The sequence below is a fragment of the Balaenoptera physalus genome, assembly GCF_965194825.1.
Source record: "Balaenoptera physalus genome assembly, chromosome: 8".
NCBI lineage: Eukaryota > Metazoa > Chordata > Mammalia > Artiodactyla > Balaenopteridae > Balaenoptera > Balaenoptera physalus.
The window spans coordinates 117,512,077-117,615,802 of record NC_138887.1 but is presented as its reverse complement, the minus strand read 5'-3'; the positions used below and the strand labels follow the sequence as shown (position 1 = coordinate 117,615,802).

Here is a 103,726-nt window from a genome sequence, read left to right as displayed (position 1 = left end):
TTCATTTGTTTGTTTGATGTGGACCATTTTTAAAGTCCTTATTGAATTTCTTACAATATTGTTTCTGCTTTGTTTTGGTTTTTTTGGCCGCGAGGCATGTGGGATCTTAGCTCCCTGACCAGGGATCGAACCTGCACCCCCTGCATTGGAAGGCGAAGTCTTAACCACTGGACCGCCAGGGAAGTCCCTGGGCTGATTATTAAAAATGGTCAAAATTCATTCAAAATAGTCTAGTGCTCATGCAGAATAATACTGGTTTTTCTAAAAGCAACCAATAAGGTATTAAAACCGTGTATTATTGTTAAATCTGAGCTGGTGACGACATCACCACAGTCCCTTTCGGTTCCTCAGCAAGCTGCTCTTACACAGAGGTGCTGGCCTCACCACAACGGAGGTTAGCGAGGACGGCGGCGCAGGCGCTGGTGCTGTTGCCACCTATGCTCGCGCAGCGGCCTGTCCGTACCAGGTCTCTGCACAGAGCCTGCCGTGGGCACAGCTGAAACGGATGCTGCCTCTGGAGCTCCTAACTTAACTGCTGAGATCACTCAGAACTTTCTCAACAGCCATTCCCATAGCCTTATTTCCTTCCGAGTCCTGCCTCTAGAATCAAATTAGGACTTCCCATTGTGGATTCAAAAATCCTTTTATTCATCTTCAATCCACAGCTCCCTGTTCTGGGAAAGCAGGCTAACTGGTCATTTCCAGTCCAAGAATTCACTTTCTCTTTCTATGATCTTCTAAACTTGCAGGCACTTTAGAATCACTTGGGGGAACTTTAAAAAACAAAACATCTAGGCCCCATCCCAGATGAATCAAATCATGCCAGGGTGAGCCCCAACATAAATATTTTTTTTAGCTCCCCAGTTTATTCTAATGACCGGCCAAGAACAAAGCAGCATAAGAAGGGCTCCCTGCTGTTTCTCAGGTCCTTGTCTCAGCCCCACAAGATCTCCCTGGGGGCATAAACATCCCAAATTCTTACTTACTGACTAATAATAAAAAATGATTGACTTAATTTTTCTTGTTCATTGTTTTATTCTGCTGTTTACTCATTGAGGTTGGCTTGCAGATATTGTTTTTCTTATATAATTTTTTTAAACTATAACCTCAAAGCCAAGAACTGATTTGATGTACATAGCTTTACATACATCCTTAATTTTGAATTCTGTTTAAACCAATCTCTCCAGGAATGTGCCTGCCTTTCCAATTTGTTATAATTCCTCATATACATAAAACTGGCTATCGAGCCTGAGTTGCTGGTAGAAGTCAACACATTATATAGGTCACATTATATATGTCACCCTGATATTTTCTGCATCAAACTTTTTTTCAGTCTCTGCCCACACGTACTTCTGTTCTCTCACTGTTTCTCAAATTGCAATCTCAGGCTAGCTTCCCCCCAGCACAGGCAAGCAAACTGGAAGTGAAGAAACAACCACTGCCCAGTCTTGACTGAAGAGAAGCATCATTTAAGTAACATCCAGGAAACTGTGTAACTGATCAACAAGTAATTCTCCTGCACCTACTACATCAACACTTTCTTCTTAGGCTTGCAGTATGTTTCAAAGCACTTTTTAAGACCTTCCCTCATTTGAGCCTCACAACACCTTAGGTAAACTTGGTAAAGTGTATACTAGCCTCACACTGCGAGAGAGAAAACCAAAGCAAGAGGCTCCCTGACTTCCTTTCCAGGACCTCTTTCATTATGATAATCCTTATTCTTATAAAAGCATTAGAAGTGCTATATACAAAATGTTTTACATTACACAAAATATACAGGAAAAAGTAACCACTGAATGACCCCAGCACCTTAGAACAACTATTATTTTGGTGTGTCTTCCTATGCTTAAAAGTGCAGTCAAATACATACTGTGTATTCAAACGAAATTTTAGTTTTGCTAGAATTTTGTCAGTTTGTGTGGTTTTGGAGTAATCATAATATGGTTAGAATGAGACTCTTTAATCTGTAATAATGCATACCTCTCCAAGGTGTTGATTCTGCTGTGTCAAAGGAATCACTCAGTAAGGCAGAATCTGGGGAGAAACCAGACAAGGAAAACAGGACCAGGAAGTAAAATCTTAAATTCTATGATTTTAGAATTGGAAGGGACCTTCTACTACCACCTTGTTCAATCTGCCCATTAGAATTAGGAAAATGAGATCTACACAATTTAAGTGGCTTGCTCTGAACCAAGCAGGTAGAGAATGTTAAGCTACAACCAGAATCGTTTGTAATCCCTACTCAGGTGGTCTTCCCACTGCACGATCATTCATCAAGCATCCACGTCCCTGACAGCATGTGGCACCAGGAGGAATACAAAATAAGACATGGCCCCAGTTCTTGGGTAGCTTAATTTTTAGACCAGCTTCAAGATTTTACAGTAAATACTGGCTTTGCTAATAGCAGACACAAAGCCACGTAGCCCAATGAGGTTTTACCAAATATTTTATTTGAAATGTAACCTGGCAATTTTAAGAGCATTGCAGCGCAGTACTTTTGAGGCCTCTCTGATTTGACTGTATCTCTCTGCATTCTTCAGTGGGCGGTTGGTCTTGAGGGGTGGAATTATGTTTTGTTTTGAAGAGGCAGTTTGACCAAGCTGACAGAAGTCATTGTGTATGTGTGTATAAATAGAATTATGGCCAGAGTTACATATTTAAAAAGAAAGTGGAGCTGGGACAGAAAGGAGGAATAACACCCTAGAAAGTAACAAATTACTTCTTTTGCAAGATACAGAAACAGCACCTTCCAGGTCCTTTACGCAGGGGCCATGAGCTCTGGTCTCGGATGTGCTGATGAAGTAGAAGCCTTTCAAAGAAGCCTGATATAGGTGAAACAGAGTCTTTCCTCTCCTCGCAGTACTAGACATGCCCCACTGTGCCACCGTTGGCCCATTCCCAAGTCAGTCTACCAGGCCCACAGATCCTGGGATCTGGGACCTTCCCTCCTGACTACAGCTGACTGAACCAAGATGAGCATGTAACCCAAGGGCAGCCAGTCCAAGGGTTGGATGGAGACTTCTGCGGCCTGGTATAGAAAGAGGAGCTGGGCCAGATCCCACATGTTAGAATGTGAACTAAGAAAAGTCAAGAGAATCAGAACCACCTGGTATCATGGCACACACAAACTTTTGGGAGCCAGGAGATACAGAAAAGACAGAGTAAACGAACAGGCTAAATGGAAGCAAAAGATGGAAGGCAAAAGCTACGTCATCAAGCAATCACGTGCTTTTGCAGAGCGACCTCAGTCCTCTGCACTTTCCCCTCTCTGGTTGGGCCTGCACCTTTCCTGACGGCTGCCCCCTGACACCTCTGTGTGCCAGGCTCTGTGCTAAGCACTTTCACAGGTTGCCCCCAAACCCTGACACCTCCGAGACACAGCACCATTCTATTTTACAGATAAGGAAACTAGGCTCAGGATGGCTAAATAATATGTTATGTTACTTCTTATGATGTCAGGACTTGAATCTAGGTCTGAATCTAGTCCCTGCTTTAAGCCATTAAGCTGTACTAACCCACATGACGTGTCCTTACAAGACCCAAGCATTCCCTACTCCCATCTCCCACCAATTTGCCCTAACTTGAGGATCTTTTGCTTGTAAGAGCCTGACACTTCCCAAGTCAAAGAATGTCCTCTGTGTAAAACCCTGCGAGAAGACTGCTTCCTTTGTCGAGTGAAGGGAACAGGGTCAAAGGTGTCCACCGAGCACACAGAAAGAACATATCTCTGATGATAACAGAGTCCCCGGTCTGTGAGAACCTTTTGGGGAGACTTGCTTTTCCTCATCGCTCCTCAGCAGCCCCCAGACAGCCGAGGAGGATGCTTTTTATTGTCTAAGAAGCTACAGTGTGGGATGTGGCTGTGGGACAGCATGCCCTGCCCCTCCTCAAGAGGAAATCTGAGCAGAAGTTTGGGTTCTCCATCCCATTCAGAAAGAACAGATAAAGGAACTCGGGCCCTCTTTTATCAACAAGACTGTTGCCGACTGAGACAGTGAACGTTTGTTACTCCCTAGTAAGCCATAAGGTCTGGTCCTGGTTGAGATAGGCATGGACACCCAAATATTTAAAAATGCTCCAAAAAGAAGCCCAGCAGAGTCCCCCAACAGAAAGTCCGCAGACTATTACTAATGGTGAGGGAAGTTATGTAAAGCACTGCTGGGAAGTTATGTAAAGTAGCCAGAGCCCAGCCATGGTGTTCCAGTAACAAATATCCAGCAGAAAAGATCAGAGTCTTCTTTCACTTTCTGGACAATCAACTCCATTTATGTTCACATCTGTGGCTGAGCCAGAGGTTCATCGTACGGTGATAATGAAAAATCTAGTAAGCAAAGAGTGACTCTGGTTACAGTCAACAGCTGGATCCACTCCAAGGAGATGGTGCCTATTTATGTGATAGTACAGACTTCCCAGCCCAGCGGGCAGACTGATGAAGAGCACGTTTCTAGGTTTTCCTCTTTCCCACTGTGTCTGGTCAGGAAGACCAATCCTCAGTTACTGTTAAGTGTATGGTTTGTCTCAGGAGCCCTTGATGGACCACGTTTCTCCACTCACTGGAACCTCTCTGTTGGACTTATCTTTTCCACTGGTCTATTTTACTTATCCACTTTTGAATCTTAAGCAAACAAACTCGAATTTAGAGCTGGCCTGGAGTTCTACCTGGTAGAGGACTGGTGGAGGGAAAGGAGACCAGAATGTACAGTAGCTGAACCCCTAGTTTGTTCAAGGGCTGAGGATTGGATAACATCTACTTCCATTTTTCTGGCATGATGCTGCCCATTCCCTTTCATTCAGCTTCACGGCTCTTGCCTCACTGGTATTTGAACTCTGTTCACTTCTTGCCAAAGTGTGGGTCCCTGCTGGCTACAGTTCCTTGCAAAAGGGACTGTGGGACCTATCTGCAGCATTTGAATCCACAGGTCTCTCTCATTAATAAGCTCTGTGTCCTCAGTAAACCTTTGAGTAAAAAAGAATTTCCATGTTATCTCATCCATCATCACACCTAGTGTAGGAGTGCCTTCTCCAGCAAACCCTGGCGAATGCTCAAATCCATCTGTTCAGAAAAGGGACCTCACCACATAAAGATCTGACTCTTCTTCCTTTTCATTAGGAAGATCAGGATGCAGCCAGAGCTGGATCTCACACTCAAGTTCCTAGTGGGTCACCAGTAAAGCTGGAACCCTGGTTTTGGGATCCCCAGAACCCCCCAATTTTCCATGGTATGGGTCCAGATTCTAGCTAGAAAACTCTTAATCCCGTATGCCAGGGTTCTGTTTATCATCCCTCTTGGTTTGTCCCATACCCTTGCCTTTAGACTATAAGTTATGACCGTGGAATAGGTCTCATACACATTTCTTAGGCCTCCCATGATGCTTGGTGTTAAGAATGTCACAGATGGTCTATAAATGTGATTATCCTAAAGAGCAGCATGTTCAGACAGAGCATTCCCAGGAGCAAAGCTAGCTGGGGTGACACTTTTTTCCTAGTGTAGTTACACATAACTAGGAAGGGTGAGGTTTGGGCTGGGTGATAAGGGAAAAAATGGGTCCTTCCCTTATCATTTCATCAAGAAAGTGTCTTGTCTAAATACTCGCAGACCCTGTCACAGCCATCTCAGGAAGATTCAGGGGAAACAGGAGAGTACAGGTACAAACAACTTTTCTGCCCAAGACTTAGGACTTCTGCATTCTCTGTCTTCTACCTCAGTCTCCAAGCAAGAGTAAAACAACAAATCAAACTGATTTCAGTCAAGTTTCAGCAAGAATGTCGCTGCTTTGATTTTGCTGTCTTATTTTGCTTTGCCTGGATAAAAGCCAGAGATAGAGACAGGATTTTGGCAGGAGAAGGAATGTACAAAAATTTTTTTTTTTTAATTCTAAAGGTTCACTTTTTTTCCTTTCACCAGCCTCATCTTGCAGATGAAATCTGAGATCTGTAAAGGGAAACTGGCCCAACTGCAAAGCCACTTGGGAATGGGACCAGGCTCAGATGCTCCCAGGTGACTGACTGACCGACCCTGACAAAAGAACACACGGTAGCCAAGGTCCCCAGAAGCAAAGCCAGCAGGAAGAGGCTGTCCTCATCCACACCTGGTGCTTAGCTCTCAGGGGCCTACGAAGTCCCTCAATCTGCCCATCGCCGGGGGGGTGAACAGACACTCTGCTGGCTCAAGAAAGCGGCATTGTAACTACCATCTCACTACTGAGGAAGTGAAAGGTGAGAGTCCATTGGCACCTTCCACAACTCTGTAATGCTTCTGGAAAGTGCTGTGACCTTTTCTGCTGATGATTGTCAGAATATCAGACACCGGGAATGGAAAAGCCAGCTTACTTGCTTGGAAACAATAAGGAAGAATATGACATAAGTGACTCTAAGAAACAGGGTTCAGGCACAAACTCTAGGCTGTTCTGTCACTTCTCGGGGATCTCTAGCTTTTAAAGCTGGGGCTGAGAATCCTGCTCCCAAATTTTTAACCAGGACCCCGGCAAAAGTTTCTAGCAGTTTAAACGGCAGTAAAAGCCTGAATGCTTCAAATTAAGCTAGTGAAAGAACTGTTCTCCTTAAGAAGCTTTTAAAGTCAGATTTTTTGCTCATCCAGTATTAAACAAAATATATTAGAAGAATTAATCTAGGAGACCTAGGAAGGCAGTCTTGAGTCATCATTTCAGGAGAGACAGTACCCAAGCACGTGAGCCAACTGGAGCCACTGTCTGGGAGGAACAGGAGTGGTGCCCAGGCTTGGGCACTTTCTTCTAGCAACCATCCTACCATCAAGGAGGTGATGAAAGGCTCAGTTAAACATTCTCTGCCGCAGAAGGGGCTTCAAGCCTTGGAGGCTCTTCCACGCACCTGACTCTGCCTAGTGATGGACCACCAGAGGCCGAATCCTGCTTTCCAACCTCTCTGCAACGTTCTTATAACTTCTGCTTAGGTAATGTTTTTGAAAAGATGGGGAAGCTGGGCTCTCTTCCGGGTCTTCCTGGGTTTCACAATGTGCTGCTCTTGTGAAGTTCCGAAACTCAAGCACGCCTCTAGTCAAGTGCACAGGACCCCAAATTCACTGACGTGCCAGGCAGGCATTACCACCGGGTTAGCGGGGTGCAGGGGCTTCTGGGCTTGCCTCTTGCCCCGCTGCCAGCACGGCTAACCCTGAAAGGAGAGACATTTACTGAACCCCGCCTCCAGTCCCTTCCCCATACCACTGATTGGCCTCTAGACCTTCGGTGTTAACGCCCAGGCCAGCGGTTTCGAGCCCAGTTAGGAGGTGGCCCGGGGGGTCCGGCGGCTGTCCAGAGGGGTCACTATGCCCACCACAGCCGCCACCGTGGCCCGAGCGCAGGTGGTCCTTGAGCGTCTGCTTGTAGCGGAAGCTCCTGCCGCACTCGGCGCAGGGGTAGGGCCGCTCGCCCGTGTGGATGCGCTGGTGCTTCATGAGGTGGTGCTTGCGGATGAAGCTCTTGCCGCAGTGCGCGCAGCTGAAGGGCCGCTCGCCCGTGTGCAGCCGCCGGTGGTTGAGCAGGTGCTCCTTGCGCATGAAGCTCTTGCTGCAGTCAGGGCAGGGGTACGGCCGCTCGCCCGTGTGGATCATCTGGTGGCGGATCAGGGCCGAGTGGCCGTTGAAGTCGATGCCACACTGAGGGCAGGAGAAGGGCCGCTCCTGCGCGTGGCCCCGCTGGTGCAGCAGCAGGCTGATCTTCAGGCTGAAGCTCCGGCCGCACTGCGCGCAGCGGAAGGGCCGCTCGCTGGCGTGGGCTCGCCGGTGGCTGGCCAGGCGCGCCTGGTCGGCGAAGCGCTTGGGGCAGTCGGGGCAGGGGAAGGGGCGCTCGGTGCTGTTGTGGACCCGAAGGTGGTAGGTGAGTCTGGACGGGTGAGTGAAAGTCCTGGCGCAGTGCGGGCAGGTGGGTGGCGTCTCGCCGGTGGGCGGCTGGGGGCCGCGGTCGGCGTGCGGGGGGAAGTGCCTGGGGCACTGGGCGCAGGGGGCCGGGCGCTCCCCCGCGGGGCCGCACCGGTGGGTCAGCAGCATGTCTTGGCTGAGGCTCTTGCCGCAGTGGTGGCACGAGAATAGCTGCTCCCCGGCCGGAGGCGGGAGGGGGTAGCTGCCCAGCTGAGTGAAAGTCACTTGTCCCTCAGAGGCTTCGGCCAGGTCGGTGGCTGGACGTCCAAACGGCGCCATGGGCGCAGACTGCGGGCTTTTGAAGGCCACGTCCGGAAATGTATCCTTAGCTGCTGCTGCCGGTGGAGAAGAGAAGGTGACGGGCACCTCGGGGCACAGGGAGGCTCTGGCGAGGCCTTCAGCTTTGATGACAAGCTCTTCGTCTGAAAGAAAGGACTCAGAGTCACACCTGTCAACAACAGGTGTCCCAGCAACTCTCCTGTGTCCCTGCCCAGCTCTGACAGGCTGCTCTGAGCTCCTCATTGGCCCAGATAAGGAAGGCAGTGGAGGGCTGAGATAATAACCAGGGTGTCTGTAGTCCCTGAGGCCAATCGTCAGAGAATTTACTACTGAACCTCTCCAGCGCTCCCCGTTTGGACAGGAAGAACCCTGGCATCAATCTCCCCGGCATTACTTTCATTATGTTTCACCTCTGCTCACAAGCTCTGAAATGTTCTCTGTTGCCTATTGTGATTAGGCCTAAAATCATGTATTTATCTAATCCTGTTCCTTTGTATTCTGCCAGGTAAGTCCTTCACTATAGTTAGCTGTCTCTTTACTTTCCTGGAAAATAAAGTACACATTTCTGCTCATACGTCTTTGATCATTCTGCCCTCCCTTTTGTAGAATGCATCTCCTCTCTTCCCATCTTCCCAGATTATACCCAACCACATAGGACCAATTTTCTAAGGCCAATTCTAGCTTCACATCCTGGCTTGCGGGGATCTTAGTTCCCCCACCAGGGATGGAACCCAAGCCCCCTGCAGTGGAAGCACAGAGTCCTCATCACTGGACCGCCAGGGAAGTCCCTTCGCCTCCTTCTTTAGGCCTTATCTAAATACCTAAACTAAAACTGATGTGATGTTCTCCGAACTTCTTATTTCTTGTATATAAGTCATCCATCCCACTCACCCTTGACATTTAATAATAGGCATGCCTAGTACTGATATGTGTGGCCCCAATATAAACTTCTTGAAGAGCAGAAACTGTCTTTTTTTTTTTTTTTCCCCAGGGTCTAAGCACAGAGCATAGAAGATAAACAGGTTGCATTAAGTTGCATAAACGATCATGTCTCTTCTGACCTTGAGATTCTCTTCTGGTTCAGATGGCAAAATACAGATGGTGCTAAATGTCTTAGAAGACGCGTGTTTCTTCTCATGTCACTGTTCTTCCTGAGGGAGAGCTCTTCATTAACATTCCCATTTGCGCCTCTCCCAAGACCCTGCTGTCTGCACTGCTTGCCTCTCCCACCCCCTAGCTCTGTTCTGTCCCTTCTGCGTGCTCTTCACATGTCCTGTCCTGCCCCATCCTCAACCTTCTGGTCCATCTGTATGCACTTCTTTTTCTTCTAATCTGTCTTTACACTTAAGAGTATGTTTTCTCACTTAAAATGTATCTTGGTTTGATTTCCGTTTTATTTCTAACTTACTTGAACATGCTTTTTTTCCCTTTTCCTCATTCCTCACCCACTTCCTTGCGTCCACAACCCCACTTCCTCTGCCGTTTCTTCTCAGTGGTCCTGGCATAAGCCGGGTCTGGGCGGCTCAGTACTCACCGGAATAGGTGCTTTTGCACATGTCACTCTCCTTGGGCTCCTGTGGGGTGCCGACCTGGGTCTCTTCCTCTTGTTTAATCCAAGACAGAATATCTGATGTTGAAATGCTAGGCTCTGTTTGTGGGGGAAGAGAATGGCCTTCAGGGCTTGACTCAGAAAGTGGAAATAATCATGTTGGTTTGCTGAATATTACATTTTGCCCAAATATTTATCTCTAATTAACTATAACAACAAAATGAAACTAGCCTTTTAGAAAATGCATATAACATCTACAGAACCAGTTCAAAATGAAACCAAATTTATGAATCTTTACATGATAGACTCACGTTGATTCACTATTTTCAGTGAGCCCATTTCAAAACAAATCAAAATTTTTATATTAGAGATGACACTCTGAAATAATCTAGATTCAATAGCACCTTTCATTTCATTAGCACACTTACTTTCAAAGTATTTTCACCTTTTTCTCACACAGCTTTTTTATGAAATAATGAAGCAGGGAATATTTTCTCCATTTAAGTAGGAGGGGCCCTCAGAGGTTAAGTAAATTGCCAGTAAGGAAGTGTTTACAGTGAAAAGCTATATTATCAAAGATTTGCTTTAAAATACGCCAAAAAAAAAAAAAAAGATGAACCGAAAACTTTAAAAAAAATGTTAATTTGAAAACAAATACAGGGACTTCTCTGGTGGTGCAGTGGTTAAGAATCCACCTGCCAATGCAGGGGACACGGGTTCCATCCCTGGTCCGGGAAGATCCCACATGCCGCGCAGCAACTAAGCCCATGCGCCGCAACTACTGAGCCTGCGCTCTAGAGCCCACGAACCACAACTACTGAGCCCATGTGCCACAACTACTGAAGCCCACGCACCTACAGCCCGTGCTCCACAACAAGAAAAGCCATCACAATGAGAAGCCTGTGCGCCGCAACGAAGAGTAGCCCCCACTCGATGCAACTAGAGAAAGCCCATGCACAGCAACGAAGACCCAACACAACCAAAAATAAATAAATAAAATTGATCCTTTAAAAAAAAAAAATACATTTCCAGAATTACAAAGTTAGGTTTAAGCACAGATCTGACTGCTGAGGAACATTTTTCAGGTTCCCAATTCTGGGTTCTTTCCAAGAGATCATATTACTTCTGCTTATTAATGATATAGGTTATTGTTTCCTGAACACTGGGAGTGGGGAGAATAGTATTTGCAAGTCCCTCAGGCCTTGGGGATTCTTTTGGAAAGAAAAAAAGAACAGCCTCTAAAGGCTTTGCACATAACATGCCTCATTTGGTCAATACAGAAACAGCTGTGCTTGCTATTCCAGCCGAGGTCTATATAGCCTTTTTTGGCCTAAAAGGACAAGCTGGCACGCTGACAGGGTCCAGAGAGTAAATTCAAGCTCTCTATATTATTTATGAAAAAAGCCTTGTACGAAGGTTATGGTTTTATTCCTAGCAAATGAACAGAACTCAGTGTTTTGTTTTTTGTTTTTTTTTAGAACTCAGTGTTTTGCTCAATGCCTTTCAAATCAGTTAGAGACCACTGAAATCTAAAGTCTAAAGGAGAAATAAGAGGTTGGACAAGACTAAGGCCCAAAATACTGTCAGGTTATGCAGACAGACGGAAAAATACAGGTTTTTGCACATGTGGCAGTTTGTCTTTCCAACTTCCTACTTTGAGCTACAAGGCTGAAGTGTATTAACCATAATCCAACCTTATCTTTTTTTCTCCAAGACTTTATAAACACACACATATATAAACAGGCAGTGAGAGACTGAGTGTAAGGAAGTGGATCTTTTAACAGACATCCAAAGGATGAACTGTCTATTCATCAAAAATATGAGACTTTTAAAATGCTTAATTGCTTTATTAGTCAATTTTCTGAATAATGAGTTAGTGCTCTAGAACCTCCAAATGTGATTCAAGTGGTTTTGACTTTTTTCTTTAGTTTATCATTATGAACGCATAGAATACTATACACTGGATGAGTTTCAATCCATTGCAGTCATTATTTTTTTAACCATTTTTTAAATTGAAGTATTAATTTACAATGTTGTGTTCGTTTCAGGTGTACAGCAAAGTGATTCAGTTATACATATATATGTATATATTTTCAGATTGTTTTCCATTATAGTTATTACTGAATATAGTTCCCTGTGCTATACAGTAGGTCCTTGTTGTTTATCTATTTTATATATAGTAGTGTGTGTACGTTAATCCCAAACTCCTAATTTACCTCCTCCTCCTCTCCCCCCGCTATCCCCTTTGGTAACCTTAAGTTTGTCCGTGAGTCTATTTCCATTTTGTAAATAAGTTCAAGTCATTATTCTTTTTAACGCTCAAATTGTCCCTTTATTGGCCAGCGGGAGCCCCTTCAGGTCAGTTCTATATCTTTTCACATCATCAAACATCTAGTTTCCTTTATTTCTGGTATGACAAACTAGACCAGGTTCATCTTGTACATTTCCGGCTCCAAGCACACAATCAATAATCTCTCCGAGAAACGGAATTTAGAGACAACAATCTGGATGATCAGGACGCTAACTGCTGATAGGTGGTCACTGCTTCTAGGTCTTTCCAATGGACAAAGCATAAAATACATACCTTTTAGAAAAAGGAAAGTGTCATGAGTTTATATTAATACTTATGATTCATATTTAAGATTACAGGGTTTTAGTTAAATCCTTTGATTTTACGCTTGTATCTTTTCTCTCTTATCCTGAGAATCTTGGTTCCTAATGACACTACATAATCTTTGCTTTATCTGAATGTACATTTCAAAATAATACCAATATTATTAACAAAAATATGGACTCAATTTAAGATTTTTTTGTGGTATACAGTTTAGTTATTTCAGTATGTGTTTGATTTTTATTTTATATTTTTATGTAAAATATTTACAAAGCTCCAAAATCAAAACTATAAAATAAGGTACATTCAGAGAGGTCTAGCTGCCATCTCTAATCTCTCCCTCCCTGTATAGGCAGCCATTCTCATTGGTTTTTGTTTTAATCTTCCATTGTTTCTTGGAAAAATATAAGCAAACATATATACATCTTTGTATTTTCCCTCTTTATGAGGTATACTACACGAACTGTTCTGTACCTTCATTTTTTACTTAACAATATATTCTGGACATCTGTCTGTAGCAGTACACAGAGATCCTTCTCATTCCTTTTTGTAGCTGTACCATTGTTTATTCAAGAGTCTCCTACTGATAGGCATTTGGATTCTTTCCAATCTTTTGCTACAATATTAGTCAGCAGCCAACCATAAAAGCTATGGAGGACTAAAAGAACAAGCTAGTTCTACAGAAGTGCGAGTGGCTATTGTTATTACACACTGGCTCAGCATGTCTTCACTGAACCTGGGGAACCCCAGGAAGGGAACCCTTCTTTTTGAATAATGATGCTAAAGTTCCTCTGGTCATTTAACTAACTAGATCAGTAAAACTAAGTAAATATTTATTTTATCAAGTAATTGGGTCTTAGCACTGTTGTCACTGAATGCATGTAATATGGTTGTGTCTACTACATTTGGTGGGAGTGGTGGGAGTGTATAACTGAGGACCTTTTGGAAGTGAAATAAAAGGAGCAGGAGTACTGGAATACTAAGGTGGCCTCATGCAGTCACCTGCCTGGTGACAGTAGGGCAACTACTGGCCCAGTCACCACAATAGCACTCAGAGTACATCTGCACAGGCCTGAGGAATCCCAACAGTGGATACTTAAAGAGACACAAATGAAAGTAAAATCATTGGTTCCTGCAAGCAGCAGGCTTTGGAGAAAGCCAGAGAAGACAGAAAAACTGAAAATGGTGATCAGGTAAGAGGAAGTCGACAAATGCTGAGGTTTTAGGTTTGAGGGGTAGTTCAAATAGAAAGGCTGATCCCAAGAAAGTATAAAATTTTAATATCTACACTGGTTGAATGTTATTTTAACTATGAGGAGATCTTATTGTATGTGTGTGTGTGCATATGTTTTAAACAGGTAAGGCCCCAGGCTGTCTGAAAAGGAGCTGGAACCTTGAGGTTCTGGGATGTATACAAAGGTATTATGAACTAAGTGAATTAAAACAAGTGCTGAGGGACTTCCCTGGTGGCGCAGTGGTTAAGAATCCACCTGCCAAAGCAGGGAACACGGATTCGAGCCCTGGTCCGGGAAGATCCCACATGCCACGGAGCAACTAAGCCTGTGCGCCACAACTACTGAGCCTGTGCTCTAGAGCCTGCGAGCCACAACTACTGAAGCCCACGCGCCACAACTACTGAAGCCCGTACGTCTAGAGTCCATGCTCCACAACAAGAGAAGCCACCGCAATGAGAAGCCTGCTCACCGCAATGAACAGCAGCCCCCACTCACTGCAACTAGAGAAAAGCCCACGCGCAGCAACAAAGACTCAATGCAGCCAATAAATAAACAAATAAATAAAATTAAAAGAACAAAAAAAAACTGGTGCTGAGATTTGCAGCAACATGTATGCAACCAGAAATTATCATGCTAAGTAAAATAAGTCAGAAAGAGAAAGATAAATACCATATGATATCACTTATATGTGGAATCTAAAATATGGCACAAATGAACCTACCTAGAAAACAGAAACAGACTCAGACATAGAGAACAGACTTGTGGTTGACAAGGGGGGGGTGGGGAGGAGGGACGGGGGAGGGGGGAGGAGGGAGGGGGAGGAGGGAGGGGAGGGGAGGGGGAGGGGAAGGGAGGGGGAGGGGAAGGGGAGGGGGAGAGTAGGAGTTTGGGGTTGGTAGATGCAAACTATTACATTTAGAATGGATAAACAACAAGGTCCTACTGTATAGCACAGGGAACTATATTCAATATCCTGTGATAAACCTAATGGAAAAGAATATATAAAAAGAATATCTGTATGTGTATAACTGAGTCACTTTGCTGTGCAGCAGAGACTGGCACAACATTGTAAATCAACTATACTTCAGTTAAAACAAAAACTGGTGCTGAGATTTGAATTCTTAAGCAGACAATAAAAATACTTGACACATGAAACTACCATTGGTAAAGATATAAAAACTTTTTTTGCACCTTTTGTGAAATAGGTATGGAACTGTAACATAGCAGGTGAATATATTGAGTATTTGTGTAATAAGTTAAAACCTCTAAGTTTTATTTCCAGGATAATTCTTGTTTGCAAATAGGCTAAAATAAAATAAAAGGATTATCATATTTGGATGTGCCTTAGTCGCTGATTTTGTTTAGGCCTTGCTGGATTGGAGTGAACAGTGATAAAGGAGATAAGGGTGATGCACCCAAAACAATGATGATCAAAGAAGTCTCCTCAGGACTACAAGGTTTGAGAATGAATTTATTTTACTTATGGGTCATTCTAGAATCTTGGCTCTAGTCCATGGCTTCCAAACTAGAAGAAGGGCTAGATAATGGGATTTTGGTAATTATTCCATCTGAACTTCCTAGTTAAGGCTTTTCTCCAAAGAATTCTAAAATATTGGAGTTCAATATTAAAACTATCAGCAACCAAATAATGGCCACACACACACAGAGCTGGTCTGTATTTTGGCCCTAGTAATAGAGTTAAAGAAGAATTTCAGAAATCTCAGGTTTATATTTTTCTGTATTCTCCCATTCACTACTATTTTGTACTCATTGTAAGCAGTTTTATCTAAGATACTAGACATCAATGACTGTTCCCTAGGAGGAATAATAATTTCTCTTTTCCTTCATCAGATTCAGATGATGGTGATGGAGACAGAGCATAAAATTAATTCTAAGATATCTGGACATAAAAAGGAGGGGGTGCCACATGGCACTATTGCTATCCCCAAATCTAGCCTACCTATGCATATTTTTATTTAATTACAATGCATAGTTCTTCCTAAAGCTCTAAAATGGAATACAATAATAAATTATGGGTGTTATTTTATAAGAAATATGGATAAACCCAAACATAATTTTAGAAAATTGTTTCTAAAAGTACATCAAAATTTTAATGTAAACACACTGGTCTAATAAAAATTACAAGGTGTATTAAAATTAAACAAAGATGGGAAATTCCCTGGGGGTCCAGTGGTTAGGACTCCAAGCTTCCACTGCTGGGGGCCCAGGATCAATCCCTGGTCAGGGAACTAAGATCCTGCATGCCCCTCAGCACAGCCAAAAAAACAAAAAAAAATTAAACAAACATTATGATGTTAAAGAAAAGAGAAGCTGCTTGCTCAAAAATGAAAAGTTTTGATTCCTTTTTTTATAATAACAAGATGTTAAAAATGATATAAATGGTTAAAGTGAAGAATAATCTACGAAAAAAATACTTTATTAGTTCTGTCACTAAAGTGGCCCAGCATTAGTATCTACCTGGCATCCGTGTGGACAGTCTGTTATGCACCTTGATGACCAGACAGTTAATACTATTCTCCACCGAAAGGAAACAGGACTTTTTTAATGTGTTAGGAGAAGGAAAATCTAAAATAGGCTCCTGTTAACACAGCAGGCCTGAGACTGCCTATCCTTAGAAGGCCTGCTTGCAAGGTTGGTGCTTGGCTGGCAAATAGCCCTCTATGCTGATATCAAACTTTCCTATATGTTGAGTGCCTCACTGGGCCTAAGCTGTTTGTACAAACAGTGTGGTTTATGTTGAACATCCACTTTCCTTCTGGGAGTCTGGAATCTTGGTACATGCCAGACAGAGGGTGCCTACGTGACCAGCCTTGGGTGCTGAGTCCCCAGAGAGCTTCTCTGGGAGACAACACACTGCACATGTTGTCACAACTCATCGCTGGAGGAATTAAGTGTGTCCTATGAGACTCTACTGAAAGGGGACTCTGGAAGCTGGCCCCTGGTTCCCTCCAGACTTTGCCCTGAGTGCCTTTAACCTTTGCTGATTTTGCTTTGTGTCCTTTCACTGTAATAAATCTCAGCCCTGAGCATGACTATATGCCGGGTCCTGTGTGTCCTCCCAGCAAATTACTGGGCCTAGGAGAAGTCTTGGAAATCCCAACACAGCCTGGAACATATTTTTTTAAGAAAACGAGTACTGAGGCAGTACTAGAAGGACACAGGAGACACAGGAGATAGTTTAAAAGTCCTCTCACTTGTTGACAATTTGAGCAACCAAAAGAAAACAATTGAATTAAATGAATAAAAAGGCATTAAAATATAATTAAACCTAAAAGGAGGAAAATATTAAGGGTTCTAAAGGTTAGAAACATATGAATTTTTTAAAGGCTATATATTGATCAGTCCAAATTATATGACTTCTATCCTCAAGTTCTGGTAAATATCTAGGTTGGTAATCACCAATGCAAGCTAAAACTCTAAAGAATAAAACCAGAGTACTAAATAAATGCAATGCTTACACTGTTAATTCTAAATAAAAATGTATTAAAGTATAAAGGGTAACTACCCACAAATAGAGTCTTCTCTTTTTAAGATTTTTTTTTTTGATGTGGACCACTTTTAAAGTCTTTATTGAAATTGTTACAATATTGCTTCTGTTTTATGTTTTGGTTTTTTGGCCCTGAGGCATGTGGGATCTCAGCTCCTCAACCAGGGATCTAACCCACACCCCTGCACTGGAAGGCAAAGTCTCAACCGCTGGACCTCCAGGGAAGTCCCCCACAAATAGAGTCTTAAAAACCAAGGTAAAAATAAATTGACAAGATGGAAGCTAAATCAAACTTTCATATATAATCTCAAAACCAAATTATTTATACCTTTTCCATTCATCCCTAAACAATAAAATGATACACTCATTTTTTCTCACTGAGGACTATGTCATGTAACTAACAAAGGTGACCAAGGAGCCATTTCCAATAATGAATTTTTCTGCAATCAAATAACCCATCTTTATTTGTGATATGATTTTAGACTCATTATTTATATCCATGATATAGAGATAAATAAAATTCAACCCGTTACACTGCCTAAATACAATCACCTACACATTCTTAAAAATAGTGGGTAGCAGATATATACGTTCCTCAAAACTCAGAGAATGGGACTTTCCTGGTGGCACAGTGGTTAAAAATCTGCCTGCCAATGCAGGGGAAAACGGGTTCGAGCCCTGGTCCGGGAAGATCCCACATGCCGCGAAACAACTAAGCCCGTGTGCCACAACTACTGAGCCTGTGCTCTAGAGCCTGTGAGCCACAACTACTGAACCCCACGTACCTAGAGCCCGTGCTCCACAACAAGAGAAGCCACCGCAATGAGAAGCCCGCGCACCATGATGTAGAGTAGCCCCCACTCGCCGCAACTAGAGGAAGCCCGCACACAGCAACGAAGACCCAATGCAGCCATAAATAAATAAATAAAATTAAAAAGAAAAATTTACATCAAAAGAAAAAATATAAACAGATATTGAACTCTAGGTAAATGATATTCATGCTGAACTAATTAGGGGGAAATGTATTGATATCTGTACTGATTTTGAAATACATGAAAAATAAGATGTATTGATGTGGGGATAGAGGGATGCAGGGATGGATATATATGTAATAGGGAAGTACAGTAAAATGTTAGTGATAGAATCTAGGTGATAGGTATCTAGGTGTTCATTGTAAAATTATTTCAACTGTTCTGATTGTTTGAAAATTTTCATAATAAAATGTTAGAAAAAATAACAGTGTATGGGGCGGGGGTGGGTTGTCAGAGAAGTTCATCTAATAGAGATGTCTGGAGGATGAATTTTCTGTGAGCTTTCTATCTATCAAAGAACAAAAATTGCATGAGATTTTTCTGATAACAGAGGTGGGACTTGAGAGAAATAATACTGGACTTTGACTAGCAGTCTTTCCCACACAATATCAAGGAGCTGCCAACCAAAAAAACCAGGGAGAGTTAACTAATGATAGCTGGCTCCCAAACTGGGCAAAATCCACTTTGCCCAGGTGGATGCCATCAGGGTCTGCCAGTTAAGTGCGTCCCCGAGGGACCAGGCAGACTCCCAGCCCCTTAGCACTTCTGAACACCTGGGCACACATTCCCTCAATAGCCCTTAGGTGTGTGGTACGGATGAGCGAAGGCCCTGGACAAGGTTATCTCTAAGCTCTATTTAAATGCCTGATGACCCATTTGCAGTCTACTTGCTTTAGGACTGAGAGGCTCTAGAAGCCCCAAGCCCTGCTTACCTTAGTTCTGAGCCATCATCTCTGACCAGGAAAGGGAGACAAGGAGTGGATGCTCTCTTCTCTCACTCACCTTCACTGGGATCTGTGGGAATCTCACTTCCCTCTGGCCCTGCCTGGTCCTCTGTATTATGGCCCCCTTCTGGCTGAATCTGAGATAAGACATCAGGTTGATTCATGGCATAATCTAGGAGAGGAAAATGGGAAAGAGGGTATGACGAAGTGATAAATGAGGATGACAACTCATGGCCATAAAAGCTGAACTGAAGGCTGTGAGGTCCACAGGCCCAGGGAATTTCTTTTAGAGTCTAGATCACCTCCCCCCATCCATTCACCTCCAACTATGGACGGTATCTATTAGGAAACAGGTAAGAGGAGAGGTGAGGTGTGGGAAAGGCACATGTGCTACTTGGGCACGGCCTGCTACTTCCATGGAGTAAGAGTGTGCCTCGAGGAGGAGAGGCAAGGCCCTTTCAAAGTGAAGGATACCATGGAAACCACTGCAGCTGGCACACCCATAACCTTGAACTTCATTCTCTGCCCCATGATTTGGCAGAAGGAGAGATCATGATTTCCTATTTAGCAAGCGTGAACTGGAAATCTTTCGCTTGGAACCAGAAGTGTGAGGACAGAGTGAAAATGAGGACACTGGAGGAAAAGGGACCATTCTGAGACTTCTTGGAGCTGCTGTCACCTCATTCAAAAGGTGCCAACTTAGCCTCACCCATGGAAATGAGAGACTCGTAGTTGCCCTTCATGATATTCTTGTAAAGTTCCTTTTGCCATTCTTCTAATTTTTCCCACTCTGGAGTGGAAAAGTAGATGGAGATGTCATCAAATGTCACAGGCACCTGAAATTACAACACTGGGGTTAGTTTCTCTCACTGCAATTTAACCATTCAATAAATCTCTACTAAATGCCTACTAGTTACAAAAAACCTATGTGAGATGCTGAAAGGATACAGGCAATATTTAAGACACAGATCTAACCTCCAAGAGTTGACAGTGTTTTCACTGTGATAAACTTTAGGGCTATGAGTTCTAGGAGAGTGTAAACAGTCACTCATAGAGGTAGGTACAAATGCAAAGCAGGATTTAATTCACAGAACTCTACATATTGTGAATATCCATCAAGTACAAGGCTTATCCTAAGCACCAAGATTATAAATATATCATTTCTGCCTAAAAGGAGCATATGACTATATTCAAATTAATGACATGGACAAGAAATTTTGGAAACAGAGCTATAATGGGGTTGGGATCAGTCTAGAAAAGATGGAACTTTGGCCAGTCCTAAAAGACAGGTAGGTTATAAACAGGCCTAATGTGAATGGGAAAAACATTTAAGCATGGGACATTGGAGAGTGCATTCAGAGAACAATTATGGATTCTGCCTTGTTGGAGTCAAGGTTTCATGAAGGAAATGGTCATATACAGAACAGAATCCTCCCACCTTCCAGCACAATTCTGTCTAAAGCTAGGAGCTTATCCACAGGCAAATGGATATGTTTCTCTGGAAAGAAATACAAGAGTTGCCTGGGGAATTAAGGCACCAAGTACGGGCACTATCCCCTAGTGTAAAGCTCTTCTCCTTCTGCCATCATCATAATGGCTAGCTCTTCCTTTTCCTGCCTGAGGGCTTTCAACAGTTTTATTCTTAAATATGAGCTTATTTCTAAGTATCAGTGACCATTTAGAGAAATCCTGCCACATGATCAAGAAAGACTAAAATAAAAGGAGGGAAAAAAATAACTGTGGAAAAAATAGAAATACCTAGGCAACAGAATTTTTTTTTAAAACCTTAATTAGTGGGCTTCCCTGGTGGCGCAGTGGTTAGGAATCCGCCTGCCAATGCAGGGGACACGGGTTCGTGCCCCGGTCCGGGAAGATCCCACATGCCGCGGAGCGGCTAGGCCCGTGAGCCACAACTACTGAGCCTGCGCGTCTGTAGCCTGTGCTCCGCAACGGGAGAGGCCGCGACAGTGAGAGGCCCGCGCACCGCAATGAAGAGTGGCCCCCGCTCGCCGCAACTGGAGAAAGCCCTTGCACAGAAACTAAGACCCAACACATCCAAAAATAAATAAATAAATAAATTTATAAAAAAAAAAAAAAAAAACCTTAATTAGTAATCCCATAAAGATTCGAGAGATATTAAACCCATAAAATAAAAACAGGATGCTACGGGAAAAGAAATATCCAAGAGCAAGAAAGACTCTGGGTAACTAATATATACACATATACTTTTTTCCCCAAATTAAAAAATTCAATAAAAAGATACTCATCTTCATACACTTAACATATCCTTTAAAATACAAAGGTCTATACAATTCTATGAGGCAATTAATTTCTCTCTAATTGCTTCATTTGTGTCATCTTTTTTTCCCCAACCATAAGTTTTGTTCCTTAGGAGCTAGAACCATAAATTACTCATTTTACATCCTGCTCAGCATCTAAAACCAACTGAGGCAAATGTAGATGCTCAATAGTTAATTTTTTGTCTAATCTCACTACAGAAAAGATTTGTGATAGCTTACAACAGAAACACATGTGATAAAATAATGACAAAAATAAAGGATTGAGATGGGCTTCTGGTTCAAGATTGTGAACTAAACACACATGTACTTCCCTTTCCACCCAGAGTTCCATTGAAATGACAGTAAATAAGATCAGGAGGGATTAAATAACAGTACCAAGAATGAGAAGGAGAGGCCGTCACTAGATCAGAATTTCTGATGAGTTTCTCACTGAGACCTAGAGGATGCGCCTGTGCTGGGGCCTAAGGTACGAGGAAGCTGCATCTCTGACAACACACAGGAAAGGACTGCAGTGACGAATCCAGAGAATTCCAAGCTCAAAGCTGGCAGAGATGCTGAGTAGGGGTTACTGGTTATAAACTGCAGTCTGGAGGTCTATCTTTGGAATAGCGGGGCCCCCCTGCCTTGTCCTCATCAGCCCTGGTAAAGCAGCATTTACCCCAAAGCTGAAACCCAGACCTCAACTCTAAAGAAATTAAAAAACCCACCTGGAGGGCTTCCGTGGTGGCACAGTGGTTAGGAATCCGCCTGCCAATGCAGGGAATACGGGTTCGAGCCCTGGTCCGGGAAGATCCCACATGCCGCAGAGCAACTAAGCCCGTGCGCCACAACTACTGAGCCTGCGCTCTAGAGCCCACGAGCCACAACTAATGAGCCCGAGAGCCACAACTACTGAAGCCCACACGCCTAGAACCCATGCTCCGCAACAAGAGAAGCCACCGCAATGAGAAGCCTGCACACTGCAGCGAAGAGTTGCCCCCACTCGCCACAACTAGAGAAAGCCCGTGCGCAGCAATGAAGACCCAACGCAGCCAAAAATAAATAAATATTTTTAAAAAACAAAAAAACCTGCCTGGAGACAGCACCCGGTCCCAGTGCGGTGCTGACAACTTAGAGTACCACCTTACTCCTGGCCTCTGGGTGGCCCCCGCACTGCCTGTTTGCTCCTTGCACAGCACCTTAAAGTGAAGCCCACCTACATCGGGCACCTATGGAGAGAGCCTCTCCTGCAAAGGAAAGATCCTTTGGTTAAACAGACTTACATGGTGGCAGAGAAAACACACCAGCTTCCTCAAATTAACCTCTTAATTAACCTACAAACAACCAAGGATTATTCGATATTGAAAAAGTAAAACTAACAGCATCAAGATGAACACACACTGCAAACAATCCTAGAGAATTAAAAAAAAAAAAAGCTCTAATACATATTCTCAGAGACACTCAAGTAGATACTGCATCCATTAAAAAAAAAATTCAGGCTGCTTTAAAAAAGGAGAAAATAAATATTCTGGAAAATTAAATATATACTTGTTAAAATAAAAGAAAGGCTGGAAGGAAACGTCACAGAACTCTAGTTTAAAAGGTGAAAAATATGAAGGAAACGTTAAAGACACAAAGACAATAATCCATCATCTGTCAAACAGTAATTCCAGAAAGAGAACAGAAAAAAATGTGAAAGGGGGAAATGAAAAATTATAAAAATAGAATCACAGAAGAAAATTTTCCAAAGTGGAAAACATATCAGTCTTCTGACTGAAAGGTCACACCGAGTGCCCAACAAAAATTTTAAAAGACCTACACCCAGACACATCCTCAACAAATTTTAGAAAAACAAAGTACAAATAGAAGATAAAATCTTCCAGAGAGGAAAAAAAAAAAAAAGAGATTTCTTACAAACAAACGAGAATTGATTTGTTATTAAACTTTTCATCAATGGCATTTGATGTTATGAGACAAAGGACCAATGCCTTTAAAACTATGAGAGAAATGGAATATTATTCAGTCTTAAAAAGGAAATTCTGACACCTGCTCCAACATGGATGAACCTGGGAGAGGTCATGCTCAGTGAAATAAGCCAGTCATACGGGGACGGATGTCATACTGTATGACCCTACCTAGATGAGGACCTAGAGCAGACAGATTCACAGAGACAGAAAGCAGAAGCGGGGTTGCCAGGGGCTGGGGGAGGGGGGAATGGGGGGGTTATATAGGTGCAGCATTAAAGTTTTGCAAAATGAAGACGTTCTGAAGATGGTTGGTGGTGATAGTTGCATAACAATATGAATGTACTTAATGCCACTGAACTGTACACTTAAAATGGTTAAAATGGTAAATATTTTTTCTTTTTTCCCCTCCCCCCCAAAATGGTAAATTTTATGTCATATATTTTACCACAATTTAAAAAATTAAAATTAAGAAAAAAATTTTGAGGGAAAATTATTTTGAATTTGGCATTCAAAAGTAAGGGCAGAATAAGAGCATTTTCAACAAATCAAGGACACAAAATTTCTTTGTGGCCCATGTTTCAATCTAGTAAATCTTCGATATATTTCAATTTCATGAAGAAATCTTTGAGAGAAATCACATTATTTTATATATGACTTTGGAGTTTAAGATGGACAGTTTAAATGTTATCCATTCATCCCGGTAAGACAGTAAGTAACTTTATGGCAAATACTAAGTTTAAATTACCCAAAAAAACCTCTGGAGGCGCTCCAGATACACAAACAAAACACACTGTGGGGAAGGTTCTCTCTAAGATGCTGACTCTGACCCCTCCGGCCTCCTGCTCACCTCTGCTCCCCTCCCCTGCAAGTCTTAAAGGAGCCTCCATCGCCTCTCTTCCCGTTCACTCTTCAGCCTGCTGCACCCAGCCTTCTATCCCCGCCACTGCACTAAGACAACTCTTGCAAGGTCCCCAGCGAGGCTGTGTCGCCAAGTTGTATTCACCATCCTCACCTTTCTAGCCCTCTCAGTAACACATTAACCCACACAACCACTGTCCCTTGACCCTGTGACCCACACACTCACTGGCCACCACTCCCACTCACGGGCGCTTGGTCCTTGGAATCTTTCTGCTGCTTCTCCACATTCTCTCCCGAAGTAATCACCTCCAGCCTCATGACTTACAATACAATCTGTACGTCAATGATTTCCAAATATTTCTCACCTTTGAGCTTCAAAGATCACTTAACATCTCTCCTGAACGTATCCCAGCCATCTCAAACCAATGCTGCCAAAGGAGAACTAATTCCTTCCCACCCTGAAGTATCCCCACCTCTGTAAATGCCGACACCATCCATCCGGTCCTTCAAGTCAAAAGCCTAAGAGCCGGTGGTTAAGAGCATACGCTCTGGAGCCAACTGGGTCACAGTACAACTCCATTATTTATATTTACTGACTGCATGATCTTGGGCAAGTTAGGAGTCTTATGAAAGTAATTAAGGCACTTACAACAGTAAGTGCTCAGTAAATTATCACAGTTAATTTACAGCTATTTTTCTTAATTCCTCCTTCCCTAATTCCCATTAGTAAGTCCTACCGTCAATTTTACCATCAAAACAGCCTGAATCTGTCCACTTGTCTCCATCTCCACTGCTGCCACCCTCACTCAAGCCACTCTCGGCCCTCCTACTATTACAGCTGCCTTATTGTTTTCTCCCTGCTTCTGTTCTTACCCCCATGACCCATTCGGCCCAGAGCGGCCAAAGAGATTCTTTCAAAATACAGACCAGATATAACTCTTCCGCTATAAAATCCCCCAATCTTCCCATTACACCCAAGATAAAGTCCACATTCCTTACCTCAGTTTCCAATGCCCTATGTCCGTGGTTCACAACCGTAGTTGCATATTAGAATTATCTATGGAGTTTTTTTTTTTTAACATCTTTATTGGAGTATAATTGCTTTACAATGGTGTGTTAGTTTCTGCTTTATAACAAAGTGAATCAGTTATACATATACATATGTTCCCATATCCCTTCCCTCTTGCATCTCCCTCCCTCCCACCCTCGCTATCCCACCCCTCTAGGTGGTCACAAAGCACCGAGCTGATCTCCCTGTGCTATGCGGTTGCTTCCCACTAGCTATCTATTTTAGGTTTGGTAGTGTATATATGTCCATGCCACTCTCTCACTTTGTCACAGCTTACCCTTCCCCCTCCCCATATCCTCAAGTCCATTCTCTAGTAGGTCTGTATCTTTATTCCCATCTTACCACTATGTTCTTCATGACCTTTTTTTTTTCCCTTAGATTCCATATATATGTGTTAGCATACTGTATTTGTTTTTCTCTTTCTGACTTACTTCACTCTGTATGACAGACTCTAACTCCATCCACCTCACTACAAATAACTCAATTTCGTTTCTTTTTATGGCTGAGTAATATTCCATTGTATATATGTGCCACATCTTTATCCATTCATCCGATGATGGACACTTAGGTTGCTTCCATGTCCTGGCTGTTGTAAATAGAGCTGCAATGAACATTTTGGTACATGACTCTTTTCGAACTATGGAGTTTTAAGATTAATGATTAGGCCCCATCCTGAACCTGTTAAGTCCGAACCTCTAGATGTGATGCCCATCAAAATTTTAAAAGCCCCCCCAGGTGATTCCTGTACAGCTAGGGCTGAAAAACACTGCCCTAAATGAGCTGCCCCCCTGCTTCTCTAGCTCCACTTATTCACTGCACACCAGCCAACTGGTCTTTTTCCTTCCCCTCAGTGTTTCAAGTTTGTTTGTGCCTTTGGGACATTGCACCAGGTATTCTTTAACCTAGAAAGCTCTTCCTCAGATCTTCTCCCAGTAGGTTCCTTCCTGTCATTTAGTCTCAGCCTACAAATTAGCTACTTTATGAGACCTTCTGTGACATCCAATCTAAAAAATAAATCACCAGATAGCACTTTTATTTTTATCAAAGTACTTAAATGGATTTATTTTGTTTGTTTATTTTATCTTTCCCCCTAAAATTTAAGCTCCAGGGGAGCTTACAAGAATTGTTCACTGCTGTGCCTTCAGGAAGTAGATATCAAGCAAATAGTAAGTGTTCAAGAAGTATTTGTTGAATAAACGAATAAATAAACGGGCATGTTTGGAAACTAGCTGCCTCAAGGCTGTCTTCCATAGCTCAAGAACCATGTTTATTTCCTGTTGTTTTAGGGACTATTCCCTTCAGAAGGGCCGGGCCCTAGCACTGTGGCGCACGCTGGAAAGGGTGCTGCAGGACAGGGCCCACGTGGACCCTAGACCCACAGACAGCCCCAAACCTTATATTAACCACTTAACTCCACACCCCTTCCTCTGTCCTCTAACTTTTTTTTTTTTTACCAGAATTTCCAACAAATTCAAATTGACTGATTTAAATAATATTTACTTTTGTTTCCAACCAAGACTGTAGCAGACAGGTTAATAAAGAAAAAAGTGACTTGGGGATAATGGGCAGGAGAAAGCAAAAGAGAAAAAAATCCATCTGCCGGATAGCCAACTTTGGATTGGGAAGAGTTTTCCAATCTGAAGTTTGACACTTCAAATGATCACTAAATTGAACATGGAATGCTTCCAAAATAGACAAAACACAAAACAACTTCTTGGTTCCTTCAGCCAAACTGATTGACCAAGACTACCCCTTGCTAATAGTGTAAGGTCTAGTGGTAGCACTCTGCACGCAGAAGTGGAGGTATTACCTTTGGGATATCTCCTTTAATACCGGGGGGCAGCCGCAGGATCCAGAAGTTCCTGTTCCTCAGCAGGTTCTCCAAGTTCTCCAGACGCCTCTGCAGCAGCCCGTACTCCTGCAGCAGGGTCCCCAGCACCGCCCACTTGCCCTCCAGCTGGTTCCCGAGATCAGCCACTGTCTTTTCGCAGCTGGCCAGCTTCTTCTCGGCCGTCCCTGTCCGTCCTTCCAGGTGCAGGAGTCGCCGGCTGTGGACCTCCACCTTTCTCTCGATAGCCTGCACGGCCGCCACTACTGTCCACAAGGAGATGGCCGCAGTCTGCAGGTGTGCTTCATTTGCTGCTGGGGGTGTGGGAAGAGGAAGCGCCTGCAGGGATGTAAGGCATTCGGAGTCCCATTCAGAAGTCTGTGTGCAGTGGAGAGAGGAGACGAGACACTGAGTGTTAGAAGGAGCCCTAATCCGAACTAAAATGAGGTAAGTGCTGCTTAAGTGGCCAGCGGAGATTAATCTAAATATAGTTTTAGTAGTGCCTGCATAAGCCTCATCTTTATGGAGCTCATTGACATAAAAAGCCAAGAGAATTGCTTTGGTGGTTGAAGGATGGAGTAGATAAGACAGTGAACAGGTGAAACTGGATCAAGAAGCAGCCTGGCACAGAGCCAATCACCCAGAGGCCAGGTTGCTGCTGCATCCTTTGTCTCTGGAAAAGCTCTAAGTGCATCAGGATCTTTCCAGGTTTCAGTGAGCTCAGTGCCCTTCTGATAAACCCCTTATTTATTGACTTAGGCTCTGGCCCCATCCATCACCCTGCTGACAAGCCACAACCATATCATTCAGTAGTAGCTGAATAAGCTGAGAATGTTGAGTGTGGAGAAAGCATGACAGCGATTTTCAAATACTTGAGGGTTATAAAACAGAAGGCAGGACAGACTTGTTTACTCCTATACTGTGTTACTCCAGAGGGCAGAACTAGAACCAACATGAAATTTTCAGGAACGTAAACTCTGGCCTATATAAATACGTTCTGAACTAGATCTTTCCAAGAACATAACAGGCTGCCCCCTCACTGAACATACCTTGGAACAAAGAGTGTATAGAAAATGAAACTCCTACAACAAATGGGAGGTTGGATGAGGATAACCTCTGCAAAGCCTTCTGACTCTACGAGTTCAACAACCGGCTCTTTGGCCACAACCTCCGGTCTCTGCAGCTCTCCCACTACCTTTTTCTCCTTTCACCTGCTCTGCAATCCCACTGAACCATTGACCGTTCCATTTGCTCCCGGTTTACCGGCCTGCTCCGGGCTTTGCTCTCTTCCTTGGCTGATCATTTCAGCTAACTTCAACCCCCTCACTCGTCTGCCTTTCTGCCTCACCTGCTCGGCTAACCTCCAGCTTTGAATCAGTTCAGTTGTTCTCATTCTCTGTTCCTGGAAGCAGGCTGGTAAGCCCTACGAAATGAAGTCACACAACCGGGTAAACTGGTGTCACCACACACCCGTGGTCTCTAAGCTCGGCAGGGACTCAGCACTGCCCTGCGCCCCCATGCTCCTCTTCCCATGCCACAGAGTGGCCACTACAAGCCCCTGGCCCTGTCCAGCTTTTAGTACAGCGCCTCTCAAACTAATGGGCGTCAGCGTCATCTGGAGGTCCTGCTAAAATGCAAGACTCTGATTCAGTAGGTCTGGGAGGAAAACCGGGAGTTTGCACTGAAAACAAGGTGATGCTGCTGTTGCTGCTTCAGGGGGCGCAGGCTGGGCAGGAAGACCCCTGTCCGCTGGGGGCCCCTCACTCTCAGGCGATGACGCGGCCTCCTACTTTGAGAAGAGGGTTCGAACTATTAGACCTCAACTCTCTCAACGTTCTCCTCTTTCTCTTCGTTTTCTTCACACTCCTTCCCACTTCAAACTCATCAGTAGCTTAGTCCATGCTTTCTTCTTTCCTTCCCTCAGGAAAAAGGTTCATCCTGTTTAAAACTGATCTCTCCACTTTATGCTCTGAATGCCACCTCCTTCCACAGTTTTAGGTACACGGATCTTTTCTCTTGTTTATGGTCAATGTTTCAATCTCTCCTGGGTCTTCTCCATGGGACAGACCTGCACTGTTCAATATGGTAGCCACATGTGGCTACTGAACACTTGAGATGCATTTATTTCCATTGAGATGCGCCGTGAGTAAAAAATACACACCAGAGTTTGAAGACTGAGTATGGGGAGAAAATGTAAAACGTCATCGATCATTTCTTAATACTAATTACACACTGAAATATTTTGTAAGCCTTGGGTTAAACAGAACATATCATTAAAGTACATTTCAGCTATTTCTCTTTACTTCTAAAATGTGACTACTGGGAATTCCCTAACATCCAGTGGTTAGGACTCTGCGCTTTCACTGCCAAGGGCTCAGCAGGCCACTGGGCAAAAATAAGTAAGTAAATAAATAAAATAAAATAAAATAAAATAAAACGTGACTGCTAGAAAATTTAAGGTTATATATGTGGCTTCTATTATGTTTCTATTGGACAGGGCTGGCATATAGACACATGATCATCTCTACCATATTGAAAAACAAGATCCAAAAGGGAAAAATAGGTCTGAGGGCACAGATGACAGTCCCTCTGCTCGATCCCCCACCCCAATGCTGCTGCTTCTTCCTTTTTCCGCCTCTTCCTCCCCCTCTCACTTTCGGGTCACTACTCTGTAGGCCAGTCTGGCTCCTAATCCACTACAATGACTCTCCTTGGCGTGAGCAGAGGCTTCTTAGCTGGCAAATCCAAGGCATCGTTTCCGGTCCTGTTACTTGACTAGTCCCTGCTGGTTCTGCACGGCTCTTGTGCGCAGCGACTGTCTCGGTCAGCTCTGCAGGCTTAGCAACTGCCGGAGCGGGCTTGGCACGCGGCAGGCCTGCAGTAAACATCCGCGTAATGAATAAAACACGCAGAAGGTAATCCCGCCCTCGGAACCTGCACCAGTCGTTCACTCTGCAATCCCGACGGAGGGCCTCCTGCGTGTCCGGCATCGTCACGGGCTGGGCACTGGGGATCCCTGTCCGCCGGCGCTCCTTCAACACACCTAAGTGTTGCAGTCACCACGGCATCTGTGGCTGTGCGAGGCTCACGGAGGCGGCAGCGAGGGTGACTGTGGGGTCGGCTCCCAGGGCTGGAGAACGGCTGATGAAAACCCCAAACCAAGCCAACCCCACTGCCCCGCGTCCGGCAGGCAGGAGCGGGGCTGGCACCAGGCGAGGATCGCTTCACTCATTCCTCTTTCATTGGTGTAAGAGGCTCTCTCCGCTGGAAACCTCCAAACGGGATGGGCGAGCCGGGGCCTCACACCCAGGCGCAGGGACCCAACGATGGGGGAGGGCGAGCTGTCCCAGACCCGCTCTCGGCGTCGGGGTCCCCCTCAGGCCCCTCCCCTGCCGGCGGGACCCCGGGGGGTGTCTGTGCTCGGCCGTCCGGGCTGCGCCCCGCTCCGGGGCCCCGCGCCTGACAGGCCGGGCTCCCCGCCCTCCTCCCTTCCCTCGAGTCCGATCGCAGAGCCCGAGGCGCCCCGACCCTCCCAGGCTCACTGCGCTCGGCCCGCGGGCCGCCCTTACCGGAGCCGGGGCTGCCTCGGCCATGGTCCTGCGCTGTCCGGCCCGGGCCGGAGTCGCCGCCGCCGCCGCCGCCGCCGCCTCCGCGCTGCCCCACGCAGGCCGGCCCCCGGCCTCTCCGCAGGCGGCGCCCGCCCGGCCCTGCCTTCCCGACCCGGCTCTCGCACTGCCGTCGGGCCCGGCTGCTCGGGGCGCGGGGACGCGGCAGAGGCGCGGGGCGGCCGGCCGGTGGAGCTCGGGTGGCGGGCAGGCTCAGCCGCGCTCAGCCCGCAACGGCCCCTCAGCTGGCGCTTTGTGGGCACCGAGCGCACCCCCGGGACCGCTCGGGCCTAGACGCGCCGCCCGCCCGCCGCGGCAGCGCGCCCCCTGCCGGCCCCGGCGGCCACTTGCGCCCCACCGGCTGGCTGGGCTTCGCTCGGCTCCGCTCGCGGATGGTTTGTTCTACGGAACTAAGTGGGTCTTGTTTTCTCACACACCCCGAGAGTGCTCAGCAGATTGGTGCTTAGAGCCCAGCCGCAAACCAGGGCTCATTCTGGGAAGTGTTTTTCTTCCTGGAGGCCCAATCAGCAGGCCCCGTCTGAAGGGAGGCGCCAGGGGGAGGGCAGCCCGATGCAGGAAGGTGGAAATGGGCGGAGTGCGAGGGCCAGGTGCCGGACAGGGCGTAGGGAGACAGTGGATTTGAATCAGAGACCATGAGGCACAGATCTGTGATGAAGACTACGTCCATCACTTGCAGAAATTGCAAATGTGGCTCCCAAGGGGAAGCGGTTCACATCCCACGTGGCCGGTGTTAGGACCAAAACTACAGTCGTCCTTACATCTCGGATTATTGAAGTTGGGGTTTGCTGGGTCTGCGCTAAAGGACAGCAAAGAACCAAGTGCTATCTACGGAGGTTGTGTATCTAAGGCTCACAGAGCGTATGTTATGGTAAGACAACCACATAACCCTGAGTTTCCAGCAAGGCCCTCCTTTCAAACAGGCTGAACGTGACTCAAAGTCCTCCCGAACCTGTATTTCAGCAAATGAATCAAGTCAATGCCCATAACAGTTAAAGAAGCTATAAATCACAAAAGTATGAGAACCGTCCTGTTGGGCCTGCTCTTGAGCCTACTAAGCTATTTTTAGACTGTAGCTACACCTGCAGTATGTAATTTGAGGTCTACCTCAAATTAATATATATTTTGGTCAAATGGTGAATGATGGTTAAAAATTGTCATTGTAAAGCAATTATACTCCAATAAAGATGTTTTTTAAAAAATTGCTATTCTCAGAATCAGAATATCACCATAACCAAATGAACTTCCAGAAAAGAGGGGGGAAATCTGAATTTTCTTGGAAAGGAAATTCATTTTTGTAATTTTATTATTAAAAATGTAGTAATTAAAATTTAAAAAAATTTAAAGTTTGAACTTCTAAGGCAAGAACAGCAACTGCTGGACACTCCTATGACCATTAAATAGAAACAATTGTATTACTAAATAAGATACTTTCAACTGAGCTTCTTGGGGCATAGGTCTAGTTCTGCCAGTATAATATGGTAACATTACCATTAAATATTCTTTCTTCTAATAGGAGCTTATTAAGGTAAAGATTTTCCCTTTTTTAATTCTTAGCCTTGAAAATTTGGGGGGATGGTGATAGCATTTCATCGAAGCAATTTCACTGACTGAAGTTTTGTTCACTGTTTCAAGAAAATACATATTTTCAGAAGCAGATTTAAGATGGCCATCCTCATATTTTTAATTTCTAATTTCTTTTTTTAATATCTTTTTATTTTATTTTTTATTTTTGGCTGCGTTGGGTCTTCGTTGCTGTGCACGGGCTTTCTCTAGTTGCTGCGAGCGGGGGCTACTCTTTGTTGCGGTGCGCGGGCTTCTCATTGCGGTGGCTTCTCTTGTTGCGGAGCATGGGGCTCCAGTAGCTGTGGCGCACAGGCTTAGTTGCTCCGCGGCATGTGGGATCTTCCCGGACCAGAGCGCGAACCCGTGTCGCCTGCATTGGCAGGCGGATTCTTAACCACTTCGCCACCAGGGAAGTCCCTAATTTCTAATTTCTAATATTTTAGCCTGTTCTTGCCTGTATACATACTCACTGGAGAAAAATTTGTTCTTAAACTTTGGATCTAGAAATGGGACAATGGAGCAATTTAACTGGTTTTCAAGTTAAGAAAATAATTGAAGTTTCCATCTGCATCTTGGCTTTCCTTGTATGCACATCAATTTCAGCATCTTCCTTGGAGTAGAATCAAAGGGAAATTATTTTTTCAGCAGCAATCATGTAGGAAATACTTGCATTCTCAAGGCACATCAATTTATTCAGCAAGTTCCAGCAAACAAACTGCTTTCCATGCAAATCACCATTGGTTATTAGTAAGTCTTGCTACATTGGTAGCATTCTCTGGAAAATACAAAATTAAATCCTTCTTTATTCTATAAGCCTTTGACGGATGTAATAGCTGTTGTTCTATCTTGTTTAAATATTTTGCATATGTACACGACAAGACAATTTCAAAGGTTCTTGTTTAACAAAATTTGTTATTGGTTGAAGAAAAATTGTGGAAGTGGTCTACAATCTTTCTGCTTGAAGCCACTCATTTTCTATTACATCTTTTTAAGCTATAACCATTTTCTGAATATAGAACTGAAGGGAGTAAACAAATTATATGCTTGTACCCATAGCCTTTACCATATTTGTTCCGTAGTCAATAATATTGTGCATTTGTCTTTACAGATTTTACATTCCATAAATGTTTCTCAAAGACAAATTCACTATGTGTGTGAGACCCGGGAATCTTTCATCAAGTAAGGAAAGAGGAAACATAGTTGAATTAATCATTAATCCTCTATGTGGTCAAACCTAAAAAAATTAAGGTTGATTCTTCATGTCCAAATGTCACACATACCATATACATACTGTGGTAGCATATTTCATAATTTCAATAACCTTTTTGTGTTCAACAAAATATAAATCAGGAAAAAGTTTTTAGGAATGTTTTCTAAAATAAATCAATATTTAGAATTCATAGCTTGGGCAAATCTAAAAAAATCCTTTCTCTTCAACAGCTTAAAATGGTTATCAGTCTACAGTAATTATTTCTACAAGCTTTAAAAAATATTACCCTTCACAGATCCCAAACCACAAGGCATTGTCTAATTAAAAGCATTCTTATAAAGTCCGTTGTTTAGAGAGAAGAAATGTATTTTGGGTGTCTCATTTTATCTCCTTTCTCCTTTTTTTCCAGGCTCTCTCTATATTTTTAATATATTTAAGACATATAATCATATATGTCTTGTACATGACTCTTTCTGTCCTTGTGAAATTTTGAGGTAGCCATGTTGACATTCTGCATTAAATTTTACCCTCCTAATAGGTGAAAAATTACCAAATAGGGCTTTTTCTTTTTTAGGATTAACAGACCAAATGGAATTTAATTAAACATTAGTTTCTAAAGATTACTTAGTGTTATGAATGCAATTGCACCAAATAATTCTACAGTAATTAGAATTGTGATACAATCTAATCTTTGTTATTTTTGCCCTGTGGTCATATTTATATTTTTATGAACATCTGTAGGTTCAAAAAGGATATAATGTTTTTTTTAAAGTTATCTGGATGACATTCTCTCAGTATTCACATTAACTGTTAATATTTAACTATCTGAAAGTTCTCATTTATTACATAAAATCAACACCTTTCATAATCCTCAATAATTATTGTAGCATTTTACTTTTGCAATATTAAAAATACATTCATATATACCTCAACTGTTAGCATTTCAACATATAAAGCACATCATCGGATTTTGCACTTCTAGTTACATCTAGAATTTCAAATATTTAAATTTGAAAGCAGATATTCATATACTAACAATGACTGATATGCCATGTTCTTTTTAAATTACTTTTATTGTAGTATAGTTGCTTTACAATGTTGTATTAGTTTCTGCTGTACAGCAAAGTGAATCAGTTATACCTATACATATATCCACTTTTTTTAGGTTTCCTTCCCATTTAGGTCACCACAGAGCAATGAGTAGAGTTCCCCGTGTTATACAGTAGGTTCTCATTAGTTATCTATTTTATTTATTTATTTATTTTTTAAAGATTTATTTATTGATTGATTGATTGCTATGTTGGGTCTTTGTTTCTGTGCTAGGGCTTTCTCTAGTTGCGGCAAGCGGGGGCCACTCTTCATCGCGGTGCGCGGGCCTCTCACTATCGCGGCCTCTCCCGCTGCGGAGCACAGGCTCCAGACGCGCAGGCTCAGCAGTTGTGGCTCACGGGCCCAGCCGCTCCGCGGCACGTGGGATCCTCCCAGACCAGGGCGCGAACCCGTGCCCCCTGCATTAGCAGGCAGACTCTCAACCACTGCGCCACCAGGGAAGCCCTAGTTATCTATTTTATACATAGTAGTGTATATATGTCAATCCCAATCTCTCAGTTGGTCCCATCCCCCCCTTCCCCCCTTGGTAACTGTAAGTTTTTTCTCTACATCTGTGACTCTATTTCTGCTTTGCAAATAAGTTCATCTGTACCATTTTTCTAGATTCCACATATAAGCGATAGTATACAATATTTGTTTTTCTCCTTCTGACTTACTTCACTCTGTATGACAGTCTCTAGGTCCATGACATGCCATGTTTATGTTACTGAAGATTGATGCACTGTGGGATATGATGGAAATCTACCCAACAGCACAGTCTTACTCATGTACAAGTTTAAGGATGCCAGAAATGGCATTGAGTAAGCATTCAACTATTCCACTTTGCAGTGGCCAAGGCTGAACACCACAGCTGAACAGCAGAATTTGGCCAAACACTGAACTTGAAGCCAAATAGAAAATAGTGCACCCCCAGTACATGCGCATGTATTTCTCATCTGGGCATATGTGAAAGGCCTGGCAGTTGTGCAGTGACCAGATTACTGTGATTGTAGATGGAAATTCCCAAGTCTATTATCCATCTCGGTTGAAAGTATTGATGTTATTTTTTATTTAAATATTTTTATATTTATATGATGTAAATAGGTTGAAAATATTTTCTATTTTTACTACCAATGGCCACCAGAATTCTGAGGCTGATGCCTTTACTTTTTCTTTTTGTCTTTCTTCATTCACGTTTATTATTCTTTTTCTGTGCTTTGCAGAATATTTGAAGTATACTGCGATGTATAAAGAAGACAAAAGCCACCTATAACTGCACTATTCAGAGATAATCACTCAGCATTTTGGTGTCTATCCTTCCAGGCCTCTTTCTTCTATGTATATTTGTTTGTTTGTTTAACATAGTTGGAACCATAGGTACTGTTTTGCAAGCTGCCTTTATTACTTAATACACTTGAATATCTTCCCTAGCATTAAATATTCTTCTAAAACATAAATGAAATGTTTACATATTACTTCACTGTACAGGTGTTTAATAATTTATTTATACATTTCGGTTCTAATTTTTACCACAACATAAATTTAAGATGATTCTGCTTATCCATAATTTTTATAAGCTTTTTTGATTGTTTTCTTAGATGCAGTTGCCAGGAGTGAGAGATTACCGGGCAAGGGCATGATTATTTTAGACTCTTGAGATATGTAGCTATCCAGAGAAGTTATGCCAATTTACATTCCCACCAGCAATACATAACTCTCACTTTTGTTTTTGTTGCTGTTGTTGTGTCTTTTAATGTTCCAAAGTTTAGCTTTTATTTATTTATTATTTTAAATTTTTTATTTTAATTTTTATCTTTTGGCCACGCCATGCAGCTTGTGGGATCTTAATTCCCCAAGCAGGGATTGAACCTGGCCCCTCGGCAGTGACAGCGTGGAGTCCTAACCACTGGACCACCAGGAAATTCCCCAAGTTTATTTTTATGTAGTCAAATCTGTCAGTGTGTTTCCCTTTATGCCTTCTAAATTTGTGTTTTGCCATGTTACTCCAAAACTACAAAAATAGTTTTACATTTTCTTCTAGTTGTGGGAAAAAATATATTAAAGTCTTTCCCTTTCATGGTCTCTTTATAACAATAACAACTAACATTTATTGAGTACCAAATGTCAGGGGCCATGCTACGCTCTTTACATGTATTATATGATCTAATCTTCTCAACTATTCTATAATAGAGATAACATGCCTTAAAAGTCAAATAATTTGCCCAAGGTCACAGGACTAAAGTGGACAAGTAGGGATTCAAATACAAGTTCCTTTGACTTCCCAGTCCAAGTTGTTTTTTTCTTTTAATTTTATTGAAGTATAGTTGATTTACAATGTTGTGTTTAATTTCTGCTGTACAGAAAAGTGACTCAGTTATACATACATATATTCTTTTTCATATTCTTTTCCATTATGGTTTATAAAAGTATAGTGAATACAGTTCCCTGTACTATACAGTAGGGCCTTGTTGTTTATCCACAGCCCAAGTTCTTGACTACTCTACTGCACTACTTCCCTGCTTTTTTTTTTTTAATATTTACTTATTTGTTTATTTGGCTGTGCAGGGTCTTAGTTGCGGCATGTGGGATCTAGTTCCCTGACCAGGGATCGAACCCAGGCCCCCTGCATTGAAAGCGTGGAGTCTTAGCCACTGGACCACCAGGGAACTCCCCATATTGCCTTTAAATGAAATATTAATGTGAAATTGTTACCTGAATGAGGTAAGAAGAGAGAGCCCACCAATCAGAGATGGCTGAAGATGGTTATAGATTTTTCACTGAGAAGACATTACAATTTGAAACATTCAATGATATGCAAAATTGTCTTTTCACTGCCAAGTGTAAACTGATTAAGAACTTTTGGGTTTTGGAAAAGTCAACAATGATCATTGACACTATAATGTTTCTTTTACATTTTACAATCATTTATGAGTGCCTCCATGTGCCAGATATTGTACAGGGGATAAAGAGTGGAATAAGATAAACTTTCCTTGTGGGGCTGTAGCTTTACTTAGCAGTGGGAGGTGGCAAGAAAGCAAATAATTTCAACTCAATGCATATTGTGTAATTATGTGACATTGTATTCATTTCCTAGGACTGCCATAACAAAGTACCACAAGCTGGGTGGCTTAAAACAACAGAAATTTAGTTTCCCACAGTCCTGGAGGCTATAATTCTGAAATCAAGGTGTCGGCAGGGCCATGTTCCCTCTGAGGCTCTAGGGAGAGTCCTTCCTTGCTTCTACCTAGCCTCTGGGGTTTGCTGGCAATCCTTGTGTTCCCTGACTTGTAGAGACATCACTATCACTCCAATCTCTGCCCCCATCAACTCACAGTGTCCTCCCTGTGCCTCTGTGTTTCTGCTTCTCTTCTCCTCTTCTTATATGGACACCAGTCATATTGGATTAAGGGCCCACCCTACTCCCATATGACCTCATCTTAACTAACATCTTAATCACATCTGCAAAGACCCTATTTCCAAATAAGGTCACGTTCACAGATACCAGGGGTTAGGACTTCAACATATCTTTTGTGGGGGGGGGGGAAGGGGAGATATAGTCCAACCCACAACAGATATAAAACATGAAATAAAAGCAGCTATAGTAAGTAGCATATAGGAAAGAAACTTTTTCTGTGTCCTGGGAGTTTCAGGGAAGGTTTCCTGGAGAAGTTGACATGATAGCTGAGTCTTGAAGGAAAATAGAAGTTGTCAGCTGTCCCGGGAATGGGAGATGGTCATTCCAATCAGAGTGAAGAGCCCTGCAAAGTCCCAGAGGTGTGCTCAGCATGGGATATTCAGAAAAGTACATGAGGGGCAGTGCTGTTGGATCTTAAAATGTGGTGACGTGGGGAGCAGAGCGCAGATGCAGACAGTTAGAGAGGTTGGCAAGCTGAATGAAATCATAAAAGAAGCTTGCAAAAAATTTAAAACAGCAATTAGGTAAGGAAACTGAAAATGAACTAGTGATTATTATTTGTTTGCACAACCATCCAGTTTAATCCTTACATCAACCATATGACATACATGTTTTTTACTCCATAGTTTATGTGAATTTTTGGTGGGCAATTCTCCATGGTGTTTCTACATGTCTTGCAACAGTTTTTATCCTGGACTGGCATTTCAAGGGAAATGCAAACAACCTCGGAGGACAGAGACCATGTCTCCCCCTGGGGGAGAAGGCAGATTTTTTTCTTGACAAAGATAGTAAAGATATTGTCTTCCTCCAGGTCAGAGGTTGGACAAGTCGACTAACATCCCCCTTACAAGATTAACATAGGATTGCTAGATTAAATATAAGAGACCCAGTTAAGTTTGAATTTCAAATAAACCACACGTAATTTTTAGTGTCAATGTACCCTGTGCAACATTTATATTAAAAATTATTTGGGGGGACTTCCCTGGTGGCTCAGTGGTTAAGAATCTGCCTGCCAATGCGGGGGACACTGGTTCGAGCCCTGGTCTGGGAAGATCCCACATGCCACAGAGCAACTAAGCCCGTGTGCCACCACTACAAAGCCTGAGCTCTAGAGCCCATGAGCCACAACTTCTGAGCCCGCGTGCCTAGAGACTGTGCTCTGCAACAAGCGAAGCCCCTGCAATGAGAAGCCCGCGCACTGCAATGAAGAGTAGCCCCTGCTCACCGCAACTAGAGAAAGCCCACGCGCAGCAACGAAGACCCAACACAGCCAAAAATAAATTTTAAAAAAATTATTTGTTGTTTATTTGAAACTCAAATTTAACTGGACATCTGTGTTTTTACTTGCTAAATCTGGGAGCCCCAGCTGGGGGCTCCTAGGCTTGCTGTTCCTTGGCACAGGTCCATTGTGTGTGCCTTAGCTACCTGGGCCATATTGTGTCACCCCAGGAGTGAATTGACCGGAACACGAAGCTCACGCTGCCCCCTGCTCTGTGAGTAACAAAGTCCTTTGTCTCTGACCCAGGAATCTCCTGTCTTGTCCAGCATCCGTGGAAACTATGGCAGGCTAACTTGGGAACTTGCAAATAGGGTAAAACCCTGTGTAGTTCCTTACTTGACACCAATCCCCTATTGAGGCACACTTAGATTATTTCCAGTCTAAATAGATAATATTGCTTTTTTAAGCAATATAGTAACAGATATCCTGGAACATAATTCTCTGTGCATAGGTACAAAACCATCTGTTGGAAAAATTCCTAGAAGTGGAATTGCTGGGTTAAAAGGTGTGTACATTTAAAATGTTGAAGTAGGGACTTCCCTGGCAGTCCAGTGGTTAAGACTCTACACTTCCAATGCAGGGGGCACTGGTTCGATCCCTAGTTGGGGAACTAAGAGCCCAAATGCTGCACGGTGCAGCCAGAAAAAGTTTAAAAATAAAGTAAAATGTTGAAGTCTATCAATAAATTGTCCTTCATAGAGGTCATGTTCACAAACTCTCACCAAGATGTATGAGAGTGCTTTTTTTCTCCCATATTTGCAGCCCAATGTATTATGAACTTTTTTGATCTTTGCCAACCTAAGTAAAAAGTGGAATCTCATTTAATTTAACTTTGTATTTCTCTTATTATGAGTAAAGTTGAACATCTTAAGCTTAAAAGCCTTGTGAATTTCCTTTTCTGTGAACTGTTCACATTTAAAATATCATTTTTCTGTTGAGTTGCTGATGTTTTCTTGTTGAGTTGCACAAACTCTTTATATAACACAGAAATTTTTTATATGTTATATATACTTTCCCTAGTTTGACATCTGCCATTTGGCATCTTGCAAAACAGAAATTTTTTATTTGTATGTAATTGACATTTTCAGTCCTTTATGATTTTGGGGTTTGGTACCTTGCTTAGGAAGGCCCTCCCCCCCTTGAGTTTTTTCTTTCTTTTTTTTTTTTTTAATTCCTCACATTTTTGGAAGAAGTCTTCATGAAAGAAACAATAACTCAGGGACTTCCCTGGTGGTCCATTGGGTAAGACTCCACGCCCCCAATACAGGGGGCCAGTGTTCAATCCCTGGTCGGGGAACTAGATCCCACATGCATGCCACAACTAAGAGGCCAAATGCTGCAACTAAGACCTGGAGCAGCCTAAATAAATAAATAGATGTTAATAAATAAATAAATAAATAATAACTCAAAACTTCAGCCTCGCTTTCGGTGCATTTTGCTATCATCTCTGGGGGACTTTTGGTTCATTGACACTTTCTTTTTTTTTTTTTTAACCTGGGTGGTATGACTTTATTTTCTTTATACTTTTGCATTTATTTACAGAGACCTTCTTTTTTATGATAAAAAATATTTTTGTTTGTGTGGGATATACAGAGTTTTCTGACACACAAAAAACTTTCCTTCTTATATTGTTCCCAAGCAAATTTGCAGACAATTGTAATGCTCTCAGATTAAAGCTTTTGGTAAAACTCATTGTGGAAAGTGTCAGTGGTGATCCAGGTCCCAAGTCATTTAAAGAGAAGAGTTTTACTTATTCTTTCTAGTCTTGCTTAAAGTGGCAACATATTTTGATTTTAATATTCTTTCATACAACAAAGATGTGTGTACCTACTCTGTATCAGGTTTTGTACCCTGGCAATACAGCAGGGAACAAAACAAATTCCTGTCCCTATGGAGAAGGACATCTACATTGATCTCTCTTTTTTTTTTTTTATTGGGGTATAGTTGTTTTACAATGCTGTGTTAGTTTCTACTGTACAGCGAAGTGAAGTAGCGTTCCCTGTGCTATAGAGCAGGTTGACACTTTCACAGCACAAAGCACTTACTAACTTGGCACACTTGTGGGATTCCTCAGCATGGACACTGCAGAGACTACTTTGAGATGCATCAGAGGAAACTCTTGACGTATGTCTGGGGTGCTGCAAGTCCCAGGGGAGCTCGCTCTATCATCTCCAAAGTGAGACTATGACACTGGATTTCTCCAGGTTTCATTCCCAAAGAGATAGAAATGGTCACCATCACCAAAACACAGTATAACTGCAACCACAGAACATTTAATTTTGACAAGACGATGAGTAAGCAACAGGGTCCCAAGCCTTCCCCATGGCTAGTTCCCCTGAATCCACATTTTATAAATTTATAGATGCCTCCTGGGGATTTATTTCGGGAACTCCCCATCTGTGTCACTGTTACACTTTCTCCAGCTGTTATGGGGGTAGAGAGCCTCGAACATATATTTTTTCCTCAGTTCACTGCAGCTCATGGAAACGTTTCCTCAATGTAAGACTAGGAGGGCCAGATCTTTAGAATGGAAAGGGTGGACTTCCCTGGTGACACAGTGGTTAAGAATCCGCCTGCCAATGCAGGGCACATGGGTTCGAGCCCTGGTCCGGGAAGATCCCACATGCCATGGAGCAACTAAGCCCGTGCGCCACAACTACTGAGCCTGTGCTCTAGAGCCCGTGAACCACAACTACTGAGCCTGCGTGCTACAGCTACTGGAGCCTGCGCCCCTAGAGCCCACGCTCCGCAACAAGGGAAGCCACTGCAATGAGAAGCCTGTACACCGCAAAGAACAGTAGCCCCTGCTCGCCGCAACCAGAAAAAAGCCCGCTTGCAGCAACGAAGACCCAATGCAGCCAAAAATAAAATAAATAAAATAAAATAAATAAATTTTTTTAAAAAAAAGAAGGGAAAGGGTAATCTGTTAGGTGATGCATTTTGCCCCATACGGCAGGTGGGAGTGGCTAATATGATTCCTAAACAAAATTCTATACCAGGCATCTGTTAATATGCAGCTGGGGACCAGACTGCCACATTCTCCCGGAATTCCTAGATTCAATACAGCCTCCCCCATTCATTCTTGCTTGAAAAACAAGATTTTTTTCTCCTGCTTATTAAGGAGAAAACATCAGCGTTTGCTTGTAAATAGTGATTCAAATCAGAGTTCAAACTTGACAAATGCAACTTTACAATCTAAGCTGCAGGTTAGGATATGGTTTCTCTTTGGGGGTTGACAGGCACCTTCCTCCTCATTTCCAGCAGCATACCAGAAAAAGAACAGTGAACAGTGAATCCCAGTAATTTAAACAGATCCTGGCTTAGCCCCAGAAAAGAAAAAGTAAAAATAAAACAGAATATTATAGGTAACGTTCTTCCTCCGTGTGTGTGTGTGTGTGTGTGTGTGTGTGTGTGTGTGTGTGATTTTTCAGAATCTTGGGTTTCTCTTACCAGATATTTTAAAAGAACTGGTTCATATATTTTCATTTAAGTGTATATGATGTTTCTCAGTGAAATGAGAAAGGCAGTTTTCCATCTGGTTCTGGGATTTTTAGATCTTTTATCTGCTCCTTTTAAAGAAGGTAATAAAAACAGCTGACTTACGTTGAGTGCTTACTATACACCAAGTGCTGCTGGAATAAGCACATCGTACCTTTTAGTCCTCATAGCGCCCCCATGTGGCAGATACTTCACATCTTGTGTGCCTCCAGTATGTGCTTAGTGGAATGATGGCACTCAACAAGTCTATTGACTGTGGAAAGGTTATAGAGGTTTAATATTAAAGAGGACTAGAGGAGTCCCAACAGTCATGCAGCAATGCTTTCCATTTCCCCACTCGTTCCTTCTCCACCTCCAGAGATTTGATGATTATCTCAGAGGCAGGATGGTTTGAATGTGCAGACATCTATAACTGGACTTTCCTTTCCTTCCTGCCTCTGGTCTAAGTCACTGGTTCTGAAACATTAGTGTGTATAAGAACTGCTGTACAGAGTTGTATAAAACCATGTGTACAACAATTAGGAGCAAATTGGAAGATGTTTGGGGTAATTTTGACTATATCTGATTTTTGCCTAATATGCTGGCTTTTATGCTGAATTGTTAGCAGGGAAATAACACAGGACTGGGAGATTCAGGCTAGGAGAGAAAAATAAGACTCGAGAGAAGAGAGCCAAGGAGACTTCCAGGTAGGGTGAAGGATGTGCCTCTCTGCATACCAGACAATCTGAGGCCGAGGGAAGTGGGAGAGGGGTGAGGCCAGGAGGAATGAATGCCAGGTACTGTGGTAAAACTGCTTTATTTATGTTCTCTCACTTAGGTTTTTTTTTCCATTTTTATTTTTTAATTTTTTGCTTACACATATTTTATTTATTTTTTTTTATTGAAGTATAGTTGATTTACAATGTTGTGTTAGTTTCAGGGGTACAGCAAAGTGATTCAGTTATACATATACATATATTCATTCTTTTTCAGATTCTTCTCCCATATAGGTTATTACAGAATATTGAGTAAAGTTCCCTGTGCTATACAGTACTTCCTTGTTGGTTACCTATTTTATATATAGTAGTGTGTGTATGTTAATCCCAAACTCATAATTTATCCCTATCCAACCCCCCCCCAACATTGCCCCTTTGGTAACCATAAGTTTGTTTTTGAAATCTGTGAGTCTGTTTCTGTTTTGTAAATAAGTTCATTTATATCATTTTAAAAATTGGATTCCACATATGAGTGATATCATATGATATTTGTCTTTCTCTGACTTACTTTACTTAGTATGGTAATCTTGAGGTCCATCCATGTTGCTGCAAATGGCATTATTTTGTTCTTTTTTTTTTATGGCTGAGTAATATTCGATTTTATGTATGTACCACATTTTCTTTATTCATTCCTCTGTCAATGAACATTTAAGTTGCTTCCCACTTAATTATTACAGCAACCCTTCAGATATGGAAACTAAGGTTCCAAGTGTCAAGTGACTTCCTTGGTGTCACAAAGATGGCGGACGGTATAGCCTATATCCAAAGCCAGGTCTTTCTCACTTTAAACTCAAGCTCCTTCCACCATAGCTGGCTTCCTTGTGGAATAGGACTCCCTAAAGTCAGCCAGAAAGAACTCTGGGGAAAATGGAGATGTGCAAAGTTGGTTTGGGATGGCCTAAATCTTGGGGCAGGATTCTTGTGAGGCCATGTATGGAAATACCTTCCTCATTCATGGAGAACAGAAGGGCTGACCTGGTACCGATGGTTTAGGAAGCTAAGCAGAATTTTACAAAAATAGCTGTATTCATGCCTGTTTGTGATTTCTTTCCTTCCGTGTAAGAGACATCCAGAGACTTGGCTGCCATTTACACACTAAGTGTGTAATAGATGGGGGTGTCCTTCAGGTGCTCACCTTTCTGGTCTCCTGGGAATATCATTTGAATGTCCCAGTAAAAGACATTGTAAGCCCAGAAACTTAATTAGGCTGAAAACTGGAATCACTTGAGGAAAATCCATACCCCCAACTTTGAGGCCCCAGCAGCAGCTTTAGGAGAAATAGTCACTGGCTACCACCACAACAGTGACGTGCTCATTGGCAGCAGCAGAGGGACAACAGTGGAGACACTACAAGAGTCACTAAGGAAGTTTGTGAGCCCTCCAGACACACATAAAGAGGAAGGGGTTCCAGTGGCTTTGAAGTCTCAGGAACACTACTAGTTAAGGGCATAAAGCAAATTTCACTGTGATAGAGCAAAGGCTGTCCAAGTAGTACAGATGGATATTAGAATAATAAGAACTACTTTAGATCCATATCTAACACCATAAACTGGATAGTTTTACATAGTTAAAGGGTTTATCAAAATAAATTTGTATTTACTACTCACTGTATACACAGAGAAATTCTAAATACTGAAGTATCAGATTGCATCAAAGACAAAAATAAGTGAATTGAAAATATACATTTGAAAAATCTGATTAGTCAAGCTACTGAATAAGAAATGTATGAGAAACATCACTGGATTATGTGATGTGACCGTGATGTGATATGGAATTTATAGAAATATGTAAGATCATTTTCTAGGATCAAATAGGGAATGAAGAAAGCGTTACAAAGGAGGAAAAACAAATTAATGCATAGAAAAGCCTATAGCCTCATGGAACTAAATACCCACACACACAAATTAATAGAAGTGAAACATGGGACCTCTCTGCATTATTTCTTATAACTGCATATACAACTACAATTATTTCAATAAATTTTTCAATTAAAAAAAGTCTATAGCGTCAATAGTAATTAAAGAAATGTAAATCAGAACAAAGTTAAAATAAGACTGACGTGAAGAGATATTTCACCGAAGAGGGTCTGTGGGTGAGAATGAGGCACATGAAAATGTGCTCGAGGTCCACTCCTACGGCCGGCACAGCGGGGGCGGCTCCCGCGGCCGGCGTTCGCTCCTCCCAGCCGCAGGGGGCGCTGTGGGGGCGGAGCGGCCGCCAGTCCCAGCGTGCACCGCGCCCAGGCCGGGCCGGCTGGTCTGGGCGGAGCGCGGGGCCGCCGTAGGGGAGGTGCCGCGGCGTCGCCTGGATGCTGGGGTGGCTGGGGGGCCGGGGTCGGGCGGGACCGCGAGCGGACATGGCCGAGCCGGCTCCGGTAAGAGGGGCCGTGGAGGATGCGGGCCCCGTCGCGATCTGGAGTGGGCTCCCGGTTCGGGGAGCGAGGCAGTGGGAGCCCCGGCCGGGGATTGTCTGTACGCAGGACTGCGCTCCGACCCCGGGCCGGAGAAGGCTCGGTCTAGGTGCTCGAGTTGTTGTGAGGTTGATCTGGGAGAAAGGGGCCCCGTGGAGAAACCCAGGGTCTCGCTCGTGGTCCGTTCAGTTCCCCTGCTGTTCCCGTCCTGTGCGGGGGTCTCTGAACGTCCTGGTTTCTCTTGGGCTCACGTTCCGAGCTCTGCTGACAAATGGAGTTTCAGAGAAGCACATCTTCATCAGCAAATGAGGAAAAGTTGGAAGAAGACTGGAGACTGCTTCCTCTAGGAAAAGACGGAAAACTTAACCAGTTTGGGTGGTTATCCTAATTCGGATTTACCACGAATACTCTAGTGATTTAATAGAAAATTTGAACACTGGTTTAGAGTTTGAAAGACATATCCCAAGCCTAATCCAGGAAACTCTACATTCAATTAAGTATAACCTGCCTAAGTATGCAAGTTCTCCTTGTATCTCCACTGAGATTTCCTACCTAATAATCTCACTAATGTAATGCATTTTCTTTCCTTCTGCTTCTCACCCCTCTCCCCCAGCATTCCTTGGCAGGTACCAGTTCTGTTCAGATTTCTTCAGGCCGCCTCTCTTCAACGTCCTGGAATATCTCTCTCTGTTCTATGAAACTTGGTGGTTTGTAATAGTTCTTCTTTGGCTATAAGTTTGAGTCCACAGAGAAAGCTCAAGTGATGTCAGCTTCTTGGCTGTTGTATTATTGGGGGTAGGCAGGGAGAAATCAGCATTTTCCGGTTGATTTTCCTTTTCACTGGAGCAGTTCAGTGCTAATTGTGAGAATGCTCACAGAAAAGTCTTTTGTAAGTGGAAAGCACGTGGGTGAGTTGCAAGTAAACAGTAGAGGAATTTCTTTGAAAGTCCCACCTTAAATGCAACACCAAGTTTAAACTTGTTTGTTATACTAGCTGATACTTCAGCTTTGGGCGCCTGTAATAGTTTTGATGATGGAATTTTATCTCTGCAACTCTTCTCTTCAGAAAGTGTCAAGTGGCCCTGGTTGTGGAGTTTCCTAGATTCCTTTATTGGGAGAGTTTACTTTGTAGCATTTGGGACCAACATTTTTCATATGCTTGCGAAGAGCCCGAGCTGTCTTGTGAGTTGCCCGGCACTTGCCTTGGTAGGCTCTCATCTACACTTGTAGCACAGAATTTGAAAGGAGTGAAATGGAATCTTCACAAGCTAAATTATGTATCTTCTTTTCCTTCCCTATCGTCACAGTGCATCTGTCCTTCGAACCTCCAGGAAGAGCGGTCCTGGTTAGTCAGTCCATACCAGAGGTTGTAGATTAAACGTCCATGAACAAATTGTGGCTCACAGCTGTGTGTTTTGGGTGTCTGTTTGTTTGTTTTTAACCATTCCTTGTTAAAATTGTGAATTTTAGTTGCCAAAATGTCAAAATCAGGAGAGTTCACATAAAACTGTCACATCCAGGGACTTCCCTGGTGGCAGTGGTTAAGACTCTACACTCTCAATGCAGGGGGCCCGGGTTTGATCCCTGGTCAGGGAACTAGATCCCACATGCATGCTGCAACTAAGAGTTTGCATGCCACAACGAAGGAGCCCACGTTTCGCAACTAAGGAGCCCTCAAGCTGCAACGAAGGAGACCTCGAGCCGCAACTAAAGGAGACTGTTTGCCGCAACTAAGACCCAGCGCAACCTAAATAAATAAATAAATAAATATATATATATATATATATATATATATATATATATATATATATATATATATGGACTGTCACATCCAAATGTAAAATGTTAAGCTCTAAGATGACATTGGAGAAAACCTTTGGGACCTAGGGCTTGGTGAAAAGTTCATAGATGTGGCACCAAAAGCACAATCTATAAAAGAAAAAAATGATGAGTTGGATGTCATCAAAATTAAAAACTTTTGCTCTGGGAAAAATTCTGTTAAGAGGGTGAAAAGACAAGCTACGGATGGAGGAGGGCATATTTGCAAACCACATATCTGACAAAGGACTTATATCTAGAATATATAAAGAACTCTCAAAATTCAACAACAACAACAACAAAAAAGTCCAATTAGAAAATGGGCGAAAGACAGGAAGAGACAGTTCACCAAAGAGGATATGTGGATGAGAAATAAGCACATGAAAAGATGCTCATCATCATTATTCATTAGAGAAGTGCAAACTCAAATCACGATGAGATCACTGCACAACTATTAGAATAATGAAAATAAAAAATAGCAACATTGGGACTTCCCTGGCGGTCCAGTGGCTAAGACTCCACCCTTCCAAGGCAGGGGGTGCGGGTTCGATCCCTGGTCAGGGAACTAAGACCCCACATGCTGCACAGTGCGGCCAAAAAAAAAAAAAAGCAGCATTACCAAATGCTGGTGAGGATGCTGAGAAATGATCTCTCATGCATTGCTGGTAGGAATGTAAAAGGTTTCAGCCACTCTGGAAAATAGTTGCTTAGAAAACTAAACATATACTTTCCATATGACCCTGCAGTTGTAGACCTCAGCACTTATCCCAGAAAAATGGAATGTATCCCCACCAAAAACTTGTACATGATTATTTATAGCAGTTTTTTTGGTAATAGCCCAAAACTAGAAACAACTACATTGTCCCTCAATAGGTAAGTGGTTAACCAAACTGTGGTATACCCATACCATTGACTACTGCTCAGCAATAGAAGGAAATGAAATATTGATAAACAATAAACACAACTTGGATGGATCTCAAGAGCATTATGATGGCTGAAAAATGTCAATTTCAAAAAGTTGCATACTATGACTTTTTTTTTTTTTTGGCCACGTTACATGGCATGCAGTATCCCAGTTCCCTGACCAGGAATTGAACCCGTGCCCCCTGCAGTGGATGCACGGAGTCCTAACCACTGGACTGCCAGTGAATTCCCTGACTTCATTTTTGTAACAGTCTTGAAATGACAAAGTTACAGAGATGGATGATAGATTAGTGGGTGTGATTATGAAGGGGTAGCCCAAAGGAGATCTCTGCACACTACCAATGTCAGTTTCATGGTTTTGACAGTGTACTATAATAATGTACCATGTGACCATTGGGGTAAACTGGAGGGTACAGGGAACCCTTCTGTACTACCTTTGAATCTATAATCGTTTCAAAATTAAAAAGTTACTTTAAAAATTGACATATCTGGCAACACTGGCCCAGTCTTACGTTGTAGTAATTGTTTGCTGCTATGTTAAGTATCCTCCTTTAGATGGTACATGTGCTCAAAGGCCTGCTATTCATTCATTCACTTTACTTAGTTCCAATAGACCTCTGTGACCCCTTTATTATGTTCATGGCACCATCCAGAGATAACTACTTTAATACTGTTCCTTCCTGTCTCTTAAAGACATGGATGTTGAAAAACACAGTAGCCTTGAAATGAAAATATATGTATGTACTGTTTATGATTTCAGTTACCCATGGCATTTGATGATGTGGCCTTATACTTTTTGGAGCAAGAGTGGGAAGTCCTGGAGAAGTGGCAGAAGGAAATGTATCAGCAAGAAATGAAGACCAATTATGAGACCCTTGATTCCCTGGGTAAGATGGGTTTCTAAGGAATCGCTTTTTGGGACCCAACCTAATACTAATAGGCTTTCTTCCCTTTATTGGCTGTTGGCTGGTTGAATATGATACTGTGCCCAATTCACATTCAGAATGTCTCTTTAACTTCCTGTAATGGCCTGGGAATTTTGTCCCTTTTTATCCAGTGATATCTGTGCCCCTCAGCCTTGTTAACACTCTGAATTCTCTATCTCCCACTCCAACCCTCCCCCATTTCTCCCACAGTTAGAATTACAAAATAATCTAATTGCCTCTCTCTTTTTTAAGTGTGTTGTTTTATTTCTTTAACTGATACTTTAGTGCCTGCTTATGTTGCCTGAAAGAGATGCATGCTTATAAGAACTAAGGCTCTCATGAAGGGGACACAGTTATTATATTAGAATAAGCTGAGGACCCAACACATTGCAGAACGTGGATACAACAGGGAAGAAAGTTTCCCTGGTAAAGGGAGAGAGAAGAGAGCAGGGGGATGGGATACTTAGATATCTCCAGGGAAGTACTCAGGAAGTGGATTGGAAGAGAAATTTGGGGAGATTGGGCCTCACTGCTTACTCATCTTGCTCTAACTCAGTCTTGTATCATTAAGAATATTTCTCCTCTTATCAATGTAATAGGTGATCTCAGTATACCTGAAGAATTCTTTCTCTCTTTGGGGGTTTATAACTTATTCTGTCTGAGATATGAATGACAAGAGCGAGTCAACCATGTGAAATCAGGGGGAAGAAAATTCTAAGCAGAGAAAGAACTAGTGCAAAGGCCCAAAGGTTGGAGTGAATGAGCTCAGTACATTGTGGGAACCTCAGTGAGGCTGTTGTGGCATATGCACGGAGCGTTAGCACAAGAGTGATGGGAGAAGAGGACAGCAAGGGCAGCGATGCCGAATTGTGAAGGGCCTCTAGGCTGAGGTGCAGGGTTGGATTTTATTCTAAAGATAAAGGGAAGATGATAGGAGGATTTTTTTTTTTCTGCCGCACCACACAGCTTGTGGGCTTTTAGTTCCCCCACCAGGCATTGAACCTGCGCCCTCGGCAGTGAAAGCACAGAGTCCTAACCACTGGGCCACCAGGGAATTCCCATAGGGGGATTTAAATAGAGAAGTAACATGATATCTTTTTTTTTTTTAATGATTACTTGGGTTGCTATGTGGAAAATAAATTGTAGTGCGTAGAAATAAAGGAGAGAGACCAACCAGGAGCCTTGGCAGTACTGGTGAATCTTTGTGGCAGCTGAACCAGGTATGTAGTAATGAAGACAGAGAGCAGGAGGCAGTCTCCAGATATGTTTTGGAGGTAGCAGCCCAGATTTTGCCAGTCGCTTGCAGTGGAGTCCGGTGAAAGAAGAACCAACTTCTAGATTTTTGGCTTGAGTATCTTGATGGCAGTGTTTTTTGTTTTGTTTTAAAGAGCAATGCCTTTTGTTTTTTTTAAATTTATTTTATTTAATTTATTTATTTTTGGCTGTGTTGGGTCTTTGTTGCTGCACACAGGCTTTCTCTAGTTGCAGTGAGCGGGGGCTGCTCTTCGTTGTGATGCGCAGGCTTCTTATTGTGGTGGCTTCTCTTGTTGCAGAGCATGGGCTCTAGGCACGTGGGCTTCAGTAGTTGTGGCACGTGGGCTTCAGTAGTTGTGGCACGCGGGCTCAGTAGTTGTGTCTCACGGGCTCTAGAGCACAGGCTCAGTTGCTCCACGGCATGTGGGATCTTCCTGGAACAGGGCTTGAACCCATGTCCCCGGCATTAGCAATGCTGATTCCCAACCACTGCACCACCAGGGAAGCCCCGATGGCAGTGGTTTTATTCACTGACATGAGGAAGGCTTGGGAGAGAGCAGGTTTTGGCCACATTAAGTGTGAGATGCTTATTAAACATTTATATGGAAATATAAAGTAGATAATTGAGTATGCGAGACTGGAATTCCAGTGAAGATCATGACTGGATTCACACATTTGGGGTCATTGTATAAATGACATTTAAACCACAGGGCTAGTTGGGATCATCTAGGGAGAATATGTCAATAGGACAGAACACCCCAGCTGTCCCCAGGACACCCCAACAGTTAGGGTCAAGCTAAGGAGACTGAGGCCAGTAGGGTAGGAGAAAGTACAGCCCTGTGCTGATCCAGTGTTGAGTTTTGAGTTATCACAATCCTTGGGCTTGGAGAATCCAGTCTGATTTTCCCAAATTTTAAAAACCAAACAGTATTATTTGCAAATGATTTTCTTTACAGGATGTCCAGATCCTAACTCCAGAGATTAGGATTTAGCAGGTCCAGGCTCAGGCCCAGGAATCTACGTTTTTAACAAGTACTTCAGGTGCTGCTAATGCTGGTGGTAACTAGGTCACTTCGAGAAACACTGATCCAAGGGCTGAGCCATAGGTGACACCACTGCAGGGTATCTGATGCATCTTCTAAAATCCCTCCACTACTTTGTAACAACCCCTCTTCCCTTCAGGCTGATGTCATTAGACACATTACTCTCCAGCTCTTCATAATCACTGTCATTTAACAGCCTCCTGGTTCCTTCATTACATTGATCAAGAAAGAATGTGGGCAGGACTTCCCTGGTGGCACAGTGGTAAAGAATCCTCCTTCCAATGCAGGGGGCCCAGGTTCGATCCCTGGTCAGGGAACTAGATCCCACATGCATGCTGCAATTAAGAGTTCGAATGCCACAACTAAGAAACTGGTGAGCCACAACTAAGGAGCCCGCAAGCTGCAACTAAGGAGTCCGCCTGCTGCAACTAAGATGTGTCACAACCAAATAAATAAATAAAATATTAGAAGGAATGTGGGCACCTCAGTAGTTAGTTCCTTAGATGTGCAGAGTCGAATCAGAAAAGTTTAGTCACCTGGGTTCCCTCCTTGACCCCCTCTGACTGCTTTTTATTCTACTCGCATTGTTCTCATAATGATCCCTTTTGGGTACTTTCTGCCTGGATCCTCATCGTCCCCAGCCTCTCTGTTTCCTTTAATTTTGTGAAATATTGTCGGGAACATTTAACAGTTATTCATGTAATTTCAAGGGTTTCCATTTTTTTTAACGTAACATTGATCTCATGTCTCCAGGAATCAAGGTCAGCCATGAAACTAAAATTAAAACTAAAAATTAAAAACTGAAATTGTTTTTAGTCAAGTACTCAGGAAACCCAGACTGAGTCTGTGTGGACTCTCTCTGCAGGCTGTATTTCTTCAAAGCCAGATTTGATCACCTGGATGGAACAAGGAAGAATGCTGTTAATCAGAGACCAAGGACACTTAGAGAAAACACAAATGACACTTGGCCTTTCTGGTGAGTAGATGGATTTGAGGGCCTGGCTCATTTATTCTCCTAGCCTTGTTTGCCTATCTTTCTGCAGAGTCAGCAGGACGTAGTGAATAAGAAATATTATTTTGATGGAGAATGTTATTTTTTTTTCACTCAAGTTGGTAGCAAATATAAGAATGTCTTACTTTTATAAAGAAGGAAGTTGTATGTATTTCATTAAAAAAAAAACAACAACAGAAAATGAGAACTGCCTTTAAGAGAACAGTAAAGGATCCACTTGTCCAGTCCTGAGGAAAAACCGTCTTCCCCATCACATCATCATGTCCATTTGTGTACAGAGAAATGAGAAGCCTTCCAATTTTGTACAATATATTTTTTTATTGTTCAGATTTTTAGAACTTGGGATTTTTTTATTCCTTTTGAAGGATTACTTTTTAATTCCTTGTATCATAAGGAAAACATTTTAAATATATTAATACTTTAAGTATTTAAGAGAATGTGCCATTTTTTAGAGTATGTTAATGCTTTACTAAATGGAGATCTACTAAGTCTCTGGGTATCAAGGACTCTCCTGAAAAAGAGGGAATTTAAACCCAGGGAGTGTGTGACTAGCTCCATCAGAGGATAAAAGAATTCCCCAGGGCTTCATTTCACTGCTACCATCTATTAATTCACTCATCTAATCAGTATTGTCCCTACCATGTTCATAGGACTATGTCACATATTACTTAGGCCAGGGGTTGGGAGAAGTATATATATATATATATTTTCCCACTCTAAGAGTTTATTGTCTGTCTTACTGACCTACTGACATGGCAGTTAGGTTAGTCAATTATATTGAACTATTGGATTAGTCAACTATAAAATAAGACTGTATACAACTTATAAATAGTAAGTGGCAATGATAATAAAGCACTATAGGGATTTAGAGGAGAAAGCAGAGGAGAGACAGCAATATCCCAGGAGGACTTCTAAAGGAATTAGGATTTAAATAGCATAGAATAGGCATATTTGGTAAGGCAAAGAAGATTCAACAGGGGTCATACATGAGCTGAGGCTTAGAGGTGGGAACAAGCCTGTTATATTTAGAAAATGGAAGGCGCTGAGTATAGCTGAATGTTATTTGTGGGACATAGTGGAAGATGGGGGGGGTGGCAGTGGTGGCACATAATTGGTATCAGAGACCAAAAATGCCATGGTGGGAGTTTAATTTCATCCTTCAGAAAGGGCCTGGAAAGGTTTTTGAGTACCAAAGAATGAACAACGTTGGTGGCTGTCCCTAAAAACAAATGTTTCCTTTGTACCAGGTGGTACTCACCCAGTAACACAACTGCTCCCCTGCCTGGGATAAACAGTAAGTGATGAGAAACAGGATTCAAGGAGACAGGCAAGTATGCTCTTCTCATGGTCCAGGCAAAAGCTGTGGGTGCTAACTTAGTAAATGATGTCATCTAGTTGGAAACATCTGTGTTGTTGTTGAGATGACCTCAGAGCAGAATCAGAGTCCTGCTCTGGGGCAAGCCTGATACGTGAGGCTTGCTCCCAGGTTAAGAGATTTAAAAAAGGAGAACTATGTGACCCACTGCAACAGGATGAGGGAGAAAAAGGTGTTCTGGAAGATAGCAGCTCAGGTGATTGTCGGGAATTGTCCTCTCCAGGTGTGGTGGGTGAGAATACGGTGCCAGCCCAGCTCCCTCTGTTCCCTGCCATCATGGCTTTTACTTGGGGAACAGCAGTGACTTTCTTATAATTCGGAGTTCCTTGGGAAAGGGAATTATTTCCACAGTGTTCTTTGTGAATTCAGTAAATTGCCATTTGACATTCCTAAGAAAGATACTTCCTATTAGCATTTCTTCAGAAAACTTTTCCTGAAATCTGTGGTGGAAGGGTGCAAGAATATGACCCGAAGCCTTCCTCCTTAAATATTGTGCTATTTATTTCACAGATTTAAAGAAATATTATAATGAAATGGTCAGATTCTCAGAGTAACTCATTTTTATTTTCTTCCAAGTTCTGCTTAGCCTCGGAGGGTCCTCAGAGGCTCACAAAATTTATTTGCCTGCCATTTTTTTCACGCTAAGCCTTTTGTTAACAAATGATGAAAGGATTTGCACATCCAAGTTAAACTTCAATATAATTCACCTGTGGCAGGCAGATTCACAAAGTCATGGGGACAACGGGAGTCTCTTTCCCACGTTGTCAGTGATGTGAAGACAGTCCTTGACCCCGCAGACCCATCACTGATGAGGGTGGGCCTTTTTGTCTCTCCAGGTGACCAGGGAACTCTCCGGGCAAAAGAGGAGGAATGCCATTTAAATGGTCTCCAAGAGCAGGGTTTCTGTGCTCCCTTATCCAAGGAGGAAAGAAAGATTTTATCAGATCAAAGAGCCGCCTTACAACACCCAAGTCTCCAAGAAACAGAGATTCTAAGTAAAAACCTCGACATCACAGCATCTCATCAGGACAAGAATGATCCACGGCATAAGCCAATGGGAACCCCAGATCACCTGGAAATTCCACCAGGGCTGAGACTTTATTCCTGCTTCGTCTGTAGGAGGGTCTTCCAGATAAAGAGAGACTTTGTGAAGCACAAAAGGAACCACCGCGAGAGCCAGTCCTGTCAATATCCGAAGCACAAAAACAAGTCCAGGGGGAAGGCGGAGCTCAGGTGGCCCCGGCCGGTCCCGCGTAAGCAGCAGCCTTTCCGGCGCGGCGCGCGCGAGCAAAGCGGCTGTGTCAGGGGCAGTCTGGCCCTGCCCCAGGTGGCTCGCCCGGGCCCCGAGTGTGGCAGGCCCTTCTGGTCCAAAGCCACCCTGAACAAGCATGTGTGTTCGCCCAAAAGGGAGAGGCCGTTTTCCTGCCGGGAGTGTGGCCGGGGGTTCACCCAGCAGGACGAGCTGGCCGAGCACCTGCGGGTGCACAGCGGGAGGACGCCCTTCCAGGGTCCGCAGGGCGGCAGAGGCCCCTCGGGGGAGGCGGCCGCGAGGGCCCACGGGCGGGCACACCGCGGAGAGAAGCCGTTCTCCTGTGACAACTGTGACCGGAAGTTCACCCACCGGAGCAAGCTCACCGAACACGTCCGAGTTCACACGGGGGAGAAGCCCTTCCGGTGTCCCGAGTGCCAGAGAAGCTTCCGCCTCAAGAGCAGCCTGCGGGCCCATCTCTGTCGGCACAGCGGCAGGAAGCCCTTCCGGTGCCCCGAGTGCGGCCGGAGCTTCTGCTGGAGGAACGCCATGAAGGCGCACCAGCGTCTGCACAGCCAGGAGAAGCCCTTCTCCTGCGGGCAGTGCGGCCGGGGGTTCACCCGGCCCTCGAAGCTCGCGCGCCACCGCCGCGTCCACGCCAGGCAGACGGCGTTCCCCTGCGAGCGGTGCGGGAGGACCTTCCCCCGGCGCTCGGGACTCACGCGGCACCTCCAGGTCCACACCGAGGAGAAGCCCTTCTCCTGCGCCCAGTGCGGCCGGGGCTTCCGCCGCCGCGCGCACCTCGCCGAGCACCGGCGACTCCACGGCGGGGCCGAGCCCTTCCGGTGCCCCGAGTGCAGCCGGAGCTTCTCCTGGAAGGCCTCCCTGAAGCTGCACCGGCGACGGCACGCGGGCGAGCGGCCCTTCGCGTGCGGCGAGTGCGGCAAGGCCTACGCTCAGCCGTCCCAGCTCGCCGAGCACGCGAGGGTCCACAGCGGGGAGAAGCCCTTCCGATGCCCCGAGTGCGACAGGGGCTTCCGGCTCAGAGGGAACCTGAAGAGCCACCTGCTCCAGCGCAGCGGCCGGAAGCCATTCCCCTGTGCGACGTGTGGCCGAAGCTTCGCTCAGCGGTACAGGCTCACGGAGCACGTGCGCGTCCACAGCGGCGAGAAGCCCTTCCGGTGCCCCGAGTGCGGCAAGAGCTACTGCCTCCGGGGAAGCTTGAAGGCGCACCTGCACACACACAGCGGCGAGAAGCCCTTCGGGTGTCCCGAGTGCGGCAAGAGCTTCCTACAGAAGAGAAGCCTGGAGACCCATCTGCACCGTCACCGCGGGGAGAGGCCTTTTTCTTGTGCGGAGTGTGGAAGGGGCTTCACCTGCCTGGGGGCGCTCAACACCCACATTGCCGTGCACGCCAGGGAGCAGCCCTTCAGTCTCGAGGTCACTCGACTCCAAAAGCAGTGACAGCTCTGCGGTGGGGCCAGTGGCTCTGTTGGCTCTGGCTGAGGCAGGACAAAAAACTCACCCAACATGCTTCAGCCACACTGGCCAGCACGGAGCAGGCGGTCGTGAGGGCTGCTTGACGAAGGTTCCAGATAAACCAGGCACAGCGTCTAGAGACTGGAGGAAAGCAGGCTTTTTGTGAAAGGCACTAGTCATCCTGAGGTGAGAGTCAGGTTAGAGCTCCTCTTTTAGCCTTTTTCTCCTCTTTTTTGTAATAAAGTTTCTTGTGACAAAAGTTCTTTACATCATGGGTGTTTTAGTCTGCTGGGGCTGCCATAGGAAAATGCCACAGATTGGGTGGCTTAAACCACAGAAATTTATTTTCTTATAGTTCTACAGGCTGGAAGTCCAAGATCAAGGTGCCAGCAAGGTTGGTGTCTGGTGAGGGCCTCTTTTCCTGGCTTGCAGATGTCACTTTCCCCGTGTGTCCTCACGTGGCTTTTTTCTGGGCGGGGTGGGATATCTCTGGTATTTCTTCCTTTAATAAGGACACCAGTCCTATTGGATTAGTACCCCAACCCTGTGACCTCATTTAACCATAATGAATTAATTTTGGAGAACCTGACCGTATAGCCCTAGACCTGAACAAAGTGAATGAGGAGGCAGAGACGAGGAATGATGCGCTGGTGGAGCCTCCTCTGAATGGAAAGAAATGCTAAGAATGGGGAAGAAGCGTGCCCCCCACCAAATCCAACAGCCAGCTGTACCTGTCCATTCGCCTGTCTGCCTGGCTCTCCTGAGCCACACCTTGTGCAGCAGTTTCCTCTGTTCTCTGTGAGGTGCTGATGACTTTTAAATCTTTAAATCCATGTTCACATTTCCAGCTTCCTCCTGATTATTTCTGACTTCCACAGACATCTCAAACACAAAATGCCCAGAATAATACTCCTCATCAGTACCTGACCTCACTCTATACCTCTTTTCTTTACAGTCCCTTGTTTTTCTCACCTCAAAATTATAACTAATCTCCAGAGCTGTAAACCTGATAATGATCCTAGATTTTCCTACACCCAATCTACTAAATTTCTCCCAAATAAAAGCCCTTCTCTATCTCTGCTGCCACCATTTAAGCTCACTTTTGAAAAACTTTTTTTTTTCAAGTGTTTTTCCTAACAGATTTCCCTGCCTCTGGCTTTTTCCAGTAATACATTATCACTCTTGTGACAAATCGGTTTTTCTAAAATGCAACTCTAATGTTATTCTCAAAAGATATTTTTAAGAAGTTTCCAATTTTGTTATAAGTGAAAACTCATTTCTCCGAAGAAGACAGGATGGCACATGAAAAGATGCTCAACATTGCTAATTATTAAGAGAAATGCACATCAAAACTATCATGAGGTACCACCTCACACCAGTCAGAATGGCCATAATCAAAAAGTCTACAAATAAATGCTGGAGAGGGTGTGGAGAAAAAGAAACCCTCCTACACTGTTGGTGGGAATGTAAATTGGTGCAGCCACTACGGAGAACAGTATAGAAGTTCCTTAAAGAACTAAAAATAGAGTTATGTGATCCAGGGATCCCACTCCTGGGCGTATATCCAGAGAACACTGTAATTTGAAAAGATACACGCACCCCAGTGTTCATAGCAGCACTACTTACAATAGCCAAGACATGGAAGCCACCTAAGTGTACATCAACAGATGAATGGATAAAGAAAATGTGGTATATATACACAATGGACTGTTACTCAGCCATAAAAAAGAATGAAGTAATGCCATTTGCAGCAACATTGATGGACCTAGAGATTATCATGAAGCAAGTCAGACAGAGAAAGACAACATATGATATTGCTTATATGTGGAATCTAAAAAATGATACAAATGAACTTATTTAAAAAACAGAAATAGACTCACAGGCATAGAAAACAAACTTACGCTTACCAAAGGGGGAGGATAAATTAGGAGTTTGGGATTAAAATATAAAATAGATAACCAACAAGGACCTACTGTATAGCACAGGGAAGTACACTAAGTATCTTGTAATAACCTATAATGGAAAAGAATATTATATATTTATATTGAGATATATATATCTGAATCACTTTGCTGTACACCTGAAACTAACACATTGTAAACCAACTATTTCAATAAAATTTTTTAAAAATTAAAAATAAATTAGGGACTTCCAGTGATTGGGACTCTGCACTTCCACTGCTGGGGCGGGGCATGGGTTCCATCCTTGTTCGGGGAACTAGGATCCCATGTGCCTCGCAGTGCAGCCAAAAAATAAATAAAAATTTAAAAATAAGTGCAAACTCATTAACATGACGTAAAAGAACCTCTGAGCTGAACTGGACCTGCCTTTTCAGCCTAATCTTGTTACCTATTCACAGTATGAATTTCACTCATACCAGATGACTTTCATCTTTCCCAAACGCATCATATCCTCATGACTGCTTCCTCTGGCATGCCTTTCCTCTCTCTTCTTCTGAACTTCTTCATATCCACCATTCACTCTCAACACCAGGAACATTTTAGGCACGTGCTCATCTCTTCATAGCATCCTCTAAATACCTCTCTCTAATAGCACTCCCCACATTCAACTGAAGCCTGCCTGCTACCCCCACAGACTGAACCCCCGGAGGGCATGGATTTGATCTTGGTTTTGCATTTTCTCCAACCAAACCAAGACCTTGTCTGGCTTAATGCGTGGATCTGTGATATACCCAACAACACCGTGGCGGAGAAGCACTGAACCGCTGACAGTGCTTGATTGTGGATTTGAGGGTCCCAGGAGAGGACACTGCAAAACAGCTGGACGGGAATAGTTAGCTGTGCACACATCTCACGCGCGCACGGAACTGACTCCCCCCGTTCAGAATGATCCTGTAAACCAAAACTGCAAAGCCCATGCAGAGATCCACGTCTGTACAAACCAGCAGCAACCAAATCAAGAATTTACTCCAGATAAATTTAAAATAATAGAGAAGTCTGCAAAGTATCTTTAAAACAGTATTTTTTTCATGTCCTTTTTATGTTTTAATTATAAAACACTGTCTTTTTAAAGTATAGTTGATGTACAATATTATATTAATTTCAGGGATACAACATGGTGATTAAATATTTTTTTAAAAACTTTTTGATTCACTACAATATAATGAATTGTAACTTTTTTTTTAAATTTATTTATTTATTTTTGGCTGTGTTGGGTCTATCGTTTCTGTGCGAGGGCTTTCTCTAGTTGCGGCAAGCGGGGACCACTCTTCATCGCGGTGCGCGGGCCTCTCACTGTAGCGGCCTCTCCCGTTGCGGAGCACAGGCTCCAGACGCGCAGGCTCAGTAGTTGTGGCTCACGGGCCCGGTTGCTCTGCGGCATGTGGGATCTTCCCAGACCAGGGCGTGAACCCGTGTCCCCTGCATTGGCAGGCAGATTCTCAACCACTGCGCCACCAGGGAAGCCCTGAATTGTAACATTTTAAAATATTAGGAAGGACCTCCCTGGTGACACAGTGGTTAAGAATCCGCCTGCCAATTCAGGGGATGTGGGTTGGATCCCTGGTCCGGGAAGATCCCACACACAGTGGAGCAACTAAGCCTGTGTGCTACAACTACGGAGCCTGCGCTCTAGAGCCCAGGAGCCGCAACTACTGAGACCGTGAGCCGCAACTACTGAAGGCTGTGTGCTGCAACTACTGAAGCCCGTGCACCCAGAGCCCTTGCTCCGCAACAAGAGAAGCCACCGCAATGGGAAGCCCGCCTGCCGCCACAAAGAGAAGCCACCGCAATGGGAAGCCCGCCTGCCGCCACAAAGAGTAGCCCCCGCTCGCCGCAACTAGAGAAAGCCTGCGGGCAGCAATGAAGACCCAACACAGCAAAAAAAAAAAAAAAAAAAAAGGAAATCTTGGAAACTTTAAAAGTATACTGAAGATCTCGATAGTTTGAAGACAACTCACGATGCAATTTTAGAACTGAAAGGCATTGACATTTCTATATTTCAAATATGTGAGATGAAGTTAGAATGACAGAGATAAATCATATTATGTGTGTATATATGTATATTTTAAAATACATAGTGAAAAAATGAGATTCATGATCAAAAAAAGCTAGGTCAAGGGGAGTTTTTCAGTGAACTTTTCCTCTAGAGATAGGTAGCCAATCCTGGCTCTGATGCTCCCATAGCATTTGTATTTTCCTCTGTTAATAGCAATTATCAAATATTATTTTGACATTGTTTCTGTTTACTAGCCTGTGTCCTCCCCGCAAGATAGCAAATAGTCAGTGATGACTTGATTAGTTTATTTAAATGTGTCTTGAAACATTCAAACTATTTAAAGGGTGTAAAGGATGTTCACCTGTGTGCCCTTGGCTCAACTTGAGTCGTAAGGCATTAGTAATGCTGATGGAGCACCTGTGTGGCCAGCCCTGTTTTCTGTCATCTCCTCTTCACCACTCCTCCCCCACCCCAGTTCCCAGTGGTCACCGCTATCCCAAGTTGGGTGTTTATTCCTGAACATTTCATTATCATTTTCCTGCATATGTATTACTACTAAATAATGTGTCGTGTTGTTTTATATGTCCTAAAGTTTCTATAAATGGTACCATACTGTGTGTAATCTGCAGTATGCTTTTTCACTCAGCATTGTGTTAGTTCTATTCATTCATGCTGCCTTTAGCTCTAGTTCATTAATCTTTACTGCTAGTTTTCAGTGTATATGGAAAAAACCCACAAGATATCCATCCTCTGGGTGATTGGACATTTAAATTATTTTCCTGTTTTTACTTTTAAAACGGTGCTGCTTTAGAGATTCTAGGATATGGCTCTTTGATATGCAAAATAGCTCTGAGATAAGAATTGCTGGATAGTAGGGTATGCGCATCTTCATAAACAGATATTGCATTTGCCTGACTAACAATGAGATGGAACATTGTCGTGTGTTTATCGCCTATTCAGTTTTTTTTTCCTTTATGTGAATTCATAATTTTGCACATTTTCCTCTAGGGTAGTCTATGATTTTTAGCAGTTGTTTATGTTTATTTATATGCTATTCCTTGTTGTAAATATTTTTTCCCAATCTGTGACCTAGTTTTGGCTATTCTATCATGTCTTTTGATCTCAAGTTTTAAATCTTGTTGTTAAATTGAAGTACAGTTGATTTACAATATTATATTAGTTTCAGGTGCACAACATAGTGATTCAATATTTTTATAGGTTATACTCCATTTAAGGTTATTGCAAATTAATGGCTATATTTCCCTGTGCTGTACAATATATACTTGTTGCTTATTTATTTTATACATAGTAGTTTGTACCTCTTAATCCCATTCCCTTATTGTGCCCCTCCCCTCTCCCCTCTTCACACTGGTAACCACTAGTTTGTTCCCTATATCTGTGAGTCCGTTTCTGTTTTGTTATATCGTTCACTTATTTTATTTTTTAGATTCCACACATGAGTGATAATATAGAGAGTATTCATCTTTCTCTGTCTGACTTATTTCACTAAGCATAATACCCGCTAGGCCCATCCACATTGCTGCAAATGGCATATTTTCATTCTTTTTTATGGCTGAGTAACATTACAGTGTGTGTGGGGGGGTGTGGGTGTGGGTGTGTATCACTTCTTCTTTATCCATTTTTCTGTTGATGGACACTTACACTGCTTCCGTATCTTGGCTATTGTAAATAGTGCTGCTGTGAATATTGGGGTTCATGTATCTTCTCCAATTAGTGTTTTCATTTTCTTCTGATATATACCCAATAGTGGAACTGCTGGATTATATGGTAGTTCTATTTTTAGTTTTTTTGAGGAATCTCCATACTGTTTTCCACAGTGGCTGCACCGATTTACATTCCTACCAACAGCGTAAAAGGTTTTCCTTTTTTCCACATCCTCACCAACATTTGCTATTTGTAGACTTTTGGATGATAGCCATTCTGACAGGTGTGAGGTGATATCTCATTGTGGTTTTGATTTGCCTCTCTCTAATAATTAGTGATGTTGAGCATCTCCAGATTTTCTGTCTGGATGATCTGTCCATTGATGCAAGTGGGGTGTTAAAATCCCCTACTATTATTGTATTACTGTCAATTTCTCCCTCTATGTCTGTTAATATTTGCTTTATATATTTAGGTGCTCCTGTATTGGGTGCATACATGTTAACAAGTATCATATCCTCTTCTTGTATTGATCCCTTTATCATTATATAATATCCTTCTTTGTCTTTTGTTACAGACTTTGTTTGAAAGTATATTTTTTCTGATATTGTTATTGCTACCCCTGCTTTCTTGTCATTTCCATTTGCTTAAAATATCTTTTTCCATCTCCTCACTTTCAGTCTGTGTGTTTCTTTAGCTTTGAGGTTAGTCTCTTGTAAGCAGCATATAGATGGGTCTTGTTTTTTTTGTCCAATCAGCTACCCGATGTCTTTTGATTGGAGCATTTAGTCCATTGACATTTAAAGTAATTATTGATAAGTATGTACTTATTGCCATTTGTTACTTGTTTTACAGTTGTTTCTGTAGTTCTTCCCTGTTCTTCCCTTCTCCTTTTAGTTTCTTCCCTTGTGGTTTGATGATTTTCTTTAGTGGTATGCTTGTGTTCCATTCTCTCTCCTTTTTTGTGTATCGTAGGTTTTTGATTTGTGGTTACACAGGAGTCATATATGTTTACCTATAATAATATCTATTTGTTTTAACCAGGTAGTCGTTTAAGTTCAAACACATTCTAAAAGATCTCCATTTTTCCTCCCCCCCCCACATTGTGTGGTTTTGATGTCACCTTCTACATCTTCATGTTTATCCCTTTACTGATTATTGTAGTTATAGTCAATTTTACAATTTTTTGTCTTTTAATCTCCATACTAGCTTAAGTGGTTGATCCTCAGCCTGTACTATATATTTGTCTTTACTGGTGGGATTTTTCCTTTCCTCTAGATTCTTGCTTCTTGTTATAGACTCTTCTTTTCCACTTAAAGAGGACCCTTTAACATTTCTTTTAGGGTAGGTTTCATACTGATGAACTCAGTTTTGCTTGTCTGAGAAGTTCTTTAACTTTCTTTCAATTCTAAAGGATAATCTTGCTGGGTAGAGTATGCTAGGTTGCAGGTTTTTTCCCTTTCAGCAAAGTTTTAAATTTTAATCTAATTTAATGTATTGGTCTATCCTTTGCACTTTGTACTTTTTGTATCTTAAGACTGTGTGTATAAAAATATTCAGGCAATATTATTTACGGCCACAAAATTTTTTAACTGCCACTAAATACTTCACACTACCCTACCTGTTATGGGCTTAATTGTGTTTCCAAAAATTCTTTAAAAAATTTTTTTTATTTATTTGACTGCACCAGTTCTTAGTTGCAGCACGCGGGATCTTTGCTGCAGCATGTGGGATCTTTTAGTTGTGGTATGAGGAATCTTTTTAGTTGTGGCACGTGGGATCTAGTTCCTTGACCAGGAATCAAGCCTGAGGCCCCCTGCATTGGGAGCGCAGAGTCTTAGCCACTGGACCACCAGGGAAGTCCCCCAAAATTCATTTGTTGAAGTCCTGACCCCCCAGTACCTCAGAATGTGACTATAGAGATAGGGCCTTTAAAAAGGTAATTAAGGTAAAACGAGGTCTTATGGGTGAGCCCTAATCCAATGTGACAGGTGTCCTTATAAGAGGAGATTGGGACCGAGAACACCCAGACCGAGGGACAAACATGGGAGGACGCAGGGAGAAGCACAGCCATCTGCAAGCCGAGGAGAGAGTCCTCAGAGGAAACAAACACTGCTGACACCTTGATCTTGGACTTCTGGCCTCCAGAACTGTGAGAAAATTAATTTCTGTTGTTTAACCTGCCCAGTCCGTGGTACTTTGGAATGGCAGCCCTAGCAGATTAATATACTACCTTAAATTGCAGCCATTTAAAAGTATAATTATGAGATTATGAGAAATATGGAAAACTTTGATATGGTAAGTGAAAGACAAAAGAAAAAGACAAAAAATTATGTGTGTCTCCGAACCATATAAAAAGAACATGTCTGTGGACAGAGACGAAGTCTATATGAAACAAAATCGAGCATTTACATTAGAATACCAGAATTATGGACAACTTTCGCTTCTTTTAAAATTTGCTTTATTGTTGCTAAATTGTATATATACAATATTGTTCGTTAAAAAAACCTTTAAGTTAGGGATAGCAATTACATATATCTAAGCAGTTCAACCATACTGGCTGCTTAAGAGTGAAAGGCAGAGTAAATTTAAGATCCATTTCATATTTAGGTTATAGACCATTTCTTGAATTTTACAGACTATGAGTCATGTTCCTAATGTAAGTCCATGGGGCCAGCGATGTCATGACTCTGCCTGACTTCCTGAGGGTGAATACCCAGCCTCCTCACCCTTGGCAGGACCATTCTGAGGGATGATCTGCACCCTCTGAGTCCCCAGCAGAATGGACTCCCAGTTGCCGACGGGGGGACCTGCTCGTTAATGCTTAATGCCCCTTGATTTCTCACCTCCCTCACTTGGTTCCTGAGATCACCTCACAGATGACCCCTTGACTGGGGTTGGCTTTGGGGAGGAATCAAACCCCTGCACTCCCTCTCATTGTTTCTATCTCAGTAAATAGCGAGTATCCTATCCATCCATTTGCAGTTGACGCTGCATTTCCCCCCTCTTTCCGTCTGCATCTCCGTCTCCCTCTTCTGGGTCCCCCAAGAGAGTGCGAGGATCGGTCACCCCCGGGCGGCTGCGGCTTGCGACTGAAGCCAGTCTGCAAGGCGCGGGCTGCCCCGGCGGACAGCGCTCGCTCCTCCCGGCCGCAGGGGGCGCTGTGGGGCGGAGCGGCCGCGAGTCCCAGCGTGCACCGCGCCTGGGCTGGGCCTGCAGGTCGGCGGGGAGTGAGAGAGGGGTAGCTGCCGCCGCAGGGAAGGTGCCGCGGGCAGCCGGGACGCCTGGCTTGGCCGTAACCCGGTGCGGGGCCGGGTGGGACCGTGAGGGCCCATGGCCGAGCAGGCTCCGGTAAGAGGGTCTCCCCGCGCGGACGTCCGGCTCGGGGATCTGGGCGGGTCCTCGGGTTCCGGCTCGGCGGGCCGGCATCCTGGGGTCCTCCCGGGGCGGAGGCGAACGGGTGGGGCGGGGACTGAGGGTCGCGCTGAGCGCCTGGTGTGGGGTCTGGATCCTGGACGGAGCCGGTGACCGCCGCCCCTGGGGCTCGTCCGTGTCCAAAGCCCTAAACAAAGCCGAGCGTGGAACTGGCGGAGTCTGGGCCGCGGGCGCCTGTGCGTGAGGCGGGCGGATGAGGGAAAGGATCGAAATTGGTCTGGGGCCGGCAATGCGTGTTAACTAGTTCAGCTAGTTTTACGTTATAGTTACTGAATTTAGAACAAGTGTTTTAAAAGATTTAAGATTCTGAATTGTTGAAATGATGGTTGGCAGGGACTTAAATGGCAGAATTTAACGCTAACGTGTTGAAGTTTGTGTTGAGTGGGAGGACACGTTGGAAGGAAGGGGGTATAAAAACCTAAGTAGGGTACACATTATTTGATTTTTTAGTGTTTTGTTGAAATTGAGGTTTTATGTTTTTCTCTATTTTATAAGCTTACATATTGAGCACTTTTTCAGATTACTAAATGAATTCATGAGATCATTACTTTTAATATACCGTTAACAATCTCAACAAAAACCATAATTCCTAGGACTAAATATATAAAAGATATGTAACACCTTTATAGCAAAAATTATAAATAACAGGCATACCTTGGGGATATTTTGGGTTTGGTTTCAGACTGCTGCAATAAAGCAAGTATCACCGTAAAGGAAGTCACGATTTTTTTGGTTTCTCAGTGCATATAAAAGTTATGTTTATACTGTACTGTAGCGTGTTAAGTGTGCAGTAGCATTATGTCTTAAAAAACAATGTACGAATCTTAATTAAAAATACTCTGGCTAAAAATGCTAATCATTGTCTGAGCCTGGAGCAAGTTGTAATCTTTTTGCTGGTGGAGGGTCTTGGCTCCTTGTTGACGGTTGCTGACTGATCAGGGTGGTGGTTACTGAAGATCGGCGTGTGGCAATTTCTTAAAATAAGACAACAGTGCAGTTTGCTGCATCAGTTGACTCTTCAGGAGTTATTTCTCTGTAGCATGCAATGCTGTTTAATAGCATTTTACCCACAGTAGCACTTCTTTCAAAATTGGAGTCAGTCCTCTTGAACCCTGCCACTGCTTTGTCAACCAAGTTTATGTAGTATTCTAAATCCTTTGTTGTCATTTCAACAATCTAAATGGCATCAGCAGGAGTAGATTCCATCTGGAGAAACCACTGTCTTTGCTCATCCATAAGAAGCAACTCCTCATCTGTTAAAGTTTTATCATGGGGTTACAGCAATTCAATCACACCCTCAGGCTCTGCTTCGAATTCTAGTTCTCTTGCTGTTTCCACCACATCTGCAGTTATTTCCTCTACTGAAGTCTTGACCCCCTCAAAGTCATCCATGAAGGTTGGAATCAACTTCTTCCAAACTCCTGTTAACATTGATATTTCAGCTTCATCCCATGAATGATGAATGTTCTTCGTGGCATCTAGAAGGATAAATCCTTTCCAAAAGATTTTCAATTTACTTTGCCCAGATCCATCAGAGGAATCACTATGTATAGCAGCTATAGTCTTATGAAAGGTATTTCTTAAATAATAAGACTTAAAAGTCGAAATTACTTCTTGGTCCATAGGCTGCAAAATGGATATTGTGTTAGCAGGCATGAAAACAACATTAATCTTGTACATCTCCTTCAGAGCTCTTGGGTGGTCAAGTGCATTGTCAATGAGCAGTAATATTTTGAAAGGAATCTTTTTTTCTGAGCAGTAGGTCTCAAGAGTGGGCTTAAAATATTTGGTAAATCATATTGTAAACAGCTGTGCTGTCACCCAGGCTTTGTTGTTCCATTTCTAGAGCACAGGCAGAGTTGATTTAACATAATTGTTAAGGGCCCTAGGATTTTTGGAATGGTAAATGAACAGGGGTTTCAACTTACAGTCACCAGCTGCATTTAGCTCCCAACAGAGACTCAGCTTGTCCTTTGAAACTTTGAAGCCAGGCATTGATTTTCCTCTCTAGCTATGAAAGTCCTAGAAGATATCTTTCTCCAATATTAGGCTGTTTTGTCTAAATTGAAAATCTGTTGTTTAGTATAGCCACCTTCATTAATTATCTTAGCTAGGTCTGGAGAACTTGCTGCAGCTTCTACACCATCACTTGCTGATGCACCTTGCACATTTATGTTTAGGAGACGGCTTCTTTCCTTCAGCCTCATAAACTGCTCTGCTGGCTTCACACTTCTTCCGCAGCTTCCTCACACCTCTCAGGCTTCATAGCATTGAAAAGAGTTAGGACCTTGCTCTGCATTAGGCTTTGGCTTAGGGCGATGTTGCGGCTGGCTTAATCGTCTCTCTAGACCACTAAAGCTTGTTTTGTATCAGCAGGAAGGCTGTTTTGCTTATCATTTGTGTGCTCACCGGAGTAGCGCTTTAATTTCCTTCAAGAACTTTTCCTTTGCATTCACAACGTGGCTAACTGACACAAGGGGCTTAGCTTTTGAGCCTGTTTCAGCTTTCCACGTGCCTTCCTCACTAAGCTTAATCATTTCTAGCTTTTGATTTAAAGTGAGAAATGTGTGACTCTTCCTTTCACTTGAACACTTAGAGGCCATTAAGTGTTCACTTGAACACTTAATAATGTAGGGTTATTAAGCGGCCTAATTTCCATATTGTTCTGTCTCAGGGAATAAGGAGGCCCGAGGAGAGGGAGAGAGATGGGCCAGTCCGTGGGGCAGTCAGAACACACACATTTTTTTTTAATAACTTTTTTTTAAATAAATGTATTTATTTTTGGCTGTGTTGGGTCTTTGTTGCTGCGCGCAGGCTTTCTCTAGTTGCAGCGCGCAGGCTTTCTCTAGTTGCAGCGAGCAGGGGCTACTCTTGGTTGCAGTGCGTGGGCTTCTCATTAAGGTGGCTTCTCTTGTTGTGGAGCACGGGCTCTAGGTGCGTGGGCTTCAGTAGTTGCAGCACACGGGCTCAGTAGTTGTGGCTCATGGGCTCTAGAGCACAGGCTCAGTAGTTGTGGCGCACGGGCTTAGTTGCTCCACAGCATGTGGGATCTTCCCGGACCAGGGCTTGAACCTATGTGCCCTGCATTGGCAGGTGGACTCTTAACCACTGCACCACCAGGGAAGTCCCAGAACACATACATGGATTGATTAAGTTTGCCATCTTACATGGGCATGGCTCATGACGCCCAAACACAATTAGAATGGTAACATCAGGGCTTCCCTGGTAGCGCAGTGGAGCAGCTAAGCCCGTGCACCACAACTACTGAGCCTGCTCTCTAGAGCTCGCGAGCCACAACCACTGAGCCCACGTGCCACAACTACTGAAGCCTGCGCACCTAGAGCCCGTGCTCCGCAACAAGAGAGGCCAGCACAATGAGAAGCCCACGCACTGCAACGAAGAGTAGCCCCCACTCGCCACAACTAGGAAAGCCCGCACGCAGCAACGAAGACCCAACACAGTGAAAATTAAATAAATAAATAAATTTTTTAAAAATGGTAACATCAAAGATCACTGATCACAAATCACCATAACAAATACAATAATAATGAAAAAGTTTGAAATATTGTGAGAATTACCAAAAAGTGACACGGAGACATGAAGTGAGCAAATGCTGTTGGAAAAATGGCGCCAATAGGCTTGTTTGACACAGGGCTGCCACAGACCTTAAGTTTGTAAAAAATGCAGTATCTGCATTTTTTACAAAGCACAAAGCACAGTAAGATGAGATATGCCTGTAAACAGGAGGTAAATCATGCCCATAAATGGGAAGACTAAATATAATAAAGATGATACTTTCCTTCCAAGTTAATATATAAATTTACTGCAACTTCATCAAAATGGCAGTAAGATTTTTGTAAATTATATAAACGGATTCTAAATTTCGTTTGGAAAAATATAGGTCAAAATATGATGCTGAAAAAAAGAATAACAGGGGGACTTGCCCTAGCAGATAATAAAATTTACAGTAAATCCATAGAATTAATACAGTACTGTTTTGTGCAGGGGTAGACACATGGAGCAGAGGAAACCCAAAGAGGACCCCAGAGCAGACTGCTGAGTTAAATAGTGTCTCCCCCAATACATGTCCTTCCCAGAACCTCAGATTGTGACCTAAATAGGAGTAGGGTTGCTGCAGATGAAACTCGTTAAGATGAGATCATACTGGAGTAGGACAGGTTCGTAATCCATCATGAGTGGTGTCTTTATAAGAAGAGGAGCAGAGTCACAGAGACCCAGACACACAAAGGGAGAAGGCCCTGTGACAGTGGAGGCAGAGATGGAACTATGCAGCTTCAAGCTGAGAAATGCCAAGTATCAACAACCACCACCAGAAGCGAAGGGAAAGGCATGGAACAGATTCTCCCCTAAAGGCTTCAGAGAGAGCATAGCTCTGCTGACACTTTGATTGCAGACTTCTAACTACCAGAACTATGAGAGAATAAATATTTATTGTTTAAAGCCGCCAAGTTTGTGGTACTTTGTGACAGCAGCCCTAGGAATCTAATTCGGAGAACTTCAGAAGTGGTGTTGGGACAACTGACTTTTCCATTTGGAAAAAAACACAAAGGTAGATCATTGCTGTATGCCATAAAAAAATTACGTTCCAGATAAATTAAAAATCTAAACATGAAAAGTAAAACTTCAGTCTTTTGGAAGGAAATGTAGGATATCTTCATAATCTTAGTGTAGAAGAAAATTTCTCAAACCACAAAGGGCAAAATGAACTAAGAAAAGATTGATATATTGCATTACAATTGAAAATTTATGTACAGTATAAGACAGCTTAAGTAAAAATAAAAGGTAAGAGATACACTAGGAGAAAGTATTTGTAAACTAATGTAGTCAACAGTTAATACACAAATTATATAAAGAAATCTTAGACATGAAAGGACAAATAACCCAGTAAAAATACAGGCAAAGGATATGAACAGGCAGTTCACAACAGAACTAAAAGCAAATGGTCAATGGATAAAAGAATGAATTAAAAATTGTGACATTCAGACAATGGAACACTATACAAAATTAAATCAGTTCTATGTATATCAAGATGGACAGATCTCAAAATGTTGCATGAAAAATGCAAGTTGCAGTACAATAAAGCATTTGTGTATAAAAGACAAAGCAATACTATATTATTCATAGATACATATGTGTATTAAAAAAAGTAAAAACATGAGCGGAAAACTTACCACATGCATCATCATGTTTGTGTGTCAGAAGGGAGGTGAATAGGACTGAGTGTAAGAATAAGATTGAAGTGGGGACCAAGGGGGCTTTGAGTTTTATCTGTCAAATTCTATTTCTTTAGAAGGAAATCTGAAAAAAAAATGTTAAATTTGTTAAATCAGTGGTAAATACTCAGATGGTTGTTATAATGTACTCTGTAATTTTCTGGATCTTTCAAACTCCTGAAGATTAAAGAAATAAACAATGAAGACTTTTTGAGCATTTTTGGAAAACATTTTAAAAGTAATGAATTTAATCAGAAGAGGACAATAAGTATATTTAACACTGAAATTAAAACATGCATTCAGTTCTGCCATCATACATCATATGCATTTCTAAAAATCACAGTGCAATGCAAAATCATGCAGTAAAAACCACAGAGCTTATGGGAGAAATGGGGTTAGGTACACAACACTCAAAAAGTTTGTCAGTGACAAAAAGAAAAGATAGAAACATAATAAAAACAGCTCAGTTTTATGCATGTTAAATGATTAAGAAATAATTACCTTAAAAACAATCTGAAATTTGCTTGTGGAAGTGGGTGTAAGAAGGGATGGAGCTTTTGAGTTATTGTGAAGTAGTGGAAGGAACAGTATCTGAAATTAGATGGAAAGCTGTAACACCAGGTGTGAATAGGTAGGGCTCACCACAGGGTAATCTGAGGCAGCTGGTGCTTGAAGGGTATGCATGTGTGTGCTTTGTATATTCCTATTCAGTTCTGTTCTCATAGTAGCGACCAGAACTCTAAAATCCCTAGGAATGAATCTGTCAAGAATTATATAAGCTCTATATGAAGAAAACAAATTTTACTAAAGAAAATTTAAAAACCTAGATAAATAAAAGATGTTTCTGGATGGGAAGATCCCATAATTCAGAGACCCACTTCTCTCAAAATTAATTCATATACTTAGTATATTCCTATCAGAATCCCAATAGAATTTATATAAATTTGACAAAATATTTTTCCTGTTTATTTAGAAGAGAAAATAGACAAGGAAGGTCAAGACAGTTTCCTTTAAAAAAAGATCAAGGTGGTGGTAGATGGCCATATCCTCTTAAATAGCAAATCATTTGATAAAACTTAAGAATTAAACAGTCCAGTATTGGAGCAAGAATAGACAAAATCACCAGTGGAACAAAAATATAACCAAGTATAAATGGAAAACTAGTTTATGAAAAAGCGATCCCAACACAATGGTAAAAGAATAGTCAATAAGTTTTGTGATAATTTAATATCTCTTTGGAAAAAGAATTATGTCCCTTATTGTTATAATATACCAGAGTCTTTTATAATTTTAGAATAGGGAAAGTCTTCCAAATCAAGGTACTAAACCCAGAAGCCACAAAAGAGGTTCTAGTAAGTACAACATTATGAGATAAAAGCAGTGTACGTACTTTGAAAAGAGATGGGGAAATTATCTGAGAATTGATTGTTTCCACCAAAAACTTAATACTATTAGAATTGATAAACAAACATGGTACATTAATTGGATATAAGATAAGTTTACAAAAATCAATTTTTAAAAAATTCTAGTAGGAATGATTTGAAGTGGCAGAGGTGGTCCCATTTATAATTGTTGGGAAAACTACACAATACTAGAAATAAAGTTCATAGAAAAGATTCAGAACATTTATGAAGAAAATCATTAAGTTTATTAAAGGATAGGAAGTAAGATCAAATAAATGGAGTGGTAGAACATGTTCCTAGATGAGCTCAATCTTTCCTACATACACATATAAATTTAATTAAAATTGAATCCCAATGTACTTTTTTTTTTAACTGGACAAAATTATTTTAGAATTTGTAAGGAAGAATAAATATTCCAGAAATTAACAGCAGTAGCTTGACAAAGAATGGGCGTGGGGGGGCACTTATAACATTGCATAAGTACTGTAATCAGATAGGTACAGATAGTGTAACAATATGTAGATTCACATACATATGAAAATCTAATATATGCAAAAGTGAAGGTCAGGATTTCAATCTAAGGAGAAAGAGTGGTGCATTTATTAGTGTTCTGTGATTGGCTGTCCATATGTACATAAATAAAGATAAGAATATCATCTGTAGAATTAAGCTGCAAATCTAATTGTGAAAGAAATTCAGTAGAATATTTGTATAATTTTTTGATTGTGACAAATACAAAAAATGAAAGTAAAAGCTGGAAACAATATGGAAAAGACTCAGGTTTTAACTAAATAAAAGGGTCAAAAATGTTCTCTTTGGCAGAAGAGAAAGTCAAAATACAAATGATAAACTAGAAGAAAATGTTTGTTAACTAGTCAAAGGATTATTAACCCTAATGTAAGAAAGTTAATTCAAATTATAGGAGCCCACTAAAACGTTGAACAAAGGATGTGAACAGGCATGCACAAAGATAAGTGGAACCCCCCCCTCCCCGCCAAATATGAAAATGTTACTAAGCCTCACAAATGAATGCAAATTAAAATAAGTACAAGGGACTTCCTTGGCGGTCCAGTGGTTAAGACTCCGTGTTCCCAATGCAGGGGGCACAGGTTCAATCCCTGGTGGGGGAACTAAGATCCCGCGTGGCTCACAGAGAAGCCTAAAAAATAAATAAATAAAACAATGAAATAGAATTTTTTACCTATCATGTTGGCCAATAAACAAACAAATAAATAAGGTTTCAGAACATCCTGTGCTGGCAAAGGTGTAAAGAAATGTCTCTTCTTATTAGCAAGGGTAAAAGTGCTGGATTCTTTTTGGAAGGCAATCTAGTGGTATCTCATGAACTGAAGATGTTTCTATCCTTTGATTTAGTAGTTCTCCTTTTTAGCCTTTTCCTGCAGAAGTAAAACCACTAATATATAAGGAAGCATATCAGAGCATTGTTGGTAATTTATAAAGGAAATGGAAACAATATATGTGGCATCAGTGGAGTATGTGTACCCATGGAATATAATGCAGTTAAGAAAAAAACGATTTTGCCTATGTAAATTGACCTGGAAAGATGACATGTTAAGTGAAAGAAGTTACACAGTGATTTGTTCCCATTTTTGTTTAAAAAAAGAAGAAGAAAAATGAAAGAGTTCCATGCTATACATATGCATATGTAGTTGGAACAGGCATAGAGAAACAAGTGGAAGGGAGTGGTCATGGTCACCAACAGAACCACATGATGGGAGTCAGGGAAGGAGCAGTTCCCAAGGAAGAAGCTGCCTAACGCACAAAAACACTGTCCACTGCAAAACTCTTAAATTGATGAAAAGGAACTGGAGTTTTGAAGCCATTATAACTGTATATGTATTATGCCTATAATTTCAGTTACCTCTGACTTTTGAGGATGTGGCCGTTTATTTCTCCGAGCAAGAATGGCGGAATCTAGAGGCATGGCAGAAGGAGCTTTACAAGCAAGTAATGAGGACCAATTATGAGATTCTTGTTTCTCTAGGTAAGAAGTGTTTAACTGTGGCTGAGGCATGGAACTGGTTCCTGTTAGGGGTTTCAGTCACTCCATACTCCTGTTTGTCAGGTAGCCAGATTTCTCAGAAATTAACTCAGAAAGGCATTTTTATGCAGAGTCTTTTGTTAATATCTGTAAGCATTGCTAATCCTTACTCAAGGGTAGACGTTGCTACATAAGAATATTTGTGACAGCATGTAATGTAAGGTGGTCAGAGATGACTAAATATATGTCAGGGCTTTTAATCACTATATACTTACTCACAGGTTGCCATGATTTTTCAACATGGATACATACCTTGCCCATATCCATAAAGTACCCTGTATCTTTAACCTAGGATGTTCCTACCTGTCAACTTTTACAGTGGTGTCCATATACCTCAAAAAAGCTAATGTTATTTTTCCCTGCAATGAGATTTCGGAAGGCTATACACAGGTGTTTAACCGCAGTTGTTTCTGCATGGTTACGGTAATGGTGTTCTTTTTAGTCTTTTTGCTTAGTCTTTGTATTTTACTACTGAATATGATTTTTAAAAAATCAGTCTGTTTGGAGAAGCATCAAGATGAATGATAAAAGTCTCTTGCCTCACCCCTCACTCAGTTAATTCCCCAAAGGCAACCATGTTAATCATTTCTGTTTTAGTTTTTACTGCAGTTTACTTCAGTCTATTGTGCTTACACCTATATTTCTTGGTTTATCGAGTTTAACTCCTTACTGTGAAAAATGAGGGTTTCACTCACTTATACTGTCCCTCTTCTATCTCCTTTTCCCCCCTTCTTCCGAAATTTTGATAGTTTTTAAAAAATTTTTTTAACTTTAAAAAAAAATTTTATTATCTGTGTTACAAATATTTCTTTCCAATTTGTTCCATACACACACACACACACACACACACACACACACACACACACACACACACACACACACACACACACACACATATATTTGTTGTTGTTGTTTTATCTTTTGGCCACACTGCGTGGCTCGTGGGATCTCAGTTCCCCGACCAGGGATCAAACCCGTGCCCCCTGCATTGGCAGTGTGGAGTCTTAACCACTGGACCGCCAGGGAAGGCCCTGATAGTTTTTTAATGCCTCTGTTGGCCACCTTTATAATTTAAATAATAAGCTTCTAGATCATGTTTCATGAACTTTATATTATATCTCTTTATTCTTTCAGTCTATGAAGGTAATTAGTTCTCCTATATTCCCTCCACTTCTCTTGCCAGCGTCTGACAGCCAAACCACTTCTTTTATATTGCAATGTTTCTAATAATTATGTTCTGTTCCATTACCATAATTAAGATTTCCAGTTTCTATACAGTGTTTCTAAAACATTAATACAAGATATTACATTTTTTTCATTGTTAGCGAAGAACCAATTAAAGTAATTGAATCTATAGAGAAAAGAAAAATAATCTTGTGTCATGAACCCTGTGCCACCCAAAAAGAATGTTCCAAGCATGAAGATCAAATGGATGTGGACTTCTATGGTGGCGCAGTGGTTAAGATTCCGCCTGCCAGTGCAGGGGCCATGGGTATGATCCCTGGTTCAGGAAGATCCCACATGTCGTGGAGCAACTAAGCCCGTGCTTCACAACTACTGAGCCTGCGCTCTAGAGCCCACGAGCCACAACTACTGAGCCCGCGTGCCACAGCTACTGAAGCCCATGCTGCTAGAGCCCGTGCTCCACAACAAGAGAAGCCACTGCAATGAGAAGCCCGCACACTGCAACGAAGAGTAGCCCCTGCTCGCCGCAACTAGAGAAAGCCCACGCGCAGCAATGAAGACCCAACAAAAGATCAAATAGATGTGAAGTGGTGTATCAATGTGGGTTTGGTTTGCATTTCCTTAATGGCTAATCATGTTGAGCATCTTTTCATTTGTGTATCTTCTTTGGAGAAATGTCTATTCAAATACTTTGCCCATTTTTATAGTGTGCTATTTGTCTTTTTATTGTTGGGTTATAAGTGTTCTCTATTTGTTCTGAATACTGAACCCTTATCAGATACATGATTTGCAGATATTTTCTCCGTTTCTTGGGTTACCTGTTCCCTTTTTGATGGAGTCCTTTGAAGCACAAAAATTTTAAGTTTTGATGAATTCCAGTTTATTTTTTCTTTTGTTTCTTGAGCTTTTGGTGTCATATCTAAGAAGCCATTGCCTAATTCAGTGTCACAAAGATCCACTCCTATGTTTTCTTCTAAGAGTTTTATAGTTTTAGTGCGTATATTTAGGTCTTTGATCCTTTTTTTCTTTCTTTGATCCATTTTGAGTTAATTTTTTCACACTGTGTGATATAGGGATCCAGCCTCTTTTGCATATGGATATCCAGTTGTCCCTACACCATTTGTTGAAAAGACTATTCTTTCCCCCATTGAATTATCTTGGCACCCTTTTGGAAAACCAATTAACCGTAAATGTCGGAGTTTATTTCTGGATTCTCGAGTCTGTTTCATGGATCTGTATGTGTAGTCTTATGCCAGTACCACACTGTTTTAATTACCATTGCTTTAGGATCAGTTTGTCAATTTCTGCCAAAAAAAAAAAAGGCAGATGGGGTTTGGGGAATATTGTCATCTTAACAGTACTAAGTCTTCCAATTCATGAACATGGGATATCATTTCATTTATTTAATACTTTTTTTTTAGGACTTCTAAAATTACTTTCAACAACATTTTATGATTTGTATTGTACAAGTCTTATGTTTCTTTTATTAAATTTATTCCTAAGTATTTTACTCCTTTTGATGTTCTTATAAATGGACTTGTTTTCTTAATTTTATTTTGAAAAATAGTTTTATTTTAAAAGATGCTGAGAGTTCAACCCAGATGAAGACTGAGAATAGGTGTATGGATTTATTTTTTTAATTAATTTTTATTGGAGTATAGTTGCTTTACAATGTTGTGTTAGTTTCTGCTGTACAGCAAAGTGAATCAGTTATACGTATACATATATCCCCTCTTTTTTAGATTTCCTTCCCATTTAGGTCACCACAGAGCACTGAGTAGAGTTCCCTGTGTTATACAGTAGGTTCTCATTAGTTATCTATTTTATATATAGTAGTGTATATATGTCAATCCCAATATCCCAATTCATTTCACCCCCCCTTCCCCCCTTGGTATCCACATGTTTGTTCTCTACATTTGTGTCTCTATTTCTGCTTTGCAAGTAAGTTCATCTGTACCTTTTTTCTAGATTCCACATATAAGCGACATTATATGATATTTGTTTTAGGTGTATGGATTTAAATAAAAGATAGTGATTGCTTTTTTCATGAGAGCAGGCTTGGAATTCTTTTGGGGTTAAAGTCAGATTTCAGAGGGCTAATGTACTATGTCACTCTGACATTTTATCCCTAAAATCCCTCAGCATTGCCCAGCTTATCCTCTTTCTCTGATTTGGACCATCTGCTAATCTCCCTTTAGCAATCCATGAAGCATACTTTTGGTTCTTTTAAATATATATATTACTGAAAGAAAGTTTTACTTGAAAATACACAGAGTAAACATTTTTTACAGGGAAATGGGAATCTTGTAATATTTTAATTTGTTCATTTCATTCATTGCAACCCCCTTCTATTCTAGAAGAACTCAACTGTGTTTTAGGTTGTGATTAGCACTGTCACTGGAAGTACTTCTCAGAATATTTTAGCTGAAGCTCCAGTTCTTATTTTCATATACCCCCTATTCCCAAGATATCTCCAGTTGTCTCAGGGGTTGTCCCACAATTCTCAAAGCACAATACTGGTGAGTTTTAAGAAACCTATGACAAAATGCAGCATTGCTAGATATATTGGGACCAAGACAAAATCAAACACAGAGTCATCTAACAGGTCCAGGTAGATTAGGAACCACTGTTATAATATGTGGGCAGTTCTGCTTTTCTTTGTGTAAACCTATAATCTGTTTAAAAAAATCTCTTCTCATATATTTTCCCAGGAGTAAATTTGAGAATTTAAAAACAGCTCATTGTGCTTTAAATTTAGTGCTCAAGGAAACCAAACTACCCTGTTTGACTTCTCTGTACAGATGATGGACTTCCCAAACCAGAACTAATATCCTGGCTTGAACAGGGGAGAGAACTCTTCAGGAACTGGGGAGAATCACAGAAATCAGGAAACATAATTTGCTCCTCTGCTGATTTGCATTTGGATCCAGTTATTGAGGGACAACTGTTTGGGGGTGAGTATTAAGAAATCAGCGCCCTGTCCTTAAGACATCCCATTCAGGTTTCTTAGTTCCAGTTCTCTGACCTTGACTTCCTGTTTGACTGGACTGAGGCTTAACACCTGGTATATTCTAGAGAAAGGCAGTAAAGCATAGTAGTTAGGATTGTGGGTTCTGGATCCTGAGTCTGGATCTTGCCTTTTCCAGGTGACCTTGGGCAAGTTATTCAACCTCATAGTATTTCAATTTCCTGACCTATAAAATGAAGATAATAAAAGTACCTAAATTATAGGATTAAATGGGTTAATGTATGTAAACTGTTACAAAGATACCTGGCAACACAGTAGGAGTTCAGCAAATATGAAGTATTCTTAGTAGTGGGGGGGGGAGGAATAGAGACTCCTCTTTTGTTTCTTGTCATGATGGGAGAGTCTGAGATTTTTGGATTCTTAAGGGTCAGTATTAAAGTATGAAAAAAAGTCAAATGGGAGCATCATTCCAAGAAATGTTGTCAGTAGTTTATTTAATTTTTAGCTGCTTCTTTCAGGAGAGAAAGAGTTTTTCTTCACAAATTATTTCACTTTTTCTGTCTGTTAGCAATTCTTCCAAGAAACCTTTTTACAACGTTGGTAGGAATAGAGACGAGGAGGGAGGAACATCTGGTCTTAGGACAGCTCCTGGAGTATATGGAATCCTAGTGTTAGCCAGGGCCTGTCAGTAACACTGCCATCATTATTTTATTTTATCTTTTTTAAAGTCTTTATTGAATTTGTTACATTATTGCTTCTGTTTTATGTTTTGGTTTTTTGGCGAGGAGGCATGTGAGATCTTAGCTCCCTGACCAGGGATTGAACCCACACCCCCTGCATTGGAAGGTGAAGTCTTAACCACTGGACCACCAGGGAAGTCCCTGTCATTAATTTTTGACTCCAGGAATGTCTGTGCATCCAAATGGGACAAGTCTGGTGGCCCTGTTAACTCATGCAGTTCTCACAACAATCTTATGTACTGTTTCCATTTGTACAGGAGAAGGAACTGAAGCCAGAGATGAGTTTGACAAAGTTTGCACAGTGGACAAATGGGATTAGAACCCAGTCTGATTCCAAAGCTTAGGCCCTACATTTGTGACTTACATGTTCTCTTTTCAGTATTATTCTAAGATAGGTCTGTTCAGTTTAGTTTCAGCAGACTCTCACCAAACTCCTGGTCATGAAACTGATCCCCACTGAAAGGAGCTGCCGGTTTAGTTCAGCGGAAGCTGGGCTTCCAGGCCACCTCAGGTCACTGCTATGGCCACATAAGCCTTGGTCATGTCATAGGCTGGGATACTGACTGAAGTTTTCTTTTCGATTTCAGGAAGCCAGCAAGCTGTGAAACCAGGAGAAGCCCACTGCCATTTCCAAGTAGATCCTCTTCAGAGCCAGCGTTCCTTTGAACCCTTTTTAGGAAAAAGTGAAGCTGTTTCCTTCAGGCCTGACCAAGTCGTCGCCCTCCTGAACCCACACAGACATGATACTCGGGCTCTAGGTCCACTAGTCCACAGCTCCAGGGAACCCACCCGAAGAGACAGAATCGTAAGTCCCAGGACCCTCGGTCTCCCAGGCTTCCAGGAAACCTCCAGGGAGGGCCCCCAGCACCCTTGCCCCGTCTGTGGGGAAGGCTTTTGGAAGAACCTCTCAGAGCAGCACCAGGGGAGCTACTCGAAGGACCCGCCACACAGGGCCTGGAATCAATTCCGCAACCAAACCGAGGTACAACAGCCCCTGAGCATCCCTCGGGGACAGAGGCACTTCCGCTGTCCAGAATGTGGGCGGGGCTTCCGCTGGAAGTCGTGTTTGCTTAGACCCCTGGCAATCCACCGCGAGGAGAGCCAGCTGGTGGGCAGCGAGTGTGAAATGTACGCCCACCATCTGCGCACGGGGCCGAGGCCTTCCCAGTGCCCCGGCTGCGACGAGAGAGGCCCCCGGGGCCCTCCTGGCGCGGAGAGGCCAGGCTCCCGGAGAGAGGGCGCCAGGGCCGCCTCCGAGCAGGCTGAGCTCCCGGGCTCGGGAGAGAAGCCAGGCCTGAGCCCGGCTGGCGAGGAGCGCCCGGAATCTCTCGAGCCTGGCCCTGGCGCGGAGAGGCCGGCCTCCTGCGGCGCGTGCGGCCGGCGCTCCTCCCCGCAGTGCGGGCTTCCAGACCACACCCACGTGCACAGCGCAGAGCGGCCCTTCCGGTGCGCCGAGTGCGGCCGGGCCTCCCGCCAGCGCGGGCGGCTGCGGCTCCACCAGCGGCTGCATTCAGACGAGCAGCCTTTCGCGTGCCCGGAGTGCGGCCTGGGCTTCCGGCTGAGGAGGCACGGCGGCGAGAGGCCGCTCTCCTGCGGCGAGTGCGGCCGCGGCTTCGCGCACCCGTGCAAGCTGCGCGAGCACCTGCGGGTGCACAGCGGAGAGCGGCCCTTCGGCTGCCCCGAGTGCGGCAAGAGCTTCCGCCTGAAGGGCATCCTGAAGGCGCACGAGCGCACGCACAGCCGCGAGCGGCCCTTCCAGTGCGCGGAGTGCGGCAAGGGCTTCACGCGGCCATCCAAGCTGGCCGAGCACTTCCGCGTGCACAGCGGCGAGCGGCCCTTCAGCTGCCCCGACTGCAGCCGCCGCTTCCGTCTCAAGGGGCAGCTGCGGAGCCACCAGCGCCTGCACACGGGCGAGAGGCCCTTCCTGTGCCCCGACTGCGGCAAGAGCTACCGCGTGAAGGCCGACATGAAGGCGCACCGGCTGCTGCACGGCGGCCGGATGCCCTTCTCCTGCGAGTGTGGCAAAGGCTTCGCCAAGCAGTCCAAGCTCGTGGAGCACATCAGGACGCACACGGGCGAGAAGCCCTTTCAGTGTCCCCAGTGCGACAAGAGCTTCCGCTTGAAGGCACAGCTGCTCAGCCACCAGGGCCTGCACACCGGTGAGAGGCCTTTCCGCTGCCCCGAGTGCAATAAAAACTTCCGGGAAAGGGGCCACATGCTTCGGCACCAGCGCATCCACAGGCCCGACAGGCCGTTCGCCTGTGCAGACTGCGGCAAGGGCTTCATTTATAAGTCGAAACTCGCCGAACACATCAGAGTGCACACGAAGTCCTGTCGTGCCCCCAGTGAGCCTGACGTTAAGCAAAGGCTCAGCCAACTGTTCGCAATGATTGAGGCCGACTGGAGTTGAGACCGAGTAGGGCGCCCAAAGCGGTCAGCAGAGTCGGTATTGCCAGGGAGTCCACAGCCAGCGCAGCCAAACCCAAAATCTGGTAAGACAGATGGAAGGAACAGGGGCCCTTTTTTGAGCAAGAATATAATACAAGTTAGGAATATGAGAAACCACAAAGATTCTCATTTAAAACATCACCAGCTATGTTTTCTATCCATTGATAGAAAACAGTGGATAGAAACAATAGATAGGTTTGTTCTTCCCACCATCTTAACGGGTGATTTTCCCCAGCGTGCTAATAAGCTAACTCTGAAATCCCAGCTTGAATTTAGACAGCAGGAAATCCCTCCAGTACTGTTCTCAAAGCTAAAAGGATGGGGTGACTGTTAAATGTCAACTCTCCTTTTCTTCATAGTATGATGATAAGCAGGGGGTTTAACCCAGCGACTTTTGTTGCAGGCCTGATATGATAGGATTTGCTTTTGACTTATTTGAAGCTAATAGCAACAAAATGAGTTCTCCAACTCATGGTTTTCTGTGTGAATGGTGAAGTTTCACAGCAGGTTTCATAGTGATTATGTATGGTTACCCTTAAGGAAAAGCTGATAATTCAAGCAAAATTTGATTAATCTGGGTTGAAGAAAATAAAACCGAAGGTGCTAAGTTGTATGGGACTAGAGTTTTGTTTTGTTTTTTTAAATTGAAGTATAGTTGATTTACAATGTGTTAGTTTCAGGTGTACAGCAAAGTGATTCAGTTATACATACATATATACCTATTTTTTTTTTCAGATTCTTTTCCCATACAGGTTATTATAAAATACTGAGTATAGTTCCCTGTGCTATACAGTAGGTCCTTGTTGATTATCTATTTTATATATAGTGTCCCAAACTCCTAATTTATCCCACCCCACGGAGGGGGGTAGCTAGAGTTTAGATAAGAGATTGGGACAGGAGGTAGATTTGGGCGTTTCAGAACACAGGTGCTGTTTGCAACTGAGAGAGTGAATGAGATTCCCAAGAGTGACTTTCTAGGCAGATGACTAAAGTCTGAGTTAAGACAAAATAACAAAGCTAAACAGCTTTATTAGGGAGCCTGACAGGCAACAACAGTTTCGTGTAGAGAGTTTTCAAGCAAACGTTCAAAGTAAACATACAAGTAGAAGTCAAGGAAAATACCCCATTTGTTACACTAGGCGAAGGCTCTGTGAGCACAGAATGTTTATACCCCAGGGACAGAGTTGTACTCCATCCAGAGAATTCCTGACTTTCAGAGGGTTTATGCTTCATTTAAAAGAATGGCTGACCTGAAATTCTAGGGATGATAGAAAATGAGATGTCAGTAAACTGTAATAGACATTACTATGAAGCAATAGTTCACAGATGATTTTCTCTGGAACACTAGCTTCAAATAAATAAGTTAAACAGTTCCCCCCCTACACACACACACACACACACACACACACACACACACACACACACAGAGTCTATGACTCAAGAGGAAGACATAATAGTATATTCTGAATATATTTGACCTTTTTTGACCTTGGGATTCCTTTCTGTCTTCCCCCCCCCCCCCACAAAAAAAAACCACTATGATCTTGTGTACATCAATAGAGTTCTACAGGACTCATTCTGGAAAATATTACTGAAGAATAGTCCTGGCTCCAGCCAAGTAGCCCTTAGTCTAAGACAGAATATCAGGGGATGAACGCCCTCAGTTTTAGGTGACAAAACAGAACTTTAAGTCAGAATAAATCTTTAATTGGTTTTAGAGCATCCCTTTTTCTCATGTGATAGGACACTAACAGAGGTGACTGATGATATTAAGAGGTGACATGATTTAGGCAGGTTTATAATCACTAGACACACATGGTTATGTCTGCTGCGTTCACGAGGCAGCTGACTTCACAATGCATGAGGAAAGAAGGGGCAGCGGCCCCTGCTGCAGATGAGGGCCTGTGGTGAGGGAGCAGGAGGATGAGGAGGAGCTGGAGGAGAAGGGGGTCTGTGGTGGGGGAAGGGGAGGAGGAGGAGGTGGCAGTGAATCATGTAGAGGCTTTGAGGGAGACTGAAGGCCAGGGCCTCTAGTTCGGTGTTCTCACCTATTTCCTGTTAAAATTGGAGGATCTCAGAGATAGTAAAAGATACAGAGTGTTTGAATTTTGTTAGAAACTGGAAGGGTTTTGGAGGAAGTTGAGAAAAAGGGCACAAGCCAACTAAACCCCAGTACCCTAGGCTGCTCACACTACAAATGAAAAAGATACCAGAGTGGTGTTTAACAAGTAGAGGGATTTCTGGGAAAGAAAGTATTATAAGCACAGGTTCCTAAAACTTCTCTTCCTTTCCTGCCCAAAATTCCTTAAAAAAAAAAAAAATATCACTGCTGAGATATCCTGGTGAAATCCCTGAACTTCCAAAAAAAAGAAGAAGGAAAAAAAAAAGTATCCTGTCACCTACAAAGGAATAAGAACTCTGATTGGCGCAACAATGAAGATCATATTAAAGGGACAGAATGGTTTAAAAAAGAAATCCATTTAAGTCAAGAAGACAAGGTCTCTGCTGAGCCATTATTTAACATTATAGAATACATCATATTACTGTGTACCTGGAACATCCAAGAGAATCAGCTGGGTAACTACTACGAGTAAGAAAAATGACCATATTCACAAAAATCCAGTTACTGTCTTGATTCAAGATAGGAATTAAGCACACGCTTATGTTTGTGTCTTCTGCCTCTCAGTATCCCATTGAAATTATAGTAAAGGGATTTTTCTTCAAAGGCTGTAAATCCACAACAAAGAACAGAATTCCAAGGAGACCATCACCAGATGAGAAATTTCAAGAGATTTCAGAAAGTTATTAAAGAACGGTATCTAATGAAGAGGATCAGAGGACTGAGCTGAGGGGACTACTGATTTGCTCAGAAGAAGCTCAGCCTGGGGAGCCAGGCAGGATGGAGGCTGGAAACCAGGGTGTTAACTGAAAGTCTGTTACAGTGAATAGTCCAGCCCCACTCCATCCCTACCACTACCAACACCAGAAGCAGGAAGTATGTCTGGCAGCTAGGTATTTACCTTGTAAGGGAAAAAAGGAAATGAACAAAGCATCTGGGGATAACTAGAGTATGGATGTTGTCTGAGATAAAAGCCCTCCTCATAATAGCATGACTCCTAAGCAGTCAGTCACCTTGGAGTAAACTGTCATACGAGACCCACCCATGGACACAAAGATCTTAATTGACTTGTCTACTGTTGCATTCTCAGATATGGACAGGCAAGATTATCAAACATTTGGAAAAAACTTTTACATGAACGAGAAAGACCAAGACAAGCAAGAAAAAAAGTACATCGACAAACCATAGCCAATTCAGGAAATAAAAGCTATATTTTAAAATCTCTAATAAAAATATTCAGAAAAGTTGGAGAACACTTATTATAAAACAAGAACATAATGTTATGAAAAAGGAAGCATCTGAAAAACAAATTCTAGGAAGTTTAAAAAAAAGTGATTGCTAAAATAAAAACATCTCAGGAATTCCCTGGCAGTCCTGTGGTTAGGACTCGGCACTTTCACTGCCAGGGCCCCGGGGTTCAATCCCTGGTCGGGGAATTAAGATCCCGCAAGCTGCGCAGCACAGCCAAAACAAAACCCAAAACAAAACAAAACAAAACAAAATCTCATAGTAGTATTAAAGAAATCTCAGAGAAAACAGAACCAAGTTTCAACAGATAGAAAATAAGAGTAATGGGAGAAAATGAATTGTGCAAATACTAGCCTCTGCCCATTTTTCTATAGAAGAAAATACATATCTATACATATTATCTTAATCATATATACATATATGACATAGAGGTAGGAGGGGAAGAGAGTGGGAGAAAGAAGCAAATAAAGGGGGGAAAGTACACCAAAAAGCCCCTCATGTGTGATTATCTTTATGCATCTATATAAAAATGTATGTGATTACAAGGAAACTTCAAAATTTTAAAAAGTAGTAATATAAAACTCAGTCCTAAAGGAGGGCTGGACACTCCTTTTAATTCTTTTTAGAATTTTAGAGTTTTAAATTTCCAATCTCTAATATTACAGGGAAGGAAACCAAAGCCACAGTAAGTGTCTACTCCACAATCTCATACCTATTTAGTGGCAGGGCTGAGACCTTGTGGGTCTCTTGAGTCCAGGGCAGGGATCCTTCCACCACACTTAATTGGAAATCCAGGAAATGCATGTTCTGTGGATAAGAAATACTAACTGCTTAAACAAACAAAACCAGCACAGTTACCTAAACCAGGGAAAGAAGATTACAGAGAAAGAGAACAGAGAAAACCACAGGTATTCAGTGTAAAAAATCACATAGGCAAAGGGAGATTATTAGCAGCATCTTGGAAAAGACCAAAAGATTAATGAAAGGGATTCTTTCTTTAAATAGGGAAGAAAAGCCATCGGAATGAATGGAAACCCTTTATGATTTTAGGGACAAAGGGATTATTTAGGAATAAAATAGAATCTTCTTTCTGACTGAACGTAATTCACTACTTCACTCTTGACCAAGATAGTTCTGGGGGGAGGTTTCCATCAACCTAAAATGTGAAGCTTGGAGTTATTAAATAACTAAAAATCCAGAAACTTTTAGTTGTAATTGACAAAATAAAGGGGAGTTTGTCATCAGAAGTTTTAAAATAAGTTAGGAACAAACCAATCACTCTCATGGAAACTAGAGGGTTTTTTAACTGTGACCCCACTCTATAACCTCCCCCCCACCTGGAAACCAGTGTGATTATATCCTGATGAGAGTCACCTGGTAAAAAGTACAGAAAAGGATGCACTCACCAAACACTTAAGTTGTTGAGGGAGAGGCAACAGTTTCTATTATGCCTGTGTGGTGTATCAAGGGAATAAAAGGATAGCTTCTCACGACATCCACTTGGATGTCTAAAAGACTTCTCAAATTCGACATTTCCAAAACCAAACTTCTAATTTTCCTCCCTTATCCTGTTCCTTCTGTAGTCCTTTCCATCTCAGTAAATGGAAACTCCACCTTCTAGTTTCTTAGGTAAAAACTCTTGATATTGTCTTTGACTTCTCTCTCTCAAAAATCTCACCTAATCCATCAACATGTCCTGAGAGTTCCATCTTCAAAATAAATCTAGACTCTTAAGTCTTCTCACCACCTCCTCTAAGACAACCTGGCTCAAGCTGCCATCACCTGGTGCCTGATTATTTCAATAGCCTCCTCACTGATCTTCCTGTTTCCACCATTCCCTGCCCAGTCTGTTCTCCAGAGAGCAGCCAGAGTGATCCTTTAAAAATAAAAGTCAGATCATGTCATTTTCCTGGTTAAAACCCCCAATAATTTGAGGGTCAACAGATTTGAAGAAGCAAAAGAGACCAAAAAGGAGAGAACAGTGAGGTGAGAGGGATCCCATGAGAACATGGTGTCTCACTAGCCAAGCAAGGAGAGTATTCCAAGAAGCAGGTCTGCTGCTAAGGAGTACAATGAGAACAGGGAAATGGCCAGTAGAATTGGCAACATTGACATAAATGTTGACCTAATCAAGAACAGTTTCATTGCGAGCTGTTGGGGCAGAAAGGCAAAACTTGGTTGATTGGTGCAGGAGTGTGAATAAGGAATTGGAGACAGGCTACACAGAAAACTCAAGTTTGAAAGAAGTTTGGTCATGAAGGGGAAAAGAGAATTTGGCAGTAGCGGGAAAAGTTATTGATACTGGAGCATGTTTGCATGCTAATGGAGGAGGATTCTGAAAGAGGAGGAAATTGATGTCGAGGGGAAAGATAATAGAGGAAGTGTAGGAATTGGCTTTTGATGAGGGAGGGACATTTTCCCCACAGTAACTGGAGGATAGGAAAAGAGGAGGAGAGGGACTCTGTCCCTTTGAACCACTACCGTCTCCCTTTTAGTGTGCACTGTGCATCTGCATTACATATACATTAACTATATCCTCTTAGAAGACACAGGAATGCCTACTCGCCAAAAAAAAAAAACCTCACCCAATTTCCTCCTGGCACCAGCAGGGTAACTCCTTAGAGGTTAATATTCCTTTCTCAATCCTGTAAGAGGTCACAATAACCCACTACTTGCCTCGTTGGACTATGTAAACTGTCAATACAGTACTTTGATGTATAACCCTTTGTCTCAAAAATCTATATAACTGTGCTTTGCCTTCTGATAGGTGGAACAGTCTTCAGAGCTTTCTGCAAGACTGTCTCCCCTGTAATAATCCTCAGGTTGGCTCAAATAACAATTTCCATATCTTTATGAGACTATTAATTTTTTTCACTGTCGAGGAGAAGTTTGGTGTACCAAAAATTCAGGCAGAAAAAGGCAACCTTACACATGATCCAATTCCCTGATTTATATGCCCATCAATTTTAGGTCCAACCTTGTGTAACTCCCAAAAGAGGAAGGGGCGGGACTTCCCTGGTGGTCCAGCGGTAAGGAATCCGCCTTCCAATGCAGGGAACTCGGGTTCGATCCCTGGTCGGGGAACTGGGATCCCACATGCCACGGGGCAACTAATCCTCCACACCACAACTACTGAGCTCGCATGCCTCAACTAGAGAGCCCGCGTGCCACAACTACAGAGCCCACACGCCCTGGAGCCAGCGTGCCACAACTAGAGAAGAGAAAACCCACAGGCCACAACTGGAGAGGAGACTGCGCACCACAACGAAGAGCCCACGTGCCTCAACGAGAGGCCACATGCCCCAACAAAGATCCCGTGTGCCACAAGTAAGATGTGACGTAGCCATTAAAAAAAACGGTGGCGGAGGCAGAGTTTAAATTCCAGTCCTCCCAGAGCCTGGGAGATATGGACCGGATGCGCAGCGCTACGACCTGCCTCTGGAGACTCTTGGCTCCTCCTGCCTGCAGGCGGCGCCGTAGGAGCCCAGTCCCCGCGCCAGAAAGGCAACGTTCCCAGGATGCCTTGCGTGTCCCCATGGCAACGGCCCCCGCTGAGCGGGGCTGACGGGCGCAGGCCCCACCCCTGAGCGGCCAGTAAGATTGTCTGGTCGTCCGCTGCAGCACCAGCGGGGCATTTGAAAAGGGTACCCCGCGCCCAACCGAGGCCTGGAATCCGGCCGGGGACCATCCCGGGGGTGGGCTCAGCGGCCGCGCCCCGGGTCTCGGGCTACGCAGACTCTGCAAGTGTCAGCGGTGACCTCTCGGCCCGGCAGAGGGGGCGGTCCGCGATGGCATGAAGAAAAGCCTGCTCGGGCGGTAGCCGGGCCTGGAGGAGGCGCGGTCCGGGATGCTCGGACTGACTGTGAAATCTGCAGCCCTAGCCCAGCAGTCTTGGAGTCCAGAGAGGGCCGTGCAGGGAAATCGTGCTCTCAGCCGTGGATACTAAGTTCCTCGAAGCAGTGACTGATGTTTTTCTTAATCTTTGTTACCCATGCAGAGTGTTTCCCCAGTGGGCGCTCTACAAACACTTGTTGAATCAGTGAATTAACGAATGAAAGAGATCTACACATAGCCACTGATTTTACAGTCAGCCCAGGGCTTTCTGAGTGTTCCTGTTTCTCTGAAGCTCAGCTTGTGTGCTGGGAGTACTGTTAGTAAGGTACAGAGTGGGAGAAAGAACAGGGAATTACGGCTGAGAAAAGGAAAGGAGTCCCATAGGGGAACATAGAGTATAATACTAAATTACAATGATAGGGACTGTCACTTTAACATGTAGTTCTTTAGAAAATGATAATGACGGTTGCAACTCTTATTTTAGTTTCATGTCTTTCAGAGATTCTCAGGGGTGACAGTAACTGAGTTTCCTGATACTTAGCTTAAATTGAAACAATGTTTCCCAAGAAACATGACAATTAATTTCTTACTGCCTTTTCCCTAACACACTCACACAAAATGTTATTCAGAATAGAATCTTTAGGGGTCATAATCCAACTCCCTCACTTTACAGATGAGTAAAGTGAGTTACAGAGAGGTTGAAGTGACTTGCTCTAGGTCATATAGCTAGTGACTGAGAATACAGCCTAGGTTTCTTGAGTTCCAGTTCTATGCTCTCCCTCCTTCCTTTCAACACATATTTATTGGAACTTCTTCAATAAATATTAATACAGTATTGTTTCTCTTGGGTTGTGGCTGCTTAGTCAAGCTTCTGTTCTACATATTCCAAGTTATCAGGAAGCTATAGGGCATTTTCCTTATTCCCCTTTGTCATCTTCTACAGAAAGTGGTTTGTTTTTCTGGTGCAAATGGTCTTGAAAAAGATCACTGATGATTTATCATTTCCGACATTTGTAACATGATCTTGGGGCAAATAGTTTTCATTTTAAATTTCATTTCAATGGAGTCAAACTACCAATTGTAGAAGTCTCTGTAAACGCAACTTTGTGTTTCTTTCTTAAAAACACATGAATGGGTTTAAAGATATCTCACAGGAAATGCTGAAGACAGTTCTATGCATACTTTATCACACAGTATTTTAACACATTTAAACGACTGTGTCCTACGGTAGGTACTTCCATGACTGTGTCTTATGCTATGTGCTCAAATGGCTTTTTATTTTTATTTTTGACTGCGTCACGCGGCTTGTAGGATCTTAGTTCCCCACCCATGGATCGAACGTGGGCCCCTGGCAGTGAGAGCGCTGAGTCCTAACCACCGGACTGCCAGGGAATTCCCTCAAATGTCCTTTTAATTGAATCAAACTATTTGTTTCAGGTCAAGTTTCTCCAGTTAGAAATGAGTGTCTGTGGCAGTTCCAATGGACTGACTTCTTTATGAGTTCCCCTCACCCCCGCTACTGTTCCTGTAAAACAAGGGCCTGTACATTCAGTATTCCACTTTTGTCAGGGTATAATTCTGCTTTGTTGCCAGCAACTGTTGTTTTGGAACGAGGACCAGCAAAACCATCACAAGCTCTTCTTGGAATTATATCATCCAAACCTTGCCCATTTTACACATTGAAAAGTCTGGCTTTTCAAGATCCATGTCGTAACTTCTCACCTGATACGAACAAAGGTAGAAGGCTTTTAAACATTATGGATGAGAAGTGTGAAGCCATCCTGAGACAGAAGGCAATGCGTTTGGGGGTCCAGATGGCAGTGCCCTTTGATGACGTGGTCATCTGTTTCTGAGCCCAGGAGTAGGAGAATCCGGGTAAGCATCAGAATGAATGCTCGTGGTGCACGTGCTTTACGTGCCTGTGATGAGGGGTGTGGATGAGACTGCTCTCTCTAGGCATGAGATGTTTCTGTTGAAAATTTGAGAGGAATTCGTGAAATCAAAGGCTAAGCAAGTCTCAGCAGGTCACCCATACTTTGCTACATGGTCAGCCTTTAACGAGACAGCAAACTTGACGTACCCATACAGTGTCTTTTAAAGTCACAGATACTTATATTTAAGTCACTTTTGCAGTTGAAGATTCAGCAGTGATTCAGTGAGTCGTCCACATAGTGGTGAAAGTGTAACTGGATAGAAAATCATGCCCTTGGAGTTTTCATGCTGACGGTGCTGATGTTGAAAAGTAGTAGAAAATGCCACCTATGAGAGAAGAAAACTACCTGTACTTTTGCCATGTGAAAATTATGTCGTAACTTCTTTATTCTATGAGAATGACTTACACAGGGGAAAAAAACACCCTCCTTCCTGATGGATATGAATGAGGAAGGATGCAGCCCTAAGAAATGCTAAACCAACACGTGGAAGCGAAACCTTGTCCTGGTAACATTGTTTGAACCCCGCATTAAGCGGTCCCTGAACTTATCCTACCCGACTCTTCACGTATGTGAACCAGTAACATTTTCTTACTGTTTAAAATGTTTTGGAATTGCGTTTCCTCTTACAAAACAGAGAGTCCTGAAAGACATAGAAATTGTTAACAGAATGAGGGTTTGTGAGTAACAGATCCTAAGGCATGAAATTGGCTGCACAGAAAAAGTAGAATGGGAGGAGTAATGACTGTCCTGGTCTGAGAAGGTGACAGTCTTTGTTAGGTAGTAACTGTCACCTCTTGTATCTTGGGACTCAGACCGTGTACATACTAATATGAAGCATTAGGGACTTGGTAGGGAGAAAAGAATTCAGATGTTGCAGCTTGCTTGTTTTCAGCCCTCAGTAAGTTTCTAAAAAACAGAGACAGTCTTAGGCTGTCAAGACCTTGATACTTTTCAAGGTTACAGGGCAGTTATTTTGTAGAATGTCCCTCAATCTGGCTGTACCTGATGTGTCTTCATGAGTAGGCTCAGTTTATTTGCCTTCAGAGGGTTAGCCAAGATGTGATGCTGTGTTTATCTCATTGCATCTCATCGGGTGGTGCATGATTTCAATTCGCTCCATTACTGAGGATGTTCATGGTGATCACTTCAGGTAGTGTCTACCAGACTTCACGATGAAGTTGCTTTCCCCCTCTTTGTAATTAACAAGCATTTCATGATTTTGTGGGAAGGTACTTTGAAGTCATGTGAATATCCCATCCCTCATCAAATATTCTGTTCCTTTAGCCACATATTTTGTATATGTATGGACTCATAATAGTTTCCTATTTTTATTCCTATTTTGTCCAGTGGGTTATAATTCTATCGGTATTTATTTTTTTATTTTTATTTATTTATTTATTTTTAATTTTAATTAATTTATTTATTTATATTTATTTTTGGCTGTGTTGGGTCTTCGTTTCTATGCGAGGGCTTTCTCCAGTTGCAGCAAGCGGGGGCCACTATTCATTGCGGTGCGCGGGCCTCTCACTATCGCAGCCTCTCTTGTTGCGGAGCACAGGCTCCAGACGCGCAGGCTCAGTAGTTGTGGCTCACAGGCCTAGTTGCTCCGCAGCATGTGGGATCTTCCCAGACCAGGGCTTGAACCCGTGTCCCCTGCATTGGCAGGCAGATTCTCAACCACTGCGCCACCAGGGAAGCCCTCAGTATTTATTTTGATGCTCTCATTGTCCTAAATTTGGCCAGTGGGAGCCCCCTTACACAGGCTTCTGTGTCCTTTTGACTTTTCTCATCATTCTTGAGCAACTTCCTTGCTATCTCTATCACAAGTTGTTCCAGGTGTGTCTTCTATTTACCCTGTTCCAGTGCTGCAGTTGGTCATTTCTCCCAGGACCCCTGGTTCCTTGTAATGGAGAGTGGGTTAGAAGCCAAGATCTGGCACTAGTTGTGCCCATTGCTATTTGAGGATTGCTACTCCCAGACCCTCTCAGTGGACAGAGCTAGGACATACATACGTATAACACCTACACGTTTACATTTACACTTATTTCCGCATCTACTTTTATGAATGATTCCACAGCAATACCACTACCATACCAGTGTCCGTTCTAGTTTTGTCCCTTCCCATATCAGTAATTCTCATCTCCAGCAGTGAGCTTTGCTCCCATTATCTGTAATATATTTATTTATCTGATCAGTCCTCCTGTAAGCCACCTCATGGGGCCACTGCCACCCCTTCCCCCGAGCAGAGCCCCAGTGGGGCTCTGACATCCTGCCCTGGGCCACCCCACCCCCTCCCATCCCCACCTGGCGTAGATGCTTACCTTACTCAGCTCTACTTAATGATTTTGGAACTGAATTGTTCAGGAAAGGAAGGGAGGAGAAAGAGGAAGGAAAAGAAAGAGGAGAAGGGAAGGAGAAGATGGTGACACTATTAATGGAAATGGTTTAGTTGACAAAATGAATCAGTGTAGAAGTGAAAAAGATCAACAGAGGTGATAAATTTAATATGTGAGTGGATATATGACTGAAATTAACCCCCAAACTGAATCTAGTACAGATTTGAAAGTCATTTAAATAAAAGTGATTCTAATGCTATAAAATTAGGAGTAATTTACTAAGATCATAAACATCAACAGCCAATTGCAGATGGCCATGGGCTGAGGTTTGGAAAGCACACCCAATCCAAGGGCAGCACCAGGAGGAAGAGCAGTCCCAGTCATTCAGCAAACGTCGATGTGGCCGGGTATTGTCCCTGCCCTCAAGAAGCTCACAGTCAAATGGAGAGAAAGACGAATAATGGGCAGATATAGGAAAGTGGAATAAGCGCCAGGCGAGAGGGAAAGCAGACGCGTGAGGAGAGCTCACAGGAAGGGCCTTAACCCACATTCAAGAGGTCAGGGAAGTTGTCCCATGGAAACGACACCTCAACTCTGTCTTGACCAATGAGAAGCAGGTTGCACCTGCCCAAGAGGTAAACTTGAAGTTGATTAAAATGCAGGTTAGATAGTCTAATGAGAACAAAGGAGGAACGAAATGCATGTTTTCGATGAAAGGGCTTCATGTGTGGTCTATGATAGAAGGCAGATTCCAGTCATTGGAAGGAGGCAATTAAGACTAACACATGTTGAGAACATCCAGCCCTTGGATGATAGGAGATGTTGCCCACAGTCCTACAGAGGGAAGCCAGGAGGGGAACAAGAGGAGAAGCAGGTTCAGGGATGTGGCAGTGAGCCAGGGCTTGACAGAGCGGGATGCCACCAGCTGGTCCAAGGGGAAGCTCTGTGAGCTCCTGGTGGGCATCGCTGTGGAGAATGAGGCTGGCGGTTGCGAGATCAGTGAGCTGAGGCAGGTGGAAGGTGAGGCTTCCTGCAGCCGCCGCAAAGGAAAGCTGATTTTCTTCTATGAGTGGAACATCAAATTGGGCTGGAAAGGTATAATTAAAGAATCTGGTGCGATGCACAAGGGGTTGATTGAAATACCCAACCTGTCTTAAGAAAATGAAGTAGATGACACTGAAGTGAACGTGAGTAAAAAGAAAGGAGATGGGGATATACTTGAAAGATCTTATGAAAACTGCAGACACCGCCAAGGTCAGGGAAGCCCTTGGAGATTACCTGAAGGCACTTAAGACGGAATTTACAATGGGAATGATTTTACCAACCAAAGCTATGGCAACCCAGAATTGACTGTTAAAAGGAAACTGAGTGAGAATACCTTGCAGATTCAGGCCTCCTCTCCAGTGGCACTGGGTGTAAGGATTCCCACTGCGGCACTGCACATGATGGAACTGTTTGACACAGCTATTGAGCAGCTGTACAGAATCTTCACTGTGAAAGATTTGGTGCAAAAATTTTCTAAATCTCCTGCTGTATTAGAAGCTGAAAAGGGAGGGAAACTCCAAATGTTTGATGGGGACATCACCGGTAAATACATAGAATTGTTAACACATAAAAAGATCATCATGAAATGGAGATGCAGGAACTGGCCAGAAGAACACTATGCAATAGTTGCACTGAATTTTGTGCCTACTCTAGGGCAGACGGAATTACAATTGGAACTGTGAAGGAGCTCCTGTCTGTGAAGAAGAGAAATTGAAATTCTGTTGGCAGAAGAAGCATTTTGAAGAAATAAAAGGTTTACTGCAGCTGAGAAGATTTTATAAGGGCATTACTTTTTGTAAGCAGAAAAAGTGTAACATTTACCTCTTCCCTCTATCATTCCTTTAAAAAAAGAAAACAAATACTCTTAATTTATACTGGATTAAATCCATGAATTTATAACAGAATAGAGAAAAAAACACTACCATGTGGGACAGCTATACCCCTCCAACCGCCCCCCTCCCGGACCACATGCCAGGTTCCCCGCTGTCTTCTGGCATCCGCTTCCTAAACTACAACCATCCACCTGCTCTGCTTTTTTCTTGGACCATGGTGTCCAGGCCCTTAGAGAACAGTTGGAACAGCCCTTTGGTTGTGAGCAGCCCAGCCCTATTATCTGGGCTAGATGCTGATGAGAACTCTTACCTGCAATACTCCTGACATCGTTTCTCCTGGAGTACTGTTTCTACTACTATCAGAAAACAGGTACCTCACTGGGCTTTTTAGTCATGTGAGAAGTGTGGTGAGATGGGTACCCCAGTTCCAAATAAAGCTCACAGTGCTGGAGTGTGGATGGTTTTATTTCCCCTTCCTGGCACTGAAGGGTCCTCAGGTTTTTTGGGTTTTGTTTTGATTTTCTCTCTCCCAGTATCTTGTGCCTTTAGTAAAATATGGGAATTTTGGCACCCCTGGACGTGCTTTCAGACATAAAGCTCAAGGAAACGAATCCACCTCATTGTGACCTTTCTAGGTGAGAAAACGACACTATTCCCAAACCAGGCTCAATATCCCAGATTGAAATGGGACAAGAGCTGCTCACTCTTCCAGGACAGAGGGGAAAGGGAGAAGACAGAAAGGGCAGTTACCCCCGTGCTGGGAGGCTTGGATTTGAAGAGCATCAAAGTGTGGCTGTTTTAGGGTAAGAAAGAGTTGGAGCACCGACATTTGAGTCTGTGCATTGAGATTACATGAATTCCTTTTCTTAAGTCTTCTTGTCATAGTGGCAGCATGTAGAATTCTGTGATTCCAGCCTGTAAGACGAGGCCCTTCTTTAATAAAAATTCAGCGAGTTCCCGAAGAGCCACGATAATAGCACAGATCACTTGCTACTTCAACATCTAACTCAGTTTCATCTCTCTTTTTTTTAATGTTGTTTTCATCTCTTGACATCTGTTAGTCTGAGAATGCCCCTGGCTGTATCCAGATATCACGTGCCTCAGCCAATACTGGCTTCCTTAGGAAATGGAGCAGTTTCTCAGTGAACTCCCTTCACTCAAGAAGCTCCTTTACCCTTTTCCTAGACTTCTCCCCCTCAGTTCTGTCCTCTCTTAAGAAAGCTTTCTTGTGTTCGGTTATGAAATGTAGAATGAACCTGATCCCACAGTCTCCCTTTGACACCTTTAAAAAGAAGATTTTTTTCCTATTTTTCTCTAAAATGGGTTTCCTTTCCAAAAAAAGAAAATCATATCTTGTCTCTATTTTTGTATTTTATCCAATTATTTTAAAGTACCTACAAAAGTGGGAAAATGCTTCAAATATGTTAATGGAAAAAGAAAAACAAACAGCACCCAAGACTGGGTACATAGTATCTCAGTGTGTAAAAGAAAATGTGGGTGTATGTACTGCATATGCACACTGATAGAAAAAAAGATTGGAAGGCGATGAACTACAACATTCACAGCAGTAATCTTTGGGATTTTTTTCCTTCTTATATTTCTTTAGACCTTTCTGTACTTTCCAAATATTCCACAAATAACATTAAACTCTTTTTAACAATTAAAAGAACTATTTTTAAGTATCTCATGGAAAGTGCATATTATTCTGTTGATAAATCTAATATACATTGTTGTTGTTCCTTGCCTTCTTGTTCTCTCTTCCATGAAATTTTTCTCATTTGCAGCAAAGTGATCACTCTTACCTCTCTTGTATCCTCTGACAGTCCCTAAAATGTTGCTTTCCAAACTTTCATCCTCTACTTTCTTCTCACTCAACACCCTCTCCATGGGTGATTTCATCCACTCACACCTCACTTACCCATCACATACTGGCATTTCTCCTAAGCTCAAAACCCACGTTTACACCTGCCTACTGTAGCTCTCTTCTTGGATGCTTCACAGGCATCATAAACTCAACACACCCCAAACTGAAATCATTCCCGGCTTCACTCCTCCTCTCGTCCCTGCCTGACAGTAACATGTTCCTCCTTGTCTGTTCCCCATCTCATTGAAAGGCAGTACTAGCTGCCCTACTGACCCTTCATTCCTCTTCCCCATATGTCTTGGTCAATCACCAATTTTTACACTGATTCCAGTTCCTTATTATCATTTTAATATTCCTGCGTTGCTTCATCCCCACTATCACCACCACCTCTCACCTGGATTAGCACGAGACCATCTCCTCATGGATAGAGCATCTCCTCATGGATAGAGCATCTCCTCATGGATAGAGCATCTCCTCGTGGATAGACCATCTCCTCGTGGATAGACCATCTCCTCGTGGATAGAGCATCTCCTCGTGGATAGACCATCTCCTCGTGGATAGAGCATCTCCTCGTGGATAGACCATCTCCTCGTGGATAGAGCATCTCCTCGTGGATAGAGCATCTCCTCGTGGATAGAGCATCTCCTCGTGGATAGAGCATCTCCTCGTGGATAGACCGTCTCCTCGTGCATAGAGCGTCTCCTCGTGGATAGAGCGTCTCCTCGTGGATAGAGCGTCTCCTCGTGGATAGAGCGTCTCCTCGTGAATACAGCATCTCCTCGTGGATAGACCGTCTCCTCATGGATAGAGCATCTCCTCATGGATAGAGCATCTCCTCATGGATAGAGCTTCTCCTCATGGATAGAGCATCTCCTCATGGATAGAGCATCTCCTCATGGATAGAGCATCTCCTCATGGATAGACCATCTCCTCATGGATAGAGCATCTCCTCATGGATAGAGCATCTCCTCATGGATAGAGCATCTCCTCATGGATAGACCATCTCCTCATGGATAGAGCATCTCCTCATGGATAGACCATCTCCTCATGGACAGAGCATCTCCTCATGGACAGACCATCTCCTCATGGACAGACCATCTCCTCATGGACAGAGCATCTCCTCATGGATAGACCGTCTCCTCATGGATAGAGCATCTCCTCATGGATAGACCGTCTCCTCATGGATAGACCGTCTCCTCATGGATAGAGCGTCTCCTCATGGAGAGAGCGTCTCCTCGTGGATAGAGCGTCTCCTCGTGGATAGACCGTCTCCTCGTGGATAGAGCGTCTCCTCGTGGATAGAGCGTCTCCTCGTGGATAGAGCTTCTCCTCGTGGATAGACCGTCTCCTCGTGGATAGAGCGTCTCCTCGTGGATAGAGCGTCTCCTCGTGGATAGAGCGTCTCCTCGTGGATAGAGCGTCTCCTCGTGGATAGAGCGTCTCCTCGTGGATAGACCGTCTCCTCGTGGATAGAGCGTCTCCTCGTGGATAGACCGTCTCCTCGTGGATAGAGCGTCTCCTCGTGGATAGACCGTCTCCTCGTGGATAGAGCGTCTCCTCGTGGATAGACCGTCTCCTCGTGGATAGACCGTCTCCTCGTGGATAGAGCGTCTCCTCGTGGATAGAGCGTCTCCTCGTGGATAGACCGTCTCCTCGTGGATAGACCGTCTCCTCGTGGATAGAGCGTCTCCTCGTGGATAGACCGTCTCCTCGTGGATAGAGCGTCTCCTCGTGGATAGAGCGTCTCCTCGTGGATAGAGCGTCTCCTCGTGGATAGACCGTCTCCTCGTGGATAGAGCGTCTCCTCGTGGATAGAGCGTCTCCTCGTGGATAGACCGTCTCCTCGTGGATAGAGCGTCTCCTCGTGGATAGAGCGTCTCCTCGTGGATAGACCGTCTCCTCGTGGATAGAGCGTCTCCTCATGGATAGACCATCTCCTCATGGATAGAGCATCTCCTCATGGATAGAGCATCTCCTCTCCAGTGTTCCTGACTCCAGTCAACTTCCACTGCCACATGCCCACCAGAGTGATCTTTATAAAATGCAAATAATTCCATGCCACTCCCCCACTTAAAATTTTTCACTGCCTTCTTATTGCCCTCAGGCTAAAGGCTTTTATTTTCTGGGCCCCTGTCTCCAGCTTCATCCCTTGTTGCACCTCCTCCCACTATATCTCAGGTTTACTAAATAACCTGCCTTTCTCCAAATTCTCCATGTTTCGGTTATTTGCATGGGCCTCCCTTACATAGAATATCTCTCACTATAGATTCAAGCTATATTATGTTTTCCATCCTTCACGTTCCAGTTCTTTGCATGGACTCCCCTATATCCACCATCTCCACCTGTCTAATTCAAGGTATAAAGCCACACTTAGGGGGAAGTTTATGCCTACATTAGAAGATAAGAAAGGTCACCAATCAATTACCTCAGCTTCCATTTTAAGAAACTAGGGGAAAAAAGACTAAGTGAAACCTAAAGTAATCAGAAGGGACATCCGTGGTGGCACAGTGGTTAGGAATCCGCCTGCCAATGCAGGGGACACGGGTTCAAGCCCTGGTCCGGGAGGATCCCACATGCTGCGGAGCAACTGAGCCCGTGAGCCACAACTACTGAGCCTGTGCTCTAGAGCCCGCAAACCACAACTACTGAGCCTGCGTGCTGCAACTACTGAAGCCTGCGTGCCTAGAGCCCGTGCTCCGCAGCAGGAGAAGCCACTGCAATGAGAAGCCCGCGCACAGCAACAAATAGTAGACCCCGCTTGACACAACCAGAGAAAACCTGCGTGCAGCAACAAACACCCAACACAGCCAAAAATAAATAATTAATAAATAAATTTATTTTTTTAAAAAAGTAATCAGAAGAAAGGAAATAAAGATTAGAGTTGAAATCAATGAAATAGAAAACAGAAAAACAATAAGGAAAATCAATGAAACCAAAAGCTGGTTCTTTGACCAGTTAAAAAAAAATGATAAACCTCTAGCCAGACTAATCATAAAAAAGACAAGACAAAAATCGTCAATATTGTGCTTCTCTGGTGGTGCAGTGGTTAAGAATCCACTTGCCAATGCAGGGGACACAGGTTTGAGCCCTGATCCGGGAAGCCCACATGCCACAGAACAACTAAGCCCGTGCGCCACAACTACTGAGCCTGTGCTCTAGAGCCTGCGAGCCACATCTACTGAGCCTGTGTGCCATAACTACTGAAGCCCACGCACCTAGAGCCTGTGCTCTGCAACAGGAGAAGCCACCACAATGAGAAGGCCGCGCACCGCAAGGAAGAATAGCCCCCGCTCGCAGCAACTAGAGAAAGCCTGCGTGCAGCAATGAAGACCCAACGCAGCCTAAATAAATAAATAAATAAATATTGATTTTTTTTTAAATTGATTTTTAAAAAGATTATCAATACCAGCAGTAAGAGAAGTGACCTCACTACAGATTCTACAGTTATTTAAAACATAAAAAAGAATATTATTAACAACTTTATGACAACAAATTTGACAACTTATGTGAAATGGACAAATTCCCACTAATTACCAAAGCTCCCTTGAGAAGAAGTAGATAAACTGAATAGCCTTAATATTTATTAAAGAAATTGAATTTATAGTTAAGATCTTTCCCACAAAGAAAATTTCACTAGAGAATTTTACCAATTCTCTAGTGAATTGGTAAACTATTCCAGAAAACTGAGAAAGAGAGAATACTTCCCAACTCATTCTGTGAGGCCAGCATTACTGATTTATCAAAGCCAAATAAAAATATAACAAGAGAAGAAAATTAAAGACCAATATTTTTATACATAGATATATAAACTCTTAACAAAATTTTGGTAAATCAAATCCAACAATATATAAAAATGATAATACGTCATGACCAAGTGCAGTTTGTCTCAGGAATGCAAGGTTGGTTTAACTTTTGAAAACCAACCAATATATTAATCTATATGAACAAACTAAAAAAGAAAAACAATATGATGCATTCATGATTTTAAAAAAAAAATCTCTCAGAAAACTATGAATTAGAAGGGAACCTCCTCAACCTCAAAAGTGCATCTGCTAAAAACCTATAGCTAACATCAAATAATGGGAAAGACTGAATTCTTCCCCTGATATCTAGAACAAAGCAAGGATATCTTCTCTCATGACTTCTCTTCAGCATTGTACTGGAGATTCTGGCCAGTGAAATAAGGAAAGTAAAAGAAGTGAAGGGCATCCGTAACAAAAAGGAAGTAAACTGTCTTTATTTTCAGATGACATGATTTATGTAGAAGATCCAATGGAATCTAAACAAAGCTACGAAAACTGCTGTGAGTTTAGTAAGGTTGCAGGAGACAAGGTCAATATACAAAAATCAATTGTATTCTACATACTTTCAATGAACAATAGGAATTTGAAATTTCTAATTTCAAGTGAAATTTAAAGAGTCACTTAAAATAGCATAAAATAGGGACTTCCCTGGTGGTCCAGTAGTAAAGACTCCGCCTTACAATGCAGGGGACACAGGCTTGACCCCTGGTTGGGGGAACTAAGATCCCACATGCCACGGGGCAACTAAGCCCTCACAAGCCAAAACTACTGAGCTTGTGCGCCTCAACTAGAGAAGAGAAAACCCGCACACCCCAACTGGAGAGAAGCCCGCCCACTACAATGAAGAGCCCACGCGCCACAATGAAAAATCCCGTGTGCCCCAATGAAGATCCCGTGTGCCTCAATGAAGATCCTGTGTGCCACAACTAAGACCCAACGCAGCCAAAAATAAATTAAATAAATAAATAAAAAATAAATCTTTTAAAAAATAGCAAAAATACGTCAAAATATATGCAAGATTGCACACTGAAAATCACTAGTCACATAGTAGGTACTCAATAAATACTGAATGAGTAAAAAGTTGGTAGGGTCTAAACTCAAGGCTGTGAAGTCTCACTCCAGAGCCTCTCCTCTTAACCTTTCACAGCAAACACAGTAAATATTTTTTGTTTGTCATATAAAAGTATTCTGTCTTTAAGTTTTACTATTTAATTTCCACAAGGGCATTGGTCTCTTTTGTAACAGCTACCAAACGTCTGGAACCTAGCATTTGGTGACAATAATACTAAAATAACCTCAGTTTGAGTCTTAAAACATCTTCTTAAGAATTCTTTCACCGTAGAACAATGAGAAATGGTGGCCAAGACCACTGGCTTAACAAACAAACAAAATGGCTGTGCAAGTTACCTATATTTGCAAACTTGGAAAGAATGTCTTATCACAGACAATCTCCTGCAAAAATGCTGGCTTAGTCTTACTCTCAATGTTTGGCCACACCTGTAGTGTGAACATTTTGCTGTTTTGAATCACATCAAAGGCAGTAAATACTCCAAGCTATTGGAAGATTCCATAAAAGTTGCAGTAGCTGAATATCATTACATCCTAAAAGGTAAGGATAGAGTCTGAGTACCATGTCTCAGCTATGAACAGGATGGAGTTAACGAACATGGTAGGCATTCTCAGGCAGCTGCCTGAGCAGCTAAAGGAGGTCTGGGTGTGTGCATGGGACCTCATTTCAGTCTCTCATCTTCATGAGTCAAGGTGGACCCTTCAAGGGAGAGCTCAATTCCTTCAGAAGACAATGTAAGAGCGTGAGAAAATGAGTATGATGTGATTTTAAGTTAAAAATGTAAGCTAGAAAAGTACATGCAGATTGTATCTCTGGCTACAATAATGTTTGCCTGAAGAGGCAGAGTTTTTTTTTTTTGGCTGCGTTGGCTCTTCGTTGCTGTGCACGGGCTTTCTCTAGTTTGGGTGAGCGGGGGCTACTCTTTGTTGCGGTGTGCGGGCTTCTCATTGTGGTGGCTTCTCTTTGTTGCTGAGCATGGGGTCTAGGTGTGTGGGCTTCAGTAGTTGTGGTTCATGGGCTCTAGAGCGCAGGCTCAGTAGTTGTGGCACACGGTCTTAGTTGCTCCGTGGCATGTGGGATCTTCCTCGACCAGGGCTCAAACCCGTGTCCCTTGCACTGGCAGGCGGATTCTTAAACCACTGCACCACCAGGGAAGCCCCGAGGCAGAGATTTCTGGAAACGAATCCCTTTATTTCCGAAAACTTCAGCTTTTCCTTCCCCTTTCTACTGAAGGGGACTATATCAGAACCATGGGAAAGACAGTCAGGACCATTCCTGAGTTCTCCAGCACATAGAAGAAATGGTTTCATCCCACAGGGTTTAATTCCCCAAAAAGATTGATCATAAGCCTCAGGCATTCAGGGCATGCAGATGTGCAGCTGCCCGGTTTCAGTTTACAGTTTTCTGACCATATATTGTTGGCTTGTGAAAACTGACATAAGTGCCAAGATAGGTAATGATATTGTCACAGATCCACCTGGAGACTATCTAAATGGGGAAGATTATTTCCCCGTAGGCCGCTTCTCTAGAGAGTGCTGTTTGGGAGAAGAGGGAAGCACATGTTCAAATTGATCTATAAACATAACCTAACAGTGTTAAATGGCAGCCCTGAGGACAAGCCAGGCTCTTAAAGGCAGCCTCCTATGTTCACAACTAGTTATGAAGATCTTGGAGATAATCACAAACATATCTCTCTCCATTCTGACCCTGAACACAGTGGTCTCCAGCCTACTTGTACCCATATAACCAAATCTGGTGATATTTGGGGATAAAGAAAAAATGAGGAGCTT

At 42.9% G+C, this 103,726-nt stretch overlaps 3 protein-coding genes, 1 long non-coding RNA gene and 1 pseudogene across 10 annotated transcripts; 3 read left to right on the top strand and 2 right to left on the bottom strand.

Annotated features, from left to right (window-relative positions):
* Positions 1-2,428: 2,428 nt before the first annotated feature.
* On the bottom strand, positions 2,429-30,548 carry ZNF398 (zinc finger protein 398). The gene is made up of 6 exons (XM_082473693.1): positions 30,403-30,548; positions 26,816-27,211; positions 19,542-19,668; positions 18,891-19,004; positions 9,708-9,821; positions 2,429-8,316 (listed from the first exon to the last, which is right to left on the bottom strand). The coding sequence occupies exons 1-6, from the start codon at positions 30,424-30,426 to the stop codon at positions 7,166-7,168; spliced, it is 1,926 nt and encodes a 641-aa protein (XP_082329819.1). The 5' UTR covers positions 30,427-30,548; the 3' UTR covers positions 2,429-7,165.
* Positions 30,549-31,144: 596 nt separating this feature from the next.
* Positions 31,145-57,025, top strand: ZNF425 (zinc finger protein 425; the record flags this gene model as incomplete). 5 transcript variants are annotated; one of them, XM_082473687.1, is made up of 6 exons in its annotated part: positions 31,213-31,327; positions 35,545-45,642; positions 49,181-49,307; positions 52,509-52,619; positions 53,903-53,949; positions 54,867-57,025. In XM_082473687.1, one exon carries the CDS (start codon positions 55,085-55,087, stop codon positions 56,741-56,743), a length of 1,659 nt encoding a protein of 552 aa, XP_082329813.1. In that variant the 3' UTR covers positions 56,744-57,025. The 5 variants fall into 5 exon arrangements, with proteins under 5 accessions (XP_082329810.1, XP_082329813.1, XP_082329811.1 ...); XM_082473686.1 differs by lacking the exon at positions 53,903-53,949 and adding an exon at positions 33,131-33,201 and having other exon boundaries at positions 31,243-31,327; XM_082473685.1 differs by lacking the exon at positions 53,903-53,949.
* On the top strand, positions 56,864-83,229 carry ZNF786 (zinc finger protein 786). 2 transcript variants are annotated; one of them, XM_082473689.1, is made up of 4 exons: positions 56,864-56,944; positions 74,328-74,454; positions 78,498-78,650; positions 79,992-83,229. In XM_082473689.1, the coding sequence occupies exons 2-4, from the start codon at positions 74,421-74,423 to the stop codon at positions 81,812-81,814; spliced, it is 2,010 nt and encodes a 669-aa protein (XP_082329815.1). In that variant the 5' UTR covers positions 56,864-56,944; positions 74,328-74,420; the 3' UTR covers positions 81,815-83,229. The 2 variants fall into 2 exon arrangements, with proteins under 2 accessions (XP_082329815.1, XP_082329814.1); XM_082473688.1 differs by lacking the exon at positions 56,864-56,944 and adding an exon at positions 65,570-65,728 and having other exon boundaries at positions 79,992-83,227.
* Positions 83,105-97,777, bottom strand: LOC309666344. The gene is made up of 3 exons (XR_014267060.1): positions 97,459-97,777; positions 83,266-91,022; positions 83,105-83,231 (listed from the first exon to the last, which is right to left on the bottom strand). It is a non-coding gene; the product is annotated as an uncharacterized lncRNA (long non-coding RNA).
* Positions 92,403-97,466, top strand: LOC309666343 (activator of 90 kDa heat shock protein ATPase homolog 2 pseudogene; annotated as a pseudogene). Its single transcript has one exon. The product of its transcript is annotated as an activator of 90 kDa heat shock protein ATPase homolog 2 pseudogene (transcript).
* Positions 97,778-103,726: the final 5,949 nt, after the last annotated feature.

Bases quoted from the DNA above. Each gene is read 5' to 3' on its own strand.
- ZNF786 (XM_082473688.1), top strand. The intron at 74,455-78,497 runs GTAAGAAGTGTT...TTCTCTGTACAG, and splicing joins TGAGATTCTTGTTTCTCTAG to ATGATGGACTTCCCAAACCA. The intron at 78,651-79,991 runs GTGAGTATTAAG...TTTCGATTTCAG, and splicing joins TGAGGGACAACTGTTTGGGG to GAAGCCAGCAAGCTGTGAAA.
- ZNF398 (XM_082473693.1), bottom strand. From the start codon at position 30,426: ATGGCCGAGGCAGCCCCGGCTCCG. The intron at 19,669-26,815 runs GTAATACCTCCA...TTGTAATTTCAG, and splicing joins TTAAAGGAGATATCCCAAAG to GTGCCTGTGACATTTGATGA. The intron at 9,822-18,890 runs GTGAGTGAGAGA...CCCCACAAACAG, and splicing joins TCCCACAGATCCCAGTGAAG to AGCCTAGCATTTCAACATCA.